The sequence below is a fragment of the Saccopteryx leptura genome, chromosome 11 (genome assembly GCF_036850995.1).
Source record: "Saccopteryx leptura isolate mSacLep1 chromosome 11, mSacLep1_pri_phased_curated, whole genome shotgun sequence".
Classification (NCBI taxonomy): Eukaryota; Metazoa; Chordata; class Mammalia; order Chiroptera; family Emballonuridae; genus Saccopteryx; species Saccopteryx leptura.
In genome coordinates this window covers 21,804,842-21,949,020 of record NC_089513.1, presented here as the reverse complement: position 1 = coordinate 21,949,020, position 144,179 = coordinate 21,804,842, and the positions used below count along the sequence as shown (strand labels likewise).

General features: G+C 41.2%; 1 protein-coding gene across 4 annotated transcripts; it reads right to left on the bottom strand.

Annotated features, from left to right (window-relative positions):
* Positions 1 to 56,548: 56,548 nt before the first annotated feature.
* On the bottom strand, positions 56,549 to 140,914 carry SMAD2 (SMAD family member 2). 4 transcript variants are annotated; one of them, XM_066353404.1, is made up of 12 exons: positions 140,828 to 140,914; positions 139,679 to 139,762; positions 109,291 to 109,579; positions 86,340 to 86,429; positions 85,148 to 85,341; positions 83,812 to 83,946; positions 81,074 to 81,148; positions 73,663 to 73,716; positions 71,607 to 71,819; positions 68,947 to 69,084; positions 68,624 to 68,768; positions 56,549 to 64,892 (listed from the first exon to the last, which is right to left on the bottom strand). In XM_066353404.1, exons 3-12 carry the CDS (start codon positions 109,524 to 109,526, stop codon positions 64,769 to 64,771), a joined length of 1,404 nt encoding a protein of 467 aa, XP_066209501.1. In that variant the 5' UTR covers positions 109,527 to 109,579; positions 139,679 to 139,762; positions 140,828 to 140,914; the 3' UTR covers positions 56,549 to 64,768. The 4 variants fall into 4 exon arrangements, with proteins under 4 accessions (XP_066209501.1, XP_066209499.1, XP_066209502.1 ...); XM_066353402.1 differs by lacking the exon at positions 140,828 to 140,914 and adding an exon at positions 140,106 to 140,547; XM_066353405.1 differs by lacking the exon at positions 140,828 to 140,914 and adding an exon at positions 140,050 to 140,068.
* Positions 140,915 to 144,179: the final 3,265 nt, after the last annotated feature.

The window sequence follows — 144,179 nt, the reverse complement described above, 5'->3', positions numbered from 1 at the left end:
TTCTTATTTAATACCACAACCCATATGTACGGTCATATTAATACCCCCATTCAATAGATGGACAAACTAAGGCAGTGGAGGCTGCTTGCCTCAGATCACAGCAGAGCTAGCCAGCAGTAGAAATGGAATTGGAATCTGGGTAGCTCTGACCCCAGAATCTGAGCACTTAACCCACTCCAAAACTTTGCCTTAAATTATGTTGCATACGTCACATCCATTCCTAGATATCCATTTATGCACGTGTTAAAGGAGATTAATAGAGAGCACTAGTTCTCAGCCAGGAATGACTTTGTTCCTCAGGGGACATCTGACAATGTCTAAAGACATTATTAATTGTCACAATGGGAGAAGAGAGGTGTTACTGGCATCTTGTGGGCAAAAGCCAAGGATACTGCTAAACTTCCTACAATGAACAGGACAGCCCCACAACAAAGAATGATCTGGCCTCAAGTGTCAACGGTGCCAAGGTGAGGACACCCTCATGCAGAGCATCTAAAACTCTTCCAGTTTCATGAGCCCGTGAGTGATTGGTCAATGACGTCAGTGGTAAGTGCAGGCCAGTGTTTCTAAAAGACCTCAGGGGCCTAGGCTTGACACTGTCAGGAGAGAATAGACTTTAAAGGGGACAGACATGAGTCCCCCAATGTCACAGAGCTGCAGTGGACCACCTGTCTGCCCTAGGGGTCCCCAGACTCACTGACCCCACACTCCATACAAGCCCTTAGCACCGATTTAACATTCACTGTGTGAAGACCTGTGAGGCAGAGCATGTAGGCTGACATACAAATGGTGGGCTCTCTCCCTTTGTTTCTTCTTTCCCTCTATCTCAAGCAGGGAGCCATGCCTTTTTCTGCTTTCTAGCCCTCAGGATTCTTGCAGGGTAGAGAGCAGAAAAAGGTGGCCAGAAATGGCAGTACCCAAGGGAGATGGCAGGATCTGGGGGCATCTGGCTATGTGGTTCCATTGCAGTAACCAGCCCCTAGGCCCAGGCCACCCATCCTTGCCTAAGTACGCCCCACTAAGGTCTCGACAGCAGGGACCTGGGGATTCTCCAGGTGACCACAGCAGTCTGGAGCAGGAGGCCCTGGATGCATGGCCCTGGGACACCGGGGTTCCACCCAGCTGAGTCCAGAGTAAGAGGCAGTAGCTGAAGCCCCGCTCGACCCTGTCTGAACCACTATGCGAAGCAGTCACCTGGAAAGAGTGAAGGAAGGAAGGAAGCCTACAAGCAAAATGAGGAGAGGTGTCGTAGCTGGGCTCCTCCACCCTGTTGTTGGAGCTGGGCTCCTCCACCCTGTTGTTGGAGCCCCCGCAGCCGGAGCCGCTGGGCACCTGGGGCCCCGGCCAGGTGCTGAGGCATCGTCTGGCCATTCTGAGCCCCACGACACTATTTAAAACCACCTGCTTGCCTCCCCTCAGACACACTGGAGAAACTTGACCTTGTCCAAATGAATGAAACGCGGATAGGGGGTGGGAAGTGGGCAGTCCCCTCTTGGAGTTTGTCCTGGGCCCAGGTTGACCAGTCTCAGAGTCGTGGTAAGGTACACCAGTCCAACTGTCCCCTCCATTCTCTACCAAGGGCAGGAAGAAGAGACACCAGGGCTGCCAGGTTCCCAGGCACGGTACCACCCCTGGTCGCTGCTGACCGCCCAGCCGCCCAGCCTGCACTCCTCCCACCAGGCCTTGCTCCGGGCAGCAGCCAGTGCGGGAAGGAAGTCTCAGCTTATCAGAAAACCCTGGTTCCCAGGCGCGGTACCACCCCTGGTCGCTGCTGACCACCTAGCCGCCCAGCCTGCACTCCTCCCACCGGGCCTTTCTCCGGGCAGCAGCCAGTGCGGGAAGAAAATCTCAGCTTATCAGAAAACCCTGCTTTTCTAACCTGAGTCCCATTTCCCTTTTGACCCACAGAAACATTTTAGAGATGGTTAATCTTCATTTCTGATCGATTTTCTGTCAATATGTCCCCGTCTTGCCCCACCCCAGCCTTTCCATCACGTAGTTAATGAGCTGTAAACAAACAGTAGGGTGGTGGTTTTCCAAGAAGCCTTTCGAAGAGTGAACCAACATTTGGGGACACAGGCTGCGCCTTCTGGTTCCCCTATGGATGTATTGATTTTTCCTCACTTAGGGTCCCCAGGACGAATGAATGAACAACCCCCCCCCAAGACAAAGCTGTGGTAAGTAAGGCAGTAAGAAAGCAGCGCACTGAAGAACCCCGAACTCTCTCCTCTAACTGCCACCACCCTGCAGCTGCAGCTCAGGGCTAAGGGCTCCAGAAGGAGCCACGATGCAGAAGGTGACCCCGTACGGGAGCACAGGGTGTCAGTTTGCTTCCAGGAAGGGCCCCAGTTCAGCTAAGATTGAGCCTCTTAAAGTTTGAAGCCTGCCTTCCCATGGGAGAAGGGGTTAGCGGTCCAGGGTTCCCCATGGTGTCCCCAGTGACAGGGGTCTGGGCGTTTGGAAGCTCCCAAAGATGACAGTGGGCTGGAGAAGATGAGTTTGACTCCACCACCTGGTGTCATGTCGGCCCTGGGGATGTGACCCAGGACCCCTCAGCGCGGGATCCCAGTTTCCTCATCTATCAGATGGGGTGAATTCCTTTGCTGCCTACCTGCTAGGGACGTTAGGCAGATCTGGGGACACGAGGTTTGGGGAAAGGCTAACGGTGTTACAGGTGTCAGCCGGCAGCCGTCCAGCACCAGCACCAGCACCCACAGCGCCCCAGCTGTCCTCCCACCCACCAAAGCCCAGGAGTTTCCGGCAGCTCGCCTGAATGTTAACACGCAGGGAAAACTTCAAGGAAAACATACAGCTGATAAAAATTTAATGCTATATGTAACAAAGCAGAATGAATATTTAATCCGTGCTTTTATGCGAAACCACATAACCAACCGGCCCCACGCAGCGGCGAGAGCGCTGCGACCCCTCCCTGCCCGCGCCGCCCCGAGCCCGGCAGCGAAGCAGTTAAGCTGCTGGCAACAAGCAGCTCCTAATAAACACTCGGCTAATTCTGTAGGAAAAGCACTAATTAGAAAACCAATAATAATCGGTGTAATTGCTCTAAATTACCCTCCTAACAGAGAATGGTGCTCGGAGCCGGAACACAGCTGCCGCCGCCCGGCCCTGCGCCCAGCGCACAGGCCCCGCGCTCTGCTGCCCCCTGGCGGCCGTCGCGCGCCGCGCCCGCCTGGCCACGAGGAGCCGCCGCGCGAATCCCGACGCTCGAGCGCCCCCTAGTGTCAGCGCCGCCGCACTGACCTGCGGACCGGCCACATGCCCTAAGGAGCAAGGACTGCTGCTTTGGAGTTTCTCCTCCACCTTGCGCCTTTCTGCCAGGAGACTGCTGACAAGAATCCACATCACATCGGCCGGACCTCAAGGAAGAGAGGGTGGGGTCAAGTAATAATGGAGCATGAAGAACTCTAAACCGTTTTAGGGATTCGGAGTGGTGTGGATTCGGGGGATGCTTCGGGAACGGGGTTGGAACAGAGAAGTCCAAAGAACGGGACCTTTCTCAGACGTGGAGGATCAGGATAAGAGGAGAGGTGGGGTGCCCTGGGGAGAGGGCCAGCAAGCTTCCGAGAGCCCAGCTCGCATGGCCTGAAGTTAACTAGGGCGCAGAGTTGTCCTGGTGGACTTACAGAGCACGGACAGTCTTACAGGATCACGTCCATCTCTGCCTAACGTGCTCGTGGCGTCAGCCATAGTTTTCAGAGTGCGCGGGGCCCTCAGCCCTCCCTGACTTACCTGTAAGTCCCTGAGGGATGTTTGAATTGGGACAGGCCCAGGCTCCAGTACACTTCCCCCTCTTAAAGCGAGCAGCCCCACCTTTACATGCATAGAGGCCCTTCAGTCTGGCAGCCACATACACTGGGTTCAAATGCTGGCTTTTCTACTGACACCCTGTGTGACCATAGGCAAGCTTCTTAACTTCTCTGTGCCTCATTGTCCTCAAATGTAAAATGAGGACGCTAATAGTAGTAACCTGATGTGAGATTACTGAGGAAACGAAGTGAACCAACCCATGGCAAGTACCTCGCATACAATAAGCACTCAATAAACATTAGCTAGTAATACCTGATTTTGTCATGGAATTTTACATATCATGCTTGAAAAAAGTCCAAAACATGTTTGAAAGCCACTAGATTCCATGATCTCTAAGGTCTCTTTTGGCTTTTAAATTCTGACTTCAAAATTCTTTCTTCTAGTTCACTCATTGTCCCTCCTCCAAGCCTTTGTACCTGCTGTACAGCCTGATACACTGTTTCCTCTTGTCGGCCTCTTGAATGTCACTGTAACAGTCTCTCCCCAGGAAGCGTCACCCGCTCTAGCAGGGGTGACACAGCCCCCCCCAGCTCCCAGCACCCTTTAAATAACACTCTCAGTCCCCACTATTGTCTCTCCCAGAGGAACCCCGGCCACCTAGAGAGAGCACAGGGCTCTCACTCATTTCCCACACCTGGACTAGAATAGACGGTTCCATTGATGTATCAGTTGTACATACTAGGAAACTGAGGCACACGGGCCTGGAAACTGAGACAACAATGGCTGGAAACAGCCAGTGAGTCAGAGCCAGGAGAGAAAACCAGGCCCCTGGGCTCCCAGGCGAGCTCTGTGGCTTCTCCTCTCCAGGGGCCTCGCCATCTCAATTCCATGGCACACAGGCAGCGACACCTCTACCCGGGGATTGCTTACAAGGGCAGTGGCGTTTCTGAGGGAACTGTGGGCACCATCTCACACTGGAGCCTTTGCAGAACCTTCTAATTGGCCTCCCTACTTCCACCTGTGCCCCCACCTCTATCCCATCCCCCACACAGCAGCCAGAGCGACCTGGTGAAACATGGGTCAGATCATGTCACTTCCTGGGCCACGCCTCAGCGACCCGTCTCACTCAGAGTTAAAGCCGACTTCCTCCAACAGCCCACAAAGCCGTGCAGCTTGGACCCCAGCCTCCTCCTCTCCCGTTCTCCTCCCCACTCACTGTGCCGCAGCCCTGCTGGCCCACTTGATATTTATAGATACCAAGCACAGTCCCACCTACGCCCTCCCCCTGGATGCAGCGCCCCTCCCCCAGACAGTCCCGAGCGGACTCCACTCTTTCCACTGCTGCTGCTCAAATGGGTCCGGACCCCTCTAAAAGGACACCCTTCCCCACCTTAGTTTTGTATTTGCATAACTTTTTCACTTAATATATATCTATTTCCTTATATTTTGCTCCCCTACCAGACTGGAGGCTCCATAAAAGCAGGCACTCTGCCTTTTGTCCACTCGTTGTAGCCTCACACCTGAAACAGGACCTGCCGCAAAAGTTAAGTTCAGTAGAAGTTTGATAAACGCTAAATTAATTCAACAGTCATAAAGTCACAAAGAAATTACTTTCTCGGGTGGAATTTCAGGCCCCGCATCTGTTGCTATTGGACATAACACAGGATGGGGCAGACATTGATGCTAGAGACAGTCAGCAGGATGCTGGGCCTTCTTGATGTCCTGTAAACGCCCTTCGTGTCCATCTTAAGGCAAGAGGCTAGCTCTCCTCACTAGGAGAGCATTCAGTGCGCAATCACCATTGTGTTGTTGTTGGACGGGTGGTGGTGCTGGCTGGCTGTCCAGCTGAGTCACTGACATGAGGACCCTGTGGTCCTGCGGTCTTCCCCACGGGAGGCTCACTGGGCACACACAGGCGGCAACACCCCTCTGTCCAGCGGTCTCTCCTGACTGTAGGTCCCAAGCCCCAACTGTTTCCAGCCCAGCCAAACGGAAAATTTAATTTCCAAGTAATTAGCACCTGGATTTGGTGCCCTTGTCAAGTTACAGGACTGCCCCTCTCCCAAGAGAGTGGGGCTCCCCACCCACATATGGCCAACATGCGACACTACCCCTGTGGGGAGGTAGACAAAGGCCCCAGCCTGGCCATTGTCTCTGCATGGAGCTCATGGGCAGGCAGACACAAAAGCCCGATGAATTCTTCATGACCCTCTGAAAGGGTGGCTCCCCCAGGCCTCTCCTGTTGTTGTCCACAAGCAGGCTTTGAATGGGGGCGTAGGACATTATCTTCTCAACCAACTAGTTTTCTTTCTTGACTGTTTGAACAGGGATCCCTCGATCTCGCTCTTCCGGCCTCCTCCCCTTGGAGATCCCAACCACGTCCGAAGCCAGAAGCCCCCCCACCAGGTCAAGGCAAGGTCACTCTGGCATGAAATGACCCTCCTTCCACACCACAGCACTTGCTGCTGTGCAAGCCTGCTGGGGGTCCCCAGGCAAGACCCTTGGCAGGGCTGTTCCCTATCCCTGCTCCAGAACGGGGTCTCCAAGGGGAGCCCTGCTCATCTGCCACATGAAAGGCCGTGGGAGGAAGCGCCCTCCCCCAAGCTTCCTCCCCACCCCCATCCCCCAACCCCAGAGTCCAGAGGAGGGCACTGGTGTGGTGCCCTCTGCTGGTGGGTCCCGGGAGGTGTGAGGACTGCAGACTTCATGCCCTGTCCTGATTCTCTGAGTGTCCAAACCATGGTCCCCTACCCTCAAGACCCTTCCTCTCCCAAGAGGTCCTCAAAGGGAAGAGGCAGCCCTCCTCTGGCTATGTCCCTTTTCCAGAAGTAAGTGGAAGGGGAGGGAGGGAGGGAGGGAGGGAGGTTGAGCCTGGGGGAGGGGCTGGATTGAGTTAATGAGCTATATACTTTCCTTCCCCTGTAATCCAGGCATTTGATGCAGCAGCCAATTTAACTTGGCTGTGGGATAATTTGTCATGGGGTTGTTAGGATGGAGAAGCTGGTGGGATGTGCAAGGGTGGGCCAGGCGGGGCCAGACAGAGCAGGGGCCGGCCCATGCTCTTCCTAGACATCATCGCAGGGAGGCGTACTGCATGCACCAGGGGCACAGGGAGAGAAGGAGGAAGGCCAAGGGCTTCCTCAGGGGCAGGGCTCGGGCAGCCGGGTAGTCGGGGAGGGCCCTGCCACCTCACAGGAGAGCCCCTGGCTGGGCAGATGGAGCCTCAGGTTTCCCCCGAGGACAGGGGTGGGTCTGTGTGCCACTCCAGGGCCTGGGACCCGGGGTGCTTCGTGCACATTTACTGTACCTACACTGCTCACAAAAATTAGGGCATATTTATCGCTTCATATTCATTTTGAAATATCTCCTAACTTTTGTGAGCAGTATATGTAATCCAGGGATCAATAGATGGATTAATTGACTAGCTCTAGGGATCAATGACCGAGCTCCATCCAGAGCTTCTGTGCATCTCAGAATGTGACAGAGCCAGGACATTCTGGCCTCGTTTCTGTGTCACTGCCTCCTGCTTGCCGTCACCGAACATCAGAGGACGGCAGAGTTAGATGGTTAGAGAGTGACTTATTTTACAGATAAGCTGGATGGCCCCAGGTCCCGGTTTACTCAGACAGCTGTCCCAGTTTCTGCCACTATCCCAGGATGATTGTTGGTAATATTCCCTTTCAGTAACAGGATCTTTCTGGTGTGGCCAATAAACCATATAGTCACCCTACAGGACAGGAAACAGGCCAAGATGCTGTCACCGCTCACAGCTAGTCTATGGTCATGCTCAGGTCTCCTGATGTCCTGTGTTCTGTTAAACTGATCCGCTGCCAAGCACCAAGGCTCGACATTCAAGTCCACAAAAATCAGACCCCACCCACTAGGACCTTCCTCCTGCAGGAAGCCTTCCCTGACCAGGGCAGCCTGAAGGAGCCCACCCACATCTGAGCTCTGCCATCCAAATCCTGGGCACGGCACTGACCCTGCTTCTCCACCAAAATGTGACAGGGCTGGAGAGGAGTCACATGGAGCGTGGAGAAGTGTGGCAGAGGTTAGGTAGGTAGCAGGGGCCAGATGGCCCCGGTCTGGCATCAACCACTGTCCATTTTTCTCCTGGGACCTGAAACTCATCAATGGCCTGGAGGACTGCCTGGGAGATGAGGAACCACACATCTGGATGGAACTGGAATTAAAAGGTTAATTTGACTATTTGCATTCTGTGGTCCTGAGAGTGCAGGGGAAGGCCAGGCCCTCTCTAGTAAGAGCCCCAGAGGCTGCTTTTCTGATAGCCACCCCCCTCCCTCAGCTGCAGACCCACTTTTTGGTCCCACTTCTATCTGGTGAACCCATTTTTCTAACAGCCTGATTTCTGGGAGGCAGCGTCAGGCACCAGCAGGGGTGATAAATTCTCTCTTCCCCCTTCTCATCTCAGCTTTCCCACTTCTGAATGCACCACACTTCTTTCCCAGTGCTGGGAGCTGCCCAGTTCTGCCTCTTTCAGGCTCCGGGGCCGCCACTGCCCACTCTCTGGAGTGTAGCACCACCTAGTGGCAGCCTGCAGCCTGACAGTGCCACCGTTGAAGTTTCAGGGAGTCAGCAAATCTGTATCTAACATCAAGCAAATTCAAAGCATTGTGCTCTCCAGGCCATCGTGAAATACAGGGGAAGAGGGGCAGAAGATCAAAGAGAAAAACAAAGGCAAATAAACAAACAAAAAACTTAAGACCTGTCCCCTGAACCTAAAGGCACCTGGCTTTGAGTAAAAGCTTCTGCGTCAAACCACCTAGGGTTCAAATCCCGGCTCCAGCACTTATTAGCTGTACTACCCTGGACATGTTATTTAACCCCTGTAAACCCCAATTTCCTCTTTGACACATGGGGATAGTAAAAGTACCTCTCTCAAAGGGATGTTGTTAAAATGAACTGAGTTAAAGGATTAAACTACTTAGCACAGAGTTTGGCAGACAGTAAATGATTTTTTAAATGAATGTTATTATTATTGAGATAATAAAATGATTAATTCAGGATAAGGTCTGTAAAAAAAATCAATGGAAGGTCAACCCAGATGAGCTGAAATGCTGCTACAGAGCTTAACAGAATTGGTGAAGAGCTGAGTAGGGCCCTACAGCAAAGGTAGGGTCTGTGACCATGAGCAAGTCCGTAAACCTCTTTAGGCCTCGTCTTCCAGTGGGGATGGGACAAGTACCTGAAGGTGGAGCACTCACAGAGGATCCTTGGGGTGACATCTTTCATGAGTAACGTGGACTATGCACCTGCTATGTGCCAGGCTGTGGGGATTCAGAGGTGAAAAGATACAGTTGGTCACCTCGACACTGCAGCCTGGCTTACGTCACAGATAGAAGAGGTAGTGGGCTGCCTCACACCGTTCTCTGATCCCCACCCCAACCCCCACCCCAAACACAGAACACAAAGGTGAGGGCCGTTTGTGAGGATCCCAACCTCCCCCCCACCCCAGGGCCAGTGTTTGGGGGAAATGAGTCACAGACCAGCGTCAGTCACAGGCCCCATCTCGCTCCTCCCAGGCTGCGCCTCTGCAACGCCTCTCCCAGCCCTGCTCCCGCCAGAACCAGAGTGCCTGGGATGTAGGGTTATGAGAGCAGAGGTTCAGTCCACCTTCTGCACCACTGGGGCCCGCACAGCGCCCCCTGCCTGGGTGGAGGAGTGTTCAAAGGTATTTGTTGAGCGGCTGAATGAATGAACTAGCTTTAAGAAGGGAATTCATCGGAGGGCCTTTCCTCTTAGGCCTGGTGAGAGCACACAGGACTTTCACAACTATTCCAGCTCTCACAGTCTCCATCTAGGAAGTGAAGTACACTCAGAACCTGTACTGCAGATTTTTAAGACGCCCTACTAACCAGTCATCTGTGGCCTTTTTGTTCCCCAAGTGAAGTGCAAAGTTCTCTGCTGGGCAGGGACTATGTCTTCTACACCGAATTTCCACTGATAGATTTCAGGCATGGCGGCACCAGCCCTGGCTCATGCTAAACTTACTGCTCAGAGGCCTTCAGACATGAAAACCTGTGTCAGAAGAGAATAAGGGTGGTGGTCCTTGGAGTCAGGGTCCTCTCTGCAGACATACTGACCTCCTCATAAAAAAATGAGGCAAGTCAGGTTTTAAAAGAAGTGGAAATTTTAGAATGATGAGCAGAAACTAATAACATAAATGTAAAATGCTGAATATATGTTTCATAACACTTCCTGTTCAGAACACCAGCGGTGAAAGTGCAAGGGTGGGGGGTGCAGTTGCCAGTAATTCCTGGAGAAACATAAACCTGTCTTTATTGTTCCATAAGATAAAGACAAGATTTAGAATTTCAGGAAAGTATTTTTAATTTTTAAAATTAAAATTTTAGAACAGAAAAATAAAATAATCCAAATTAGGAATTTAATGGATGAGTTTAACAAATGATTAGACAAAAATAAAAAAAGGAATTAGTTTAAAAAAGAAAACCACAAAGGTCAGAAAAATAATCAGAATGAATCACAGAGACAAAGAGGAGAGGAAACACATTAGAATGTAAGAGAACTAAGGGAGAGAATGACAATGTCAATGGTAAACGCTACTGGAATCCCAGCGCAATAAGGATGAAGCCTAAGCAATATTTGAAAAGAAAATGGTTGAGACTTTTAAAAAATCAATGAAAGACGTAAAGCCATGTAGTAAAACAAGTGAAAAACAAATACATACTCTTTAAAATGAGTCAAAAGGAAAAAGATTATCATTAAAGGACTTCTTAACAGAAAAATGGAAGCAAAAGACTATGGAAAGATATCTTCTAAGTACTGAAAGAAATAAACTGCCAACCTATAATTCTGTAACCAGCAAAAAAAATATCCTTTAAGAATTAAAGGGAAGACCCTGGCCTAGTAGCTCAGCTGGCTGGAGCACCATCCCGACCCCCAGTCAGGGCACATACAAGGAGCAACCGGTGAATGTATGAATAAGTGGAACAACAAATTGATGTTTCTTTCTCTCTTTTTCTCTCTATTTCTCTCAAATCAATCAATAAAAAAATCAAGTGAAATAAAAATACATTTATTCATATAAAAACTGAAAGAAATTCATCAAGACAGACCCACACTAAGGGAATACTGATGAGTATTCTTTAGGCAGAAGGAAAGAAGGAAGTGGGAGGAATCATTCCACCCAATGTAAGACTTACTATACTGCTACGGTAATTGAGTGTGGTGTTTCTGGAGGAGTAGACACATAGATTAAAGGAACTCAGTAAAGAACCCAGCAATAGACCCATGAAAATATGCTCAACTGATTTTTAACAAATCAATTCAACGGTGCCAAATCAATTCAACGGAGGAAAGATGGTCATTTCAACAATTAGTGCTGGAGCAACTGGACATCCATAAGCCACAGAAAAAGAAGGAGAAGGGGAGGGGAGGGGAGGGGAGGGGAGGGGAGGGGAGGGGAGGGGAGGGGAGGGGAGGGGAGGGGAGGGGAGGGGAGGGGAGGGGAGGGGAAGGAAAGAAATCTCAACCTAAACCTCATACTTTATACAAAAGTTAATTCAAAATAGGTCATAAACTTAGATGTAAAATAAAGCCTTTATAAGAAAACAGGAAAAATCTTTAGGACCTAGGGGTAGAAGAAGAGTTCTTACACATGACATCAAAAAATATGATTCATAAAAGAAAAGAAAAAAATGATAGGCCCTGGCTCAGCGGTAGAGCGTCGGCCAGCATGTGGGAGTGCCAGGTTCAATTCCCAGTCAGCGCTCACAGGAGAAGTGCCCATCTGCTTCTTCTCCCTTCCCTTCTCTCTCTCTCTCTTCCCCTCCCACAGCCATGGCACAACTGGCTTCAGCAATTTGGCCTTCACTGAGGATGGCTCCATGGCCTCCACCTCAGGCGCTAAAAAAAAAAAAAAAAGGCTCCGATTGCAACTGAGCAAAATGGCTCCGGTTGCAAGTGAGCAATGGCCTCAGATGGCCAGAGCATCGCTCCCTAGTGGGCTTGCCAAGTGAATCACAGTCGGGGCACATGTGGGAGGCTGTCTTTCTACCTCCCCTCCTCTCACTAGAAATTTTTTTTAAAAAGTGATAAATTGGACTTTATCAAAATTAAAACTTTTGTTATGTAAAGACTGTGTTAAGAGGCTGAAAAGACAAGTATCACGCTGAGAGAAAATATTTGCAAAACCACATATCCAACAAAAGGTATACAAAGAACTTTCAAATCTTGACATTTAAAAAAATCCAATTAGAAATTGGCAAAAGACATGAAGAAAATTTCACTGAAGAGGATATATAGATGGCAAATCAGCACATGAAAAGGTGTTCAACATCATTAGGGAAGTGCAAATTAAAACCACAATAAGTTAGCATCATATACCTATCAGAATGGCTAAACTACAAAATCATGACAGTGCCCTGGCCGGTTGGCTCAGTGGTAGAGCGTTGGCCTGGCATGCAGGAGTCCCGGGTTCGATTCCCAGCCAGGGCACACAGGAGAAGTGCCCATCTGCTTCTCCACCCCTCCTCCTCTCCTTCCTCTCTGTCTCTCTCTTCCCCTCCCGCAGCCTGGGATCCATTGGAGCAAAGTTGGCCCGGGCGCTGAGGATGGCTCCGTGGCCTCTGCCTCAGGCGCTAGAACGGCTCTGGTTGCAACAGAGCAATGCCCCAGAGGGGCAGAGCATCGCCCCCTGGTGGGCATGCCGGGTGGATCCCGGTCGGGCACATGCAGGAGTCTGTCTGCCTCCCCGTTTCCAACTTCAGAAAAATACAACAACAACAACAAAAAATCATGACAGCACAGAATGCTGAAGGGTGCAGAGACACTGGATCTCTTATACATTGCTGCTGGAGATGTAAAATGGTACAACCATTCTAGAAAAATTTGTTTCTTAAGCAACTAAACATACGACTACCATACAATCTACCAATTGTACTCCTGGCCATTTATACCAGAGAAATGAATACTTATGTTCACACTAAAGCACGTACATGAATGTTTATAGTAGGCTTGCTGAAACTAACCAAAAACTGGAAATACAAATGTCCTTCCATGAGGAAATTGTTAAACTATGGGATAGCCATACCTTGGAATACTACTCAGTAATAGAAAATATGAACAATCAATAATGGACAACTAACATGTATCACAGATTATGCATTGCAAGAGAAAAAAAACATTTACCTCAAAGGTTACATACTATGTGATTTCATTTATATAGCTTTCCCCCAAATGACAAAGTTATAAAGAACAGATTAGCTGTTGCTAGGAAGTTAGGGATGGTACAGAATGAGAGTCCCACAAGGGAAATCTTTGAGGTGATGGGACAATTCTGTATATTGACTATGGTGGTAAATACATGAGTCTGTCTGTATGAAAGAAGTTATATACAATTATATACTCGTATACACACACACAAACTAGTTTATACAAACCTGATGAGATCTGAACAAGCTCTGTCGATATATCAATGTCAATTTTCTGTTTTTGACATTGTACGATAGTCATATAACATATAACCATTGGGAAAAACTGGATGAAAGGTAACTGAAATCTCCCTACCACTTTTTTTTCAACTTCCTGTGAATACATAATTATTTCAAAATAAAAAGTTAAATTTTTTTTTTGTTTTTTAAAACAAGTTTTCAAAACGACTTAATTCTTTATGGTCTTCTCTAATCATGGTCAATTGATGTGGATGTTTTGGGTTTTTTTTATAAATAAATTTTTATTTTAATGGGGTGACATCAATAAATCAGGGTACATACATTCAAAGAAAACATTTCCAGGTTATCTTGTCATTTAGTTCTGTTGCATACCCATCACCCGAAGAGAGATCGTCCTCTGCCACCCTCCATCCAGTTCTCTCTGTACCCCTCCCACTCCCTCTCCCTCCTTCCCTCCCCCCACCCCCTGTAACCACCACACTCCTGTCCATGCCTCTTAGTCTCGCTTTTATGTCCCACCAATGTATGGAATCCTGCAGTTCCTGTTTTTTTCTGATTCGCTTATTTCACCCCGCACAATGCTACCAAGACTCCACCATTCCGCTGTAAGTGATCCGATGTCACCATTTCTCCTAGCTGAATAGTATACCATGGTGTATATGTGCCCCATCTTCTTAATCCAGTCCTCTATTTTTTTTTTTTACAGTGATTAAAAACCTTTAAGCAAACTCTTGGCCAATACAGCAAGAATCCATAAAAGAGTAGTGTCCTTAACATGTTCACCAAGTCCAAGTTGGCCCCATCACCATGCCAAATCCCTGAAAAATGCAACCCAACCACAGTTCAGTCTGTTAGGAGCTGTCACAGGGAGCAGGAGTCCAGTAAAGTTCCCCACAGGAAAAGTCCACATGGCACTGGAATTGTTGTCACCATTCTATACTTTGCAGCTCATGTCCAAGTCCCAATGACCGCTGCTTCTAGCTGGTAATGATTCAGGTAGACTGGAAAAAGCCATTTGCAGCATGCGTGGATATGGAGCTTCTGTTCTCCTCTGCCTGGAGAGTTGAGACCAGGGTGCTTTTCCCTGGAGCTCTGTGACTATGGCATGGTAAAGAGAACCTTGGGATACACTAAGCTAGGTGGCAGAGGTAAATTCATAATACAAGTTGGCAAAAAGGAAAGAGAGCTCTAAATTAGGAGTAGGTCCCAGCCTGAAATATGAAAAAAGTTAAATTTTTAAATGGGAAAAATCTTAAAGAAACACTTTACATATATATATATATATAGGCTATAAGCACATGAAAAGATAATTAACATCATTAGTCATCAGAGAAATGCAAATTAAAACTACCATGAGATAACGTCTCACACCCCTAGAACAACTAAAATCTATACACGGACATGGACAAAATACGTAGCCACTGGCATTCTTTCACCTATCTGGTGAGCATGTAAAATGATGCAACTCTTTTGAAAAGCACTTTAGCAGTTTTATATAAAGTTAAATAGACACTTATTCTCTGACCCAGCAACTCCACTCATAGGCACATATTCCCAATGGAAACTGAAACGTGTCTACAAAAAGAATTGGACAAGAACATCCATTTGACTATTCATAATAGCCAAAGACAGGAACACAGTCTCAATGTCCATCGAAGGGAAATGGATAAAAAAAAAGTAATATATTTATACAATGAAAAGCTAATCAGCAATAAAAAAAAAAAGGAATGAACACATAACAGCATGGATAGACCCAAAACTGTCATGTTTTGTGAAAGAAGCCAGATGCAGGAGAACGTGTGCTGTATGGTGTGTGCTGTATGGTGTCATTTATATAAAATTATAGGACAGATCAAATTAAGCACTGGTGAGACATACTGAAACAGTAGTTGCCGTGAGCACAAGGGGAGGAATGGAAGCGGATGACTGGAAAGAGGCACGAAGACCTCACTGAAGTGATGAGAATGTTCTCTGTGTTCATTGACTCGCAGTTGTATGGGTGTATACGACAGCCAACTCATCAAACTACAGTGGAAGTCTGTAGAATTTAGTCGATGTAAATTATACCTCAATTTAAAAAATAAGACCAAGATATACTATGTATGTTTCTAACCACAATTAAATTAAGCTAGGAATTAATAATACAAATACAACTGAACAGTCCCCATGTACATGGGAATTAAAGAATTACATTTCTAAAATAGCCATGGGTCAAAGGAAATAATTACAATGGAAATTTGGTAATATTTGCCACTCAGTGATAATAAAATGCCAAACACTAGAACTTGGATGCTGCTAAAACACCAGAGGGAAATTTAATAGGCGTAAATGCATTTATTACTAAAAAGGAAAAGGTTAAAAAAAAAGCCATCTCAAAAATTTAGAAAAGAAATAACAAAGAAAGTTCCAAAACAAGATGCAGAGTTTAATAATAAAAGAGAAATTAATTTAATAAAAAACATACTAAATGATAAATCTAAAAATTGGATCTTTGTAAAGAAAAATGAAGTTGATAACCTTGGGTGAGACTAATGAAGAACAAGAGGGAAGGAGCAAATAACCAGTATAAGGAAGAAAAGAGGGTTATCACTACAGACCCTACCCACAGTACAAAGGTCAAAAGAATACAATGTGAACAATTCTGTGCCAATATATTTTAAAGTTTAGAGAAAATGAACAAGTTCCTAATAGCAGGCAACTACTAAAATAGACGCAAGAAGAAAAAGGCAATCCCAGTAGCCCTATAACTGTTGTAATAACTAAATCTATAATTTAAAACCTTCACACACAGAGAGACATACAAACACACACACTAAAGAAAACAAGATCTCAAGTCAAATCCAGGCAGAAACTACTGCAAAGAATGTTGCAATAAATTAGTAACTTACTTTTTCAGCAGAAAATAAAACAAAAGAAAAACTTCACACAAAGGAAATATCAGGTCCAAGAGGCTTTACCAGCAAATTTAACTAAAACATTAGAAAGAATATTGTATAAATGTACTAGTTTTCTATTGATGTGTCACAAATTACCACAAACATAGCAACTGAAAACAATACCCACTTACTCTCTCACAATTCCCATGGGTCAGGGGCCTAGGCACACCCAGCTTTCAGGCCCATGTGCAGGCTCCCACAAGGCTGCAGTCTGATCAAATGCTTCACTGGGGGAAAATTGCTTCTGGGCTCCTTTAGGTCATCAACAGAATTTAACTTCTTATAGCTACAGGATGGAGGTCTCCATTTTCCTGCTGTCTCTCAGCATTTAGAGGTTTCCCACAGTTCCCTGCTTCCTGGCCCTCTCCATAGACAGCTCACACATGATTTTTTAGTTCTTCCACAGTAGCAGAGAGTCCTATATACAGAAACGTAATCATGGAAGCAACAGCCTCCACAACTGTCTAGCTGTGTGAACCTTAGGCAAGTCATGTCACTTCTCTGGTCCTCAGTTTCCTCATCTGTGAGTTGGGCATAAACAATGTCTGCCTCGCCTGACCAGGCGGTGGCAAAGTGGATAGAGCGTCAGACTGGGATGCCGAGGACCCAGGTTCGAGACGCTGAGGTCACCAGCTTGAGCGTGGGCTCATCTGGTTTGAGCAAAGCTCACCAGCTTGGACCCAAGGTCACTGGCTGGAGCAAGGGGTTACTCGGTCTGCTGAAGGCCTGTGGTCAAGGCACATATGAGAAAGCAGTCAATAAACAACTAAGGTGTCGCAATGCACAACGAAAAACTAATTATTGATGCTTCTCATCTCTCTCCATTCCTGTCTGTCTGTCCCTGTCTATCCCTCTCTCTGACTTTCTCTCTGTCTCTTTAAAAAATAAATAAATAAATAAATAAATAAATAAATAAATAAATAAATAAATAAAAATAAATAAAAAACAATGTCTGCCTCTCAGGATGGAAGTAGGATGGAGAAGCTGATTTGAGGGGAGCCCTCCGAGATACAAATAGCTCAGTTTTTATTCTCAAGTCTGGCCAGGATGCCTCAGCCCTTCCATCCCCACTTAAGACAGAAACACCTCTATTCCCACCCAGGGCCACTCTCAGCAAACTATCTACCCAGACCAGACCCAGGCTCACTTGGTTCCCAACTAGACTCCCACACAGCCTCCCAAGGGGGCTCAGAGGAAGCCAAGTACAGAGTGGGTGAAGAGAAGGGGACCCCATCAACCCTCCCTCCCTTCCTTCCAGCTTTGGACCAGCACCATTCTTATCCCCTTGGGAAAGAAGGCAGCTGCACCCAAAACCTCCTTCCAAACACTTTCCTGAGACTTTCCAAGACAGAAAGTTGGGCTCACAGTTCTTCCTATTGCCCAAAGGATGCTATACACCCCAGAACCATTAGGTGGCCCTAAGAAATCAGCCCCGACTGGGGTTTTTAAGACAACATATTATTTCAAAAGTGCAGAAGCCTAGCCCTGGCTGGTTGGTGCAGCAGTAGAGCATCAACCCGGCATGTGGAAGTCTCAGGTTTGATTCCCAGCCAGGGCACACAGGAGAAGCACCCATCTGCTTCTTCACCCCTCCCCCTCTCCTTCCTCTCTGTCTCTCTCTTCCCCACCCGCAGCCAAGGTTTCAGTGGAGCAAAAGTTGGCCCAGGCGCTGAGGACGGCTCCATGGCCTCTGCCTCAGGCGCTAGAATGGCTCCGGCCGCAACAGAGCAATGCCCCAGATGGACAGAGCATCACTCCCTGGTGGGCATGCCAGGTGGATCCTGGTCGGGTGCATGTGGGAGTTTGTCATGCCTCCTCACTTCTAACTTCAGAAAAATACAAAAAATAATAATAATAAATTTTTAAAAAATGTGCATAAGCCTGAAGCGGAAGGACCCCAGTAGAAATAATACAGGCTAGCCTCCTTAACCTTTTGAAGACCATAGACCTCTTTAAGAATCTGATGAAAACAATCGGCTCTCTCCCCAGAAAATTGAGCCAGCACAAATATGCAGTATCTTCAAGCAGCTTGAGAGTACCTTAGACCCACCTCAAACACACCCATGGATCCCATAGAATTTTCTGTAACTCAGCCAAGAAGTCCCTGCCCTGATCTTGGCCACTTCCCTCCTTGTCCAGATAATAAACAAGGCCCACTGCCTCCATTCCCTGTGTCAGACCCATGTCCACGTTTATCCCGGAGAAATCTGAGTGAACTGCTCCACCAATGGAGCTGAAATAGAAAGTCACCAAAGATCAGCTTGTTTGAAAGAAGTGGCTTGCAAAAGCAGAAAAGACTTTGTGGTTTGGGGGATCATGGACTCATTATCTACAATCCAGACCTGGATTTCTTTTTCAGATCAGCAATTGGTGTTCCTTTTTCCCCAGAGAGATATGACCCTATTACCATGTGCATGTTAGGGCACAGAGGTGGGGTGAATTGGAGGGGATGAAGGAGGAAAGGAGGCAGAGCTTAGGATATAGGAGAGACTGACCCCTCTTGGTACCCTGAGGGTCATTCTTTCTTTTTAAAAAGAAGACACTGATGCCCTGTTCGGATAGCTAGAGCATTGATTCAAAGCACAGAGGTTGCCGGTTCAATCCCTGGTCAGGGCACATATAGAAACAGAGAAACAGATGTTCCTGTCTCTCTCCTGCTCTCTTCCTTCCTCTCTAAAATTAATAAAATAAACATTAAAAAAATAGAGAGTGTGAGAGAGAAGACACTGAGCAAAGTTAAGAATCTTCTCAACATTTCATGGTCATTTATTTATACTGCAGTTGTTTACTAGGTGCCAGCTCTGTGCCAGGCACTGTTCTGGGCACCAGGGATACAACAGTGGTCTGTGAGGCAGACGTAGCTCCTATCTTCCAACCCAGTGAGGAAGACACTCTTGAGAATCATTACACCCATAATTAATAATGAATAATGAATAATTACAGGGACCCAGAAATCTCATGCTCTGGAAAGGAGAGGAAGGAAGAAGAAAGGTTCCTTGGAGGAGGTGATGTTTAAGCTGAGCTCAGAAGAGAGAGAAGGAGGAAGTGGGCAGAGGAAAGGAAGGTCAGAGAGCTTGGGCAGAGGGAACAGCAGGGGTGAAGGTGACAGGAGGTCAGGGAAGGTCAGAGCGCTCAGGGCAGAGGGAACAGCAGGTGTGAAGGTGAGAGGAGGTCAGGAAGGTCAGAGCACTCAGGGCAGAGGGAACAGCAGGTGTGAAGGTGAGAGGAGGTCAGGAAGGTCAGAGCGCTCAGGGCAGAGAGAACAGCAGGTGTGAAGGTGAGAGGAGGTCAGGAAGGTCAGAGCATTGGGCAGAGGGAACAGCAGGTGTGAAGGTGAGAGGAGGTCAGGAAGGTCAGAGCGCTCAGGGCAGAGAGAACAGCAGGTGTGAAGGTGAGAGGAGGGCGGGAAGGCCAGAGCACTCAGGGCAGAGGGAACAGCAGGTGTGAAGGTGAGAGGAGGTCAGGAAGGTCAGAGCACTCAGGGCAGAGGGAACAGCAGGTGTGAAGGTGAGAGGAGGGTGGGAAGGCCAGAGCACTCAGGGCAGAGGGAACAGCAGGTGTGAAGGTGAGAAGAGGTCAGGAAGGTCAGAGCGCTCAGGGCAGAGGGAACAGCAGGTGTGAAGGTGAGAAGAGGTCAGGAAGGTCAGAGCGCTCAGGGCAGAGGGAACAGCAGGTGTGAAGGTGAGAGGAGGTCAGGAAGGTCAGAGCGCTCAGGGCAGAGAGAACAGCAGGTGTGAAGGTGAGAGGAGGGCGGGAAGGCCAGAGCACTCAGGGCAGAGGGAACAGCAGGTGTGAAGGTGAGAGGAGGTCAGGAAGGTCAGAGCACTCAGGGCAGAGAGAACAGCAGGTGTGAAGGTGAGAGGAGGTCAGGAAGGTCGAGTGCTCAGGGCAGAGGGAACAGCAGGTGTAAAGGTGAGAGGAGGTCAGGAAGGTCAGAGCGCTCAGGGCAGAGGGAACAGCAGGTGTAAAGGTGAGAGGAGGTCAGGAAGGTCAGAGCGCTCAGGGCAGAGGGAACAGCAGGTGTGAAGGTGAGAGGAGGTCAGGAAGGTCAGAGCATTGGGGCAGAGGGAACAGCAGGTGTGAGGGTGAGAGGAGGTCAGGAAGGTCAGAGCACTCAGGGCAGAGGGAACAGCAGGTGTGAAGGTGAGAGGAGGTCAGGAAGGTCAGAGCACTCAGGGCAGAGGGAACAGCAGGAGTGAAGGTGAGAGGAGGTCAGGAAGGTCAGAGCACTCAGGGCAGAGGGAACAGCAGGTGTGAAGGTGAGAGGAGGTCAGGAAGGTCAGAGTGCTCAGGGCAGAGGGAACAGCAGGTGTGAAGGTGAGAGGAGGTCAGGAAGGTCAGAGCATTGGGGCAGAGGGAACAGCAGGTGTGAGGGTGAGAGGAGGTCAGGAAGGTCAGAGCACTCAGGGCAGAGGGAACAGCAGGTGTGAAGGTGAGAGGAGGTCAGGAAGGTCAGAGCACTCAGGGCAGAGGGAACAGCAGGAGTGAAGGTGAGAGGAGGTCAGGAAGGTCAGAGCGCTCAGGGCAGAGGGAACAGCAGGTGTGAAGGTGAGAGGAGGTCAGGAAGGTCAGAGCGCTCAGGGCAGAGGGAACAGCAGGTGTGAAGGTGAGAGGAGGTCAGGAAGGTCAGAGCGCTCAGGGCAGAGGGAACAGCAGGTGTGAAGGTGAGAGGAGGTCAGGAAGGTCAGAGCACTCAGGGCAGAGGGAACAGCAGGTGTGAAGGTGAGAGGAGGTCAGGAAGGTCAGAGCATTGGGCAGAGGGAACAGCAGGTGTGAAGGTGAGAGGAGGTCAGGAAGGTCAGAGCGCTCAGGGCAGAGAGAACAGCAGGTGTGAAGGTGAGAGGAGGGCGGGAAGGCCAGAGCACTCAGGGCAGAGGGAACAGCAGGTGTGAAGGTGAGAGGAGGTCAGGAAGGTCAGAGCACTCAGGGCAGAGGGAACAGCAGGTGTGAAGGTGAGAGGAGGTCAGGAAGGTCAGAGCGCTCAGGCAGAGGGAACAGCAGGTGTGAAGGTGAGAGGAGGTCAGGAAGGTCAGAGCACTCAGGGCAGAGGGAACAGCAGGTGTGAAGGTGAGAGGAGGTCAGGAAGGTCAGAGCGCTCAGGGCAGAGGGAACAGCAGGTGTGAAGGTGAGAGGAGGTCAGGAAGGTCAGAGAACTCAGGCAGAGGGAACAGCAGGTGTGAAGGTGAGAGGAGGTCAGGAGAGTGGATGGCAGAAGCCTATGAGGCCACAGCAGCTGCCATACTAACAGTGCTTTCACTCTGCACGATATCACACATCCCCTCGAAGCTACTCTAGGGATCAAACACCAGGTAGAAAACCGCCCCCTGCTCTGGGGGAGGTGGACATATCTTCCCTGTCAAACCCAAGAGAGACACCAGCTACTCATCACGTGCTCTCCAGTGTAGCTCTGGTGACAGGGCTCCCCCAGGCTGGGTGCCTGCTATTCATAACTGCCACAGAACCACACAATAATAGTCCTGGAAAGCCCCCAAACGATCATCCAGAGCAGGGGCTATGATCCTGGTTGCACTTGAGACACTTGGAGAAATACCTGTGCTCACACCCTATCACACCCCAATTAAATCAAATATCTAAGCATGGGATGCTGTCTTGGGTACTTTGTAAAGCTCCTAAATGATTCTAAGGAGAAGCCAGGGTTGAGAATCACTATCCTAGTGCAGTCCTTTTTTTTTCTTTTACAGATAAAATAACCAAAACCCTTTGACACAATTATTTATCTTGACATGCACCCATATTCACATTACACATCAACTGAGAGTGAAAAAGGAGAAGTGGTCACAGAAACCTTATGTTCACAACATGATTGAACTCAGGGGAAAGTGGATCCCACTTTCTCTAGCTTAGTCCAGAAGAGTAGTAGTTAAAAGGTGAATTTTAAGTGTTTAAAAGAAAATATTGCTATGGATAGCCCCATGCAAAAGAATGAAGTTGGACACCTTCCTTAATCATACACAAAAATTAACTCAAAATGAATCTAAGATTTAAATGTAAGAGCTAAAAATTTTAAAAGAAAATACTGGAGTGAATCTTCATGGCCTTGATTGAATTAAGCAAAATCAAAGACACCCAAGGTACAAGTAATGAAAGAAAAAAATAGGCTAAAAAGACTATCAAAATTACACACTTATGGGATGCAAATAATACCATCAAGGAAAAGGGGGGGCCCTCACAGAATGGGATAATATATACATATATTTGCAAGATAAGGGACTTATATTAAGAACATAGAAAGAACTCTTACAACTTAGTGATAAAAGGACAAATAACCCAGTTTAAAAAATGGGCAAGGGATCTGCATAGACATTTCTTGGACAATTTCTTTTTTTTTTTTTTTTTTTTTTTTTTTTGTATTTTTCTGAAGTTGGAAACGGGGAGGCAGTCAGACAGACTCCTGCATGTGCCCAACCGGGATCCACCCGGCACGCCCACCAGGGGGCGATGCTCTGCCCATCCTGGGTGTTGCTCTGTTACAACCAGAGCCATTCTCGCGTCTGAGGCAGAGGCCATAGAGCCATCCTCAGCACCTGGGCCAACTTTGCTCCAATGGAGCCTCGGCTGTGAGAGGGGAAGGGAGAGACAGAGAGGAAGGAGAGGGGGAGGGGTGGAGAAGCAGATGGGCGCTTCTCCTGTGTGCCCTGGCTGGGAATCGAACCCGGGACTCCTGCACGCCAGGCTGACACTCTACCACTGAGCCAACCGGCCAGGGCTGGACAATTTCTAAATAACCAATAAACAGATGAAAAGATTCTCAGTATCATCAGGTATGCAGAAATGCAAATTACAACCATAATGAGCTATCACTTCACACTAGGTTGGGCAGAATCAAAAAGACAAAGGATGAGGTGAAGATATGAGAACCAGGAAGCTTCCTACAATGCTGTGGGGCGTGTGAAATGGCTCAGATACTTTGGAAAACAACTTAGCAACTCTTCAAAATGTTAATCATAGAGTTATTGTATGACTCAGAAATTCTGCTCTGAAGTATATATCCAAGAGAAATGAAAACATACCACCCACATAAAAACCTATGTATGAATAGTTATTTCAGCATCAGTCAGAATAGCCAAAAAAAAAAAAAAAATGGAAATGACCCCAAGCTGAGGAATAAATAACTAAATTGTGGTGCATGAATAAATGAAATATTATGCTGCCATAAAAAAGGAAGGGACTACTGACAGATGCCACAACATGAATGAACCTTGAAATCATTATACTCAATGAAAGAAGCCAGCCAGAAAAGACCACATGTTATATGGTTTCATGGGTATGGAAGACTAGAACAGGCAAATCTACAGAGATGGAAAGTAGATTAGTGTTTGCCCAGGGCTGGCTGGGTGGAGGGGGAGTGACTGCTAATGGAAACAGATTTCTCTGGAGGAAGATGAAAATGTTCTAAAATTGACCGTGGTGATAGTTGCACATCTCTGTGAACATACTAAAACCCACTGAATTGAACAATTTAAATGAGCGAATTGTGTGATGTGTGAATTATACCTCAATAAAGCAGTTTCTTAAACATAGTTTATATCCCACTTCCTCATTCTGAGTAGGTTTGGATCATTGCTTCCTTACATGTTATGATTTTAATCCTTTTCCTCTTCCATATTTTTATCCCATTTATCTATCTGGGTTTATGTTTCTTATCTCTGATCTGGTGCACCCGAGCTCGAGAGCTTGCTCTCTCCTTCCCCACCACCCCTGCTTCCTCTCTTATTCCTCTCCCACTTCCTTTCTTTCTCTCCCCCAAAAAAGAATTCTAGGAAATTCCCAAAAGTGCTGCCTTTGCAGATTTGCTCACCCAGACAGCTGATGTCAACAAGTGGCTTCCCACTGAGTCAATGAGCTTCCAGGCTTCTCCTGGTCACAGTTATGAGTTACCCAAGTATAGTTTCTGTTGCTGTGCCTTTATGTTCACTGATTCTCTTTCCCACCACCTCTACTCTGCTGTTAGTCCTGTGAGTCCGGTTTTTTAACTATTGGAGAAAGAAGTTAAAAGAAGCAAAAGAGAAAGGCCAGAATGAACTTTGTTGTGTTACAATTAGTGTTGGGTCTATCACTAGAAACTTGATTATTATGATAATAATAAAGAAGACTAGATGGGTCTGCATGTGTTAGTCTACACACATACATTCCTAACTCTATTCACTGAGAGGATTTAAAAACAATAACAGCCCAATAAAGCCCAGATAGTGGTTTCTAATACCACTCTCCAATTAAGGAGCCAGGGCTCCTTGGAAAAATGGTTGATTCCAGGGTCGAGGCACAGATAATGCAAGATGAATTTTGGGCATTCTGTGGCACCAGAGAGCAAAGCAGTGCTTGAAAACAATATGGGAGTCTGAAAGGACTCCTTATATATATTAGCACTGAATTACATCCCAAATAATAAAATAAATATCGGTCCATTCTGATGTAAGTAGATGATTGAATGAATAAATAAATAACTGGGGGAAATGAGACAACTCCTTCTTCATAAGGATCCCAACTTATAAATGTAGGACAAATGAGGGAAATAGAAAACCATCATTAAACAATCACAGTAACAAAGGTTGCAGGTGAGATCCACCAATGATGCTAAAATGAGTGGGTGAAAGTTTAATGAAAAACAGGAAATAGCTTCAAAATATCTTCCTCAAAATATTTGTTAAGTACTATGCTGAAACATGTTCATAAATTCTTTGGTACACCTCACTCTAGGAAGTGGACCTTAATTTCTCTCCCCATGCATGTGGGCTGGCTTTAGACTTTCATCTAACAAATAGAGTATAAAAAGAGAAAAATACTCACTGTATAGTGGAGACACCAGACAGGCACCACCTGGACCAAGTGATAAAGGTTAACATCACCACTAAGACACATTGACATCATGGACCCTCTCACAGGATGCAATGAGAAGGACATGTCACCTTGGTGGTATTCCTTCAAAAATCTATAACATCACTCTAATAGTGAGAATGCATTAGGCTAGTCCACATTGCAGGACATTCTGCAAAACATCGGACCAGTACTTCTAAAAAGTGTTAAGATTACAAAAGACAAGGAAAGACTTGGGAACTGTCACAGATGGGAGGGAACTGAGGTGAATGTGAAGATCAATGAAACGTGGTGTCCTGGATTGGACCATGGGACAGAAACAGAACATTCTCAGAAAAATTGGAAAAGCTATGAAATTCTTGAGCGTTGGGGCAGAGCTATTCTACTCCCAAGGACTTAGTATCAAGATTTCCACTGACTTCTTGATGTGCTCAAGTCAGACATCACCCCACTAACAGCTGCTATTTACTGCATACTTAATGTATGCCAGACACCTTTACATACAATGCAGCACTTAATCCTCCAAACATCATAGACTCTGTTTGACAGGGGAGATGCTGAGCAAGGAGAAGTGCAGTCCTTTGATCAAGGTCACACAGCTAGCAACTGCAAGAGCCAGGCTTGAACCCAGGGAGCTGGGCTTCCTCTTTAACATACAGTACTCTTTAACTACCATGCTTTCACGCTTGGTGTATGGGGTTATTTATTGAATTATTGCCTTGAGGAATTAGGAAGCTCCATTAAAAGAATACTTTGAATCATCAAAAATAAGAACTATAAAATATCGGAGGGAGAAATATTTAGGTATTTCTTTCTGAAGCAGCACAACCTATACCCTCGTTTCCCAAGCTCAGTCATCCTCCAGACCCCTCCTTGATTTCTGCCATGGCTGACATGACCTGGACTCTTAGTCACTCAATATCTTTTAAATCAACTCAATTGTTTTTGCTTAAGTAAATTATTTAAAAAGGAAAGTGACCTCATGTCACTATTGTAAATGGAAAAGCAGTATCATTTACCTTAAGTAAATGGTAACCTAAAAATAAATACCATAGAAACAAAACAATGTCAATAAATTACAGTTGCATGTTGGGGCCTGCCAAGGGCTCTGAGCCTGAGTGAGAGCTGTTTCCTCTTCTCTGACACAGGGGAGACTCCGCCCGTGTTAAAGAGGTGTTCACGACAGACCAGCACCAAAGGTAGTCAGAAGAAGTACCAAAAAGAAAAAAAAGGAATAGAGTCTTATCTGTAATCTGGGATTTGGTGAGAGAAGCCCCATGAGAACTGTGGCTTAAACAAAAGGGAAATCTATTTCTATGTCACACAGAAGTCCAGAGATAGGTGGACCAGGGCCGGTATGGTACCCTACAGTGTTGTGAAGATGCACTTCTTTTTTTTGTTTTCTTTTGTTTTGTTTTTGAGAGAGAGAGACAGGAACATCAAGCTGCTCCTGTATGTGCCCTGAGTGGGGATCCGAACCGGCCACCTGTGCTCTGGGCAATGCTTCAACCAACGAAGCTATCAAGCCAGGGCTTAATTTTTTATTTTTTTATAGAGACAGAGAGAGGGGGAGAGAGAGAGGAGAGGAGGAAGGGAAATATTCATCTGTTGTTCCAGTCAGTTGTGCATTCATTGGTTGCTTCCCATGTGTGCCCTGACCAGCCATCGAACCCATATGACCTTGTCATTTTGGGACCCCACTCCTGACCGGCTGAGCTAACTGGCCAGGGCCGGAAGAGGCATTCTCTATGTTGTGAGCCCATTAGGTGCATCTTTCAAGGTGACTTCAAGGCCCAAGATTGCTTCTCCACCGTCGGCCATCACACCTGCTTTCCCTAGAGCAGCGAGAAAGAAAAGGGAAGAAAAAGGAACATCCCTTCTCTTTAAGAACACTACCTTGGCCCTGGCCGGTTGGCTCAGCGGTAGAGCGTCGGCCTAGCGTGCAGAGGACCCGGGTTCGATTCCCGGCCAGGGCACACAGGAGAAGCGCCCATTTGCTTCTCCACCCCTCCGCCGCGCTTTCCTCTCTGTTTCTCTCTTCCCCTCCCACAACCAAGGCTCCATTGGAGCAAACATGGCCCGGGCGCTGGGGATGGCTCCTTGGCCTCTGCCCCAGGTGCTAGAGTGGCTCTGGTGGCAACATGGCAACGCCCAGGATGGGCAGAGCATTGCCCCCCGGTGGGCAGAGCATCGCCCCCTGGTGGGCAGAGCTCGCCCCTGGTGGGCGTGCCGGGTGGATCCCGGTCGGGCGCATGCGGGAGTCTGTCTGACTGTCTCTCCCTGTTTCCAGCTTTGGAAAAATGAAAAAAAAAAAAAAAAAAAAAACATGAAAGAACACTACCTTGCTTTTGCTTGCATCACATTGGCTAGAATTTAGTCACATAGTCAGAGAAAGGGAAATGTAATTTTTTTGTTGGGCAGCCAAGTGTCTAACTTATAAAAAAAAAAAAAGGAAAAAACCCAGGGAATTACATTATTAGAGAAAAAGGGGGAAATGGCTAGACAACAGTGGTCTCTGGGATTTTGTTAGTCTCCCTGCTGTGCTGGTCTGCCTCCAGGACTCACCTTCCATGGACCACCTGAGTCAGGCCAAGGCCGCTCTCTCCACGTGCCTCTGAAGTCGGTCCTTGACCTTGCTGCCACTCTGGACACCTTCCAAGCAAAGAAAAGCACTTTTTCCCCCCCACTAAAGTTACGTTTTGTTGGTAGGCCCCTTCCAGCCTGAGCTGCTCCACAAGCCCATCTCTGACAGGCCCCTGAGCTCAGTGGCTGTGGCACGGCGCGGTGTGGCATGTGACAGAGGAGGGAACACTGCTCGGACAGCCCCTCAGGTCTGGATTTGTGTTGTGCCTCTGCCCCACACCAGCTGTGCTGGCCATCGTGATTTATTCTCTGAGGCTCCTGACACCTGTGCCAGAGGCAGGGGCTCTGGCCATGGGTTAGAAGAATCTCTGGGCTGTAGCAACTCTGCCCCACTGCTCAAGAAGTTTCACATCTTAAAAAGAAGGTACGCCACATTTGATGCAAAGACATACACAAGTGTCATTCTCACAGTGAAGATATCCATAAAAATCACCAAGGTTGGTCCTGACAACTACCAGCACGTTGAGATGGAAACCTTCTCATATCAGATGGCCTTAAATTATAATCTGAAGAGGGGAGATGTGACATGACCAAGGGAGAGGCCAGTGTTATAGGGCACAGTCAGAGCTGGTTCACAGACGCTGGGATGACCACCCACCTAGGTCACCAACACATGGGGACACCACTCCAGTGTAGGGCTGCGATCATAGGCTTTTAGAGGAGGAGGCAATCTGGAGACACCCCCCTTGCCCTGTGCTTCTCCACATTTTCATAATTAAAGACATCTTTCAACAAGTATCTCCCCAATGGGCTTCTGTTTTAAGAGTTGCTTACCAATTAAACTGTACAAATTAAGAATTTGTTTCCTGTATTTTTCACCTAAGAGGCATATCTTCTGGTCAGAGTGTCCGGCGAGCATGAGCAGAATAACAGGACCAAGCTGAGCTGGCTGATGCCTGGCCTTTGCCTCCTACTTAGGCTCAGGCTTGAGAAAAAGACACCACTTTAGATGAATGTTTAAAAACCACCAGAAGGAGCTGGTGAGCCAGTCCCACCCGGCACCATCACCATGTTTGCTGGTCTCCAGTCTCCTCCCAGTTTGGAAAGACCTAATCTTCCCGTCCAATATCCCCAATGTACTGGGGGGGGGGGGGGAGCAGGGCCCACGGTGAGCCACCCAGCTGAGAATGGAGAGACGGAGCTGGACCTGTGTCTCAGACCTCCTGACTGGTGGCCACCGTCCTTCACATGTCTCCACACTCCCCATTGCTCAGTTCAGAGCTCCAACCAACAGTCTGAGAACACAGTGTGGGAACCAGCTTGGCAGAGTCACAAGGAGGAAAGGGATCGCTCCCAGAGAAAGGGGTTTAGAATCATCCACACCCAGGGATATAAAGCAGAAAGGACGCCTGGATCAGAAGGCCAGGGCTATGCCAAAATGCCATAGGTGCCATAAATTAAGCAGCCAAACATGCCAGACTCGTTATAATTATCCAGCACGCTGACATTGTGTCTGAAGGCTGCAGTCTTTATGACGGGTCCCATGACATTAATCTGGCATATTATATGATCTTGTACGGAAGATAAGGGAAAGTATTGTTTTCCCCAAACACCATCTAGATCAAGCCCTGCTCAGGAATAGACCACCCAGAAAGCAGCTGCAACCTGTCATGGTATATATGAGAATAAGTTACAATGTTTTTATTCCCAGCCCCTATGAAATCACTGACTCCCTCATATAAAGTGTAAACTAGCCTGTGAACCTGCCAGAGGAACCAAATGTTAGTTCAGTTTTCTTAGGAGCTATGTGGTGTTAAGCAAGCCATGACTCTCAGGCGTCCTCAGTTCCTGAGTCACAAAATGATAATATGCATCCCTGGATTAGTGTGCTAGAACTGCCATAGTCAAGTGCCACAGACTGGGGGACTTAGACAACAGAAATGTATTGTTTCTCAGTTCTTGAGACCAGAAGTCCAAGATCAAGGTGTCAACAGAGTTGGCTTAACGGCTGTGATGTCTTTGTTTGTATCCATGTTGATTGCACATGGCTATAGTTCATTCGACTTAACTGCTATATGAATGGGTCACAACATTTTACATTTAACTTCTGTTTGTTCCCCCCCCCCTTTTTTTTTAATGTGACAAATGATCTTGTAAGAAGATTCTTATGCTGACGAGGCTCCCTTGCTCCCATGCAGTGTACGCCTAATGCAGGAGCCTGAGTCAGGGGGCAGGAGCACCTTCACCTCTCCTGGATATTGCCAAACTTTTCTCAAAAGTGGTTCTACCAATTTATTCTCCTTTCTGTAGACATTTGGACTCAACACATCCTTCCCTATATTTGGTATTATCGGACAAGCTAATGTGTATGAAATGGTTTCTCACTGGGATTTTAATCTGCATTTTCCCTGATTAGCAGTGAGATGGGGCATCTTTTCATGGTTTTATTTTAATGGCCTGAATTTTTAGGAACCACCCCCAGTGAGATTTAAGGGGAAGTGCAGAATCGCCAGAACTTTCACCCTGGCTCTCAGTAATCCAGAAACTCTTCTAAACCCTGGATAAGAAAATCACAGTTACCTGAGTAGCCCAGAGGAGTTGATCTTGTGGAGGAAGGAGGGAGAGTAGAACAGGGTAGATGCAACCTGTTCCAAGCCCATTCATCCACCAAACGCTTGGGGTCCCCACACAGCGCCCCTAGTGGTAACCTATGGTAATCACCACGAAGCTGGACATGGATGGCGTAGGAGCCCACAGCTCCAGGCGGCACCATCTGCAGAGATTGTGAATAAGAAAAACAGGAAGGTCAAGCGGCTCCTGCCTCTTAAGCAGAACCCACAGGAAAATTTAGTGTGTCATATTCTAAGTAAACTCTATTGAAATATAAGATAGATAGAACAGTACAGAAATTATAAGCGCCCAGTCCAATGCATTTTCACAAAGTAAATGTTTTTATGTAACCACAACCCAGATCTAGAATAGAACATTACCAACATCCCAAAAGTTCCTCTAATCTCCTCTCTCAATCACTACGATATATTTTGAAAATATATTATTCTGGCTGGTGGAGGGGATGAGAGCGAGTTCTCTGGGGTTTCCCATAAATCTCACTAGGGAGGGTACCTGAAATATTAAGTCACCAGAATACCATATGAATTTTTAAATATTTGAGCACAAAGACCCAAACTATTGCAAGGTCCCTGACCGAGGTCCTGTCTGCTTGGTAGGCTGGTGGTTGGGGGTGGGGAGTGGCTCAGGGCAGGGATTATTTACTAACTGGAAGGAAAATCCTCAGATATCGGAATACCGAGCAGGGACTGGCTGTGTGTAAAGCTGAGCGTCCGCAGAGGGTGCAACTGAGCAGCACATCCACGAGAGGCTTCCACGGCGCACGCGCAGAGGGTGGCGCTTGTCTTGGCTTGTCTGCGGAGATAGGAAGAAATGGGTTGTCAATATATTTTAAGTATATTTTGGTGGAAGAATTCACAGGATCTGGTGATGGATTAGAAGAGGGGGTGGGGACGAAGAAAGTGTGAAGGACCAACCCCAGGTTTCCTGGGCAGAGGCCAATGTCATTTACCAAGCTGGGGTTGCCCGGAAGAGGCACAAGGGTTAGAATGAAAATCACGAGGCTTGAACACACTAAATCTGAGATGCTTCTGAGCCCGGCATGTGGAAATGTCAAGTAAAGAATTAAAAATAGGATTTCGGAGCTGAGAGAAAGGTCTGGATTGAGGGTGTGAACCGGAGAGTCGGTGGCCTATGGAAGCTGCTTAAAACAATGAATGTAAATGAGATTCCTAAGGAGAGAGAGCCAAAAGGGACCCAACCAGTTATCATTAAACAATTTTTGAATGTGTTAATGATATTGAAGTTACATTTTTAAGACTCCTGTTTTTTAGACAAAATATACTGAAATGTTTACAATATAATAATATAAAGTGTGGGATTTGCCTAAAAGTAAACCAGGGGAAGAATGACTATTATGAATATTTAGACCATAAGTTGGTAATTGTTGAAGATGGGTGAGGAACACATAGGGGTACATTACACTGTTCTATTTTTATATATGTTTGAAATTTTCTAAGCTGAAAACATTTAAAGGAAAACAGGTCTGCAACACAGAGTCTTGAAAGAACTGAGGCATTTAGCAGTCAAATGGGAAAGGCTATGAAGGAAACAGAAGTAGCCAAAGGGGCAGAGGTCACCAGCACAGCAGGGGTTGCTGAAGCTAACCAGAGAGGGACTGACGAGGGGCAGAGGTCACCCAGCACACCAGGGGTTGCTGAGGCTAACCAGAGAGGGACTGAGGAGGGCCTGGGATGCAGCTGGATTGTTAGGGACTCAGGAGTGCAAGTCAGATGGATGTTTAACTGTGCCTGATGGATTTAGCGACATAGGGGCCATTGGTGACCCCCATAAAGGCAGTGCCGAGAAAGCAGGTTCAATGTCAGAAATATGCCTGGAGTGATCAGAAGAAGAAAGGAGATGAGGGAGAGCAGGAGGATGTGTAGAAACCTCTTTTGACAGGCTTCACTGTGAACGAGAGCAGAAGGCAACCAGGGGGGGAAGGCGTTCTTTTGCAATGGGAGAAACAGAACAGACTCATCCAAGAGAAGGGGAGAAATCAAGATGGAGGGGTGAGGGAGTGAACCGGAGAAGCATGAAGCCACAATATTAAAAATAATAAAAATAGCCACAAAGGCTTGTATCTGCATAGAGCCCTGCACATTCTCAGCCACGTCTTTAACCTGGCTAATGGGAGCTTCCAACAGACTCATGCTCCATGAGGCTGGCAAGACAGAGTAGTGATTTTTTTTTTTTTTTTTTTTTAAGAGAGCAAGAGAGGAAAGGAGAGAAAGAGGAAGAGATCCATTTGTTGTTCCACTTATTTATGCATTCATTGGTTGATTCTTGTTTGTGCCCTGACCGGGATCAAACCTGCAACCTTGGTGTATCGGGATGATACTCTCACCAGGCGTCCCCAAACTACGGCCCCCGGCTGCATGCAGCCCCCTGAGGCCATTTATCCGGCCCCCACCACACTTCCGGAAGGGGCACCTCTTTCATTGGTCAGCGAGAGGAGCACTGTATGTGGCGGCCCTCCAACAGTCTGAGGGACAGTGAACTGGCCCCCTGTGTAAAAAGTTTGGGGCCCCTGCATCAACTGAGATACCCCTTCAGGGCCCTGCCCAGCTTATTAAAAGCAGAGTTTCCTTCAGAGCTCAACATCTCTGGCTCCAGGTCAGGCTCTGAAGTCAAGGGTGTGGACTCAGGGACAAGAAGCTGGAGCCTGAGCACTCAGGCGTTGGCGGGCAGGACACCAGGGTGAGAACGCTCCCCAGGGCACACCAGCGAATCCTTTATTCCTTGGATTCACACTCCTGATGTCAGCATGTTAACCAGCCACAGTGGGGTAGAAACAGGACCTTCTGCTCCTCCAAAGACAGTGGCCCTCTCAGGGCAGAAAGCTGTGAAAAGCACCCCCACTGCCAGGGAAAATCAGTGGCCTGCCAAATTCGGCCGTCGCTTAGATGAGCTCCAGACCAGAATAGAACTTGGCTTATTTTTCTGAGCCACAAGTAAATGGCCGAAGAAAACAGAAGTGGGACCCCTACCCCTAGGAGACAGCTCCCTGCCCGCAGCCCCTCCCCGCAGCCCGCCTCTCCACAGAGGGGCTGTGACTGTCCTAATGACTCACTCCTCCCCAGGGAGCAGTCTGTGGAGGAAACGGCATAGGAGTGCTCGGGAGGAGCCCTGCACGTGCGAACCTGGGGAGGGTCCTGGTCTCCAGGAAGGAAAAACAGAAAAGCTGAAATCACCATGGCTGGCAACAGTCCTGATCTCCAGGACGCGCGTTGAGCCGCGTGCGGAAGGGCAGCGAGGGGAAGGGTGAGTGCTGGCCTGCTCTCGGGAACCAGTTTTCTGGCTACAGCTGGGATACCACCTCCAGCCTGGTGGCAGGAACAAAGACAGAGCTGGACCTAAATGGGCCTGTCTACTTCTACAAGCACAAGATCATGCGAGCACCTAGCCAAGAGTGATTGGCCCCATCGTATCAGAGGTATGAGTAGCTGCGGAGAGAATCATTAAGAGTTCACTAGCCCCACCATCAAGGAGCTCCCTGAGGACTCCTCTCTGTGGTGGGCTAACAGTCTCTACCTTCTGAGAATAGACTGAGTTTTTGGATATAATCTCCTCATTTATTCATTCATTCATTCATTCCATGGGTATCTGTTGAGGGCCAGCTCTGTCGCAAGCATGGGAACACAAACATAAACATGGCAGAAAGGTTCCTTGCCCTCAGGAAGCTCCCATTCTGCTGGGGGAGACAGACAATGATAACCCACCTTACCTCAGCAGGCTGACTGGCTCCAGCTAAGCCAAGATTTAAATAAGAGAGGAGAGCATTTCTTTTGGTGGTGCTTGCTAGGAAGACAATAGGAAGAAGCAACTGCAATAGGCAGCCACTGCTTAGTGGGGCCATAACATCACATAGGGATTAACGTCTGGGGCTAAAACAAATAAGGAAGAATTGCAGAGTATCAGGAGCAATTCATGACACTAGAGTGGCTTGCGAAGCCGCCCTCTAGGTATGGTCTGGAATATCCTTAAACTATAGGAGCATCAGAGGACAGGGTTTGACATTCTCTGTAGATGAAAGGTAGGACTAATTTATTCTAAGACACCATCTAATGATACATTTAAGTGTAAAGTTCTTTAACTTTGTATCTAAAATAAAGTTAAAAAAAATTTTTTTATGTTCTCCCTAATTGCTTGAAAAGTCTTTGAATTCAAAAACCAACTGCATAGGCCCTGGCCGGTTTGCTCAGTGGTAGAGCGTCGGCCTGGCGTGCGGGGTACCTGGGTTCGATTCCCGGCCAGGGCACATAGGAGAAGCACCCATTTGCTTCTCCACCCCCCCCTCCTTCCTCTCTGTCTCTCTCTTCCCCTCCTGCAGCCAAGGCTCCATTGGAGCAAAGATGGCCCGGGCGCTGGGGATGGCTCCTTGGCCTCTGCCCCAGGTGCTAGAGTGGCTCTGGTCAAGGCAGAGCGACGCCCCCTGGTGGGCGTGCCGGGTGGATCCCAGTCGGGCGCATGCGGGAGTCTATCTGACTGTCTCTCCCCGTTTCCAGCTTCAGAAAAATTTTAAAAAAAAAATTAAAAAAAAAAAACAACTGCATTTTTCCTTCTTTCTTTCCTCCCTACTGCCTGGCCCAATCCAGAAAGTCATTCATTTCTTCCTGGGCTCATACATTCACTCATTCTGCCATTCTGCAGTCATGTGCCGACTTCCAGGCTGGGCCCCAGGGACGATTCAGAGCGTTTGAGACTGTCCTTGCCCACAGTGGCCCCTGAGGCCTGAGGAAACAAAAAGACCCCGAGCTGTCCCAGTCAGCAGGCTGAGCTGTGGGTGCTCTGAGCACTTCTGGTCCAGCCTCAGGCTGCCCCGTTACTTCCTTCAGGTCTCTGCTCAAACCCCTCTGTCCTGGCGGCCTGTGCTGCCCTCACCCCATCATTCCCAGTCCCCTGACCCGGCTTCAGGGTTCTTCATGATACTTATTACCACCTGAGCACTGGTCAGTACATGGTCCTGTCCAAATTGTCAATTCCATGAAGGCAGAGCCCTGTCCAGCCCAATTCGGAGTTCTCAGCCCCTGCAGGGCTTGGCACTAAATATTTGTCGAGAGAGGCAAGGGAAGGAGGGAAAATGCTGGGACTCACTAGCTCTGGCCAACCTGGGAAGCGTTTCCAGGTGAAGGCAGCCTAGGCTGGTGGGAACTCCCTGGGTGAAGGAGAGAAGACAGGGTGGTCAGGCACAGGGAGAGGTCCCTGCAAAGTGGGAGGCTAGCGGGACGCCCCAGTGCTAAGTGGGCTAAGTGCGGGGGAGAGGAGGCCAGCGAGGTGGGGGCTCTGAAGGGCGCTGATGCTGCAGCGTGGTCAGGCCGTGCCCCTGGGCTGTGGCAATCGTCAGACCAGTTACGTGGAAGACGAGGAAGGGCAGGTGTGCTGGAGCAGGGAGCGATGGAGCCAGGGGGAAGCTTATTGACGAGGAACTACTTGATTTAGCAGTTTTCAGACAGTGTCAGCAGAGCAGGGAGGGAAGTTCCAGGGTTCAGAGGGCCCCCAAGCACAGAGGTGCAGTATGGGAAGCTTTGTGGAGGAGGAGAGCTTTGCGCAGTCTTCCTGAGGCCACGGGCCACCAGAGAAAGGTGAGCTCGGCTGCAGGTGGGCCCTGGGGCCTCCAGAGGAGCAGAGTGAGAGGAAGGGGGGAAGGGGGGAAGGGGGGAAGGTATCAGGGTCAAGCTCTCCGCAGCTAAAGCTGCCTGCTCCTCCACCTCCGCCTCCCAGATGAACACACCCCGCACTGTCTGGGTGGACATAGGCTAATTATTTAGCCAGGAAGTGCCTGAGCAGACAGGACCATGCCAGTGGCCCCCACTCCAGCTGGGGTCAGCCTGGAGTGTTCTCTGCCTTGCCCACCTCACCCCGGCCGGGTGCCAGCTCAAGGCCAGAACCTCACCCCAGACACAACTCAGCCCCCAGCCTTCTCCGGGGCCCCCGGGGCTCTGTCCCCAGCCAGGTCTGCTCCCCATGCCTGGCCTGGAGGGAGCTTGGGGTTTATCTCTCAGGCTAAGTGGGGCCTGAAGGAAAGGGAGGTCCAGGGCCGGGGTCCCCTCCCAGCTTTTGTAGGTCTCCTTGGCTCTGTGGCCCTCTCCTTCCCCTCCTTCCCACATGCACACAGGAGAGGGCAAGACCACCCAACACAGAGGCCTCCCCTCAGGGCCCACCAAGTCAAGGTCAGGCTCCAGGACAGACCCAAACTCTGAAAATTAGCAAGTCCATTCCCACCCCCGTCCTACTTTTGAGTGTAGGGGAGACACATTATATCTAAATAGTACTGCTCCTTATAGCTCTAAAGTCAGTTGATGAAAAAAAATATTTTTTAATGTATTATATATGACTTGGTATCACATTTGATATATTTAGATAATTTTTCAGAAGAGAAAATCAACACAACCTCTCTGGGTAAAGACATTTCTTTACCACACTCCCCCTAGTTTTTGAGTTATTTTCAGTGTCTCTGCTGGCTCTCCTCTGGAGAGGGACCAGGTGAGTCCCCGACCCCCCACCCCAGGGGCCGCTCTGGGGAGACGGGCGTGTGTAGTCCTTCCGGTGCACACGCCCCACCAAGGGATGTCAAATTGATTAACTTCATCATGGTAGTGAGCTCCCTAATGTTTTTCTTTGCAATGTCTCAGCTCTAAATGATCGTGACCCAAGGCAATTTACAGTTACTTCCATTTTTTTTTAATGAAGTCTGATTTAATAGTCGGAATGGTTAATGGCCTCGTCTGTCACACATAATAAAACGGAGCCTAATTGTATTTTAAAAAGGCCCTTTTGGTATGAACAGAAGCAACAACTTGATTGCACTGTGAGACAGGCCTTGGCGAAGGCTAAGATGGCTGCCCAAGGGCGCAGACACTTCCTCCGTGGGTCACCGCTTCATCCTCCCCACCTCCCTGTCCCCATGGTGCTTGGTGCTTTCTTCCGAAGGAATGTCCTAATTCCCCCAACCAGTTAAAACCTGCGACCATCCTGCCGGCGTTCTCAGGCCGCCCCAGTCCCACCCTGGTCTCCCAGGCCATCGCGCCAGCGTTCTCAGGACGCCCCAGTCCCACCCTGGTCTCCCAGGCCATCGCGCCAGCGTTCTCAGGACGCCCAGTCCCACCCTGGTCTCCCAGGCCATCGCGCCAGCATTCTCAGGACGCCCCAGTCCCACCCTGGTCTCCCAGGCCATCGCGCCAGCGTTCTCAGGACGCCCAGTCCCACCCTGGTCTCCCAGGCCATCGCGCCAGCGTTCTCAGGACGCCCCAGTCCCACCCTGGTCTCCCAGGCCATCGCGCCAGCGTTCTCAGGACGCCCCAGTCCCACCCTGGTCTCCCAGGGCTTCACACACCCTTCCGTAATTACAGGCCTCCAGGCCCTCCCATGGGAGCAAAGGGTCCGATGCCCATTTTCGACCTGGGAAAAGTGAGGCTGGCTTGCCTGACCTGCTCAGAGCCCCGAGGGCCGTGAGTCAGTGCCTCTGGTAGGCAGCGATGCCAACTCTAACCACGGACGCTCCTCATCTGGCCAGACACCCCACATGCGCTCCTCCCTTGGGGCTGAGTGGGGTTCTTGTAAACCAGGCCTCTCAGAATCATTGTGGTTGGCCACCGAATCCCAAACCCATGGGGAAACCGAGGCAAAGAGAAGGGATTGACCCAGCGGTGGGATTCAGCCAGTTCACACCAGTTTGGCAGAACCGATACCTAATTTTTTGTTGAGTTCAGCAAACTGGCTGTTAAAATGGCACTTGTAATCAGGGTTCTTTCTTAGGTGGGCTCCCGGGCAGCCACCCAATGTGGAAATCACAAATTTACATTCCTCACTCTTCATTAACATTCACAACAGCATAGTCTAAGCGCCGGTAGTAATGTCCATTCTGTCCAGAGGTAAAAACAATTGCCAGTGAGGATGTCAATCAAAAAGCAACATGGAAATATCTTAAATAATAACAGTTTTACTGGTTTTTTTTGTCAGGTAGTATTTAATATTTTCATTGATATTTTAAAATTCATAACATAATCTAGTTTTGTATACCTCTTTTATTGTTCTTATTTAAATATTAAATGCATGAAATAATAAACTACCTTTCTGTATATCATTTTTTTAATACTTAAAATGGTAATTAGGGCAGAAAACCGGTTGTTAAATTATTTGAATCCCACCACTGGATTTACCCAAGAGCTCAGAGCTTAGTCAAAGGAGCCTAAGGTTAAATTTTGGTCATTGAGCAAATAGAACACTTGCTTTCTATAAAATACAAACACAGGGTCTGTCCTTTAGGAGAGCCTGGGAACCCACCCAAGTCTGGTGGGGCTGCCCCTCCCCCGCCCCTGCGCGCACCGGCTCTCCCCGCCTGCTAGCCTGGGCAGCCTCCATCCGTTCAGGGCCCTGCCTACCCCGGCTCTCCCTGCCCGCTCGCCTGGGCGGCCTCCATCCGTTCAGGGCCCTGCCTACCCCGGCTCTCCCTGCCCGCTCGCCTGGGCGGCCTCCATCCGTTCAGGGCCCTGCCTACCCCGGCTCTCCCTGCCCGCTCGCCTGGGCGGCCTCCATCCGTTCAGGGCCCTGCCTACCCCGGCTCTCTCTGCCCGCTCGCCTGGGCGGCCTCCATCCGTTCAGGGCCCTGCCTACCCCGGCTCTCTCTGCCCGCTCGCCTGGGCGGCCTCCATCCGTTCAGGGCCCTGCCTACCCCGGGTCTCCCTGCCCGCTCGCCTGGGCGGCCTCCATCCGTTCAGGGCCCTGCCTACCCCGTCTGTCCCAGCACTGCCCAAGCCCAGCCTGGAGCCCTGGGGGAGGTTTACCAGTCAGCTAAGGCAGGTGTCCCAGAGAAAGGCCCGAGGAGGCAGTGCTCCCCCATGGAGGTGGCCTAGCTAGCGTCACCCTGAATGCTGGTACTGCTGGAAGTATAATGAAAGGAACAGTGGGCTTGGTGTCATGAGGCCACAGGTTGGTTTGCCACCAAGAAGCCATGTGGTCTTGGGCACATGTTCCCCTCTCTGAGTACCAGCTTTCCCTCTATAAAATACGCCCCTGGTCTTCACACTCATGGGGTCACTGTGAGGTCACTGGACATACGGCTGTAGAAGTCTCACCATCAGAGCAACCTGCCCCCCCACAACCCCTGGCAATGAGGTCATCTCGTCCGTGCCCCTGGCTTCAGTGGGAGCTTGCCGAGGGCGGGTGAGGGTGCAGGCAGGCCCACAGAGCCAGCCTGGAATGAGACCAGAGTCCTGTGGGAGAAGGGGCTGCCTTGGCCTGGCCAACGCTTGCCCCTCTGATCTTGGGAAATGGGCCCTATCTGAACACTCCCACCCTTTGCCATGTTGCCTTTTTTAGTGCTGGTGCTTGAAAAAAGGCCGAGGAAAAGTAAGGAGCATGTGGGCTCTTGTCCAGTGTCTTTGGCTAGAGGAGTGGGTGCCAGGAGAGGCACCAGGCAGGGCGGCCACGGTTCCCCTGAGCTTGGCCAGGCAGAGGGCCTGGGGCTGGCGCCAGAACATACAGATTGTCTCTGGGGGCAGAGCTTGTGACTGTGCAGGTACACTGGCTTCTCTAATAAGGGGAGGGGGAGCACAAGGATGGAAAGCCTTCCAGCCCATTGTAGAGAGGTTCAGGGAAAAATAGGCCTAGGGACAGACCAGCATCCAGCCTTCCCAGCTTCCAAAGTACATGGTTTGGATCCTGTCCCAGTTTATAATGAACAGCCAGTGATCAGGGCATAGAGGTGTGGGCAGACCTCACAGGAGCACCTCACCCAAGCACATGGAGAGTCCGTAAGAGGCAGAAGTCCCCACTGGCCCAGTGGACAGACAGAGAACACAATGGGGAAAATCAGGAGGTACCAGAGATGGCTGTAGCAGGGGCTCTGCTGAAAAATAAATTTAAATGAGCCCTTGCAGAAAGAAAGCTTGATGACTCTTAATGTGGCCACAAGTTCCAACTGGACACAGGGACACATTCTCCTCAGGGATGTGAGAAGGAAACAATTAGCCCTGATTATCTCTTGTAGTCCTCTTGTAACTTTAAGTATACGAAGGAGCCTCGGGATGAATCTAGCATCTCCCTCAATTCCCTCTCACCCTCCTCAGGCCTCATAGTATACACCCTCAATTTCCTTGTCCATTCGTCCCTCTGTCATGCTTCCCTAGCAAAAGCCCAATGTTGATTAAATCGAAAATCCATCATCTCTGCTCCTGCATGTAAGCAAGAGAACAGAGCTGGAGAAGAGCACACAACTTTTGTATCAGTCAGCATAGGTCATGCGACAGTGACAAACAGCCCCCAGATCTCAGGGGCTCACTTTTCACTCACAGAGAACAGGTCCACTACAGGTCAGTGTGTCACTCTGCTCCATGGTATCTTCACTCCAGCATCCAAATTGATAGAACTGCCTCTGCTGGGACATGACCAGTCTTGGGACAGAGAGAAAGAAGGACATGGTAAACACACCTTGTCTCATAAAACTTCTGCTTCAAAGTGACACACATCACTTTCTTTCCTATTTTGCCGGTCAGCACAAGTCTTATAGCCAAACCTGATATCATGAGGACAGGAAAGTAGAGTTCTCCCTCAGGGAGGGCTGGTGAATATTTTCACAAAATAATACAGCCTACCAAACAAGCTCCCAGTCTCACGTAGAAGGCATGCCACTCACCTTGAGTGGCTCTTGGCGCCCCGGTAAGTCTCCATGTGCCGAATCTGTTCAACCCCCCACAGTACTAGATCACTGTTATGCCTTGCCCACTCTCCTCAAATGTCTACTTCATTTCACTCTAGCTAATTAATGATTGTTCTTATTTCATAGAGAAAATAGGGGCAACCGGGAGAGAACTTTCAAATGCTTTCATCACCAAGTGACCAACGTAGCTGTTCCCGAGCACACAGCCTCTGCCTCCTCCCCTCTCCTCGTGCTTGGACTCCCCGGGCTCCTGTCCTAGTGCCTCCCACCCCCTTCATCTACTCCTGGACATCATCTCTGTCTCCCTCCTCTGCTGGATTATTCTCCTTAGAATCAAACATACAGAACTGCCTCATCTCTCATCTTTCAAAACACTCACTTGATCCCATATGACCTCTCCAACTCCCACCTCATTTCTTTGCTCGTGTTTATGGCAAAACTCCTCCAAAAAATGTTGTCTCCAATTCCTTTAATTACCCTCTCTCTTAGCCCACTCCACTCAGAATGTTTGTCCACCACCCACAGGAACTGGTCTTGCACAGACACCAATGACCTCCACGTTGTTAATCTAATGATCATTCTCACCTCTCTTACCCACTGGAGGCAGTTAACACATATCACTCCATACTCCCTGAAACTTGGTCTCAGAGACAACACCATCCCTTTGCTTTCCTCTTTAACTAGTCATCCTCACTCTTTACTAGTTTCAACTCATCTTTCCAACCCTTAAACTTTAGAGAATCTAGGGCTTAATCCTTACACCTCCTTCCTATCCACACTTACTTCCTCGGTGGGCTCATCAGACACACAGCACTGAGTACCACCTGCCTCTGATGTCTCCACCCTGTCATCTTTAACCCCATCATCGTCCCTAAACCTCAAATTTGTATATCCAGCTGCCTAATGAACAGCCCCACTTGGACAAATCAATCATGTCCAAAAACAAACTCTTGATTTTTAACCCCCAAACCTACCACCCCTACCCACAACCGTCTGTCCCAGTTATTGGCAGTTCCAGTCTCAACCCATGCAGGCCAGAACCCATGCATACTCCCGGACTCCACAGCCTGCTTCTGGCCTGCCCTCCTCTGGGTTGGAATGATTCTCTAAGACTAAATTAAATCCAGGCACTGCTCTTCTCAGAATCTTCCAAGGCCTCTGTTGCAGAGTACAATCTATGGCCTACGAGGCCTGTGTGGTCTGGCCCACTGATACAACCTCTCTTCCTCATCACCCACCGTGCCTGCCCCTCAGCCATGCTGATGTCCCCTAACTCACTAAGCAACTCACATCAGGTCTTTGTACTTGCTCTTCCCTCAGCCTGGAATGTTCTTCTCTCATTTATCCACATGTCTCTGCCCAAAGGCAGAGGGTCTTCCCTGACCATTCTACATAAAATAGGATCCTCACAACTTCTGCTACTTTATATTCCCCTGCCCAGCTTGATTTATTTTTACATCATTTATTACCATATGCCCCTTTATTTGTCTCTCTCCCCAAAATATGATGTAAATGCAAAGAGAGGTGATTTTGTTTTGTTCATTAATGTAGCTACAGCCCCTAGAGCAGTGCCTGACATGGAGAAGGTACACAACAAAGATCTGTTGAATGAATGAACGTGTGAACGAATTAATGGGGGAGATAGCAGAGCCCAGAGACAGGAAGTCACTCACTCCCTTGCAACACAGGGCCAAGGCTATTTTGAGATTTCTATTTTGTGAGACATTAGCTCCTTTATTATTTAGGCTATTTTAAATTGGGTTTCTGTTCTTTTTAGCCAAGAGCATCCTAACTGAATCACTGCCATTTAGGCCAATAGCAAGGAGGGAGCAAGAGTGCACAGGCCACAGGCAGGCGAGTCGGGCCACCAGCCAAGTGGAACAGACACCCATCCACGGCAGCAGAGGCTCAGGGAGCTGCCACTCCTGATGAGACGCTCTGAGCCTGTCCCCAGGCTCACATCTAATATGGCAGGGCAGTGCCTCAGAACACACCGCCATGCTTGCAGTGCACTACAAAACTCCGTGGTCACTCAGTGCCTTGGGTCCCTTGGAAAGGAGCTTGGGAATGGGGAAGAGGTGACAAGAGAACTCTGGTACTTTCCCTGAACCCCTAAGGGCAGCTCCCTCAGCTCTGAACCACTCTATTGCAGGTCAGTGCTAGCCTCCCTCTGGAGAGAGATGGAGAAAGAACTGGGTACTAGCAGGCCGTTGCTGACTCAAGCATGCTGTAAGACAGTTTACCTAGAAGGGAATCAGGTATAGAGCACAGATTATCTCTAACATTTATCCCTCTTTTTACCATTGTTAAACTTCTCTTAAACTCTGATCAGCTTTTATCCCATCACTTCCCCATTCCATCAGTGACCTCCAGGATGCTAAACCCAACGACGGCTTCTCGGTTCTCATCTAACTTGACCTATACCAGCAACAGCAGTATTTGACAAGTTCATCACCCCCTAAAACACCATTCACCTGGTTTTCCTCCTTCCTCTATGGCAGTTCCCCATTTGTCTCCTTTGCTGGTTCCTCCTCACTCTCCCAACCTCTTGATACAGGAATACCCAGGGTCCTTCTATCTCTTCTCTCTGTATCCATCCCACTTTCTTAGAGATCTCATTCCATTCCTTTATATTTACCCACTTCTTTGGACTAAATATACATGTCCCTCAACCCTTGAAGAAAATTCACATATTAAAGCCATAATCTCTAATGTGATAGTATCTGGAGGCAGGTCCTTTGGGGGTAAGTAGATCATGAGGGTGGAGCCCTCTTATGGGACAAGTGCCCTTATAAAAAGTGTCCAGAGTGAGCACACATTCTCTCTCTCTCCACCCAATCCATATGAGGACACAACAAGAAGGCAGTCATCTGAAGCTAGAAAGAGAGCCCAACACAACTTTGCTGGTACCTTGACCTTGAACTTACCAGCCTCTAGAACTTTGAGAACTACATTTCTGTTGTACAAGCCACCCAGGCTACGGTATTTTGTTAAGGCGCCCGAACAGACTAACACATCCTTATAGCTACCAATGTCAGTGTCCTTTACCCACTTCTACCTAGTATTTCCTTTCAACCCGAGAACGTCCTTGAGCATCTGTCTCTTCTTGTGTGGGTCTACTGGCAACAGATTCTCTCAGTTTATGTTTATCTTAAAATATCTTTATTTCACATTCATTTTTGAGATATATTTTTGCAGGATATAGAATTCTATGGTGACAGACTGTTTTCTTTCATCACTACAAATAGTAATTCATCATCCATTTTTTATTTCGTTTTTATGAGTCCCTTCTGGTCCCGACCTTCTGTGTATTACCATCTCTCACAGCATGTTTTTAGAGAAGACATTGCCCCAGTAAAATCCCCTTGTCAGACCTTTAACAATCTGCCCACTGACCTAGCCTGCAGTAAAGAACTACTAATGGTGTCCAAGGCAGTGCTCAAGGAAGAATTCTCAGGAATGTTTTCAACATTAGCATGACAGGAGCACGTACTGTCCTCAGACATCTCTGTGGGAGGTGCTGTAATGCAGAAGCTCTGCACAGTTATGGAAACAGGCAGTCTATCTATATCTCAGACCTTAATTAAGCACTCCAGCCTCTCTAGTTCCCGCCTCCCACCCTTCCTCTTTATTCAGTTCCCTAAAGCATATGGCAGATGTCAGTTGGTGGTTAAGGGCTATTGTAGGTTTCCAGGCCAGAAGCAGGCAGGGTCAGTGTGGGGGCTGGGGAGCACTGTCTAACCCTCTAACCTGGAAACTCAACCAGGAAGAGGTTACGGTAACCTTCAGGGGATTGTAAAGTTGACTAGCCAGTCTAGCTATGTGCACTCATGAAGAATGCCCCACCTTAGTCCCCCTTCCCAGGGGGCTAAAGACGACCCAGAACAAGAAAGACAGTAAGTCCTCTTGAGTCTGCACCAGGTCTCCCAGCTCCTCTTCCCCCCAGGTCAAAGTCAAGAACAGGGCAGTGACTCCAATCCTTTAAGAGCTTTGTTGGATGGTATCCAATGTTCAGCCTGTCTGTCTGTAATTCTCTTTAAATCTTCTCTTTAAATCTCCTTGCCTGATGATTAAGCATTTAGGGAGATGTTATTTTTTCCACCACATACCTGTTATTTGGGTAGAGATTTCTCCTTAATTCTCCAACTCAAAAGAAAACACTACCTACTCCCTTTTGACTCATGGTCTGAGACACACTTGAATATGGAGTGGAATAGACTTGCTGCAAAAAAACTTTGAAAAGACTGGGTATACTTTAAATGCATAATAGAGTTCTACCCCATTTGTCAAAAGCCATCCTACAGAGGGCTCATATAGTCTGTTAAATGCTGGTAATTATATAGTGGAAAGATGTACTCTTGCAGATGTAAAGTCAGAGAGCCCCTGCCATCCTGGCTTCCTCAACCAATCTATCTGAGTACAGTCACAGAGGAGCCACCAGGAAACGCCCCAGCCAGGTAATCAGGGCCTGTGGAATGATTTCTCATCCTAAAAAGAACTTACTTGACTCAGGAATACTAAGAACTAAGCAAATTCTAAATTGTACACATATGAAAATACACTAAGTGGCCACCAATCAAGTTGTTCCCCTGTTCAAGAATCTCCTGGGTTTTCTCCTTACCCACCCTCCCATATTCCCACCTCGTCCATGCTTTCATCCCCACTGGGCCTCTGCTCAGGGTCTCCTCTGCTCAGGGTCTCCTCTCTAAGCCCAATGCTACCCACTCCCAGCCCATCCTGTGCACCCTAATCGCTCTGCTGGGGCCGAGTACCTTGTGCCACAGACTGTGCTTTCGATCTTTTGATTCCACAGTGCTTTCTAATCTGAGTTGGTTACATTCATGATAGCCCATCAAGGTCCTTCCTAATAGGGAGTGTCTTTCTCCTACAGGACCCACAGTGCTAGGCACAAAACCAGTGTTTAAAAAAGACTGGCTGAACCTTCTTCAGGCACACTAGAGAGTCTACAGTCCTTTGAAAGATACCACCTCTGAAATCCAAAGAAGTGCTTCAGGGCCCTAAAGGGGTCACTCTCCTTCTACAAGCTGGATTAGGTTGACCCCCTGCTCCCATCCCAAACACACATGATAAGGCTTCCCAAAACCTGTTATCACAAAAGATGAGAGCAGCTGATCAAGATGGGCCCTGCAGAAGACCCCCCCCCCAAAAAAAGGGGAGAGGGGAAATATTTCAAAGAAAACAACTTAAAAATTAACGAGCTCTCGGGAAAGGAAGGCATTCACAAAAGAATCAAATCAGGCTAGGTCTTCTGAGTACCTGTCAGTTGAGCAAGAAACATTTATTGCATGCTTCCCAGTTTTAGCTTCTGACCTCAGGAGCTTCTACCCTAAGTGACGCTCATCAAATCTAAACCACTCTTCCTGAAGGCCCACTAGACTTACACTCATTGTCAAGGTCTCTTCCATGAATACCACTGGGTCTCGGTGCCTCGTACAAGTTTTTGAGCATATATCTCATGAGCATCCAAATGCTGCTACCAGTTAATGCCATGGCAATAGTTAATTTTCAGTAGTGGTAGGTAGAAGGCTTTGCAGAGAAGATCTACAGAGGGGCCTTAAAGAATGGATACATTTGGAAGTGCAGAGTAAAGGCTGGAGGGCTTTCCAAGGCAAAGGGAGCTCACAATTTAGCAAAGAACGTAGATGTACATAGGCCTAATTATAACGTGATGGATGCTCTCTCACCGGTGTGAACACAGTACAGAGGGAGGGCTGAAAGGGGACAAGGAAGTTTGGGGAGAATAAAGAAAGAACCATAGTGGTGGCAAAACCTGAACTGGGCTTTGAGGAGTGACTAGTGTCAGATCTGGCTGTTAAAGGACACTCAAGGTGCTAGAAGCAGGCTAGGCAAACACAGAAGCCAAAAAGAACAAGTCCAGGGCAGGAATGTCTATGTAGGGCCAATACTTTGATATTATTTTTCTTGTACATGCCTGGGTACCCCCAACCCATGCAAAGTTTCCAGTAAAGCTGGACTATGAAGTTTAGTATGACAGGAGAGGGTGTGCCCTAGAGTAATAACACAGTTCTACTGGCCGTGACCTTCAGGCTTTGATTATTCTTTGGCATCTCTAGGAGGATGATAGGGAGTCTTGAAAGTGCAGTTTTCTTGAGAATGGAAAAGGAGTTCTAAATTCTAAGAGCTCCGCTCACTTGCCAAAAGTAATGTTTGGACAATTGAGCACGGAGTTTTACTCTAAACCCTAGAGAGAGGGAACTGGGGATTTGATGTAAGGAGAATACCTTTATTAGGGAGGAAGTGGAATTACTCTTAGGGAAGGAAGAGAAAGATTTAGGAAGAAAGGGTAGGTTGTAAGGGACAGCTTTTACTGCACCTTTCTACTTCTCAGGGTCAAATCTTGTGTGTCTGTGTGTGTTTGGGAGGGAAGGACAGAGATAGGAATGGAGAATGAGACAGAAATCGCATGATGAGTTGATAAGCTACTTCCTAGACACAGCCTAGAGAAGGCTGCACGTCACTCAGAGAAGCTCTACCTGTGATTCAGAGGCATACCCAATACAGCATGCAGGCACTAGCTCAGCTTTGGTAGAGAGAGATGTCTAGCTAGTCTGAGAAAACACTCGGTTTCCCAGAACTTGAGCAGGATGTTCAGGACATCTCAAAATATCAACCTCCTCCCTTCCTGACCCCCTACTCCAAGAGCCAAAGAGATAAACGGTCCTCAAGTTAGAAATCAGAGGCTGTTGGAAGTGGAGACCTTGAGACCAAAGGCAATGGCAGAGTTGTGGTCAGTGGCAGGCCATGCCAACATGTGAACAAAAGCAAAGGAGTCACATCAACCAGCAGATTCAGCAAGGGCAGTGGACAACAGGGACAGATGGGACACCAGCAGCAAGACTGGCCACGGACCTGAGCACAAGCATTGGCGAACCCACTTCCTGTCACCCAGAGTTGGCCTCCCCCCCCCCCCCCCCCCCGCCTGCTGGAAGCCACCTTAAGGAGGAAAATAGAAAGGGGCCTTGAAAAGCCAAGCATTTATTTCAAAAAGGCCGTCTGAAGCCCAAGATAGACTGAATAAGACAGTTATCTTTGTTTGGCAAGTTTAAGGCCATCTATCTCTTCTCACACCCTCCCAAAGCCAGATGGGGCTCGAGAGGGATTTTAAATTAATGATATAAAATGAAGAAACTGCAACATTGTTTGCATGGTCTGAGTTTTAATGTGTGGGAGGTGGGAGAAGAGAACGTTGATGGGGTAAGGTCTGAAAGCCCACAGGGAACATGGTCTAAAGCAGTGGTGTGCTGGCTGAGTCTCTCTGGGCTTTCTAAAAATGCAGATCTCAATGTTCTAATTCCAGACTTGCTAAATCAGGACGCTTCAGGGAAAGCCAGGGAAGCTGCATTTCAGTAGCTCCCTGTGACTCCAGTTTGGAAACCACATGGAAACACTGATACAAGCATTCACTCAGTACAGAACATCACTTCCTCCAAGTCTGAGGGAAAAGTCAAGTGCAGAGCCCAGGGGCAACTACAGCAATCGGAGGTGACTGCAGTGAGGAGTTGGGACAGAAATGAAGATGGCTGGTAAAAACTTGTCTCAACGCACTTCACTGCTCACTAGAGGTAGGAAGTAGTTATGCAGGTCAAAAAAATTTACTTATTTTCCTCTTGTCTTTTAAAGCAGGTTGTAGGAATGGAAAAGTGGTGACGCAGAACGAAAATCTGAGAAAGAATAACTGACAGGATGTCGGAGAAGTCTTGCCGAACAAGCTAGGGCTCAGAGCACATGGCTTAGCCCTGACATAAGACAACCCCCTCTGCCACTGGGCGGAGGTGAGAAGGAAGTGGCAGTGAGAATGAATGTTCTGGAGTCAATGTGGCAATAGCAGAGGTGTCACCTAAGGGATGATAAAGACACATCCGTGTAGGGCCTCTCAGAACTTGGAAGAAAGAGCAGCTGCCCTTGAAAGTTTTAGCTCCCATTCCCCATTTAGTAAAGACAAATGGCTTTCTTCAGTGGAGATGGGTTAGAATGGAAGAGAATTTCATGTATTTTACTGTATCTATGTATTGTTCAGAGGTTTTTGTGTTTATGAAATAATGCCTTTATATAATCCTGTAGCTTTAAAACAATACCCCAAGTATATCATGACATTTTGGATTATATGTAAAATATGTAGTAATACTTTTGGATAATGCATTTATAGGCTGGAAAAAAAGAAACTATATGTCTTGACTTAATATCTCCCTCACCAATTTAGCAAAACATTATCAAGAAAGTAATCACAAATACTTTAGTGTAATATTACTAATTTATTAACTTGGTGTGTTTAATACTACATATGCCAATTTACTTTTTTCTTTTTTTTTACAGAGTCAGAGAGTCAGAGAGAGGGATAGACAGGAATGGAGAGATGAGAAGCATCAATCATTAGTTTTTTGTTGCGACACCTTAGTTGTTCATTGATTGCTTCCTCATATGTGCCTTGACTGTGGGCCTTCAGCAGACCGACTAATCCCTTGCTCGAGCCAGCGACCTTGGGTCCAAGCTGGTGAGCTTTTGCTCAAACCAGATGAGCCCACACTCAAGCTGGCAACCTCAGGGTCTCAAACCTGGGACCTCGGCACCCCAGTCCAACGCTCTATCCACTGTGCCACCGCCTGGTCAGGCGCCAATATACTTTCTATGCTCATTGTATCTGAACAATTACCGCTAGCAGATCAATAAAATTCTTTGGTTCTACTGCAGTTTTATTTTAGGACACTTGCAACAGAAAAGACAAAGAAACATTTGGTTCCAAATATACTAGTCAAAGTATATACTTAATTTAGAATACCATATTCCCCATGTATAAGACGTTTCCATGTATTAGATGCACCTTAATTTTGGGGCCTGAAATTTGAAAAAAAAATTATTAGTTATTGAACTCAAGTTTTTTCATCATAAAATTCATACAGCTCCTCATCACTGTCAAAATCCCCATTCATTTGCTTGTCCTCATCTGTGTCTGATGATGTATCACTTGAACAATGAGTGCAAAAACAAGTGCGGAAAAAGAGGGAAATGAAAGTAAAAACATCTACAACTACTGTATAAGACGCACCCAGTTTTTAGACCCCAAATTTTTTGGGAAAAGGTGCATTTATACATGGGGAAATGTGGTACATAAAACTCATGCATTAAAAAGATGTCAAATTTCTTCTATTTAATTTCAAACACCAATTTTTTTTTTTATTTTTTTTTTACAGGGACAGAGAGAGTCAGAGAGAGGGATAGACAGGGACAGACAGACAGGAATGGAGAGAGATGAGAAGCATCAATCATCCGTTTTTCGTTGGGACTCCTTAGTTGTTCATTGATTGCTTTCTCATACGTGCCTTGACCGCAGCCTTCAGCAGACCGAGTAACCCCTTGCTTGAGCTAGCGACCTTGGGTCCAAGCTGGTGAGCTTTTTTTTTTGCTCAGGCCAGATGAGCCCGTGCTCAAGCTGGTGACCTCAAGGTCTCGAACCTGGATCCTTCCGCATCCCAGTCCAACGCTCTATCCACTGCGCCACCGACCTGCCAGGCTCAAACACCAAATTTTAAGTACACCAACACAGATCTTTTGTGTTGCTCAAAGCAAGTGAAATTACATGTTCATTACGGCTTTCTGAATGGCTTAATGCATTTTAGAGATTTTTCTTAAGATTTGTAATAGCTTTCTGTAACTGAAGGTGCTGTTAAAACAGCTGCAAACATTTCCTGATAAATATACATGTATACCAAAAGTAAGTTTAAAAAATGACATCAAACGGTGGTTTTCTCTGGTTGTCATAATGTGGGTGGTTCTTTTTGGTGTTTTTGAATTTTACAAAAATAATAGGTTTATTAGAAAAAGATTTAAAAAATAGTTCCACACACTGGGCTGCCATTGAAAGACAAAATATTTTTGTGTATTTATGTGATAATCAAAATAAGCTATGTAACCATTAAAGATGATTGTGAGGAAGAAGAGCCCATTTAAACACATACTCAGAGTTTATGCAGTTCTCTGGGAAAATGTAGAGACACTGAGCACACAAGCTGAAGGGTGAGGCCAACTCCACTTTCTAGGGCTGCCAAGCACAGCAGTCTCACCAGAGAAGCTCGCTCCCTGACTTCCTCCATTGCATTCACTCACTCTCCAGACAACTTTTGATTCTTGTAATATAGAAACAGGACACAGATAACTTTGGTTTCCTTTTTTAAGATGTGTCGGTTATAACTTACCACAATCAACCAGATTATTGCTAAAGCATTATTATTGGTAAAACTCCTCTAAAGCACACTGTGCTTCTAAAAATGACCAGCATGAACATAGCATTTTAAAAAGTTGCAGAAAGGTCTTGGAAGTGGCTGTCAATGCTAATGACTGTCAATGGTCATCATTAAAAGATTGCTCCCAATCAAATGCTTCCTTTTACCTCCTTTATGAGGTGGACTCTTCTAGATCTGTACAAGGCAGGCTTGGGGTTTAGAGGGTGTTTATTCAGGTCATGTGATAATGGCCAGGAGCAACTGAGGATGAACCTAGAGTAGACAGGAAGACACATTCCTCGGGTTTTAACTCACCTTCACAGTGCCTGTTAGTATAGGCTTCTACATAATACTCTGAATTAAAAACACTCGAACCAAATAGATCCTAGCTTAGGACCTCTCCAGCTTCTGCACATTTTCGCTTTTCACCAGTGAACAAATAGAACGGTCAACAAAAAGCCTGGGTGTGGTGGGTTGACTGTATTTAGGGCCTCAGTTCTTCACCCCTCCCATAACCTCCCGCTTTGCTATTTAACTCTGTAGTGTCTTTCCACTCTGTGCTCAGCTATGTGGCTTCTTCTGGGGGATGGCGGTCAGCAAAAGCATAGAACCTGAAAAGGGGCTTGTGAGATTGGGTTCGGCTTACCCTCTGCCACCTCCATGAAGACATGCTTGGGCTAGCTGATGGAGGATGAGAAACGTGGAAAAGGGATGGGTGGCTCTAGCCAAGGCCAACTCCCCTTGCAAGACTCTCCAGGCATGACCAGAAAACCTGCCTAGAGCCACCCAGCCTAAATCATTGCTCTAACTCATAAAACTAAATGCATGTTCACTGATGCACATCACTGGGTTTTGGTGGGTGGTATGGCATTATTTCCATGGCAACAGATAATTGCTACAGGTTTTCACTTAATTGACATCTGAGTGTGACTTCGCTCTCACAACTCCTGAGAGGAAGGTTTAGTACAAACCTTCCCTGTTCACATCTCCTGACATTCTGTGGACTGCAGTCAATGAGAACCTACTTTGGGCAAAGTGCTCTCAAAAGTTCTCATTTAATACTTCATATCCATACTGAAAAGTAACATCCTTATTTTGAGGAATTTGAGGAAATGAGAAACTTGAGGCAGGCTGATTAAATGATTTATCTAAAGTCAGCATAAATTGGCAGAATCAGGGCCCAAATCAAGACCTGATTCTGAGACCAGTTGCACTTCGCATTATATCAGAAATAACTAAGACTTAAAACTAGCAGAATGTTCTTCTCTTCAAAGTTATTAAAGACTGAAAAAATTTGTTTAAAGGAAGCATTTGAGTTTTTATTTCATCATCCAAGATAACTGGAGAATTTGACCACTGCAGAGCAGTTTTCTTCGAGCATTTCACCCTTAGCAGTCTTGTTGCTTAAATGGCCTATAGATTTTACTACTCCCAGTTGAGAAACATTCAGACAACCAGAGACTAAATCGAAGGCCCTCCGCCATTTGTTTTATCTTAAAAGATTTTATAGTATGTTCGGTATCACTTTTCAGCCAATCACAGATTATGTAAATAATGAATTTGAAGTTTAGTTGTTCCTTTGTGGTGATACTAATTAGAAAAATGTACACTCAAGCAAATATAAATTAGAGACAGTGGATACACAAAATCTGAACTAATTTTCAAAGGAGTTTTAAAGATTGTAATAACAAGACAGATTCTTAGACATCTCTGCCTTTTGTGATTTCAGTTTTAAAGAATGTATAGAAACAAACCAATGAAATATTCTAAGACAAGGCAGTATTCTAAAGGTTTCTTTGATTGCAGTGGATTGCAGGAGTAGACAGGAAAAGAGGGAAGCAGGACAGAGAATGAAGTTGACATTTTGGCAAATGAGAATCACACCACGTGAGATGTTATATAGACATTGCTAGAAACTTTGAACTCCGAATTTAGTTTACCTAATCTAGCCTGATTTCAAAGTATTTGATTTTATACTTACATTAAATTTAAGTACAAGGCTGTTAAAATTATGACAGGAAATTAATGCTTTAAAAAGTAAACTTTTAGCATAAAAATTTTTGTATTTGTCATTTTAGAATTTACAAACTGAATTTTCCTTCCCTCATACACTCGTTATGAATGTAAATTGTAGCAGAAAATTCCCCTTTTAACAACTCTGGACCACAGCAAAGAACCAGTGGTTTGCAGGTCACTTGGTTACAGATGAAAGCATTCAATTATCTCTATAAAATTCAATTCCTTAGAAAATGTGATTGTGATTGACTAAGTACATTTTTAAAACATGGTGATACCACATGCTATTATTCAAAACCTTAATTTAAAAGTTGGAAGGAAGTAGCTTGTGGTTCTTGGGTGAAACAAACACTATTTTTTTTCTTTCATAAATAACATTTTCAATATAAAAAAAACACCCTAGGATATTTTTATTCCAGATGTTAAGCTAGGCTTATTTAATCTTCATTGTCCCACCACAGTCCAAACATACTTAAAATCTGCATTTAAAAGGGTGTCATCATATGTATATGCCTTTATAAGAGTGATCAAATATAGTTTAGAAATAAGCTCTCATGAAAAAATCTTTTGATTAAAAATCAGTGAATTCTAGTTTAAGTTGAAGATATGTGGTCTCAAGGAAGAATTGTTGTAGGGCAGTGAGAAGGCCTCTGATAAATTGCTACTTTCCATCGGAAAAACTACGTGCACCAAATTCTGCTCAAAATTTCAGAGGGTTCTCCAGATGAAGTCTCCAGCTGTAAGTGTGCGAGTGAGTGGCGGGGTGTGGCTGCTCCTCGGCCCTGCCTCTATCGAGGGAGCCTGCTCAGCACTATCCCATTGCAGATCATGAAAGCCAAGGTGTGGCTGTGGCTTTGACCTCCTGGAAGTCTAGGCTCTATTATTAGACATAGGCTCAAGGTAGCACCCACCTAGCTTGCAGCTGTCAGTTTTTTATTCACCGTACACAGCAGCAGCTCAGTCATGTCCAGCTTTCATACACAGTCAGAACCACAAGCAAAGGCTCAGTTCCAAACTTCATTCTGACTGGTTTCAAAAGTCATCACCATCTACTCCAATCCAATGCAACCTTGCAGACCCGTGCTTAAATGTATTTTGTCCATCTTCTTCCAGCACCACATTGTTCAGAAGCACATTCCCGTTCCTCAGTGATTTATTTCCTAAACTACTTGAAAAACTTTTAAAGCAACATTACCACACAGTATGAAGGTGGGTTCAGAGGCCACCAACAAAACTATTGATATTAAAAGACAGACTAAAAACTAGCTAATGTCTACCTCAAACTCTGTATTCTATACCCAATAAGGTCACATAACTTAGACCGGAACAGTAACACATTCTACTCTCTTGTAGCTTCTTAAAGAGCCTGCTCGCTGAGTCCGTGCTAGCTTCTCTCTGAACCCATTACCGTAAGTCTGACTCGATGTTCTTTCCTTCTAGTAAACTGATCAAGCATTATGCCTTCCTATGAGCAAACTAGCATGACTTTTGCTTTTTTACCAAATCACCATGAGTTTGATCAAGTCAACAAGTATTTCTATATCTATTTCTTGTAGCAGAAAATAGGTTTGACGTATACCTTTGACTTTTTCTTTTGAATTCCTACACTTGTGAACTTCATTTTCAGGTTGCGCTTATCTTTGTATATTTTGATAAAAAGGACAAGAATCTGTTAAAAAGGAAGCTGGACAACCACCTGGTGAACTACATTCTCCAGTAGCAAATAACCATGGTCTCCACCCTTTGATGCTTAAAAGGACTGCATTCGAGTAAAACAGTTTGATACAACCATGCTTGCTTCCCGCACTAAGGGTCTTTCAATCTGTTTTGAAGGAAACAATGTGCCAGGTGAGGAGAAAGCCCAAACAAACCACATAATACTTCTCCGCTACTCTCCCGCCCCTTGAGAAACAAGTGCCATTATGAACACTGGGGTTGTTACAGAAACCTCCCAGCGCAGATAACCAGTGTCACTGAAGGACTGATTGGCAAGAACGTTCTCAGGGTGAGGTGATAATGGAAAAGAATCTGTTCGTCTTCCCGTCAACTGAAGTGATGTTCTAAGTTCAAGGTTGGAAGATTCCTTTTAGATGGTTTATTGCAGGGGTCAGGAACCTTTTTGGCTGAGAGCCATAAACGCCACATATTTTAAAATGTAATTCCATGAGAGCCATACAACGACCCGTGTACATTATGCATTATCCAATAAAAATTTGGTGTTGTCCCGGAGGACAGCTGTGATTGGCTCCAGCCACCCCCAATCCTGAACATGAGGTAGGAAATGAATTGATTGTATTACATGAGAATGTTTAATATTTTTAACGTTATTATTTATTTTATTAAAGATTTGTCTGTGAGCCAGATGTAGCCATCAAAAGAGCCATATCTAGCTCATGAGCCTTGGGTTCCTGACCCCTGGTTTATAGTATGGACTCAAGGTATTATCTTATTTAAGCAGAATCCGTTTAAATAGGTTTTCTACCTATTCAAAGTTGTTGATGAAATCCATGCCACAGGGTATTTTAGCTTTTGAGGTCCGTCTTGTTGCATGCTGAAGCATGTCTGTTTAAAATGGTTTGAAGACAACAGTCTGCTAACCAGAGACTTACTGATTCATCCTAGGAACTAAGCTCTTAAAAGGCACAAGGAAATCTAGTTGATCTAAAAAGTTTTTAAGTTTTTCAATTATTTCATGATGACAGAACTATGACTACACTATGTCTCCCTAATATTTTTCAAGGGAGTCACGTTAAAAAATAGCACTTCCTTTTTGGCTAAGAGTATATTTTGAGAGTCGATGTAAATTTTTTTACCTTCAAGTCTGTTTTTGTTTATATCATCAACTTGGCACAGGCAAGCTCTGAATAAACTAAAATGCCTAATTTATTAGCACTGGGGGGTCTCTGCTGTATGTGCATGGTGGGGGGGATGGTAAGCAACATTTATCTGTCTGCCAGGAGAGTGGGATCTTTTACAGAACACCAAACATAAAAAGTAAAAACACATACTCTTAATCAGACCTCTATTGTGTGAAACACTAGAATTTTTGTTTCTACGTAATTTAGGGCACAGACAGCAAAATATATCCCCTTAAAAAAAAAATTTTAAATCAAAATCAGTGAAAACAATTAAAAATTAGCCCCATAATAACATGGTAAACAACTCACATGGCTTTTTGTTTTAATGCTAGGAAAAATGTTCACTTGTCAAAGGCAAAAGTACTATTAACACAGAGAGCAAACAAGGTAGAAAGTGAAAGCATGTACAGACACACAAATATATATAAAAGTTGACCAGAAATCACAGAACATTTAAGCAGTGTTTTCTTTAGAACTGGTTTGTTTTTTGTACTTTAAATAGACTAAAATATTTGGTGTGGGTGGGGGGAAAGGAAATCTTATTTCACAATTTTAAATTAAAAACCAGCTGTAATAAAGCCTCAGCTCATTGTTTAATTTTTTTTTAAAAAATGGAACCACATCATACTTTTGACAATCATAGGATTAAAGCTTACAAAGAACACATCTACCATCTATATCACAGTGCACAGTGCAGTCTCTGAAGACTACCACAGGGAAACAAGAACACACTCTGTATCCATCACATTGCATTACAAAATTAATGCTGTATTAGAAAATCTCACCTTCTGCGGTCGGTGTTCTAGCTGGTAAGCACCTGAGGGGTAGAAGGCTATCAGAACTGAGGGTACTGCTCAGTCTGGGTCAGGACATCCAATTCATTCACCTGCAAGTGGCTGCTACCTTTAGTATTCTCAATAAAATGTTTATGGGGAATATATATAATACCACATTTTGGCTTCTTGAGCAGGGTAGTTTGGGGAATGTAGTAGAGGATGGAGCACCAAAGGCCGTATTTTCCCTCATGGGAAAAGAATTCCACAACACCACTCAGTTTTAATTTACTGTGAAATTTTAAATTACAGATTACATTGAACCCCATAGAGATGTGATTGGTCCTCACATATACATACATACAGGATCGGAAGAACTTAGTTATCTAGTTGCCTCTTCTCTCTCATTGAACTAGATAGATAACTTCCTTAAATTTCTAAGTGTTAGTCTCACCACCATGGTAATGAGTGACCGAAGGAAACATACCCAAGTATCAAAAATGTTGACAGCCACAAAACAGTTAAATTTTGCCACAACCATTACACATTTAAGGGAGAAGAAATCCACGAAAACCTAGGGTGTTCAGCTCCTACTGGGGTGCCTGGGACTTTCCTGGGTTTAGCACTGAAAGTCCTGCATGCAGAGAAGCCCAGTCCCTGGCACACAAGGGCAGTTGCTTACCCTAAAAATACCACTCACTCCTCCCTTGGTATTTCTAGAGAAAAGATAAAAATTTTCAAGAGCATAAGGCTACCTATGTGGGTATCAGCTCAAAAATACTTTTAGGACACCTGCTAATGGCTAATGCCTAGGGAGTCCATAAATATCTTATTTAATGGTATCAATTAAGAATAGTTGAGTACTTGAGCCATTTTGTGAACAGTGTATAAGAGTTCATCTTTGCAACCTGTTCTCAGACAAATCCTCTAAAGGTTCTGTTTTTGTCCAGATATATAGTATTTTACTGTATCTTTTCAAAAATTTCAGAGCTGAATGAATAATCCAGTTTGAGGTGTCTCTTCTATTCTTTTTTTAAGTGAAAACACTCATTGCCAACTATTTCCCACATTCTTGCTTCACATATTGAAAAGAAAACTGGAGGTCTTTCTCTTAGATTACTGAATCACGTTACTTTGAACTATGCTCCACCAGAAGCTCTGGCCTTGGGGAAAGATGGCAAAAAGAGTATTCTCAGATATGAACATTTTTATTTTGCCTACAGTGCTGTGATCTTGTCCAACAAGTGCAGAAGTGCTTTCATCTTAATCTCTCCAGTTTTCTTGTTTTGCCACCTTGTAGAAAAACCGTTAATGTTACAGCTTCACTATCACTAATCAAAAAAGATACAAATATTTATGCCTTAAAGGTCAGGGTCAAAAAAAGCAAAAATAAAACCTGAGATAAAGGTGGTCTAAAAAATGACCAATTTGGGTTCTGCATTTTGCCAAGAAACTTATTTTTTAATTTAAATTCATGCTACATGTGATAATTCTTCAAATTTAAATTAATCTGTGCATATATTAGTTACATAAACCAACAAATGGCTACATTCTCAAAGCAGGTACAAACATAATCACCAGAAAAGACCCTATTCTTTCTCACCAATATTTTTTGAACAATCCAAGAATGTAAATAATAAAAGTTACAGATATTTTCTTGGGGACTTAATTAAAAAAGGAAAATTTCTTTGGAAGAAGAGACTTAAGGACTTCTCTCTCAACAGACAAATGTTGAGAACCAACTCTATGCTACAGCATTATAAAGGGTAGAACTTAATATAGAACCAGAAATATGGCCAAGTTCGCTAGTGACTAACATTGTAAAATAGCCAAAAAGCTTTAAAGCCACAGAAAGAACAGTATAGTGTGAAATGGAAAATGTTATTTTTATAATTCTAAAACTTGACCTTTGTTCTGAAATTCATACATTATGGATTTCATGATTCTATAAATTATCACCTTTAATTAGAAATAGGAAGTAAATTCCTAACCCCTTGCCCCCAACTCAAAAGAGAAAACTAAAAATTTTGGAAAATTGTTTTTTTTTTCCAGAGGGTAAAATATTATTTTTCAGTAAATTTTACAAGAAAAATCTGAAAGTCCTCTGTGTATAGTTAATGAACCTTCTCACTCCCATCATCCTTATTCTTCCAAGGGGTTATTACATCCCAACTAATGGCAAAATTTCAGTCTATTATGGATCTCACAGCAGCAAAACAACTGATACTGAAATTAACTGGAGCCAATATACTCTTGTCAGATTTCTGTGAATCAGAGATGGCCCAAAGAACTTTGAGAAGTCCATTTCTGTTGAGCACAGCTAAAAAAATCAGGTCTGCATCATCTTCGGGCTACCCTTAAATACCAGAGAACTGAACTTGGTAAGTGGTACTCCCAGGGTATCTTAAGCAGCTATCTTACACCAAAGAGAAGCGAATTAAAGGTGGTAGTGGGGCCTCACTCTTAACACTGAAAAGCAGTTAACCTAAGTTAGTACCTTCCAGAGACCACTGAATGTATAATAATTTAATGAAGGGGTATACGGCAGAGCTTTATTGGATGTTAATGAATTCCAGTTATGATTCTTAATTATCATGCTGCTTAAAAATGGCACACTAACTGAACTGCCACATTAGGACTCTGGCAGAATAAAAAATTTATTCTGATTGTCCATGAAAGGAAAATGTCTGCAAGCAAATTAAGAACTTCACTGAAATAACAGAAGCATTCAACATTTTAAAAATATATGCAGATCCCTACTGTTAAGGTTTCTCTATGAAGTGTACATGTATGTATATAAAAATCAATACACATACATTATATAATTTATTTCCTATTAAAAAGATTTAAGGCAGTTATTCTATCTATAAAGTTAGCTATAATATCCAAGATAAAACAGTTCCTACTCAAGAAATTATGCGAATACATTAGACAAGAAAGTCCTTATCATAAAGGCCATCTAGATCTAGTCTAGGCCACATTTCACCAAAGAGGAATTCCACACCAAGAGCTCATTTGTTCCTCAATCCCCATACATAAAAAGTAGTCTGAGCAAAATACTCATGGAAAGCTTGAAAAGGAAGATGTAAAAGAAATTCAATAGTAGTATTCTGACTACCTTTAGAGATCACACACTATCATCATGACTCTTGATTATACAAAACACAACAATCCATTATGCTTGCTCCAAGGAAACAGGGCTAGTATTACAGGAAAATCATTGGTGCAACTGCCAGAAAAGTTCATAATCCTAAAGCTAAGTTAAACAGAATCTGATGATTTATGTTATTTGCTAGTTATAAAGATAAAAATGAAGAGAATTTCTTGTTAGTGATTGACCAATTTGAACAACAGCAACCTTCATGAAGAAATTAGACCCCTGGATATGAACAGCACCACCTTTTTGGTCTTTAGTAAAAGTCAAAGGAGAGAAACATTCTAATGTACGCAAAGCAAAGTTGGCAAGGGAGAGGGCAACCAGCTAAACCAGCAGAAGCGCATGTCAACTGAAGCGAATATTAAAATTCAGCTCATAAATATGAAGAACTTAGAAAAAGCTCACACAGAAAATAGGCAATAATTTGTTATGTCTACGTATCAATGCATTAGATGGAGTAAAGAAAAAAAATATCATGTGTTTCTATGTCCACAGACTACTTCGTTATCTAGAGATGTGGGGGTGGGGAGTGGAGGGCAAACTGTGAAGCTGTAATGTTTGGCTATGAAAGCAAAGACTGTCCATAAGACAAATTTTAAGTACAGTGAAGACTGTCTTGTATTACTTTATATCCCACTATCAATCAAGAGGGTGCCTATTATTGAGTGAATGTCCAAAGTAATTAGTTATTAAAGAAAAAAAAAGGGCAGAATGATCCTAAAAGTGTATTTGCACAGCTTTTGGAAGAGGTAGAGAAACCACCTGGGTATATACACCCTTTTATTTTACTTCAACTAGCAAGAAACTGTACTGATTGTTTTTCACTTTCAAAGTTTTAGTCTTGATGAAACTGACAATAGGTACGAGTAAAGTGAAACTACCATAATTTTAACAAAGGAGAAAATTTGACAATGTTTAAAAGAACAATGGATCGAACAAAACTGGATATGGTTTAAGGTTAAAAAGAAAATCTAGCTATTCAACAACTTGCAAATATAAACTTGGGATACAGAAAAGGAGTAACAGTACAGAGTAAGACTATTTAGCTTTCACAAAAAAGTAGGCAGATGTCCTTGCAAAGTGACAGGTCCCAAGATATGTGTAACTCCCACAAGACTAAGCTTGAAGGTCAGGACCAAAATGCAGTCATGGTTTTATTACTCAACACCTATCACAGTGGCTGGGTAAAGAACAGGTATCAATAAATATTTATTGAATTAATGTATACCATAAGGTATAATCATATACTTAGTGTACTCTCAACCTAAAAAGGAAAATTTCTTTAAGTGGGATAAGAAAAACAGAAGCAGGGTTATTCCAAAAAGTTGGCCGAAATCCAGTTGTTGTTTTTTTCTAATCTTAACCAGTGGTTATAAAGACTTTTCAACCTAGTTTTTAAACTTTTTTAAGAAAGAAATCTATGTAGAACTTTAATATAGAATAAAAATAAAGCTGCCACTGGTTGGAACAAAGTCAGTGGAAACATCACTAGCTTCCAATTTCCAAGGCCAGCTCAAAGCTGTCTCTACTGAATCAAATCCACTGCAAAAACCATCATTCATCTAAATGTGACAGACAGCATGGCCATTTATATAGTTTTCATGTTGTTAAACTGAGGAACTTACTAGTACTGTGAAGGAGAAATGATAAATAATGTTGCTAATTTAAATAAAGTCAAAATTCAACAGAGAGGACAGCTCATCACTTAGAAGAATGAAAACAACCTTTACAAAGGGGAGGAGGGGTGGTGGAAGCATGAAAGTTAATAGGCCTCTGCAAACAAAACCAATGCAAAAACAGCATCCCTTACAAAGCAGACATGGAATAAAGCTGCTGGTTGGGATCACTACTTGGACACTGCAGATGCTCTTTTGTTGGTATAGCCCAAGAAATCGGAAATGTGAACCTCCCAGAAAGCGGCTGTGTACTTGGGGGACTACTTGAATATGAAGCAGAAGCAGACAAAGCAATGCTTGTAGGATTCAACATCTTTAAAGAAACTATAGGGAGGTATTGTTTAAAAACATCTCTATCACTAATGTCAATGGGCTAATGCTGCCTTTCTGATAACCACTGTTGCTCCCTCTAATCCACTGTTGTGCTATCTGTGGTTTCTGTTATTCTTGGTCAACTGTGATCCAGAAATTTCAGAAACAATTTATAAATAAAAAACAAAAAAAGAAAAAAGCAAATGTGACCATGATCATTAAATACATTCACACAAATGTAATCACCACCATGAAGTCAACTGCTTGGCAGGCATTAAGTATGCAGTAGGTGTTTCCTAAGATGTGAGTCCCAGCTTCGTGGTGCACAGAACCATGCCATAACCGTGGAGCAGTGATCCACTACTGACAGCTGTAGCTGGCACTGCTTCACTTAATACATCAATGCCACAGTAGCTGCCAGGACCTTCTACCAGTTTCAAAGTTGTTCCCCGCCTCCAGAACTGTTCCCAAGTTTTCAAGTAAACACTTCCAAAGGACAGAGGCTTGCCTAGTATCTCCAGCAGATCTGACAGTGGTAATAACTAGGACGTTTACTCAAATCACAAGATACACTGTAGAAGTAGTAATTAGTGGGCAGCAGGAAGGCTGAAGCAAGCAGCCAGACATTACACTGTTGAAAACCTGCCCAAGGCAGATTTAAAGAAGTGACTGTTAAATGGTACTGACCTGGTGCAAATGACAAACTTCACAGCAAGGGCTTGAGGAAGAAATATTACTGAGAATGACACAAGAAACAGTCTACCACAAAATAAGGCCACCTTCAACTATTATAAATTACAGAGCCACTCTGATCCTTCAGTTTGGATCTGTGTATTGGTGTCCATATAAAGCATTCATACCTAATAATGTGTTTCCTCCAAAATGAGCCCTTGCAGCTGATGCTGTTCTCTTTGCCAGGAATGCCTACCTTCCCCTGGCTCTCCACACAGCTTGCTCCCTTCTCATGCCAAGTGTTCACTCAAGCATCTCTTCCTTAGAGATCCTCTGCTTTGCTCTATTACCCTATTTATTTCCTTCATAAAGAAGCCAATTAGGGGTGATAGTAACTGCTGTCTCAGCACAGGAGGGGACTGGATCTGTCTTGTTCACCTTTACCCAAAGGCAAAGAAAATTCCTGGCACATATAACAAGTGAACAATAAATATTTGTTGCATGAATAAAAAATTATTACAAGTCTACAAGAACACATACATGTACATACAAATACTGGAAAATGAGGAATATCTAACAGAAAACAACCAAATGCTGAAAAGTATTGAAAATGACACCTGTAGAGACAGATGAATATGGTTTCAAACAACAAGTACCTAAGGTATCTTCAAAAATATAAAAATTTACTGGAAGGGAAGGTAAAGTGGTTATTTTTCATTTCTGCTGAGATGCAAACAATTAATGTTCAAACAGCAATGACTTAACATTAGACCTAAGAATTAGCAGCTGCAGAACGGACTCCACACAGAACTTCCGAACTCTCCTCTTACTGCAGAGCATAACACATGGTCGGCTCTGAGAGTCCACCATATATTATATATTCAGGATCAGTTAAGAACAGTTCAAACTGTTGGTAATTATAAGCTAAAGAAGTTGCTAAACTGACTCTCTCCCAAATTTTAAAATTCTAGAATAATTACACAAAATGAGAGAATATACAAAAACAGATGGCCCTTAACTGCTGATCATACTTCAGTATCACTTTTCTAGGTATTTTGCAGGAGCAATTACATTTACAAAAGGTCCATTCATAAAACAATCTGGTAACTAAATCAAGTAAAACTCAAAACAAAGAGCACTAGGTCTGCTATTGAAATATTTTTAAATACCTTTAAAAAAGAGTGTTTACATCTATAGATTGGCTTTTAAAAAGGATAAATATACTAAAATCAATTGTAGTATTTCCCTGAAAATAATTACACTGCCACCTGTGCATTTTTTTATGAGGTGTCAGGATAAATCAATAGACTGTTAGGTCACACATGTCAAGTATTATCTGTTGAAATGTGTAAGACAAAGCAACTTACTCCACTTGAATTCCTACTGTACCCAGAAGTGACTGGTGCTGGCAGCACCCATACAACCATTCCTGGTGATGGGTGTCAGGATAGGCTGTTTTGGCTCCAGGACAAAAGCAGGAATTGAGAAGAGGTTTGGAAAGATATTCTGCAAGGCTTCCTTACCGTGAGATTTAGCAGTAAACAAACAAACCAACAAGAATAAATGTGTAAGATCCACTGAATACATTAAGGTCAAGGATATCAAAAGTTAATCCACTTTTCTTCCCCCAAGAGTTTATTTTTGGTAAAAGGCAGAAAAATTAGTTCTTCTACAAGGGAAATCTGCTTCTAAATGATAATTTGAAAATCTTGATATATATTATATATTAAAAAAGACACAAAAATAACGAGGAAGTGGGAACAACAGATAAGGTACTGTGTACTTTATAAAGGCTTGCCTAAATCAAGGAGCAGCACACACACACCTAATTTATGCAAACTAAAAATGTATAGAACAGCACAATACAGTGATACTGGATCATGATACATTACCTGTACACATAACTACTACTGTTATTAATAAACCTTTGGGACACTCAATTTTATGCCCAAGAAGACATCAGTAAGTCTTTAAAATCTTCTCTTCCTCCTTTATGGGAGGGTATTTCTAGACACTAATTTTCCCATCTAATATTCGAATATAGGAAATCGATTCCACAAGGTGCTTTAATTGATGAGACCTCAAGTGCTGTTTTCTCGCTTGAATTTTTGGATATAAACAGTCCATGGGGACCACACACAAATACTATGACAGAAGAGTTGTTACAGTAAGTCTTTTGATGGGACTTGATTGGTGACGAAGCTTTATGACATGCTTGAGCAACGCACTGAAGGGGATCCCATCTGAGTTAATACTTTGTCCAACCATTGTAGAGGTCCATTCAGATGAAGTTCAATCCAGCAAGGCGTACTCGTTACTGTCTGCCTTCTGTGTAAAGGAATACAAGCAAATAATTATGAAATTAAAAGAACATGACTATATTTAGCTACATGCATTAAGAATTTGATGAAGTAGAAGGTTTTATATAATAAAATCTAAATTCTTTTGAATAAGTATTAAGTTTGGATATCTACTATAATTATTTTGAAAATTTCTTAATCCTCAAAGTCTATCTAATAAGTATTCCCAATGACATTTTTCCTTTTAAAGAGATTTATAAAAAAACATTCTTTTCCCCTCAAATTAAAATTAGTAGGGTGACCTTATTATTTACCATCCAAAATGGGACACATCTACAAGAGAATGTCGTCTCATACTAATAATCATGCCTGGGCAAGAGACATAAACCAGGAATGTCCCACACTAACCAGAATATATAATTACCCTATGTATTTATCAACCACAGAATAAAAAATATTCAAATACCAAATGAAATCTAAATAGAAGAGGGCTCAAATTTAAATTATAACAAAATAAAATTCTGACTCTAGCTTATCACAGAATGTTAAGAGTTGTAGTTCAACTTTCCTGGACAAAGCCAATCAATTAACATCCTTTCCGGCAACATCCTGCAGGCTTTTAATAAGAAACACTCTTAGTACTTCAACAAAAAGGGTTACTGTCTAGGAATCTCGAATTATTCAGACATCCTGTCACTTCCATGTACTGATTTTAGTTCTGTTTTACTTAACATACAATAAAACTCAGTAAATCTCCTTGATTCTTCAATGTGACAGCCCTTCAAACAGGAGAAAAGGTCATTATTAACACTTCACCTCTAAGCAACACACACTCAATATAATTTAAAACTGTGTTTCAAAGGATGTGCATTTTTAGTAGCAGAGGGTGTCAGTGCCCCATTATTCCCCTCAGAGTTTTCAGTGTTCTCTCTAGACCTTCCACCTTTAGGTATCTGCATGTATCTGCCTGAGAACTTGGCTCGGCCCCCACGTACAGGAGACTAGAAGTGCAGTGCGGGGAAGTTCATTTCCTCAGGAGCAACCCTCCAGCCATGACACAGCATTAGCACTTAAATGCCCAGTTTCCTTTCCCTCTGGATGAAACAATTCTGTCTGTTCTTTACCATTTCCCAAAGTTTGCCTATGGGAATAAGCTAGTGACCCACCCACTACAGTAGATGGATTAATAATAATATTGGCTGCCTTCCCTCCCCTACCTCACTTTCCTCCTTCCTCCTTCCTTACCAGGGTTTCCATTTCCTAAACAAACTCTTTGCACTTGAATCCTTGTCGCAGGGTCTGGGACACACACTAAGATATTTTGATTTATGCTCATTCCTAATACATGACACAAAACAACACAACAGTCCCAAAATCTGATCCGTACAGAATCACTGCCTTGTTTTGATTTAGATACTATATAATGACTAAATGCAGCTTAAAACTGCAGGAGCACACTTCACACACTGCCTCACATTAACCATGAGGTATAGGCAAGACTGAATCTTGATCTTCCCCTCCATTCTTTTTGTTTTGTTCATAAACAGTTGCTCAGCTTTTCATCTCTCCTTTGGGTCAGGCTCTTTGACAATAATTTTGCCAAAATCTCTTTTAATTGTGATTTTGCCATTTGCTGAATTCTGGATATTTCCCAGTTTGTATTCAAGCTGGTCATTTTATTACTACATTAGTTTAACCTTCAGGAATAATTCTTAATCTAGGTCACCAAAGGGCAGAAGTAAGGTTAAGAAGGCTGTCACTCTGCCTCTTTGAGCACAAAATTGCACTTGAGGTTACTATTCATCTCCTTACCTGTTTAGCTACTCCAGTACTGGTTCACTCATTCCTCAATAAAATATGAATTCTTTACACATCTATATTTCCTTTTTACTATATTCCTGACTTTTATGCTGAGAACTGAGCAGGCAATAAAGAAACGGAAGAATAGTTTTAGAAATCCAAACATTAGACTGACCTCCTCACAGCTCCAGAGTGTCATTCAAGATAAAAGGTTCCTGGTAACTAATCATAGTTCACAGATACATGGATTTTATTTTTATCTGTGTATGTTCAAGGAAGTTTCTTAATTATCCAAAGTAGATGTACCTGACTCCATATCCATAGAACCCCACTGTATATTACTGCTTCTCACAATGATAGATTTTAAATTATCTCTGGGTTAAAGAATGGCAGAGTTCACAGTAAATGAAGGGTTGTATCATATCTCTCTCTACAAATTAAAAGTGCTCTTAGCAGAAGACCCATAAACATGGAAGTCTCCCTAACCAGTTCATATTAAATCCAACTGAATTTCTACTATGTTCTCCAACATTTGAAAGAAAATGAAAAGGTCTGACTTGAAAATTTGATAGTTCTATTTGAATCTAATTTTAATATCAACTCAGGTTCCAATTTAATATCAATTCAATTCGTCCAAAAGAAAAAAAGAACTCAGTACTCTTTAGAGGTTTCACATCTCAAAAGGGAAATAATTAAAGCAAAGAGAACTACAGCCAAGTCACAAAATGAATTATTCTAATATAACTTGGAAAAAATAGTGAGAAGTCTTCATTTTATGATATATAGGATATAAAAATATAACAGAATATATTTCCATAAAAATATTCAACCAGCAGACCTCAATCTATCTCAAATGTCATACACCTCGCGTAACTTATTTAAGATCAGGAATCAAGTACAAATAAAATGAAATAAATTCTGAAGAAGGGCCCAAATTGTGGAATAAAATAGGAATACTATTGCTGTACTATATGAATATCTTCTTAAGGAGACAAAGAGTAAGCAATATGAGCTGGAAAAAGATGAAGTATTTTACTTACAGTTCTACTCTTTAATATGCTGCAAAAGTCTTCCTTTTCTTTGATGTGGAATCCAATCTACATAATCTATATTATCCCCTGATGACAAATTTGCTTTTGTACAACCCAATTATGTAACTGTTGCCACTGAATTTAGAGAAGAGGATAAAGTTGAGGAGAGCTTTCCTTAAGTCCTGTCTTCACCACTTGGAATTGTCCGTGGGCAGATTATCAAATCTTTTCTAAGCCTATTTCCAAATAAATATCAGTCTGGAACCATTTTTTTTATTACAAAGACTGTAAGCTTAAAAAAAGAAAGGCTAGTAACAGAAATGTGTAGCAATGTTGAAAGGCATGAGATAACCACATTTAAAACACAGCATAGTGCCTGGCACCAAAACAAGTATCCTACCCTGTTCTCACTGAATCAAGTTCTGGCTCTTAACCTTATATTCAAGTATTCTCAATTTATTTACCCAGCCTTATTCTTCTGTTTTCTCTATAATCCAGGCAAACTGAACTGCTATTTTATTTCCAGAATCATCATCTGCCACACCCTCACAGCTATGACTACTAAAATATGATGCATCTTTTAGAACCTACATAATAATCTCCTACATCTCTACCACAGGCCTTCATGAGCCAGAGGAAACATTTCGCCTTCCATGAAAGGCCATAACTCTTCCTTTATACACCTATTATGGTATTTAACTATCTGTATATGTTACACTGAATGTCTATACATGTTTCAATTCTGTCTTCTATCATGACAGCACAGGAATTTGCAGTATTTTGAATCTAGAGGCCTCTAGTTTTGTTATTTCACATACAATTACTCCATAACCTCAATGAAAACAGATACATGTGAACTCCAGAATACACAAAGGAGGGAAGAAAAAAGAATGATGTGGAAACTTAAGAACTGAATATGGTTTCATACCGGTATTCTGCTCCCCACCCTTTCACGAAACTCATTCTTATGGTACACATTCTAGTTAGCTGATACACGGCTTCAAAACCCTGATTAACAGACTGAGCCAGAAGAGCAGCGAATTCCTGGTTGTTGAAGATCTTCAGATTACAGCCTATGATTGAAAAAGAAAAAAATATGTAAAAAGAGTATCAAAGTAAAAATAATTTTAAAAGGGCTACAGATATTAGAATATGAGCAGGCAAATCATCTCCTGATGCCTAAAATTAACAGTAATCAGAAAAACTCAGCAAGTGGACATGATAGGTTTATTTACATTGTTGCAGCCATACCTGGTGGAATTTTACACACTGTTGCAGGGTGCCAGCCGTATCTCTGATTACAATTGGGGCTCTGCACAAAGATTGCACTATCACTTAGGCACTCAGCAAAAACTTCCCCACCTATGTAATATAAGCGCACTCCTCTTCCTAAAATAAAATACATACACGATTAGTTTTATAATATATACTATTTCAGCATGACTTTGGAAGAGTCTTCTTGGAGGAATACTAAAATAATATAAAGTATTTAGATGACATTTTCCACAGCTATGCTTTTCTGAAGTCTAACTTTGAAACATACCACTGAATATTTTTCCAAGTATTTTTTAACAATGATTTTTATTGATTTGTAAAAATAATACATGCTTATTGAAAATACTTAAACAATAAAGCAGAGAGAGGGGGTGGGGGAAGTAGAAGAGGGTCAAGGGAAGATAAGTGGTGATGGAAGGAGATGACATGGGAGGTGAACACACAATACAATATAGAAGTAATGTATTATAAAATGGTGCACCTGAAACCTATAGAATTTTATTTATTAATGTCACCCTGTAAATACAGTCAATTAAAAGATATGTAGAAACATATATGGATACTAAAATAAAAAATTTCATACAAATTATATGCTATAAAAAAAGTAAAAGAAATTGAGTTAATTTTGAAGGACTTAACTAATGTTTGGAGAAATGTAATTTCATTATTACAAACAGCATTTCCTTAAAGATTCCAGTAAGTTAAGAAAAAAAGATAATAAAAATCATCAAAAGGTTAAAAGGGAGATCATCCTTGATAGGCCTGACTTAATCAGGTAAAACCCTTCAAAGGGACGAGGCTAACCCCTTGTAAAGGTGATTAAAGTGAGAGACAACACAAGAGAACCTCCACTGTGAACCATGAACGTGGAGGGGCCACCTGGTGAGGAATGCATGTGGACTCTAGATGCCGACAGCGGCCTCTAGCTGACGGTCTGCAGGCAACGAGAATCTCCGTTCTACAACTGACTCAAGGAAGTGAGCTCAGCACCAAACATGTGGTTGGACGAGGACCTCAAGTTCCAGATGAGAAGGTAGCTCAGATGACACTTTGATTTTCCCTGTAAGACACTGAGGAGACTCCTAAACTATGCCTGGAGTTCTGACCCACAGACACTGTGAGATAATAAATTTGTGCCATTTCACGCTAAGTGTGTGGTAATATGTTACACAGTAAAAGAAAACTAATAATAGAACCAACAAGCCAGATTTAATACATAAATACAATTCTGGTGCCTTGTTCTCTTAATGACTATAGAATATTTGTTTAAAAAATCATGTACTCAACCATCAGGAAAAATATTGTCTAAAAGGAGAGATTTTTTCAGGATATAGTCTCTGATAAAAACCACCAAATAAACTAGTAATCAAAAGTAAAAAGAAGATCTAATAATAACAGCAATCTAAAATTCTGAAGAAATGAATATGGCAGAGAAAAACCTTTTGTCTTCAGAAACCTAATTAAAAAATAGGGAAAAACAAAGCTATTTTGAAGTTGGGTGAATATGCAGAAGCCTTCCTCACCCCTAAACACCTTGGTACCTTAACAGGATTATGTAAAATTTATAAATCAAGCAAGATCTAAGAAATTTGATATGGAGCCAAGTACAGATCCCTTAAATACCCAACACTTTGCAGCATCACTGCTTATCATAGCAGGTGATGATTAAATGGAAAGAAGAAAACTATTGTTAAAAGAAGTTACTTTAAGGTGATTAGAACTACGTTCAGTTTTATCAATGGTGCTCAAACACATTTTTATCTCAGTCAAAAAAATACTGAGAAGAACCCAAAGATTTTGTTTATATGAATTACATCATTGGAAACTTACCATACTATATAATAAAAATGAGATTCAAAAAACTTAAAAATCATATAAACCCACTACATATTAGCACAAATTACGTTTATGAAAAATAACTTTTCCAAAGAGGGAAGAAGAATAGCAACGTTTTTTCTTGCAAATCTCTTTAATATCTAACTTGACAAAGTGAGCTGGACTCTCACTAGTCTATGGTTAATCTCTCAGAAGTTTTGTGCTGTCTAGCCTCTGAATACTTCACTGTATACATGAAATAATGCCAAGTGGAAAAGCAAAGAGTGTCCCAGTACCATTATAAAAGTTTTAACCTCACAAGCTTGCTGAAAGGCTGTTGGGACCACTACATTTTGAGATCCACTAAATTATTTCTTGAACTTCACTGAATGGTAGTTTTTGTTTTATGTATCTTGTTTCAGATTGATTATAAGATTTAATATATGAACTCACTGAAGGGGGTAACAAAATAGGAGATGTAAACAAACTGAAAATAATTGATCATTTGTTAAAATTATAAACCTAAAATCTGAAGATGAAAATTTTATGGCTGTTAGAGACTCAGCGAAGGAGTTATGTCAACATCTATTTATTGAAGGACCTCCCAGTAACAAGGGTGCCAAAGAAAGAGAAGTTGAAGAGAAGAGTCTGCACATGAAAGGATCACAGGATCTATTCAAAGCCATGAAGCTGTGCACGTACACTGACAGAGAGAAGGCAGCCTTTTCTGCACACAATCTCTCTATGTGGTAAACCACACATGTTCACATTATGAGTATATGGCATTGGTTTTTCACACAAGGAAAAAAAGAAAACCATACCTATATGTCTTCTTGTCATTTCTACCGTAGCATTTCGGTTGACATTGGAGAGTAAACCTAAGCAGAACCTCTCTGAATTTGATGGGTCTGTGAAACCATCTACAGTGAGTGAGGGCTGTGATGCATGGAAGGTCTCTCCAACCCTCTGGTTTAATTCATAATAGGCTATTGAACACCAAAACGCAGGCTCTGAGTAAGTAACTGGTTGCAAATCTGGGAGGAGGGGGGACAACCAAACACAAAAGAGCAAGAAATGTGTGAATGATTCAACCAAGAATAGCTTGATTATCATCTATACACGCTCTATGCCAAACTATCCTGGCAACAGCTCAGGAACTAGACCTAGTATCTATACATTATAAACTCTAGTTTCCATACATCATACCAGATTTTCAACTTTTCAATTTCCCCCACCTTATTAAGTCATCCAATCCTCAAACCTTTTTTTTTTTTTTTAAGATTTTTTGAGTGGTCATTTGTTCTCCAAATAGTTTTACATTAGTTCCTGTTCAAAAAGAAAAACACCACGGATAAAGTAAATCAATTTGCATTAATAAAGCTAATTTTTGCTTTGGCTGGTTGCTCAGTGGATAGAGCATCGGCCCAGCATATGGATGTTCTGGGTTTGATTCTCAGGGCACACAGGAGAAGCAACAATCTGCTTTCCCCTCTCCCTTCTCTCCCTCTCTCCTGCCCATAGCCAGTGGCTTAATTGGTCTGGGCCTTGGCCCAGGGCACTGAGGATGGCTCAGAAGGTCCAAGCATGTCAGCCTCAGGCACTAAAAGTAGCTCAGTACTTGAGTTTCAACTGCAGATAGAATTGCCAGGTGGATCCAAGTTGGAGTGCATGAGGGAGGGAAGGAGGGAGGAGGGGAGGGAAGGAGGGAGGAGAGGAGGGAGGGAGGGAGGGAGGGAGGGAGGGAGGGACGGAGGGAGGGAGGGAGGAGAGAAAGAAGAGAAAGAGAAAAAGGAAGAAAGATGAAGGGAAGGGAAAGGAAGGGAAGGGAAGAAGGGAGGGAGGGAGAGAGAAAGGGAGGGAGGGGGAAAGAAGGAAGGAAGGAAGGAAGGAAGGAAGGAAGGAAGGAAGGAAGGAAGGAAGGGAGGGAGGGAGGGAGGGAGGGAGGGAGGGGAGCGAGAGGAAGAAAGAAAGAAAAAAGAATTTTTGGTAAAATGAAGTAGAATACAAGCTGGGGCAAGGATTAGTCACTGGCCACAAGAAGAAAATTTGTCATAATAATAAGATACAAAATGACGTATTTTTTATCTTTGTCTATTTTAAGATCAGGGGTTACCCTAGTTACAAAAATATAACCCTCCTCAGACAAGAAACAAAAAGTAACAAACTACAAAGAGTGTGCAAGTGAAAACAGAATATAGAATCAAAAGAATCTACATATTTCATGGGAAAACCAGGATCACATGTATTTAACTTCTATAACTTTTATTATAATCCATTACATGAAATATCATTTTAAAAAACTGACCATTTTGTAGAATTCCAATGTGTCAACTGAAGAGTAATTGTAAAATAGCAAGGTAAAATAAAGACCAAAAATAAACAAAATATTTACACACGCACACACGTGCACACACATTAGCTCTCACATGTACACAAGCCTTCCAAACCACATGCACATTTGTTATATTACATTAATAACTGCTATTACAAAGTATATAATAAAACAATACCCACAAAAATCTAGTGATAATAGGTCATAAAATTTAACATGAATAAAGAATGTTTCTATGAAAAAGCAGATTAGTTTCTTTTTCTTTTTTTAGATTATTAATTTCTTAGATTACATACCAGTAGAAGAGTTTTAGTAATATTAAGGCACATTACCAATACAATTTTTAAAAAGCACTAATTTGAACAATTACGTGGTTATTTACTGAGTTTTCCCTCTCATATATACTGCTCACAAAAAAGAGGGGATATTTCAAAATGAATATGAAGTGGTAAAATATCCCCCAGTTTTTGTGAGGAGTGATGACTAGAGAGTACACTTAAGTGATACAGTATAAAAATAGTGGGAAAAAAGTATTTGCAACTTACCCAAACTATGATTAACAGGGGAAAGAGTAGTAGGAGATAGTTCTGCAGGTGATCCTGAAATTAAAATCAATTAAAAAATAGATGTAGAAGTATTGCCAGAATTTCTGACCAAACAATAAAACTGGTTGTAAGTATCACAAATAAAACAGATAATTTATATCCAAAGAATTAAAAATATACAGTTGCCTTACATAAGTCATTTTGGAGGCTTCAGTATATAAAAGGTAAAGAAGAGCATAAATGAGCCCTGGCTCTAGCCAGAGTTCCCATTCCCAAAGGTGTTCAGTGTATCTTTCTGGAACTATTCTATGAACCATACAAGCAAATATATTCCGTTCTGTGCCCCCCTTTTTATATGCAAATAGTAACATAGTTCTAAACTTTGTTTTTATATTACTTATCAGAGATGTTGTTTCCTTAATGATTACTTATCTATATATATTTGCTGTACAGCATTACATTATGGTATATTATGATTCCATATGGATACTGGGCTATTTTCCATCTTTTGCTTTAAGAACCAAGAATTGTGGCCCTGGCTAGTTGGCTCAGTGATAGAGCGCTGGCCCAGTGTGTAGATTTCGCGGGTTTGATTCCCGGTCAGGGCACATAGGAGGAGCAACCATCTGCTTTTCCACCCCTCCCCCTTCCCCTTCTCTCTCTTCTCCTCCCGCAGCCATGACTCAACTGGTTTGAGTGCATGGGCCCTGGGCTCTGAGGAGGGCTCTGTGGAGCCTTCCACCTCAGGAGCTAAAAATAGCTCAGGTGCAAGCATCAGCCCCAGATGAATCCTGGTCAGGGCATATGTGTGTGCCTGTCTCTCTATCTCCCCTCCTCTCACTTGGAAAAGAAAAGAAAAAAGAAAAAAAGAGGACCAAGAATTACAATGACTAATTTGCATATTTTGCATACTTTCAATAATCTCTGATGGGATACACTCTTAAATGAGAAAGTTCCAAGTCAAAGGACTGTGGTTCTGTAATTTTGATGGATTTTGTCAAAATTCTCATCTATTGAGCTTGTACTGGTTTGCATTCCCAGTAACAGTAAATGGTGAGAGGATGCTCATGTGTTACAGTTAATAGGTGAGAACATGGTCTTAACAAGTCTAGTTTTAATCTGTGCTGCTCTTACGACACTGAGTAGTTTTATATTTGTTATAGTGTAGTGCCTCCTTTCTGTGAATACTGTTCTTCTCTTTATTTTTCTATTGTGGTGTTAACTATTTTTCTCACTGATCTACAGCAGGCTCTTTATGTACTGTATCAGGGATCTTAGTCCTTCCATGGTATGAGTTGCAAATATTTGGGTTATCTATCTTATGACTCTTCATCCTAATTCTGACTAAGTAGTACTTAAAACTTTTATATGATGTAATTTATCAATCATTTTGGGGGTGTGTCACATTTTGATTAAACAATGGTGACAGTGGATAGTCTTGTCTTACTCTTTTTTTTTTTTTTTTTTTACAGAGGCAGAGATAGGGACAGAGAGAGATGAGAAGCATCAATCATCAGTTTCTCTTTGCGCGTTGTGACTTCTTATTCATTGATTGCTTTCTCACATGTGCCTTGACCGTGGGCCTTCAGCAGACCAAGTAACGCCCTGCTGGAGCCAGAGACCTTGGGTCCAAGCTGGTGAGCTCTTTGCTCATGCCAGATGAGCCCACGCTCAAGCTGGCGACCTCGGGGTCTCGAACCTGGGTCCTTCCGCATCCCAGTCCGACGCTCTATCCACTGCGCCGCCACCTGGTCAGGCAGTCTTGTCTTACTCTTAACTTTAAGGGGATACTTCTGGCACTTTCCCATTATACTTATGCTGGCTTTGACACTGAGACAGAACATCGCTTATTTAGGATTTCTGCATCAATCCTCTCAAGCAATAGTGGTCTGAGATTTACACTGCAAGTGCAATGTTATGCTACTTCTAAAAAACAATGTAGAAACTGTAGGCCTTTTCTATCCTTTATAACAGTTTAAATAGCATTTTAGTCATATATTCCTTAATAGTTTGGTAGAATTCCTATGTGAAACTGCAGTTAAAAATTTTTTAGTGTTTACTCTAAGACATTTCTCTACTTCTTCTATGAAAGTTGCCTTAAGATAGCTCTATTTTTCTGGAGTCAGTCTGGTAAGTTATATTTCCTTAGAAAATTACTCACGTCTTCCAGTGTTAGGTAAACAGACTAAATCTAATCAAGAAAATATGGGAGAGGGGCATAGATACACAAAATAAGAAAAAGAAAATATAACAACAGACACAGAAGAAGAAAAAAGGCCACTCAATTCCATGCCAGTAAATTTTAAAATATATTTGTTGTAATTTTGCTAAATAATCTTATTTTCCCCCTGATCATTATTCTCTATACCTTTTGGGAAAGTTATCTAAAAAGAGCAAGACCTAGTAAGACAGGTCAGACGCCCTCGTGTGCCTCTCCTGTCCACACTTTTATAACCATATATAAAATACCTGAAAACACAAGTGAAATGGTAACCCCAAGATAAAACGGGTGAATCAAAATAGAGAAAAGGTGATAGTTAATGTTCAGAAGACAGAACAGTCTTCCATAACAAAATTAAGTTCTTTTTTTAATCTTATTTTTATTAATTTTAATGCAGTGACATTGATAAATCAGGGTACATATGTTCCGAGAAAACATCTCCAGATTATTTTGACATCTGATTATGCTGCATACCCCTCATCCAAAGTCAAATTGTCTTCCGTCACCTTCTATCTAGTTTTCTTTCTGCCCCTCCCCTCCCCCTACTCCCTCTCTCTCCTTCCTCACCCCCTCCCCACACCCCCACCATCACATTCTTGCCCATGTCTCTGAGTCTCATTTTTATGTCCCATCTATGTAGGGGTTCACATAGTTCTTAGTTTTTTCTGGTTTACTTATTTCACTCCGTATGTTATCAAGGTCCATCCATGTTATTGTAAATGATCCGATGTCATCACTTCTTATGGCTGAGTAGTATTCCATAGTATACATATACCAAAGCTTTTTAATCCACTCGTCCTCTGACGGACACTTGGGCTGCTTCCAGATCTTCGCTATTGTGAACAATGCTGCCACAAACATGGGGGTGCATTTCTCCTTCTGGAACCATTCTATGGTATTCTTGGGGTATATTACTAAAAGTGGGATGGCTGGGTCAAAAGGCAGTTCGATTTTCAATTTTTTGAGGAATCTCCATACTGTTTTCCACAGAGGATGCACCAGTCTGCATTCCCCCCAGCAGTGCAGGAGGGTTCCCTTTTCTCCACATCCTCGCCAGCACTTATTCTGTGTTGTTTTGTTGTTGAGCGCCATTCTGACTGGTGTGAGGTGATATCTCATTGTGGTTTTAATTTGCATTTCTCTAATGATTAGTGATGTTGAGCATTTTTTCATATGCCTATTGGCCATCTGTATGTCCTCTTGGGAGAAGTGTCTATTCATTTCTTTCATCCATTTTTTGATTGGATTGTTTGTCTTTCTGGTATTGAGATTTACAAGTTCTTTATAAATTTTGGTTATTAACCCCTTATCAGACATACTGTCAAATATGTTCTCCCATTGTGTAGTTTGTCTTTTTATTCTATTCTTATTGTCTTTGGTTGTGCAAAAGCTTTTTAGTTTGAAATAGTCCCATTTGTTTATCTTTTATTTCACTTGCCCATGGAGATAAATCAGCAAATATATCACTGCGAGAGATGTCAGAGAGCTTACTGCCTATGTTTTCTTCTAAGATGCTTATGGTTTCACGGCTTACATTTAAGTCTTTTATCCATTTTGAGCCCTGGCTGGATGGCTCGCTTGGCTGGAGCATTGTCCTGCAATGCAGAGGTGGCTGGTTCGGTCCTTGGCCGGGGCACATACAGAAACAGATTGATGCTTCTGTCTCCCCCTTCCCCCTCTTCCTCTCTCTAGATTCAATAAAAATAAAAGATTAAAAAAATAGAAAAAAATAAAGTCTTTTATCCATTTTGAGTTTATTTTTGTGAATGGTGTAAGTTGGTGGTCTAGTTTCATTTTTTTGCAGGTGGCTGTCCAATTTTCCCAACACCATTTATTAAAAAGGCTGTCTTTACTCCATTGTATTTTCTTACCTCCTTTGTCAAATATCAGTTGTCCATAGAGCTGTGGGTTTATTTCTGGATTCTCTGTTCTGTTCCATTGATCTATGTGCCTGTTCTTATGCCAGTACCAGGCTGTTTTGAGTACTATGGCCTTGTAATATAGCTTGATATCAGGAAGTGTGATACTTCCCCCTTTATTCTTCTTTTTTAAGATTGCTGAGGCTATCCGTGTTCTCTTTTGGTTCAGTATAAATTTTTGGAATATGTGATCTATATCTTTAAAGTATGTCATTGGTATTTTAATTGGTATTGCATTGAATTTATAAATTGCTTTGGGTAATATAGACATTTTAATGATTATTCTTCCTAACCAAGAGCACGGTATATGCTTCCACTTATTTGTATCTTCCCTGATTTCTTTTATCAATGTTTTATAATTTTCCGAGTACAAGTCTTTAGTCTCCTTGGTTAAATGTACTCCTAGGTAACTTTATTTTTTTGGTTGTAATAGTGAAAGGGATTTTTTCCTTAATTTCTCTTTCTGACTGTTCATTGTTGGTGTATAAAAATGCCTCTAATTTCTGAGTATTAATTTTATAACCTGCTACTTTGCTGAATTCATTTATCAGGTCCAGTAGTTCGACATAAAATTAAGTTCTTATGTTCTTTTTTTGTTCCTCATTTTGAAAAATCTGTTGGCAAGTCACAACAGGTACAACTAAGAAAGGTCAAAATATATTTAGAACAATGAACTTAAAACTACTGCTGTTTCCTGAAGCTGTTATAAAATAAACAAAGCCACTATTAGACATGGAGAAGACTGCCCAATTTTTATTTTTAGCTGTTTACTCCTCTATTAAATACTTACTAGAAATGAATGGTAGTTACTGTTCATTAATTTAGACTAATGGGTTTAATCAGAGGCAATAAAAAGAATTATAGATTATAAAAAGGTTCATCGTAATCAGAAATAAAAATTTAAAAAGTTAAATTAAGGTAACAATTTATTAGTTAACAGATGTTTTTAGAAACATTTTAAAAAAACAAATGCACTTAATGATAATTAACCTATTAGTCATTCATATATACATGCTGCTACTCAAGTCTGGAACTTCCTTTCTGTTATGAGAAGTAAAAAATATCCTATTTAGCCTGATCTGTGGTAGCGCAGTGAATAAAGCATAGACCTGAAATGTTGAGGTCACAGGTTCAAAAACCCAGGCTTGCCCAATTAAGGCCCAATTAAGAGAAGCGACTACGTACCAAGTGATGCTTCCTGCTCCTCTCCCCCTTTCACTCTCTCTCTCAAATCAGTAAGTAAATTCTTTAAAAATATATAAAAAAAATAAAAATAAAAATTACCCTAAACACAAGAATAGTGATGCTGGCAATTCAGATATACCAAAGATATGCAAGCAAGTGCTTCCTTTAAGTGAAAAGGTGAGTACAGTAAGATACTTTGAAGAGAGACCACATTCACATCACTTTTATTACAGCATGCTGTTATTTCTATTTTATAATTAGTTATTGTTGTTAATCTCTTACTGTGCCTAATTTATAAATTAAATTTTATCGTAGGCACATGTAAGGTTCTATGCCCTCCATGGTCTTTGGCATCCACTGGGGGTCATGCAACATACCCCCTGCATATACGGGAGGACTACTGTATATTCATTCATCTTACTGCTCTTGCCACATTTCAGCTATATCATAAAATAGGCATTTGTGCACTAATTGGAATCCTTGTGGCCTTTCGTGTCTGGCTTCTCTCACTAAACATAATGCTTTAAAGGTTCATCCATGACTTATCATGGATCAGTACTTCATTCCTTTATATGGTTGAATACTCTTCTAATTCATAGATATACCTCACTTAATTTATCATTTGATGGAAAATTGCATTGTTTCCACATTTACAGGTATATTTGTATACAAGTTTAGTGTGCATGTGTACAAATTTAGTGTTCAATATTCTTGAATATATAGCATCCAGGAGTGAAATTGCTGGGTTATACTGTTATTCTGTATTTTAATTTTTGAGGAACAGCAAATTTTCACAAAGCCATTGAACCATTTTATACTCCCACAAGCAGCATATGAAGACTCCAATTTCTCCGTATCTTCATTAACACTTGTTATTGTCCTCCTTTTTTGATTATAAACATTCCAGCAGGTGTAAAGTGGCATGGAATTCGTTTGCATTTGCATTTCCCTGATAGCTCATGAAGCTAAGCATCTTTTCACAGCACCCACTTTTAAACATATAGTAGCAGATGTCCATCCTATTTGATTCAGGGATATAATTCTTCGATATACAGGTGTGTTAGATAAATTGAGAAAGCCAAATACCATTTGTAGTAAGACATCTGCCTTAAGATATAGAAACATATTATTTCCAATAATCATTAAATTATCTATCTTTCTAGGTTATCTACTATTCTGAAGCTATAAGTATGATTAGCTATAGTAGAAGCTTCCTTAGCTGGAAGTCTAAATGAAACGATTAAAAAAAAAAAAACAGAATTATCGTAAAAGCCTGCCTACCTCCAACCCTCCCATCACTGCCAATGTTAATTCATTTAAAAAAACTGAGAATATCATAACTGCAGAATGTTTTACTATAAACTGTAGAATAGTGATGATATAATTTGTTAGGTTGTAATATTAAGGTTCCAACCCTTAACATACTGATAGGTAGGGAATGGATCAAATCAGACAATTACAGTGATATCACAGCTAATTCACTGGGAATTGATTAGTTCTGGTGGGGTTATACATTATTATATAACAAATGTTTTTAAGCTTTGATGTGTGTAATATTTATTATATGCTGAAAGTTTTCGTTCATTGTATATGGAGTCGATAGCTAAATATTAGAAATTAATTGAATTAGTTCAGGTACAAGATATTTTTGTAAACAATCTACTGTAACTGAGAACTCATTCTTTTGTTAAAGGAGCACTAAAAAACTGAGCACCATCCCTTACCTCAAAATCCCTCAAATTCTGTTATTGGACTAATTATGGTCTTTCATCACCAAGATCTTTATTCACAGAATAACTAAAAACTTTCAACAGAAGCAATGAATACTTAAATGGAAAAGTATCTGAGTATTCTCAAATTTGCACTTACTTTAACAAAAAAAATTCTACCATTTTCCTGAGCAGCATATGTTAATTATTCATGAACAGGGCACTTTGATAGCTCAAAATTAATTAAATCAAAAGAAAAGATTTTTTTTGGATGTGTCCCAACTTCTCTAAGTTTAAGAGCTATGAATAACTCGTGTGAGTTTCAAACAAGGCAAAATGGTTTATCTAATTAGAGGGATTTGAAGGACATTTTTTACCTGTATCCATACTTTGGTTCAACTGCTGATCACTTGTTTCTCCATCTTCACTGATATATCCAGGAGGCGGTGTTTCTACAGAAGTTTAGAGCAAATCAAACATAGTTACAATTTAACCACACCTTTTCTCCCAGCTACCAAAGATAACCATTGCTCCAAATAACAAATATAAATGTTATATAACATCGTTATAAAAGCATTATTGGATACTAAAAACTTAGGATTCAGGTTCTGTTGCAAATCTTGTAGGTAAATCCTTAAAGCTTACTTGAAATACAATCGAGCTCTCTGGGCATATTTTCTTAGCCATTACTTAGATATATCTGGCTCATTCTCATATGTATATATATTTTCTGAAACAAAAGCCAAAAACAGAACTTCAAGGATGCCTCAGTTCTGGATCAGTGTGCTTCAAAGACATTAGTACCTACAGTGCTTTCTGTTTGTGTTTCCTTAACTAATGGCCACCATGGTTAAAGGACCCGCTCCCCACTCACATACATGACTTCAGATTACAGAGTAAAACAGGCTTACAGCTTCACCAAGTTTTAGAAGGCAAAATATGGTAATATAGTTCAGGACTTGTCTCAGCTTGACTTCTACCCAAAAAGTGTATTTGTTCCTGGGATCTCTAACCAGTAAGTGCTTGAGTATTACAGCAGAAAATTAAATTCAAATACAGACTACCTCATAAAACTGAGGCAAAACGCTCCCTGAAAGGAATTAAGATTCTAATGTGTCATTTCCAACATGATTTATGAACAAAATATTTATTCAGGAGACATCTGAATACCTGAATGAGCTTTACATAAAATAAAAACATTTATACAATTTTATCAATTATAATTTCAAAAACGAAAGGTAAGTTTAAATGACTATAAATAGTTTAATATTTACATTGCTGGACAGTTTTAAGTATTTCAAATAATGCAGACACATACCAAGAAGAGACAAGAGAGAAGATATACGTTAAAGGTTTTCTTCATTAACCCTTTACAATCTCCCTTCAATAAGCTAACTACAAATTTTAACTTAATATCAAACTTTTCACTTAAGTGTCAGTACCCCAAAAGTTTTAATACTAAAAATTTAAGAATAAAATACCTTCATATGTTCAAACAACACAGACTGTAAAGTATATCATGAGCTATTTCAAAGTTTAAAGCTGATAAAATTAAACAAAGCTAAGCTTTGCCAGTGTAACTGCCCATGTCTCAGAGGTCTAAGCAGGAAGAAGTACTTTTAAATACTTTATCTTATTTACTTTTCTTCATTATTATTTACCTATAAAATAATAAAGCTATTAGCATTTTGGAGAAAATATTAAAATTTCTTTTGAAGTGAAATAAAAAATGAACCCTTAGGTTTTACTATCAGTCAGAGTTGGGTAAACCCCATTGTCCAGAAAAGCAAATAGGTACAAACCACTTTTGATTTTCCACTTTGTAAAATATCCAAATCTAAACAAATAAAGGAAAACCAAGTCCAAACATCTCCACAGGTGGAAACCACTGAGCATTCTGATTGACATCCTTCCAAATAATTACTGGGTCGCTGAAGACTGTATGCTTTCTTCCACCTCAGTTTCCAGTATTGCTAAATCAGTTCCACTTCAAAGACTTCAAATGCCACCCCCTCCTCACATCACACACCAAATTCTACTTCCAGACAAACGCTCTCCCTAGGAAATGACCTGTCTCAGCCTGTTCCCTCCCATCCTCACCCTCATTCTGCATTCCACTCTACGCACTACTTCCTCACTTCTCAAAGAGTTTGTTTCCTAGCAACTCATAAAGCAATCTTAAATAGTAATCAAATAAATGCACGTTGAAACCATCAGAAGACATCTTCTCACTTTAGAAATTAGCTATTTTGAAAAATCTTCATTTTAAAATTTTGCCTTCAATGAAAAGGCATTGAAACACATTAAAAAAAATTTTTTATATACTTGAAACTCTAAGTTCCTTATATAATTTTAGTTGTGTGAAAGTAAGAGCAGGATAGAAGAATATTACAAAAGGACAAAAGGATTAACACTAAAATATCCAATGAGGAGCTTAATCCTCTAGTTTCTGCTTAAAAGAAAAACACATCAAAAAGGGGAAACAGAAAATATTAGTTGTTCTCCTAAAAAACAGTGAAAATTAAAAGGGTAGGTAGCTGCTGTATCATGGAATATGTCCCTGAACCACATGATCAATAGTTAGAGCAGGAGTTACTGAGGCCCAGATGAAAAAGGACTAAAATAAAGAATTTCTGATTTTCAGTACAGCATAAGCACTGCTATGCCTCTAGAACTAAAATACTTTATCTCCTATAGAAATGTTACATTTCTCTTAAACATTATCCATGAACGTAATTATTCGGTCAATCTGTAATTACATTTGTTTCAGGACCAGTTTTTTCCTGTGTCATTCATTTTGCTTACATTCTACATCTCTCTTAGCTTCAACAACTAAGACAAACTTACTAAGATCTTTTCTTTTCTGCTTCTCAGAGTACTTTGATTAAAGCCACTGCAAAAGAAAATGAAATATAAAGTAAAACTTTTCTCCAGACAAAATATTTAAGTTACTAAGTTTACACATTTCACAAAATAATCACGCAACAGGTATTTTTCTATTTAAAATCCAAAAGCATTTTTAAAAATAGCAAACCGCAGTTTACTAATTCTTAAATGTCTATAAACAAAATGTGTACCTATCCCAATTTTTAGGAGATTCAGAAGGCAAAAATACCTGGGATGTAATTACTCTGTGGCTCGATTCCGGCTGGGAAATTAGTGTTTTCTGGAATGGAGTGGGTGTAGTCATCCAGAGGCGGCAGTTCTGTGAGGATTTCAGTGTGCCGTGGCACTAACACAGGAGGCAAAACTAGAAAGTGAAAAAACCCACATTAATGGCAAGGAGCAAGGGCCAAGACCTCTAATAAAAGTTTTCACCCTGGTCGGGGTGAAAACTGGCTCAGCAGTAAGAGTGTCAGCCCGGTGTGTGGATGTCCTGGGTTCTATTTCTGGCCAGGGCACACAGGAAAAGCGCCCATCTACTTTTCCACCCTTCCCCCTCTTCTTTCTCTCTCCCTCTCTCTCTCCTTCCTCTTTCTCTCTCTCTCTCTCTCTCTCTTCCCCTCCCACAGCCAAGGATCCAGTGGAGCAAAGTTGGCCTGGGCACTGAGCATGGCTCCATGGCCTCCACCTCAGGCGCTAGAATGGCTCTGGTTACAACAGAGCAATGGCCCAAAGGGGCAGAGCATCGCCCCCTAGTGGGCATGCCGGGTGGATCCCGGTCAGGTGCTTGCAGGAATCTGTCTCTCTGCCTCCCTGCTTTTCACTTCAGAAAAATACAAAAAAATAAAGTTTTCACAAAAATAAAGAAAGTAGCGTGCTTGATTTTCTATATTCAGGGCCCACCTATTTAGTATTATACAAGTTATTAAGAAATAGACAAATTTGATATTGATTTTTAACTTACTATATGGCTCACAATTTAAATTTCCAAAACCCAATTTATCTTGTACTATTGGGTATAAGGTGATCCTGGTAACATTATACTACCATCAAGTTAAAAAATCCTCATTGAAAAGGTTGCAAAAAGACTTTTAAAATCAAATTTAGGGTATTTTCTAAAAATACAGCTGTAGTCTTAAAAAGTTTTTGAGTACACAGCTAAGTAAACATAAAGTCTTCCTATGAATTTTATTAAACTGCTGAGATAGGAATGATGTAATTAAAAATACTTAAAAAAACCACTCAGAGAGCAAAATGACTACAAACAGTTAATGCAGCAGACAGGTAAACAGTTTTATTTCTAAGCAGACTAAATTTGGGGAGTTACCATTTCCTACAAATGTTCTTTGATCTGAAACAGCATGTTATCCCAAGAAATGATCTTTCCCGATAAAATATACTTTCCATAAAATATTTTTAAAATAAAAAATATCGTTAATGATCACCAAATAATATACTGAATTTATTAGAATTTAACACCAAAATTTTCCTGGATGAATTAGGTATAAGAGTGCCTAATATACTTAAGTTCAAGCATTTAATTAAAAAAAAAAATGTAATTTTCCTACCTGGGGTCTCAACTCTCTGGTAGTGATATGGGTTTACACATACTTCATCCTTTTTAAGATTAAAAGCATATTCGCAGTTTTCAATTGCTTTGAGTTCATGGTGGCTGTGAAGATCAGGCCAGCGCCATAATCGGCAATATATAACGTGTGGCAGTCCTTTCCGGTGAGATACCTGAAGACGACCATCAAGAGACCTATTGGGAAGCAAGGGGAAAAGAAAGATGGGAGCCTTAAAAAACAGAACAATCAACTGCACTAAACTAGTACAATAAAAGCATAAAGAAAGGAATGACAGACAGTTAGTTTTAGTGAGTACAAAGAAGAAAAATGTACTATTTAATGGATCTGACATAAAAGTAAACAGCAGCTCTGGCAGATGTTACTCAAAAACATGCTACACGAATGACTCAAGTGTCAGTGAATGGCTAACCATTTGGGAAAAAATAGACTTTTTAAGAGTATCATATATTTACACTTAAAAAACTTTGTCAACTTTTATCTTTTGTAAATCAAACTCTTTAGGGATTCTTTTAAGGGTAGTCATTCTGTAGGTGATTGAATTATCAAAAAAAGGAACTGCAGTGAAGAATGGTAAATACCAACAATGACATAAAACTTACTCAAACTAGTGTAACTAGTTACCCAGCTGTGACTGTGTTGAGTGCTGAGGTGTATTTCCATAGCTCACACATAAATGCAGATGGCAATGAATATGATGAAATGAAATGGACAAATGCCAATATGCTCAAAAAGAGAATAAGGTGATGAAAAAAAACCATAAAAGAACAAGTTAGCCTCATGATAATTGTGTTATCAACTGTGTGTTTATTAGTATACAGATGAGATTTAGATGACAGCAAGAAATTTAGCAAAACCTGGTTATATATCTATTTTAAAATTAGGCCAACAACAGATCTCAAACTAATGAGAATATATTTACCAAAGTTCCTATTCTTTTAGGGGATGCAATAATTTAAAGGTTCAAAATTAGAATTTCACTGATCAAAACTTCAACTGAAACATTTAATATACTTCTAATACTGGCAAGCAGGTATTTTAAATGCCATGCCTTATTATTTTACATTAAGGTAACATCCTAGGCAAAATTATACTAAGCAACCCACTAAAGGTCTTCCAAAACAACCCCCCTCCCACAAGATTGCTGGGATTCGACAGAGGGCAGAATATTCACCTGGTTTGTTCAGAGAAGCTGTAAAGGCCTGTTGTATCCCACTGATCTATCGTATTTGGTGTACTCAGTCCCCAAATTTCAGAGCAAGTGCTGTGCATAAATTGAAAAACAAAAAATTGATGTGAACATGGAAGCATGGTTATTCAAAATACCATGATGTAAAACATGAAAAATGTACAGAATACTTCCTTCACCCAGAAAATATACATTGCTTCACTTTTTCACAGGCATTTAGTGCTGGTTTCTATATTTTCTATATGAAGGAAGCCAATAAAATGAAACATGTGACTCCAGATAAATTATGATTATGTTTTTAAAATGTGAATACCAATGTTCTCTAGCTTAATGAAATCACACCTATAATGCCCTTTCCAATTTCCTCTACTCACAACAAAAGATCTAATACTTATGCCATTAGCCTTACTGTGCTTCATTTTATAATCCAGTTAAAAAAAACTCATCTCAACATAAACTTATTTTTAATATAGAAAAAAATTCCAATCAAAACAGACATCCACAGTTAAGATTTTCAAGTTATTTGTTTGAGATACTAATATATTCAGTTTTAGAAATTATTGCTCTTTTATCACTACAAAGGACAAGGAAGTAGATTTTGAAACCATTCTAATGTAGCATACCACCTTTTGAAAAGTTTTGAGAAATTTCTATGAAGACTAAAGATATGTGAAAGCAACAAATTCTTTTTTTAAAAATTTATTCCTTTTAGAGAGATGGGGGGAGAAAGAGAGAAGGGCAGAGGGAGGAGCAGGAAGCATCAACTCCCATATGTGCCTTGACCAGGCAAATCTGGGGTTTCGAACCAGCGACCTCAGTGTTCCAGGTCAACATTTGATCCACTGCGCCATCACAGGTCAGGCAAGCACCAAATTCTTAAGAGACAGTATGAATATAAAAAATGTGCTATATCTAGTTTTGTTTTTTTTAAATCAATACACTTGAAAGGCACAGACCAAAAAGAACTCAAAATTTTCTCCCACATTCCTGGGCATTCGAGTCAGTTCTCCCTGTTCCCCAGCCACGACATCTCACGTATAGAGGAAGGGAAGAAAAGGAGTTTAAAAGACAGTCTGAAAATGAACTTTTCACCATTCCAGGTCCTCTCAGGTCCCAAGTTTTACTTTTAAAAATTTAAGAGTTAAAAATGGTAATTACTGCAACTCAATTTCATTTCATACATACTACAAAGTCATCAGTATTTCAAGAGGAAAAAATATTTCAAAACAACTGCAGAAAATAAAATCAAACAAGTGATTAAGTTCTAGATGCACATCCTGCTAATGAATGAGCTAACTCAATCAGATTTCAAAGGGCAATGGTGAGAAGTGCCGTCTTCCTGTGGCTGGCAGCACCTCCACCACACGGACTGCTGGGTTTCATGGGATAGGACCTCTGCCATAGCCACTGGGATGCAGAAACACCTCATGCCATACTTTGGGGCTATTGTAACTGTAAGGGTGAAGAACTTTTTAAATGCATTTATTTTCAGACACCTTCCAGTTCCTTGAGGAATTTTACAGATTCTCTAGCTTTTTAGGCTGCAGACATCCATCTTTCACTTTCCAAAAAGCAAAAGTCAGAAAAAGCGAGAAAACTGGAAGATAATTTAGACCTTTTCTTTTTTCCAAAGGTGTACTGACTGAAAAAAAAACCCAACATAAAATAAATAGTTCTTTTATTTAAAAGTTATCAAATAGATACTGGAACCATATAGCACCATGTAGTTTAAATCACAATAAAATCAACTCAATTCCAGAGTCTTATGAATCTGAATTTAAACCTCAGAAGGAAGAGTATACAACATACTCTTCTTTCCTGGAAAATAATTTTTAAAAAAATGATTAAAGAATAAATTGAGAAGCTATTCTGCTTTTATGAGACTAGACTGAACATTTCACTCCAGTAACTCTGAGATTGACACAGAACCAGAATCTAAAAGAAAGCACAAAGAGCTTAAGTTGTGCTTTATTCCAGCTTTGAAATAAAGAGAGAATAATAAACAGTAATTGTTAAAAACACGCAATCAATCTAGAAGCAGACAGACCTAAATCCCAACTCTAACTCAGACACTTTCCAATTTCTACCTCAGAGGATTTTTAAGACTCAGTTATATCGACTATTACAATCTTTCTCACAAAATTGCAAGGTTTATTGAGAAATAAATTTGCTTCTGGTTAGTAAAAATTTTGCTTGTTACATAAAAAATATTTTAAAAAAATAATTTATAACAAAATATACAAAGCACCTAGAAGTAATATAACTATAAATGTATCAAAACTGTATAAAGTAACATTTTCATTATTACCAAAGAACAAAAGTAAACTTAGCAAAGAAAAACACATACATCTCCCTACAAAGACAACACCATAGTGACATCAATTCTGTCAGTTACATATTTGATGCAATCTCAAAATTTTTCAAATTTTAACCCAAACAAAATTATTGCAAAAATAAGGTACCAAAATAAACAAGAATGACCAAGAAAACTGACAAAGAACAGAGTAACCCTACCAAATTCTGAAATATACTATAAATCCTCAATAACGAAAACATGCAATTAGCAAAAGAATAAACAAAACAATATAACCTCAATCAGGCAAAACTTCCTTTGGATAAAAACAACAGCCTCTGAACATAATAAAATCAACTGAACCAAGAGTGGAGACCAAAAACAGACAAAAACTGAAGTCAACCTTTGTAAGAGGGGCAATGTATTGGATGCGAGTTGCATTTATGTGGCTTTATACTCCAAGGACCCCCCCACAGTCTAAGCCAGGCAGAGTCATTAGACCTTAAGCAGAAAACTGCAGTTTTTCTGACCAGCTGAATCAGACAATGGAATGAGAAGGGTGTTGGAAAAAGAATGGGGAAATCCTGTAAAGAAGGGAGCAACAGAAGGGGGAAACATCAATATATGAGCATGAACACTGCCCAAATTCTTGATTGGCTCCTAAATTACATAAGTGGAAGAGAAGGTAGAGAGGCCTGCTGAGAACCAGTAAGTACTTCAAAGTCTGAAAGAACTCAGCCGAGATTTCAGCTGTTGCTTATATCAGAAGCAAACAGTTTGGACTTTGAGGCTACCCAAGATTATATTAACACTCCTCAGAGGAAGGTAAGAGTTTAGAGTCTCTATAATGTTCTATCCCCAAACAAAATCCATTACAAAACTACAAATAGGAAAATGTTACCCCTTAGTCAAAAGAGAAAACAGCCAATAGAAACAGACCCCCAGGATGAACTAACAGACAAGGATTTTACATGAACTATTATGAATATGTTCATGAACTTAATAAAGAGATGCAAATCTCAGCTGAGTAATAGGATCTATAAAAATGAATCCAAAAAAAAATCCCAGAACTGAAAATTACAAAATCAGAAATAAAGAATTAACCTGATGGTTGGAGAAGACATAAAAGTCAGTGAATTTAAAGATGGATCAATAGAAATGATCTAATTAGCCTCAGTAATATGTTAAGTCCCAGAAAGAGGGGAAGCAAAAACAAACCAGAAAAAAAATTTTGAATAATGGCTGTAGTATTTTCAACCATTAGTAGTAAAAAACTAATTTACACTCCCAAGAAACCTCAGTAAATACCAAGCAGTTGAAATACAAAGAAAATCACATTTGGGCACATCACTATCAAATGCTTAAAACCAAAGATGAAAGTGATGAGAAAAAACTCCTGGCACAAATGACTCCATCCAGAGACTTGATGAAACTTTAGCATGGCTTCTAGCAGCTGAAGGCAGCATCCTAAAGCTCAAGGTTGCCAAAAGAAGTTAGCATTTGTTCCAGCCAACAACACCTGTTCATAGGCCCCTGACTTGATTTTATTAGAGCATTTACTTTAAAAGCTTACAATTGTAAATCCTTCCTGTATCTCTCTGAGATGTATATGTATCTCCTACATCTCAGAAAAGTCTTTTTCAAGGACCCGAAAAACCATTCCTTTGAAATGTAATCAATCACGAGGAAGGAAAGGGCTTCTGTCTCCTGGTCTACAGTGTAGGGTAGGAGCCTAACTTTGATGAATGTCATTTAGCAGACACAGAAGGCCCAATCACAGTGACACTGACCAACCCTCTTATTCACTTGTGGAGTAACTTTTTACTTCCCTGACTCTGCCCAAGCCCTCATCCAGACCTCCCCCCACCTAGTCCTTCATCCTCCTAGTCACCTCTGTGCAAATCAGAATTGAGCTCAGCTCTATCCCCTACTGCAATGCTTACTGAGTAAAATCTATTTTTACCACCTTTAACCAATGACCAGCTCTGTTTAACTTTAACAGCAGAGTATAACCATCTGTAAACACATGAATAACGATTTCTCATCAGAAACAATGGACACTAGAAGGCAATGGAACTTTTTTTCTTCTTTTTTTGACAGAGACAGAGAGGAAGGGAGAGAGATGAGAAGCATCAAGTCTTTGTTGTGGCCCCTTAGTTGTTCTTAGTTGTTCATTGATTGCTTTTTCCTATGTGCCTTGACCCAGGGGCTACAGCAGAGTGAGTGACCCTTGCTCAAGACAGCGACCTTGGGGTCACATCTATGACCCCACACTCAAGCCAGCGACTCCACACTCAAGCAGATTAGAGTTAGACCATGCTCAAGCCAGATGAGCCCACATTCAAGCTGGCAACCTCGGGGTTTCAAACCTAGGGTCCTCTGCAAACCGGTCTGACACTCTATTCACTGTGCCACAGCCTGGTCAGGCGACAATGAAACATCTTTAAAAAAGAGCTGAGAGTAAAAAGAAAACTCAACCTAAATTCTGTACCCAACATAAAAACTCTCCATAAAAGACAAAACTAACATGTTCAGATAAACAAACACTAAAAGAATTCATTTCTAGCAGACATTGCATGAAAACATGCTAAAGGAAGTCTTCATGATAAAAGAGAAATGACAACAGATGAAAACATTAAATCACAGCAAAAAATTAAGAGAACTAGAAACTATAAGCATGTAGGTAAATGTAAAAAAGATATTCTTTTAATTCCTACAAAAAGGAGATGACCAATTACAGAAAAACTTATAACTCTAAATGGATGTGGATGTAATTTATACAACAACAAAAGCAACAGGAGGTATTAAAAAACAACACTGTTGCTAAGGCTGCATACAGTCATTGAGGAAACCTCCACCCTCAAAAAAAGGAAAATTAAAATCAAATACAGTACTAAAAAATAACGCCAAAGAAGAAAAAAAAAGATAACAGAAAAATGTAAACCCAACTATATAAAAAATAACATTATACATATATACACTACACACTCTAATAAGAGGCAGAGGCTTGTTAGAATGAATCCAAGATGCAAAATGTCTACAAAAAAGATGCACTTTAAATATAACACACAGATAAGCTGAATATATAAGAATGGAAACACACAGTTCATGCAAACAATAACTTTTATTAAACCATACCAATACCAGAAATAATAAGACTTTGAGACTATTACCAGAGATTCGTCGGAAGACATTAACAATCCTTTATGAATCAAAAATTAGCTTCAAAAAATATGAAGCAAAAACTGAGAGATCTAAAGGTAGAAAAGAACAAATAAACAATCAGAATAGTCTCAGTAACTCCTTGGACAGCTAGGGCTACAAAAAAAGTCATAAGAGAGCTGAACAATATTATCAATCACCTTGATCTAACTGCTATTTATAGAATCCTCTTCAGGCATATACAGAAACATTAAAAAAAAAGAGAGAGATCATATGCCGGAGCCATCAAAAAAGGTCAGTTAATTTTAAACTTTTGAAATCTTATAGATTATGTTCTTTGAACACAAGAGAATTAAATTAGAGACCAATGACTAAAAGATATTTAGAAAATATTTGGATATTAGCAACACACTTTCTAAGTAATCCATGTATATTTATTCATACATTTGTTATCAGGCTATGAAAGAGAAGCAATGAGAACTAAGATGAAGAAAGTAATACTCACTTTGAATGCTCATACCACAGAATCATATAGAACTTAAATAAGGTTTACTGTTCCTGCCATATGTGCATGATTTACTGTAGCAGTTAAACCACCAATGTCAAAAGTAATAAACATAGGTTTTACTAATTTATTACTTTTCATGACCTTCCAGCCTAAATAGTGTATTTCTTCTACAGATCAAAAGGAGTAAGAATCTAGGTGTCACTGTGGAAAGATTATGAAGCATGCTGAACACTGAGTAAAATTAAAAGGGTTAATAAATTAGCAGAATGGTATCCACAAAAGAGACTTCTTGAGGCTTCAGCTCTTGATTACTGATGTACTCATGAAATACGAACATCTATAGCAGGGGTCCCCAAACTTTTTACACAGGGGGCCAGTTCACTGTCCCTCAGACTGTTGGAGGGCCGCCACATACAGTGTTCCTCTCACTGACCAATGAAAGAGGTGCCCCTTCCGGAAGTGCGGTGGGGGGCCGGATATATGGCCTCAGGGGCTGTAGTTTGGGGACGCCTGATCTACAGAGTAATTTGTAACTATTCATCCATAATTATTTCTTTCTTACAACAGAACAGTCTTTTCATTTTATATATGACTAGTAAAACTAAAAGTTTCTATTTTAAATAGCTCAGAAATCAAGAGCTGATCACTGTAATGAAAGAAAGTCCCTATAATTACACTTCCTATATCTATCTGTCTATGTACTTCATCACCACTAACAGCTGAGGGGTGGGGAATGGGAAACAAGAAAATGCCTACCTTCAGACAGGTTTCTGGGTTTTTTTTACCTTCCCTCCATCACCAAGATAGAAGCTTTGGGAAACAAGAAAATGCCTACCTTCAGATAGGTTTCTGTATTTTTTTTTTTTTTTTTACCTTCCCTCCATCACCAAAATAGAAGCTTTGGGAACAATCCTGTCCTTAATGAATTAGCTAAAGATACAGTGAACAATTAAGAAATTTTCATTGGCTACAGAAAACTTACTCAAAATTTCCAACACTTATTTTAAAGATTTGCTATGTACCTGGAACTATTCAAAGTGCTTTACATGTATTCTGTGATTTATTTTTATATCAACCCTATAAAGCAGGGGTCGGGAACCTTTTTGGCTGAGAGAACCATGAACGCCACATATTTTAAAATGTAATTCCGTCCATGAGAGCCATACAACGACCCGTGTATGTTATGCATTATCCAATAAAAATTTGGTGTTGTCCTGCAGGACAGCTGTGATTGGCTCCAGCCCCTCGCAACCATGAACATGAGCAGTAGGAAATGAATGGATTGTAATACATGAGAATGTTTTATATTTTTAACGTTTTTTTTATTAAAGATTTGTCTGCGAGCCAGATGCAGCCATCAAAAGAGCCTCATCTGGCTCGCGAGCCATAAGTTCCCGACCCCTGCTATAAAGTGAATTAACATTACTATTTTCAAATAAAAAATGTAGCAATTCAATAACTCAAACAGTCACAGAATTATTGAGATAAGAGTCAAGATTTATATCTGGCTGGCTTAAAAGCCTAAAATTTCCAAGGTATACTTCTGCAAAATGATGGCTTGAATCAGTGGGTTCAAACTTTTATAGGAGTATGTGTTGACCATTATTTTCTTACTATCCCTGATACTCGAACATTTGGGGCCTTAATTCTGGGGAGATTGCCCTTCTCAGGGTTAATTTCTAGAGATACCAAGACTCTCCCTTGAAAGTGTTGCTTCTATATACAAATCATCCAGTTCAGAGCCCACATTCCTATTTTATCGCACTCTCAACCACCAAGCCAATTCCTCTAGTCAAACTAGAGCTAGGTGCTGGACAACTAGGAACCACCCTAACAGCTCAGAGACTGCTGAAATTATTCAGGCGATCTCATCCAAAGCCTACTGGTGTAACTACTGGCTTTACCCAATCCTTTCCTGAAAAACTCCAATAAAGGCTCTAGGGTAGCGGTTTCTCCACCTGTGGGTCACAACCCCGGCGGGGGTCGAACAACCAAAACACAAGGGGTCGCCTAAAGCCATCGGAAAATACATATTTATTATTTAGGCGACCCACAGGTTGAGAACCGCTGCTCTAGGGCCATGCTCTATCCCTGCCCCTCTATTTATCAATCCACCTTATTCTTTTATACATACTAAATATTAAGTCGCAAATACTTCAAATCTAGACACTTAAGCATGTTTATATTAACTAGAGTTCATTGTTGACTTTTTTAAAATAAAATCTACATAATGTGAAACAAATATTTATAGTACCATTTTGTTAGTTTCATCATGTGCATAAACTGTGTAACCCTCAACGCTGTCAAGTACATCCATCCATCCAGAAAGGTCCTTCATGCCCCTTCCTCAGTCCATCCTTGCCATCCCCTCTCTCATTCCTCAAGGCAATCACTGATCTGTTTTTTCATCACAGGTTTAATCTCTTCTAGATCTTCATATAAACAGAATCATACAGTATTTACTCTTGGGTCTGGCTTTTTTGACTCAGCATGATGGTTTTTAGATTCATCCATGTTAAGGTATGTTGACAGTAGTCCATTCTTTTCAGTGCTGAGTTTTCTATTTACATGAACACCATAATTTGTTTAGTCATTCTTTTACTGATGATGGGCACCTGTCCCGTTGCCCAGATTTGGAGTATTAATGAAAAAAACTGCTATAAACAATCAAGTAAATTCATATCTTTTTGTGAACATTATAAATTCCCTGGGATAAATATCTAGAAATGAAATTCTAGGGTCACTGAATAGATGACTATTTAGTTTTATAAGAAACTGCCAGACCTATTTTCCAGAGTGCCAAGTACCATTTTATGTTTCCTCCTTCAGTGTATGAAAGTTTCTGGTTGTTCCACAGCATACCAACATTTGGTGTAGTCAGTGTATTTAGTTATAACTATTCTGGTGATTATGCAGTGGTATTCACTATGGTTTCAACTTGCTTTTCCCAATAACAATATTGCACTTTTCCATTTGCTTACCGGCCCTTTGTATATCTTCTTTTACGACATATCCAAATCATTTGCCTATTTTTTAATCAGGCTATTTGTCTTTTCTCTACTGAGCTACAGAAATTCTTTATAAATTCTGAACATAATCCTCTTGCACAAATGTTTTACAAATCCTGTCTGTTCTAATTTGCTTATTCATTTCTTAGCAATGTTTTTTGATGTGATGCTTTTAATATTGATGAAGTTTAACTTTCAAATTCTTCTCATTGCTTTCTATACCCTTTAAAAAAAAAAAAGCTTTGCAACTCCCAAATCACAAACATATTCTCCCATACAAGCTTTAAAGTTTTAGTGTTTAGATGAGAACTATGATCCATCTGGAATTGTTTTAAATGGGGTCAAGGTTATTCTTCCATATGGACATCCAGTTCTTCCAACATTACTTGTTGAATAGACTTCCCTGTCCCTACTGAACTGCTTTGGCTTCTCTATCAAAAATCAAATAACCATAGAAATATCTATTTTGTGGTTCTCTATTTTACCCCATGTTGTTTGTTTTTATTCTAGAATCACAATGTACTGATTATTACTATGGCTTAATGGAAAGTCTTGAAGTCAGATAATTTAGGTCCTGTGTTGTTCGTTTTCAAGATTGCTTTAAATATTCTAGGTCCTATACTTTCCATGTAAACTTTAGGATCAGTTTGCACATTTTTTAGGCTTTGATATGAATCATATTAAATTGGGAGAGAACTCACTCAATACTTCTGAGTGTTCTAATTCACAATCACAAGTCAACTTATTGCACGGTAGTTCCAATATATAGATCCTTCTCAGGATTGGTCTCCAGTGTTGCCCCTTGAGAAGGAGTTACATTTTTTTTCATGTGTTGAGTAATTTAAGACTGTATGTGTGGCATTGTGAATATTATGTGATGGAGCTGCCAGATTCTATTATAGTCTTCCAATAAGTGTTAACTGTTTTTTGTTTTAGCAGCAATTAACTTGTTTGTACTCAAAAGTACAAACTCTGTCTTTGAACAATTCAAATCAGTTTTCTACCTTCAGTGAGACCACACTAAGTCTACCCCCTACTATGTGTGGGTGATTTCAGCAAAGTTTCTAAGTATAATAGAATCTGGGGCTTCCCTTCAGTAGCCTTCTCCTTGCTAGGATTTTCCCCTCTCTTTAGTGGCTGTAGTTGTCCAACTCCAACCTCTGGTTTCTCAGGAGATGAACAGCAGTTTTGTTTTGGTTTTATTTTTGTATTTTTCTTAAATGAGAAACAGGGAGGCAGAGAGACAGACTCCTGCATGCGCCCGACCAGGATCCACCCAGCAAGCCCACTAGGGGGCAATGTTCTACCCATCTGGGGCTGTTTATCCATTGCAACAGGAGCCATTTTAGAGCCTGAGGCAGAGCCACTGAGCCACTCTCAGTGCCCAGGCCAACTTTGCTCCAATGGAGCCTTGACTCCAGAAGGGGAAGAGTGAGAGAAAGGAATGGGGGAAGGGTAGAAAAGCAGATGGGCACTTTTCCTATGTGCCCTGACCACAGGAATTGAACCCAGGACTTCAACACAACACTGGGCCAATGCTCTACCACTGAGCCAATTGGCCAGGCTCTAAACAGGGGGTTTTATATTAAAATTTTAGCTGCCCTGCACCTTCTTCTGCCTGGACAACAGCTATTAAAACAGAAAACTCTCCCCATGTCATTCCCTTATTCCAAGTGTCAAATCCCTTCCAAAATGTCTAGTCTTGTTTACTTGCTAATGCCTTTAGTTTGGTGCAGTTTAGAACTGTTATGTGAGGGAGAGTTAGACTGGTAAAAGCGTATCTGGCTACACAAGAAGCAGAATTCTCCATTTTGTTTAATCTTCTTTAATTTCATCAAGGTCTTGAAATTTCACTATCTGTGAGGTTTCAGAAAATGCATTTCTAGTATTATAATTTTCTTAATGTTACTATTCATAAAATTATTTTCTTAATATTTCCATTTTCATGCTATTAATAGTTATGAAAAAACAACTGATTCTTATGCACTGGACCTGTAAAGTATTGGCTTTAGCAGTTGTTTTTGTAAACTGCTTAAGGTTTCTTACATAATCATGCCATCTACTAAAACCAAGTCTTCTGACCCATTCTTTCAGATCTTTATGCCTTATAAGTCTGTTTACCGGGCTCACTACACTGGCCAGGTCTCCCACTGAAATAAAATAATGCATTTAAAACACAAGAGTGGACATCCTTGTCCTGTTTTTGATCTTAGAGAAAATTCAAGTATTTTACGATTAAGTATATTCTTAGCTTAGATGTTTCTTAAACAATCTTTTATCAGACTGAGGCAATAAATACCACCCAGACCTGGAGTTTTGTTTGTGAGAAAGATGTTATGAATTGAATTTCTTTAATTGATATATGGCTATCCAAATTTTCTACTTCTTGTATCAGCTGGGATAACATTTTTAAGAGAAATCAGACCATTGCAAATTTAATGGCATAAAATTGTTTAAAATATATGCATATTATGCTTTTAATACTTGTAGATTCTAACATGATAATCACTCTTTCATTTCTGACATAGATAATTTATAGTTGTAAACTCTCCCACTTTTTCTCCATCAGTGGAATAGGGTTATCAATTTTAGTGATCCTCCTAAAGAATCAGCTTTTGGCTTTATTGTTACTGTCTCTTTCTAGTCATTAATTTCTGCTCTAATTTTTATTATTTCTTCCTTAGACTCACTTTCTATTTCTTTGATCTTTTATTCCCTTGTTTCTTAGGTGAAGTCTTAGATAACTTTTCTAATAAAATTAAAGTGATAAATTTATAATTAAAGTTAGAAATTTCCCTTCAAGCACTGTTTTAGCTGCATCCCACACACTTGATATAGTGTAATTTCATTAGCATTTTTAAGTTCAAATGCATTCTAATTTTTTCATGGTTTTCTTCTAAATAACCCATGGGTGAAAGAACGTCATTTAATTTCTATTTTTTTAATAGATGTCTTACTGGTATCAAAATCTTTTTACTATTGATTTTAATTTGTTGTGTTTACATAGTTACAAGTGTACCCCCAAATATTAATTTTGTTCTATTTTTGGCAGACAACATACTCTGTTGATTTTAACCTTTTAAAATTTATTAAAGCTTGTGTTCTCCAAATAGTCTTCCCTGGTAAGATTACCATGAGTACATGTGTATTATAATGACACTAAATTTAGTATTCTATAAATGTCAAGTAGGTGATTAATAGTGTAATTTAAATCTTTTGTGTCTTTACTCATTTTTTGTTCTAACTGAACTCCAACTATAATTGTGGATTTGTGATTCTGACTCATTAACTCTATCGCATTTTACTACATGTATTTTGAAGTTTTATGAAGCCGACATATTTATGGTATGGCTTCTTGATGTCAGCACTTCAGAGATATCATAATCTTCTAACTCCCTTGCTTCTGATGATAACTCACCTGCCATCCACATCATTGTTATCCTGTATGTCAGTGTTTTTCAACCAGTGTGCCGCGGCACACTAGTGTACCGTGAGACATGGTCAGGTGTGAGTATAAATACGTTTAGAAACTATATGTATAATATGTACTGTGTTCGAGTGTCATTTTGTCTCATTTTGGTACGTGGTGTGCCCCAGGATTTTGTAAATGTAAAAAATGTGCCGCAGCTCAAAAAAGGTTGAAAATCACTGCATGTAATACGTTGTTTTTCACGGGTTGCTTTCAAGATTTTTTCTTTCATGGTTTTGAGTATGATGCACCTTGGTATGGTATGCTTTTATTTATCCTGCTTGATTTTAATGAGGGACAAGACCCCTTTTTTGATATTTGACTGCTGATAGTTTCAAGTCCCACCATCCCTCATGTCTCAAATATAAATATAAGCAAGAGCTGGTAAGAAAGCCCAGGTGCTCCTTCCTTTTGTGTTGGTGGGAATTTCAAACCAGGCAAGCGTGGGCACACACAGGAATGCAGGAACTGCCATCCTCCCTCATGTCCCCTTATCACTGCTTCCCAACACATTTGTGGACCAGCTCAGGCAGGAGCCTGTTCTTCTTCCCCCACAAAGCTTCATTATGAACAATAATCCTTTTCATGCCCTCAGAATATATGTTTGACTTTATCAGTTTCACATCAAATTAAAATTTGGGGAGGGATCCATTCTCTATACAGTTTATACTGATTAAGTACTTACTATGTATAAGGTCTAGCTCAAAGCCCTTATACAAATTATATCACTTAATCCTCCAATAACATCACAAAATTACATACTGTAATCCCTATTTGACAAATGAGGTAAAATAAGTACAGAGATATATATTGCTCACAAAAATCAGGGGATATTTCAAAATGAATATGAAGCGACAAAATATCCCCTAATTTTTGTGAGCACTGTAGTAACAGGCCTAAGGTCATATATCTAGCAAGTGGCAGGGAGAGAGGCTGAATTAGTAATTACCAACATTATTCTGACTCTTATATAGTCACTAAAAAGAAGCAAAACAAAGCAAGATAAAACTAAAACAATAACTACAATATAGTATCCCAGATAAGTAAAGCATTTATAGAATTATAAAAACTAGAGATTTCGGCCCTGGCCGGTTGGCTCAGCGGTAGAGCGTCGGCTTGGCGTGTGGGGGACCCGGGTTCAATTCCCGGCCAGGGCACATAGGAGAAGCGCCCATTTGCTTCTCCACCCCCCACCCTCCTTCCTCTCTGTCTCTCTCTTCTCCTCCCGCAGCCAAGGCTCCATTGGAGCAAAGATGGCCCGGGCACTGGGGATGGCTCCTTGGCCTTTGCCCCAGACACTAGAGTGGCTCTGGTTGCGGCAGAGCGACGCCCCAGAGGGGCAGAGCCTCGCCCCTGGTGGGCGTGCCGGGTGGATCCCGGTCGGGCGCATGTGGGAGTCTGTCTGACTGACTCTCCCCGTTTCCAGCTTCAGAAAAAAAAAAAAAAAGAAACCTAGAGATTTCATTGTAAGAGTTATTTTGTCAAGAAAAAAATTATTTGAACAAATAAACTGGTAGAGCCACTCTCAAATGAAAACAGGAGCTGATTAAATAAATAAATAAATAATAAATGAGGGCAAGCAACAGAATTTCCATATTTAAGAATTGTACAAAAATAAAATTAGTATTTATTCCTTTTGATTAAGTACAGCTCTTCTTAGAAGAAGAAAGATCAGGTAATGACTCAAAAAACATTCACCTTTACTTCTAATGTTATGTTGCAAACACTATACTTTGAGATCTTGCTAGATATAATTTGTGATTATATCACAAATTATAAGTGATATAATTTGTATAAGGGTTTTCTGCTTCTAAAAAATAACAAAACATCTCCCACAAATCATCCCTACCATTGAAAAAATTTAAATATTAATTCTAAAAATAGTCACTAGAAATAAAGTCCTTCCAAGCACAGAAACTTTTCATTAAAAAAGGAAAGAAAGGCTAGCATTAGGTTCAGGAGTATTTAATTATGTAGCTGATGAATGAATTTTCTAAATTTATCTTAATAGATATTTTATGTTTTTAACTATTAAAAAAAAACAGTATCCTAAACAACAAAAAAAATCCTAACAAAAAATATAAGCACGTCATTCCAACTTTTTAATTAAATGCATAAAACATAAAACAGAATGGAGTTCTGTAAAAACTCAGCTTTTTAATTTCTTTTTCTTTGGAGAGAGGTAAGAGAGGAGAGAGGAGAGAGAGACCATCAATTTGTTGTTCTACCCACCCATTTTACTCATCAGTTGATTCTTTTTTTTTTTTTTTTTTTTCTTTTCATTTTTCCGAAGCTGGAAACGGGAAGACAGTCAGACAGACTCCCGCATGCGCCCGACCGGGATCCACCCAGCATGCCCACCAGGGGGCGATGCTCTGCCCCTCTGGGGCGTCGCTCTGTTGCATCCAGAGCCATTCTAGCACCTGAGGCAGAGGCCACAGAGCTTTCCTCAGTGCCCGGGCCATCCTTGCTCCAATGGAGCCTTGGCTGCGGGAGGGGAAGAGAGAGACAGAGAGGAAGGAGAGGGGGAGGGGTGGAGAAGCAGATGGGAGCTTCTCCTGTGTGCCCTGGCCAGGAATCGAACCCAGGACTCCTGCACGCCAGGCCGACGCTCTACCACTGAGCCAACCAGCCAGGGCTCAGTTGATTCTTATAACTGCCCCAACAGGGGATCAAACCCACAACCTTGGCATATCAGGATGAAGCTCTAACCAACTGAGACACCCAGCCAGGGCTGCAACTTCTTAAATCATACATTTTTGTGATGCTTTTATTTAGTTTTAGAGAAAGATTTTTTTTTAATCTGACAATTTTAAAAATTACTATTCTGCCTGACCTGTGGTGGCGCAGTGGATAAAGTGTCGACCTAGAAATGCTGAGGTCGCCGGTTCAAAACCCTGGGCTTGCCTGGTCAAAGCATATATGGGAGTTGATGCTTCCAGCTCCTCCCCCCTGTCTCCCTCTCTGTCTCTCTCTCTCTCCTCTCTAAAAAAAATGAATTAAAAAAAAAAAAAAGAACAAAAATTTATTATCTTACAGTTCTGGAATTTACAAATCTGAAATAAAGGTGTAGCTATTTTAAAAAAAAATTACTATTCTACAAAATAAAAATCAACTCACATTTGTATAGCACTTTGAAGTTGTCAATGTGCTTTACATCGATGGAGAGGTTAAAATGTTTAGGTCATGTACACAGACTAATATATTATTTATACTTGTTAATGCAAATTATAAATGATATAAAACATCACATAAAAATTTTTGCTCAATATTTAACTCTGAGCTTTCATATTACCCTTCATACAAATACAGCCTCCCTTTATTCCATCTTAACCCACTCGCTTAACAAACTTGGTGTAAACTGAGCTAGCGGGAAATGAAATCCTCTTACATACATATAAAGATAAGCAGAGTTCACAAAACAAAGGAGTCTGGGATGATGAAGTTAAGTACCATGGTCAAATATTTTGTCTTTAGAAAAAAATGTTTTAAGTTTTGTTAAAATGGTATATATTTCATGCTGATATAAACATCCTTCCATTCTCTACATATATTCCACCTATCCCCAGCACCACTAAATTTGGATTCCCAAATTGTCAAAAGAATACAGCTTATTCGACAAGCTGGTTTTGGTGAGTTCCCTCTTCTCCCATTATCATGACCCTCAAACACACTCTTTTGAAACTTCTTTCCCTTTTCTGTATAAATCTAAAACCAAAAAGGAGAAAAAATCCCATGTCTGTTCTTCTAAGTCATACCCAGAGACATGATTAATAAGTCATGTCTTATTAAATTAAATATTCAGAAATTAAATATTTGCTCTGATGTAAATCACAATGTTAGTCTCTCATTCAATTTCGCTAACTCTACCTCCTCTAGGACTCTTGGTTCTGAAATAGCAGAAATTGTTAGAGGAAAAGGGAAACAGCCTTACAGGGCCGATCTGATTGAAATCTGAAGTGATAGCAATGTGGTGGCAGGGTTCTGTGAGGGTCAGAAGCCCAAATGCTGCTTCTTACCTGAAGTTAGTTGCTGTTGCAAGAACTTCTCTAGCTGGTTGGCTTGAGTCACTTGCACTCTCCAAGTTAGGCTTCTTAATCTTTTCTAGACAAGTCAACTTCAACTACCTTAACGTCGACCTAGTGCAGGGGTCCCCAAACTTTTTACACAGGGGGCCAGTTCACTGTCCCTCAGACCACTGGAGGGCCGGACTGTATAAAAAACTATGAACAAATCCCTATGCACACTGCACATCTTTTTTTTTTTTTTTTGCACATCTTATTTTAAAGTAAAAAACCAAAACGAGAACAAATACAATATTTAAAACAAAGAACAAGTAAATTTAAATCAACAAACTGACCAGTATTTCAATGGGAACTATGCTCCTCTCACTGACCACCAATGAAAGAGGTGCCCCTTTTGGAAGTGCGGCGGGGGCTGGATAAATGGCCTCAGGGGGCCGCATGCGTAGTTTGGGGACCCCTGACCTAGTGCATAGGAAAGGTCTTGCATCTTTGAACCATCAAACTCTTAAGGGGCAGGCCATTCCCACTCTGCCCTTTCTCCATTCTACTGATGCAGGAGCAGCTCCAGCTGATGAAAGTCAGGTACCAACTTTCTTTTCCAGTTTATTTATGACTCAAACCTTAGCACACACATCAAACTGAGAAGTCCCCTACAAAGCCCCTCAATTTGGATAAGGGAAAGGGGAAATGTCACATCACATACCAATCATACTAATCAGTTCTCATATGGGACTCCTGCACAAACTTTGTATTTTATTTATATGGTCTAGAGATGAATGATGAGTTAAATGTCTCACACAGGTCTCAGTAAATCCTTTCAGCAAGTCCTATATAAATGGGACAGCACCTCAATTTTGAAAGTAGGTTACCTGCAATCTATCGTTCTCAGATTTGGGGTCTCTGAATGAATACCAGAAGAGTTTCTCGTTTTAACTTTCTGTTACAGTGTTATGCCCAGGTAGGAAATAAGCAGGTCAGAGCAGCATGATGTCCCTGCTGCAACAACTAAGAGGAAAAAGATAACGAAGGCAATAGAGAGCTACACAGTGATGAGATCCAGATGAACTGAGACACCAGAAGAAAAGAACTCTTTCTAGGTGAACTGACAACTGCCTGCCATTTCCTTCCCTGAGGTCATTTGCAAATTCCAGGTTCAAACTTGGTCTGGGAAGAGAAATTCTGTTGAATAAAATGACAGAATAGAACTTCTGACAGTCATAACTGTCCTCACTCCAAGATGTCTGCCAGATTTTTAAAAAGTTGCAAAGCAAAAGCACACTCAAGACCAGACTCAAACTATGGAAATGGTAGAAGTGAGTCTCTCAGTATTTGAAGACGTAGGTAATGGAGATCTGCCAGGGTTTCAACAGAAATCCCATGAGAGCCCTATTCACATAAAGGGATGAGCCACTGGTAGACTAACTCAAATTAAAATAGCATCTGAACCCTAATCCAGCTCAATCCCTAATTAGATCAAGGTGATCAAGATGATCAGCCTCTCTATCTACCTGACATAGAAAAAGTCAAACACTTTGGAGAAAGCTTTATTTGCAGCATCTATTAATTCTCTTACATGCAATATATGGTATATACATGAGTGATAACAACAACAAAAAACAAAACAAAAATAAAACACAGAATGAACAGATAATAAAAGAAACAGATTTAAAATACCTATTATAACCTGGCCGGGCGGTGGTGCAGTGGATAAAGCGTCGGACTGGGATGTAGAGGACCCAGGTTCGAGACCCTGAGGTCGCCAGCTTGAGCGCAGGCTCATCTAGTTTGAGCAGGACTTGCCAGCTTGAGCCCAAGGTCGCTGGCTCGAGCAAGGGGTCACTCGGTCTGCTGTAGCCCCCGGTCAAGGCACATATGAGAAAGCAATCAATGAACAACTAGGATGCTGCAATGAGGAATTGATGCTTCTCGTCTCTTTCTCTCCCTGTCTGTCCCTCTCTCTGTCTCTGTCACCAAAAAATAAAATAAAATACCTTATAATAGGTATTTTATTTTATTTTTTAATATATTTTAATAATATTTTTTATTTTTTATATATTTATAATATATATTAAAGAAAATTCAGGAAAATAGAAAAAATAAATGGAGAATTTCAACAGATATTTGAAATCTATAATGAATGAACATACTAAAATTGAATATATATTTGAAATTAAGAAATTAACAGACATGTTTAAGAGCTGACTGGACACAGCACAAAATAGGACCACTAAACTTAAGTCAATAGAAAATATACAAACTGAAAGAGAAAAAAAAATGAACAGCGCATACGAGAGATGTGGTATACATGTATTTTAGGCCAAACATGAGAGAAGATTTAAGGCAACATTGCAGGATATACTAATCTGGCGTTTTATTATTTTCCATCTCCACAGCCCATGTGTGGTACTGTCTGTTTCAGGTCCCTTAGATGGTGGTACACTTACTTGTATCATCAGTGGAGACCACAGAGACCTAGAAATACTCTATTACAAGAGAGAAAGGAGAAAGAGTAAACAGTATGGTTAAATGTTGTCCCCAATAATTATGATCTTCCCAGAATATGGTTAGTCACGTAAGAATGGTCTGGGCAAGTTGGAATGGTTCCCAATAAAACTGGAAATAGACCAAGGATGCTAGGAAAACAAAAGATGGTTATAATTTTTTAAATGCCCATTATTTTAGCTAGGTTGGTAAATGAATTATTTAAAGCCAATACATTATATTAATGAGAGAAGAAAAGTGGGGATGCTGCTGCTTATTGCATTAGGTATTAACTGTTAAATTTATAGAGATTAATTAATCTGGGTATAAGTCATCAATTTTATAAAGGGACAAAAGTTCTACAGCAAGTGGATATTTTCAATTATAAGGTAAATAATAAACATGCCCTATCTCAGAATATATCATATACATAAAAGGGTTTTAAATACCAGGGTGCTGGAGCAGGAGATCCCTCAAAAAAATCTAACTATAAATGAAGGCACCAGATAAAGGTATGGTTTCCAACAAAGTGTCTTTCAAATTATGTTTCACAAGACCCTAAAACTCATCTCAGGGGTGCTTTTAAAACTTCAACATAGAACATACAGGAAATGACAAACTGAATGATGAGACTGACAAAGATAGCTCTTACCCAGCATCTCAAAGTTCTAATATGCATTTATAAAAAGTTTTATTGCCTGACCACCTAGGTGGTGGTGCAGTGCATAGAGCATCAACACAGGATGCTGAGGATCCAGGTTCAAAAGCCCTAAGTCGCTGGCTTGAGCATGGGATTATGGACATGATCCCATGGTTGCTGGCTTGAGCAAGGGGTCACTGGCTCACTTGGAGCCCTCCAGTCAAGGCACATATGAGAAGCAATCAGCGAACAACTAAAGTGCCGCAACTACGAGTTGATGGTTCTCATCTCTCTCCCTTCCTGTCTCTCTGTATCTCCCTCTCTCTCGCATGCTTAAAAAAAAAGTTTCATTGCTCTGATTTTATAAATAAATGTTATATATTTGATTAAACTAAATTATAAACATTGCATAATGCAATGTTGCCTGGCAGATACATTTTCTAAGCAAAGACAGACAATACATTTAATGCCTAAATTTAATGTGAGTTCTCTTAGAAAAGCTGGAGACATAGGATATCCACGAATATTTCAAATAAACTATATTCACGGCTATACTGTTTTATAGCTTACAAACCTCACATTATTTCAAAAAACCCAAAAATTGCCTGACCAGTGGTGGCGTAGTAAATAGGTTGTGGACCTGGGACTGAGGACCCCACGTCTGAAACCTCGGGGATGCCCACTTGAGTGAGGGCTCATAGCAATTTGAGCCCTAGATAAAACTGGGCAAAAACAAGGCTCCAAGATGTCCTCAGTCACATCCCTTTGATGAGGGAGATTAACATACACTAATGGCGTCTCACACCACTTGATAGTCTCACTTTCCTCACTGCAGCCAGATGCATTAATCTGATTTATGAGTCTTACCTAAGACTCTCTGATGAATCCACCCTCACCCAATCATATTCAAGTGCACTGTAAACTCCCCAGCCCAGCATGCTGTGGTTCCTATCTACCTATAGACTCACTCTTGCCATGTTTCACCTCCCATTTGTGTTCTACCTCCCACTTACCAAGGATCCAAGCTAACTTAGAACCCTTCACCAGTCCTCCCCTACCACCACACTCTCAATCCCACAGTGCTACTCTGGGTGAATCGGGTTTCTCCCGACTCAATTCCAGCTTTACGGCCCAGGCATCCATCTTCTTCCAGAAGGAAACTTTCAACAAGCCACAAAGTAGGCAAAGTTACCCTCTTTTGGACATAGCTCCTTGAGCAAACATCTTTCATAACACCTACTGCCCCTTATAAAATTATTTTTTAGTTTTTAAAAGTTTATTCCCCTTAATAGAAAGTAAGCAACTCAAGCACAGAAACTGTATTTTAACGGTAAGAAGGAAGACATGCAGTGGCCATTTGACAAATGTTTACTGAAATGAAATGCTGGGCACTATGCAATGAAAAATTTATATATTAATAAAAAAAATGTAGCTTGACTTATTCTTAGCCAACTCATCAGCACATCCTATCAGTTCTACCTCTGAAACACATGCCGAATCCATCTTCAGGTGTCTGCACAGCCGCCATGCCAGTGCAGCGTGCAGCATCTCATCTAGGTTACTGTAGTAGTCAGATCCATCTCTCTCTCTCTCTCTCTCTCTCTCTCTCACACACACACACACACACACACTCCCCACCACCATGTCTCCAGCAGCCAGAGAGGTCTTTGTAAAAGTAAATGTAAAAAATCCTTTAAAAGCAGATATAAATTTTAGAAATCCATTAAAATCCTCATTTGCTTTCTATTATATTTAGACAAAAAGTCAAACGCCTACAATACCCTATATGATCTGACTCCTTCCAAGTTATGTACTCATTTTGCATTACTTCAACTCTACTGTGCTCCTTTAAAATCCTCTATTACAATAACCTATTTTCCACCTCAGACTTGACACCAGCTCTTTCCTCTGCCTAGAAGACTCTAAATTAAGCTAGCCTGGTGCCTCTCAAAGTTTAACTTAAACATCACAGTCCAATCCAATGCAGCTTTACATCTCAGTCATGGTTCTCTTTGCACTCATTACCATCTCAAATTATATTAATTTGTCCACTTGTTTATTGTATACATCTATCCTTCGTGAGGGCAGGAACTTGGTGTTTTGCTCATCACTATATCCCTACAGGTGCCTAGAAACAGTACAGTGCACACACCAGGCACTCATAAGCATTTGTAAAACAAATGAATAAACCAAAAAAATGACTCTTATTTAAGATATACATGAAACACACATGGTAAAAGAAACAGATAATTAATCTACAAAACAAGACAGCAAACATTCTACTACTAGTATTTCCAAGTAGATAGACTGGATCTTTTATCAACAAGCATCCAAAGTGTATTTCCCAAAATTCACTGGAAATCACTAGAATGGTTTCATGTGCTATATATGTATATGCTAGCCCATGTGTATGACAATGCAAACAATCCTTTTATGCAGACATTCTCCAAAAACCCTGTAATGTGCACAAAAAGGAATGAAACAATAACCACTTGCTACATTACTTAAAACAAAACAGTATTTCTGACAGTGGTACTTATCTATAAATGATTAAATTTACACTAATAATACTCAAACTCTTAAGTAACAGGTCCTTCCAATACAAGAGGTACTTTTCCAAGACACGTCTGACAACCAGTAACATCTAAGAAGCTGCCTCGCATACTTTACACTTTCTTAGAAGTAATGCTACAACTCAAACAAAAAAATATATATATAATTCATCACGTTAGCAATCTCTTTTAACTTCTTACACACTGAAGTTTTAACCAAGATGGGAGAAAACTGTCTATCACTGCTGCACTAGTGATGACAAAGCACTGAATCTTTATTCAAATGTCATTCAATCACAGAAATCAGATAACATACAAGGAAGCATTTAGGCAACAAAGGCAAATGAAGACAGTGAAGATAAAACAATACAATGGAAGTATTTTATTTTGTTGGATTAAACCTCACTCACTGTTCAAGAAAATGACTTGAAAAATAAACAAGTCTAAAGAGTAAACAAAATTAATACAACAAGCTAAAAACAGTTGTCTTATTTTTATAATACCTATTTACAGGTGACTTGAAAGTAAAATTTCAATAACTTTCCTTCAGATTCCTGTAAGCAATTTTCAACAGGATGAACATCAAATTTCTGATCTAACACCATTGAGTTGAAAGTAACAAAATTTCAATCAATTTCCTTCAGATTCCTGCAAGCAATTTTCAACAGGATGACCATCAAATTTCTGATCTAACACCATTGAGTTGAAAGTAACAAAATTTCAATCAATTTCCTTCAGATTCCTGCAAGCAATTTTCAACAGGATGACCATCAAATTTCTGATCTAACAAAAACTTACCTTGGTATGGTGACACATTTAGTATTACAATTTTGAGTGGTGATGGCTTTCTCAAGCTCATCTAATCGTCCTGTTTTCTTTAGCTTCTTCACCAAACTTTTAACTGCTTTCTCACACCATTTTTCTTCCTGTCCGTTCTGCTCTCCGCCACCTGCTCCTCCAGACCCACCAGCTGACTTCTTCCATCCCAGCAGCCTCTTCACAACTGGTGGAGTGAACGGCAGGATGGACGACATGTTCTTACCAAAGGCAGCAATCCACACTAAGAAAATATCCTCTTTTACCTAACCTACAAAAGACATGGAAAAGGTCATTTAGAGGCTATCAAAATCAAGTAATAATTTCAACATGGTACCAAAAACAAATTACAAAATGAGACAGAAATTCAAATTATAACTTTCACAACAGACTTTCAGGAGTTTTCTTCACGCATGAAAATATCTTTGCTAATTTAAAACTGTGGAAACAAACCCTTTTACAAAAAAGACAATGTTAAAAGTGGGTAAATACAATAATTTTGCAAGAAAAATCTTTATCAGCCTGACCAAGTGGTGGTACAGTGGATAAGAGAGTCAACCTGGGACACAGAGGACCCAGGTTCGAAAGCCTGAGGTCACTGCCTTGAGCTTGGTGTTGCCAGTTTGAGCGTGAGATCAAACACATGAACCAATGGTCTGTGGCTTGAGCCAAAAGGTCGCTGGCTCAAGTTAGGGGTCACTGTCTCAGCTGGAGACCCCTAGTCAAGGCATGTATGAGAAGTAATCAGTGAACTAAAGTGCTGCAACTATGAGTTGATGCTTCTCATCTCTCTCACTAAAAAAGAACAAAACAAACAAAAAAACTTTATCAATACTGGACTAGCTTATCACTATCAATACTACTTTAACTTCTAACAGTGTCAAAACCTAAAATATTTTCACCAAAAAAAAAAAGTTTCTCACTTTTTAGAACTTCAATTTAATTCTCAAAACACTTTACAAAAAAATTTAAAAAAAATTTTAAGCCAAATCTCCCCAAAGTTAACTTTCATAACTACATAGTATCATAAAATACCTATAGTTGTAAGAAAGGAAAAGGATGAATCAAGTGTAAACAACAAAAGTAAAGAAATAAAGGTAAATACAATCTGGAAAGAAAAGGTTTGCTTCACTTTTACATCCTTTGAGAAGATTTTTAATTAAGCTTCTTTTTAAAAATATATATATTCATTTTTAACTAAGTAACAATGCATATAGACGGTATAGTCAAATATATAGGTACTTGGCTCTTCTCACATCTTTAATCTTGCTAATTATAACTCAATACAGTAGTCTCTTCCCCCCAAGACTCCACCTGCAATCTCACCTTCCGGGGTTTCGGTTATCCATGGTCAACCACTGTCCACAATTAGATGCACCATTCCAGAAATAAACAATTCATAAGTTTTAAGGTGCAAGCCATTCTCAGTAGCTAGCACTGCCCACTCCATCCCACCCAAGACGTGAATCATCCCTTTCTCCAGCATATCCATGATGTATCCTCTCCCTACCTGTTAGTGCCTTAACAGCTATCTCAGTTATTAGGTTGGTTATCAGAAGAAGACAGAAAGATCACATTAATATAACCTTTCTCATAACACACTTATAATTATTATATTACTGGTTACTGTTAATCACTCACTGTGTCTAATTTATAAATTAAACTTTATCATGGGTATGTATTAAAGAAAAAAACCCCAGTAATACACAGAGTGCAGTACTATGTGGTTTCAGGCATCCTCTGGGGGTCTTGGAATGTATTCCCCACGGATAAGAGGGGACTATTGTAATAGGCTTATAATGGTATCCTTTGAATATCAACTTTAGTTATTATCTATAATTTTTCTGTGGAAAATGAAGATTTATACCACAACCACTCATATTCCTCCAACCTTAAAGATAATTAACTCCCATTTGTAGTTCTGTACCTGATGAAATTGGCAGTAAACTACTACTTAATCATGTTTCCCTTTTTGTGCAATTCTTTCTTTTCCCCAGAGTTAATTATCTTAGGTTTTTATTTGCTTAGTTTTCTATGCATCTATCACAAATTCTTCCCACACTCTCTGCAAGCTCAATTAAATTTTAATGTTGATGGCTTTAATCTCAAAATAAAGGATCATTTACCACTTAAGGACAAAACTGGAGTTAAGACTTCAGATGAAAAATGTTCATAAACCTACCTCTGAAAAATACTACAGAAAATCAACTGGAATGAAATAAATTCTATCAGGTATTTACCAGACTATATACTAAAAAATACTCCAGGAGAGGAATTACACTTCTAATCAGGTTGTAGAAAGTCACAATAGACCATCACTTTCACCCTAATAATCAAAACAAGCCAAATAAGCTACAAAATCATGGTTTTTTTCTGAACCCATCAGAGAGTAAGAATGCAAAGTAACCTAGGTAAAACTAACTTTCAAAAAGTGTTGAGCCTTGATAGAAGAGAGGCCCACAGGTGGTCTCTTTCTTGGTGGAGTGGCTAAGAAGGAATAATCTCACCACAGATGAATGTAAGGAGAAATCAGCCCAACTTGAATAAATCTTAACAGCAACATGTAGGCTGACAAGACATATTAGAATTCCAAAAATTTCATAGAGCAAACCTGCACTACCCAATCACTCATTTCCAACAGGTCTTCACCAACTGCTTGAAAATATGTCAACGGTTGTGGGACAGAGCTGGAAAGCTAAGAGATACCCTAAGAAGCATTATGGTCATCCTCAAATGCAATAAATCTGTCTTCTGACGAGGAGAGGGGAGAAATGGGCAGAAGTAAAAAGAAAAAAAAAATGCCTGACCAGGCGGAGGCACAGTGGATAGAGCGTCGACTGAGATGCCGAGGACCCAGGTTCAAGTACCCGAGGTTGCCAGCTTGAGCGCGGGCTCATCTGGTTTGAGCAAAAGTTCACCAGCTTTGACCCAAGGTCGCTGGCTTGAGCAAGGGGTTACTCAGTCTGCTGAAGGCCCATGGTCAAGGCACATATGAGAAAGCAATTAATGAACAACTAAGGTGTAGCAGTGTGCAACGAAAAAAAACTGATGATTGATGCTTCTCATCTCTCTCCGTTCCTGTCTGTCTGTCCCTCTCTCTCTCTCTCTCTGTAAATAAATAAATAAATAAATAAATAAATAAATAAAAATAAATAAATAAATCACTCCAAAGAACTCTTGACATTCCTTCCAGCTACCAAGGGCTGAGATCAGACAGAAGTTAAAAGAAACACTCCTTGATTGAATTGACTAGCCTTTCACACTCTCTGACAAGACAGGAAGAATCATCACTGATGAAAGGTTATCACCTGGAGCCTCCACAGTTAACTATAATGTCCAACATACAACAAAATAATAAAAAAATGTAACAGTAATTTTAAAAGAAAAATAGGAGAACTATAAAAACAAACAAACAACAACAACAAACTAATTCTACCCAGATACGCTGGAAATTAAAACTCCGAAGGCAAGGGTAAAGGTCTGCTGAAAACAACCCTGGGGGAGGACTAAAGGACAAAAAAGAACACCAAAATGATCAAGGAACAGACAGCTTGGCTTTAAAGCGGAGAAATCACCCACAGGTCAGAAAGCTTTTGGCTCAGATATAAAGCACAAAGAAATAACTGAAATTACAATCAGACAACAAATCTTGCACAAAGTCCCAATCATTCTCTCAAAACACTTAAAAACCAAACTAAAGTTGCAACAAAACCCAGAACTATTTCAACTATTCTTCTTACTGACTTAGCCCTACTATCAGACTAACATACAGATGAACCGTTTTCTGGAAGTAAATAACCTGTACTTCAATCTGTACTGTTTTCATACAAACGTTTAGCATTCAATCAAAAATATAAGACAGGGAGTAAGAGACCACAGTCAAAAGATGAAATCATTAATATAATCAGATCAGAGAGGGTTCAGATGTTGGAATTACAAGACACAGACTTTAAAATAACTATGATAAAAACACTAAAAGATCTGATAGAAGAGAGACAGCATGCATTATGAAATGGAGAATTTCATCATAGATATTAAAGCTATGAAAAAAGATCAGAGGGAAATGTCAGAAATTAAAAAATATAGTATCAGAAACTAAAGATTATTAGATGGGTTTAATAACAGACATAAATGCGCAGCGAATCTGAAGGCCAAAGTACCTAAATTGAAATACAAAGAGAAAACAGTATGGAAATAAACCCCAAAACATCTAAGGCCAAATGTCAATTACAGTTAAATTGGGAGTACCAGAAGGAGATGAAAAAGAAAGTGAGGCAGAAAAAAAATGTATGAAGAAATAATGGTCAACAGCTTTCCAAAAATGATGGCCAATAACCCACAGGTGCAAAGGAAACATGCTCATAGTCAATCTACTGAATATTAAAGGTAAAAGTAAAGACAAAGAGTGAGTGTCAGCTAGGATGACAGTAAAGAATCCCTGAAAGACAGACAGCAGGGGAATCTTCACTTACAAGTGCTTCTCTCCAAGGGCCTCAACTACTCAATTCTCTTGACAAACACTGGCCTGGAGCAAGAGATGGAAGAGAGATCCTCATCCTTAGAGGCATCTCATTTAAAGCAAAGCCTTCAACCAGAAGGGAAAATGCAAGAAAGCCTCCTGTGCCCAAGGAGAAGAGCAGAGCAAAAGCTATGTATTGTTGGGGGTGGGAGAGGGGGTGCAGAATCTTCTTGTCCACTTCTCACACAGAAACAAGTATTCTCAGTGCAATACCAGTCCCGTATTAGAAGGCATGAAAGACTGCCACCACCAGTCCCCAGACAAAGATGCACTGATATCAAGGAGTGAGTAGAAGGAAAAGCTATCTGACATTGAAACAGGAGCAAGAAAATGGCTTGAGCCCAACACTCTAAGGAAAAGCTAAGGTCTATTACTACTAGATGCGAAAATCCTTAACACAATGTTAGCAAATCACAGCCAGTAACATACATGGAAAAGGTAATACATCATCACCAAGTGGGGTTTATTCTAAGGGGCAAAACTGGTTTAACATTAAAAATATCAAGTACCTCATTTGCAGTATAAAGGAGAAAGAAAATCCTTACCATTCTAACTGATGTCAAAAGCATCTGACAATGTTAATGTAATATCCCTGACTAAAAACTTTCAGCAAACTAGACAAAGAGGAAGAAGTTCTTCAACCTGAAAAAGGACATCTATGAAAAACCTAGAACAGTAACATATGATAAAACATTAAATACCATTCCCTTATGATTTGGGAATAAAACAAGTATGTCCACTATCACCACTTCTATTCAATAATGAATGCACTGGATGATCTTAGCCAGTACACTAAGTAAAAAAGGGAAACAAAAGGCATAAAAATTGGACAGAAAGAAGTATATTCTATAATGATTTTATTGTCTCCATGGAAGACTGCATACTCTCTAAAATAATAGTAAAACTAAATAGTGAATTCAGAGCAAAGTTTGAAGATAGAAGGTCACCACACCAAAATTAAGTCCATTTCTCCACACAAGCAAAAAATTGGAAAATGAAACTTTAAAAAACACCCGTTAAAAATGCAACAGGCCCTGGCCGGTTGGCTCAGCGGTGGAGCGTCGGCCTGGCGTGCGGGGGACCTGGGTTCGATTCCCGGCCAGGGCACATAGGAGAAGTGCCCATTTGCTTCTCCACCCCTCCCCCTCTCCTTCCTCTCTGTCTCTCTCTTCCCCTCCCGCAGGCAAGGCTCCATTGGAGCAAAGATGGCCTGGGCGCAGGGGATGGCTCCTTGGCCTCTGCCCCAGGCGCTAGAGTGGCTCTGGTCGCGGCAGAGCATCGCCCCCTGGTGGGCGTGCCGGGTGGATCCCGGTCGGGCGCATGCAGGAGTCTGTCTGACTGTCTCTCCCTGTTTCCAGCTTCAGAAAAATACAATAAATAAATAAATAAATAAAAATGCAACAACAAAAAACCTACAGATCTAAAGAAAGATTCAAAACTGCTACACTAATGATTGCAAAATACTGCTAAGAGAAATGAAAGACTGAAACGAAGACCATATTTATAGCCTAGAAGACTCAATAGTGTTTAAACATCCATTCTTCCTAGTTTGATACATAAATTCAATGTAATCCCTATCAAAATTTCAGCAGGATTAAAAAAAAAAAAGAAAAAAATTGATAAACTGATACTAAAATTACTATGGAAATAAAAATATCTAAACTAACAAACCAAATCTGAAAAAGGAAAAAAGGATATTGGAGAGCTTACACCACCTTATTTCAAGACTTACTAAAACACCTTAGTAATCAAGAGTCTACAGTGGGCATATGAAAAATAGGTAAAACAGAAGAGAGTCTAGAACTAGACCCATACCGATAGTCAATTCATTTTTCACCAAGACAATCTACTTTTCAACAATATGAAAAATAATAAGCTCCAATCATTATCTTTTACCATCCTAAATGGGAAAGCAGGACCTTAAGCTCTAAAATGGAAACACAAAAAGATACCATTAAAAAAATAAGTAGGCAAGTCACAGACTGGAGAAAAGTAGTGTATGTGTGTGTGCATCTGACAAAGGACTACTACCTAGAATGTAACACACCTACAAGAAGAGAGAAAAAATGATTAACTCAGTTTTTATTTTTTATTTTTTTTATTTTTTTAAGTGAGAGGAGGGAGACAGACACCTGCATGTACCCTGAGTAAACCCCATCTGGGGTTGATGCTCAAATTAACTTAGCTATCTTCAGTGCCAGGGGCTGACACTCAAACCAATCAAGCCACTGGCTATGAGAGAGGACAAGAAAAAGAAGGGGAAGACGGAGGAGAAGAGGGAGGGGAAGAGAAGCAGACAGTGGTTGCTTCTTATGTATGCCCTAACCAGGGACTGAACCCGAGATGTCCACACACCGGGCAGATGCTCTATCCACTTCGCCAACAGGCCAGAACCTGAACTCAATTTTAAAAAAGAAATAGGCAAAGAACAAATTATAGATATTTCATGAAAGGAAAAACAGGAATGGCCCTTAAGAGGTGTTTAATGTCAATGTTCTTCAGGAAAGTGCAAATTAAAACCACAATGCAATACCATTTCACAACATCTAGAATGACTTAAAAATATCCACAACCACCAAACCTGGTGAGGATGGAGGATGTTAGTTAACTATTGCTACCTTTACAAATTATCACAAATTCAGTGCCTTAAAACAACACAGATTTACCTAAATGAGTTTCAATGGATTAAAGGAAGTCAAGGTCCTCAGGACTGGTTCCTTCTGAAGAGTCTAAGGGGAGAATTCACCTCCTCAACTATTTCAGCTTCTAGTCACCTCCTGTGTTCCTTGGCTTATGTCTTATTTCTTTCTATCCTCAAAGCACATCACTCCAGTCTCTAATTCCACTGTTCTATTGTATTCTCTAAAGTCTCTACTACCTCTTGCCATTACATTTACTGCTCATCCAGATATTCCATAATTTCCACATCTCAAGAATATAATCTATACATTATATTCAGACTACCACATGTTGATTTGAGTGTAAAATGGTACAATGCCTCTGAAAAACTGGCAAATTTCTAAATTTAAACATACACCTGCCCTACATGAGAACAATTCCACTCCTAGCTATATATTCAAGAATGAAAATTTATGTCCACAAAAAGAGACATGTACCAGAAAGTTCATAGCAGCTATATTCATTACAGCTAAAACAGCCCTAATAACTGAAAAACAACCAACCAACCATGGTATTATTTATACAAAGGAATACAAGATTGGATGAATCTCAAACCCATCATGCAGCCCTGGCCGGTTGGCTCAGTGGTAGAGTGTTGGCCTGGCGTGCAGGAGTCCCGGGTTCGATTCCTGGCTAGGGCACACAGGAGAAGCGCCCATCTGCTTCTTCGCCCCTCCCCCCTCTCCTTCCTCTCTGTCTCTCTCTTCCCCTCCCACAGCCAAGGCTCCGTTGGAGAAAAGTTGGCCCAGGCACTGAGGATGGCTCTATGGCCTCTGCCTCAGGTGCTAGAATGGCTCTGGTTTCAACACAGCAACACCCCAGATGGGCAGAGCATCGCCCCCTGGTGGGCATGCCGGGTGGATCCTAGTTGGGCGCATGCAGGAGTCTGTCTGACTGCCTCCCTGTTTCCAACTTCGGGAAAAAACAACAACAAACGAACAACGATCATGCTGGCAAAAGACACAAAAATACATACTGATTCTACATATGACTCCCAACAACAAAGGTAACTAATCAAGTGACAGAATTCAAAATGACTGCCTCAGGAAAGGAGAGAAGACACATTCAGAAATGCTTGGTCAGAGGCGTACAGTACCTTTTTGAGGTGATAAAACTATTTTCTATTTTGTTTTGAGTAGTTACATGTGAGTATACAATTATAAAACTCACAAAACTGAATATTTAAAGTTTTGGCATTTTATCAAATGTAAATTACAATTTAAAAAAACAAAACAGTATCAGGACAAATACATTAAGAAGTTCCATGACTAGCAAAGTCAGATGATTTCTTTATTAAAATAAGAAATGTAAGTATAATTCTCAAAAAAGGACTATGAATTCTAGGAGGACCATTCTGAAAAATGGTCTTCCAACTAAAGATAGTAAGGCCTTGGTCTAGTTTTCTAGAAAATAATGGTCACAATCTAATTATAATTATATTCATTCCCCTCATAAGGGAAACATAATTAAGAAGTCCCCAACCTCAATCCAAGACTGCCCCAAGGGTCTTCCAGCAGAAGCAATATAGTATGCTAAATTTCATAAATTTATTTGGTCATATAAACCATCTACCAGGGACATCTCATGAAACTCGACATAAGAGTGCTGTCCTGGCACCCTTGATAGCTAGCCCAGCTGTGGTTCAGACACTAAAAATGAAAAGGAACCAAAAAGCAGGATTATGTGACTTTCTTTAACAATGCAAAAATGACGACAAAGTAAGGTTTGCTCTGAGTTAGGGACTTCTAAAATAAAGAACAATGAGAACTTGACAGCAACATTGCTGTCTATAGTGGTAGACTACAATACACATAAATAAGCACTGTAGTACATAAAACTACAGCTTGACAAAATAAAGCATCCCATAAAACTCCATCAAACACATGTAATAATCCACCAAAGTAGACATTTAAGACTACCAGGCAGCCTTTGGCTACCTTTGGCCTCTGCTGAATTCCTACTCTGTTACAAAGCATGCTGTTGGAGCCAGCTATATAAGCCTCAATACCATGTGACGCAGTCTTATCCAAGCCCAGAGAACAAGCTTATTAACTCAACCTTTGGAAGGGAGAGGTACCACAAAAGCAATGCCAAAGCAGAAGTCTGATGAGAGGAAGAATAGACCAGGCAGAAAGTTCATTTTTTAGAGACAAGGAAAGGTTTGTATATGGTATATAAGAAAGTAATATGAAAGAAGATAGGGGAGAGGAAAGCCAGTCAGATTAAAAAGCTGAAGACAGAAGTTAGGGCTAATGATAACACTTCAGTTATTTTAGAGACAATTCGCGTTGTTATTGAGCAACTGGAGGTGGACAGTTTAGGGAAAAGGAGGATTCAAAGATAACTGCCGCTAGCTAGCAGAATGGAATGGTACACACTAATCACTAACTGGAATACTAAAAAGCAAATCTGAAGGCTAAGGTTACAGGGTCAGTATTATACATGTCTTTATACAAGTAGCCATATTTATCATACAATCAGGGAGCAGAGGTTCAGAAGAGAAGGTGGTCAGTGCACAAACAAGAGTGTGTGCCCTAACATAGCAGAGACTAGACCTACAGAAAAGCAGACCATCTAATCTCCAGGCTTGTAGAAAGACTCTCCAGGTCCTGTTTCAGCCCCACACCAATTTTATCCTTAGAACAAAACTCTGAATTACATGAAGGATCCTTGTTCCTTGTGAAAAACTGTTATGACAAGCATAACGTAAGAATTATCCATCCAAAGTGTATCTTTAACTCAATCCATTCATGAAAATTCAGTCTAAGACAATAAATAAAAAATAAACTTTTGTGTAATCAGCCAAAATAAAAGGAATCCCCAATGTTAAGAAGCATCTAAGTTAACAGGTTCTGTGTTCCCCTTTTGTTAGGAGAACGTTTCTTGTGAGTTCAGGTGTATTCTTTTCTATAAAACCTTTTAAATTATTTTTTTATGAAAATGAAAACATAAAAAGTTTAAGCTTATTCTGGGTCATCTGAATGACTTTGTGAGCTAGTACTACCACACGATGTCAACGTCCCATGTCTTAGAACAGCAGTTATGACCACTTTAGAACTATGTGATCACTTCAAGTTATCAGCCTTAAATTGTTATGTCTTAGTGACAATGGCTGACTGACATCTGGCTAATTATCTCTGGGAAACTTTTTAATTATGGAACAAAATAGTATTTTTCAGTAATGCAGACAATACATTTCACCCAGTTGAGCATTTTAAATAGCTAAGGTATCATTATTTAGTCACATTTTGAAATGTAAACATTGAGTAAAGTTTTTACAAGGAATCAATGTCAGTAAATTCTAAGTTGAAGACAAAATAAGAACACTAAATTTACAATCAAGTTGTTACTGAAATGTGAATAAATCATTTACAGACATAATAGATTTCCTTCAACAGTGTGGCAGAAAGCTCTGGGACTAAAGGTAGACTCTTTTTCAACATCTGTAAGAACTGAAAAATAGGTTCAGATACTAATTCTGTTCCTAATTCCAGCAACAAATAATACTTTTAAATTTTCAAGTTTCAACAGAATAGGAAAACTTTATCTTTACAGTTTAGTAAGAAAGCTTATCAAATGATATCTTAGTAAAATTGGGATTATAATATTACTCAGTGGAAAGTTTCAGTTAGCAAGAGGTCTGATTATCCTGAACTAGCAAATAAAACATTCAAGTTATTAATGATTGCATAAGTTTTACAAAAAGCATGCTCTACATGTTTTATTAAACTCCAGTTCATATTCTTTGCGAAGTCATCAACTGTACTGTCCTTTGCTTAATTTTTATTCTGATATAAACCCAATCACTAAATACGTATTTCAAAAAAATCTCCAAATCTTTACAATCTTTGTTACATTTTCTTTTAAAATACACAAATTTACATTTTAATCAAAAATATTTTATGATACAACTTAGCTTCTTTTAAAAGAAACCCCTTTCTGCCCCCAAATACAGTAGGAAACATTTACTGAATGCTAACTCTGACACATTAGCCTAAGAAACAGGTAAGCATTAACTAACTTGATTCTCATCTGAATCCAGTGGGATAGGTACTCTTAGTTAGCAATGAGGTAGCTGAGGCATGAAGCAGTTCCCTGATGTCATAAAGATATCTCCCGCCCCAAGTATCCTTGTAGTTCTGCTTTTTACACTTAGGTTTCTAACATATCAGGAATCTGTTTTTATTTAAAGGGGCAAGAGAGTGATTCTAAGTATCTCCTGAAAGGCCAGACTATTTTATGATGTTAGACTAATGTGCACACCATTAAATAGTTTATCTTTTTTTTAATAATTCATAATGCCACTCCTTTCACATATCAAATACCTAAAATAAATGTCTGATTGGGGTCTTCATATTCTATTCATTGGTGTACTTGTTCATACCTACATCAATATCACAGAATTTTAGTTATTGCTTCTCATTAAGTGTTGATATCCACAGAGTGAGCCCCATTCCTTACTTTTCAAATTTCTGTTGGTTAGTTTAAGTTTAGTTTGTCAAGTTCCACCAAATATAGGGTTTTGATTGGAAGTATAGTAAATTCACATTAACTTGTAGAAAAGCAATATATTTATGATACTGATCTTATTTATGAAAATGAGATGTTTCTACCTATTTTAGACTTAATATCCATCAATAAATTGTATCATTTTCTCCATAAAGACTTTATACATCTTGTTTAATTTATTTATTCCTCCAGATACCTTTTTACTGTGAATTAAAATTTTTATTTAAAAAAAATGAAAGTACTTCAGTTATCCAGCTCTGTCAAATATTAGCATTTTGCTGTATTTAATTGAATATAAAAAATAAGACATCGTATAGATGGAGCTAAAATGCCTTATGTACTTGAGCAAAGAAAAAAAAAACAGAAAACTCACTGACAGGGACGACAGTGTGATGATGGCAGGGGTGGGGGAATGAAGGAGGGTATAAGGGGAATAATGGAGACGTGAATGGGGTGATGAACACAATGCAGCATACAGATGTGTTGTAGAATCATGCACCACCTGAAATCTGAATACTGTAAATTTTTAACCAGTGTCACCCCAATAAATACGATTTAAAAAGTTTTGTAAAATAAAGAATACTTTCACAGCCCTGGCCGGTTGGCTCAGCGGTAGAGCATCGGCCTGGCGTGCGGGGGACCTGGGTTCAATTCTCGGCCAGGGCACATAGGAGAAGCGCCCATTTGCTTCTCCAACCCCCCCCCTCCTTCCTCTCTGTCTCTCTCTTCCCCTCCCGCAGCTGAGGCTCCATTGGAGCAAAGATGGCCCGGGCGCTGGGGATGGCTCCTTGGCCTTTGCCCCAGACGCTAGAGTGGCTCTGGTCACAACAAAGCGATGCCCCAGAGGGACAAAGCATCGCCCCCTGGTGGGCAGAGCATCGCCCCTAGTGGGCATGCTGGGTGGATCCCGGTCGGGTGCATGCGGGAATCTGACTGTCTCTCCCCGTTTCCAGCTTCAGAAAAATACAAAAAAAAAAAAAAAGAATACTTTCATGTTTATTGACTTGTCAGAATTCTATTCCTTTGAATCCTTTGGTCACATTTACTATGTTTTTTGTAATTCACAGGAATTATTTATTATATTCTGGATAATACTCTTGTCAATCATACACACATGCCACATATATCTTCACCGAGAAAGTGACTTTAATTTCAACTGATAAATTTGAGCACATCAATTTAAAATCATACAGGGTGTATACATTCGTACCTTCTTAAAAATTCTCCATATGCTGTCCTCTTTTAAGTCTAAAGTTTTTGCCTTTGAAACCTGCAATTTATTTTGTGTATGGTGTGATGCAGGTATCTTCTCTCCAGCAAAGACAAAGTATGGCAGTACCATAAATTCAATCTTTTTCCCTTCTGATTATAATGCTACTCATGTTTCTGGGTTCTTTTTTTACCCCTTTCATTAGTCTCTGAGGCAAATACCATGGCTTAACCACTAAAGCTACAAAGTATGTCTTGGTACCTGATAAATTCTCTTTTACCTGCTGAGACTTTAATTGGAACAGCAGTGAATTTATAAGCAAATGGAGAAAATGACAGATATATAATACTGTGTCTTCTAGTCATAAACACAGCACATCTTCTTATAATTTGAATTATATGTGTCTTATTTTCTCCATGAAGTCCCACATGTTTTTATTTTTTCTCTAGGGATTTTGTAGTTTGTGTTGCCATTTTAATCAGTGTTGTTGTTGTTTTTAATTTAAATTTTGTTTGCTGCTGGTATATAGACATGCTTTGGTTTTTATTATTGTTTTAAATCAACTTCATTAAGGCACAATTTACATGTAACAAACTGCACAGATGTTAAGAATCTAGTTCCATGAGTATTAATAAATGCACATGTCCATCTATCCATCATCCCAGAAAGTTCCCCTGTGTCCCTTCCAGTCAATCTCCTCTTCTCACCCCAGGCAATTATTAATTTGACTTCTATCAAAGAAAGTAATTTTACCTGTTCTAGAAATTCATATACTTGGAATGAAACCATATGTACTCTTCTGTGCCTGATTTGTTCTGTTTTTTAACCAACACCCCCTTATATTTCTAGTTTCTAACAATTTTTGTCAAGAACAAATACTGAATTGAATTAGATCATGGCTTTTTCCCTTTGTCCGGCTGGAGTTTTCACTTGGGTTTTGCTTTTTTGTTTTTTACTTAACTTGAATTTTGTGGAGGTATAAATTTAAGTTTTCAAATTATAAAAGTAGTCAATATTAACATATGGCTTTTTTTTTCCTTTGATGCACTGTTATTAAATTTATTTAAGATTTTTCTAACATTTAATCATCTTTACATTTTTGAGATAACCCTAATTAGTCATGATATTTTTTGATTTGAGCAAATACTAACATTTTACCTAAAATTTTTATTGCTATCTGAATTGTGGTTTGTACATTACCCTTCTTATAATATCCTCATTCTGTTGGAAGGATCAAGAATACAGTAGAATTGCAAAATGGTTTTTTTCTATAACATTTTGTATTAAGATTAGAATTACTAATTCCTCCTGTTGTGTAGAACTTGCCCATCTGGGGTTTTCACTTGGGTTTTGCTTTGTTGGTTTTGAATTTTTACTTTATTTTGGTGTAAGTAGATTTCTAATTATAAATTTAAGTTTTTAAACTATAATCAAGTTTCTTATTCTTAAGCCATTTTTGGTAACATTTTGCTAGAAATTGTCTATTCTACCCTTTTAAGTTTAAAGGCAAAAAGCTGTTCAGTGTTCTTAAGTTTAAAATTTTATTTCTTCTCTATCAATTTTGGCAAACAGTCTTTTCAACTTAGCACCTTTGGTTTAGTTGATCCAATTATATATATTTATATTTTTTTTCATTAATGTTTCTCAACTTTATTTCCTTTTTCTTTCATTACATTGTATAGTTAAGTCAATTTTTACTTAGTGCTTTACTAATAAACACTTAAGGTTCTATCTAAACTTTTGCTGTAACCCAGTTTTGACAGGTAGTATTTTCAACACTCTGTTCTAAACACTTCTAATTTTTATGAGTTCTTCATCTCATAAATTAAGAAATACGCTTCTTACTATATACCTCAGATTTGAGAGTTGTTGCTATCCTCCTATTATGTTTCTAACTTAATTGCTCCAGGGTCCAAGGATGTGACTTGTAAGGTATAAATTCTTAGGAATTTGTTAACATTTGCTTTGACATCTAGTACATGAACAATTCTTGTAAAATTCCATGGGTAACTGAAAATACATATTCTGTAATTGTTGTATGCTTGCTAACTGCACTTTCCAATCCTTTAAAACCCTGTATTTTTATCTATCTTTTCTTAAATTACTGAGAGTTATGTTAAAACTCCTATGATTACACACTTGTGGACTTATCCTTGTAATTCTGCCAATTTTACCATATAGATTGCTATAGACTGAATATTTGTTACCACTCACCCCAAACCCATGTTGAAACCTAATCCCCAGTGTGATGGTATCTGGAGGTGGGGCCTTAGGTATGTTATTAGGTCATGAATGGAGCCCTCAATGACTGGGATTAGTGCTTTTATAAAAGAGACCCCAGAGAATTCCCTTGCCTAGCCCCTTTCAGCTTTATGAGATTACAACAAAAAGACAGCTGTTTCTGAACTAGAAAGCGGGCCCTCACCAGACACCAAATCTACTGGCATGTTGAACTTGAACTTCCCAACCTCCAAGACTGTTAGAAATAAATTTGTTTCTAAGACAAGCAGTCTATGAAATTGTTATAGCAGCCAAAATGGACTACGGCACAGATTATGCCTACCTAGCATACACCTTTAGTCATTACTTTACTTTGAAATTATGTCACCATCTTTTCAGGTATGTCTACTAATAACAAGTATTTTGTTGAAAAATTTTAAAAAAGGTTTTCATTCTCAACAGCAGGGAAAATGGCGTTGGGAAGGCAGGAGAGGAAAAGCCTGGGAAGTGGCAGCAAGCTAGAGCCAACGGAGTAATGGAGTTGGGAAAGTTGCAGTCATGGTGCTGAGAAGTCCATCCGCTAGCTGAAGCAGCAGCTGCAGACCTCCCAATAAAGCCTACAAAGATTTCTAAGTATGCCAAAGGTAGTCAGACAACAAAGCCTCAGCCATATCCATCAAAATGGGTCAAGTAAACCTCAAGAAACTCTTCCAACTCTTGCTTCTAAAACTCTTTCAGTAGCAGCAGCTTTTAATGAAGATAAAAGACAGCAAACCAGAAGAAATGCCTCCAGAAGCAAAGATGAGGTTGAAGAATATTGGAAGGGATGTACCAACATATACAGGACCAAACTCCTTTAATGGAGGAAAGCATGGGTTTTCTGATAACCAGAAGCTATGGGAGCAAAATATAAAATCTCATCCTGGAAATATCCATAACCGAGATAATTAAATGATGTGCTCTGAAATTGGTGTGTGGGGTGGGTGTAAAGTTAAAAAGAAGAGATTCATATTTTAAAAATGGTATTAACACTATTTTGAGGGCCGCCTTTTTTTTTTTTTCTGAAGCTGGAAACGGGGAGGCAGTCAGACAGACTCCTGCATGCGCCTGACCGGGATCCACCCAGCACGCCCACCAGGGGGCGATGCTCTGCCCATCGCGGAGTCGCTTGTCGCGACCAGAGCCACTGTAGCGCCTGGGGCAGAGGCCAAGGAGCCATCCCCAGCGCCTGGGCCATCTTTGCTCCAATGGAGCCTCGGTTGCGGGAGGGAAAAAGAGAGACAGAGAGGGGGAGGGGTGGAGCAGATGGGCGCCTCTCCTGTGTGCCCTGGCCGGGAATCGAACCCGGGACTTCCGCACTCCAGGCCAACGCTCTACCACTAAGCCAACCGGCCAGGGCCTCTTTTTTTTTTTTTTAAAGATTGAGTGGTGCACTAATACATGAGTTTGAAATCAGATGTAACTTATGTTTTATATACAGATTTCAAGATATTTGCTAATTTTTTACTTTATGTGATTTGTTTCCAAAGGTTAGACAAGAAAAAAATCAGAAATGGTAAAGTAATATACATTAAAAAAAAAAAAAGTTTTCATTCCCCTTTAGACGAGATCGGGCGCATTCAGGGTGGTATGGCCGTAGACGCCTTCATTCCCCTTTAACCAGTAAGCTTTACCTGAAATTATGTTAGGTTTATGGAGATACTTATTTTCCATCAACTCATTTTGTTTTCTTTTTTAAATTTTTATTAATTTTAACGGGGTGACATTGATCAATCAGGGTACATATGTTCAGAAAAAACATCTCCAGGTTATTTTGACATTTGATTATGTTGCATACCCATCACCCAAAGTCAAATTGTCTTTCGTCACCTTCTATCTGGTATTCTTTGTGTCCATCCCCCTCCCCCCACATTTTGTGTTTCCTAACTCCTATGCATTTTTTTTGTTTCTTTTTTTCTCCTTTCCTGTCTCTACAGACACGATCAAATTTTCTTCATTTCCACACTCACCCCACTGACTTGGAGTTATACATTCTATATTAACTCTTTCAGAGGATTATCCTCAAAACATTTTTAATGGAAAACTTTAATCAGTGGGTTCTAGGTGAAGAGAGCAGCCTATTAAAAACCATAATAAAGGAACTTAAAAGCAAAGATAATCTCACAAGGATAGGGAGAAGAGTAAGGAGGAAACAAGCAAAATTTTGGTAACTGGAATATAGATTGATGAGTAGTTACTGTGAACTACTAAGAGAGACTATTAATTCTAGGCTAGCTGTAGGGAAATGTCCTGATTTTACAGGGCAGGATCCTCAAAAGGTTAAGTAAGAGCTCCAGTCATAGCAAAAATCGAGGGGGAAGGAGATGAAATAGGCAGGACTGGGTGAGAGATCATTTGAGAAGCATTTAGATCCTAAGGTGGGTACTGCCCCTCTCCCAAGAACTAAATGTTTATTCTTGGCAAGGGTAAAGCAGTCTCCCTAGACTAGGAGATGGCTGGGATACCATTATGAGAAGAGAGGAGGATGAACATGAGCATACTTCATGCTAAATACTCCCCAACCCTTCCTCCTCTGGGTCTGGCTCCCAAAATACTAGCAGCCAGACCTTTATCATTTAGTCAGACTGAGATTCCTTTCTGGGGTACCTGACCAACCCAAAAGGAAAAATGTACAGATACTAATATTGAGAGTTTACCAACAAACAGCCCACTCAGATCACTCTACAGTGAAACTGAGAGGAGACAAGCCTCACCCACATGCTTAGTTTCCCATCAGCCTGTCAGATCCCCTACCTCAATCAAGTGTTACTTTGATTATGATGCAAAAGGGCAAACCAAAACAAAAAAATGCAATTTCAATAAATTTGAGACAACACAGAGAAAGAAAACATTGTAAAAATCATCAATATACAGGAAAAATAAGAGAAGACACAGCCATCTTGAAGCAGAGCATGCTGTACAAAGGGAGTATTGAGTAAGAAGTATTGAATAAGAGAAGAGCTCTTGAATAGTTTGATAGCTCATGACAGCAGAATTGTGGGTGGGGGGAGGACGGGACCAATAGAAGGGTTGGAAGATAAAATAAGAGGAAATCTCCCAGAAAGTAGAACAAAAAGAAAGATGAACAATAGTAGAGAAAAGTGAAGAAAATTGGGGGACCACTTCAAGAGGTTCAATGTCCAAACAGAACTTCCAAAAAGACATCAGAGATAATGGAGGGTGAGGAGAAGGTGGTTAATCAAATGAAATAAAAAAAACTACCCCTTGAACTAAAAGATGGGAGTTTCCAGATTAAAAGGGCCCAACAAGACCCCAAGACAATGGATGAAAACACGTCCACATCAAGGCCAGTGGGGCCCTGGCCAATTGGCTCAGTGGTAGAGCTTCGGCCCGGTGTGTGGAAATCCCAAGTTCAATTACCAGCCAGGGCAGATAGGAGAAGCACCCATCTGCTTCTCCACCCTTCCCCCCCCCCCCTTTCTCTCTATCTCTCTCTTCCCCTCCCGCAGCCAAGGCTCCACTGGAGCAAAGTTGGCCCAGGCACTGAGGATGGGTCCATGGCCTCTGCCTCAGGCACTAGAATGGCTCCTGTTGCAACAGAACAATGCCCCAGATGGGCAGAGCATTACCCTCTAGTGGGCATGCCAGGTGGATCTGGTCGGGCACATGCGGGAGTCTGTCTGTCTGCCTCCCCACTTCTCACTTCAGAAAAATACAAAAAAAGGCCAGTGGCTGTGAAACTTAAGAATGCTGAAGACAGCTTGACCAGGCACTGGTACAGTGGATAGAGTGTCAGACTGAGATGCGGAGGACCCAGGTACGAGACCCTGAGGTTGCCAGCTTGAGCACGGGCTCATCTGACTTGAGCAAAAAGCTCACCAGCTTGGACCCAAGATTGCTGGCTCGAGCAAGGGGTTACTCAGTCTGCTGAAGGCCCGCGGTCAAGGCACATATGAGAAAGCAATCAATGAACAACTAGGGTGTTGCACGAAAAACTGATGATTGATGCTTCTCATCTCTCTCCATTCCTATCTGTCTATCTGTCTGTCTGTCTGTCCCTATCTATCCCTCTCTCTGTCTGTTTCTGTAAAAAAAAAAAAAAAAAAAAAAGAATGCTGAGGACAAAGAAAGCCTAAAGTCTCCAGGGAGAAAATACAAGTCATATAGAAAAGAATCAGAATGCCTTTGGTTTTCTCAACAGTAACACTGTAAGGGAAGTCAATAGAGCAATGCCTTCATAATTGTGAAAATAAATAAATAAATAATTTCCATCCCAGAATTCTATTACGCAATCAGGGTAGAATGAAGGTATTCTTTTCTGAAGTGTGACATAACCAAATATTTACCATCCTGAAGAAGCACAAAAAAAGAGGAGAAGATTTAACAAAGGAGAGAAGTGAAATCCCATAAGATGATGGTGAAGGGGGATCCCAGGTTGATTGCTGTACGCTGGGTGTAGAGGCAACCAGTGCAAACTGGACCAGGTTCAAAAACATGCAGCCAAGAGTAATGCCAGCTTTCTCCCTGAAGTGAACAAACATCGTAAAAGTCAATGGAAGCATGAATTTCACAGATGAAACCAACAATAATCATGGTAAATGGCTGAGGGTAAATAATAAAACAATAAAGAACAGCCTGGTACCTTTCTTTTAACCAACATCTTAGCAAGAGATTTCTGATCCCATAAATTGCAATGCAAAAGAAAAAAAAATTAACCCTGCCTAATTAGAGGAATTCTCATCTAGTAGTACATGTTTATATATGTATGAATAGACACTGCTCACAAAAACTAGGGGATATTTCAAAATGAATATGAAGCGATAGAATATCCCCTAATTTCTGTGAGCAGTGCATTTATAAGACCAGTGCTGTTTAATAGAAACAGAAACAGGATGCAAACCACATACATAATTATATACTTTCTATCAGCCACATAAAAAACGTATTAAAAAATGTAAGTAAAATTAATCATTTTAATGATTTAATTCACCGCAACATATCCAAGTTATCATTTTAATGTAAAATCAGAGAAATTATTGAGATAGTTTACATTTCGTTTTTTGGACTGTTAGAAGTTTAGTGTGCATTTTATACTTTAAGACCACCTCAATTTGGACTAGTTACATTTCAGTTGTTCAACAGCCGTATGTGGTTAGTGGTTAGAAGCTAGTAGAAACAATGGTTATATTTCTGTGGACCAGGGAGCAAGATGCAGACAATCTAAGGAAGACTCACTTTTCATTATTTACTAATTTGTTCCTTTTGAATTTTGTACTATTTGCTGTATTACATACTCAAAAAAAAAAATATTCTGTAAAATAAATATACAAATGTAAATATCCTTTGACCGACTTCTAGAAATCTATTTACTGTATATGTATAATGATGTATAAACATTTATTGCAGCACTTTTAAATACCACAAGACTGGAAATAACCTAGGTGTCTATCAATGAAAACTGATGAAATGTATCATAGACACCCACAAAAGGATGCCATACAACCGAAAGAAAAAGTAAAAAGGCACCCTTTTTCAAACATGGAATAATCTACAAGATGCACTAGTAAATAAAATATACGACCATTTGTACTAAAAGTTAATACTATATATGCACAAAGTTATTCATACATGCATAAAAATCTCTGGAGTAATTCACAAAAACCTAGTAATGCTACTTCCCTTTGAAAAAACAAGTGGGTAGCAAAAACGGGCTGACAAAGAGACTTTTCAACATATATTCTTTGGACCTTCTGAATTTCACATTACAATAATCTGTAACTGTACCTTGCTTTTTACTGACCCTGCTTGGCATTTATGTGACATTTGAAGTCCCTCTATAAAGACTAGTGTTTTTCTAGTTCTTCCATGGAGAGGTGTGAGGTTTTTCCCCCAGAGGCCACAGATGGTTCAATGACATCGGAACAATTTATAGATTTTTTTTCCAACATACAGTTCCCAGAGTTGTATCTCCTTTCCCGGAATGGCATTACAAACCTATACTCTGCTACAGAGTTTTTTTCTTTTTTTTCTTTTTATTTTTTTTTTAATTTTATTTATTTATTTTTAGAGAGGAGAGAGAGAGGGAGAGAGACAGAGAGAGAGGAGAGAGAGACAGGGGGGAGGAGCTGAAAGCATCAACTCCCATATGTACCTTGACCAGGCAAGCCCAGGGTTTCAAACCGGCGACCTCAGCATTTCCAGGTCGACTCTTTATCCACTGAGCCACCACAGGTCAGGCAGTTTTTTTCTTTTTATCAAGTAAATTCCCCAAGGCTAGCTTTTCCTTAATACTGACTAATTTTTTTAAGTTTCTGGTTCTTGGGGACTTTTCTCTTCTTCTCTAGATCAACTATACATAAAAGAAAACAAGTCTGACATTTTATCCAACACTTATAACTAGAAAAAAGAGTGTAATCTCTGTCTATTCTAGTACGTCTGATTTTAAGAAATCTAGATGTAGTCAGTAATGCAAAGACTGAAGAAAACAATATGATAATTGAGGAAAAACTGCTAAACATGGCAGTTCAGAATTCACTGATTTCTGAAAGAGCAATGAAAGGAAAAGGGAATATGAAAAAGTGGCAAAAAACATTTCATCAAGTTCCTGTCTAGAACAAAGAATTGATCAAATATAGAAGCAAATATAATTTCAAATATCTTCAAACTGTAAATTCAAAATATTCCCTAGTACCTATATGAATTTTTACTTCAGGAGAAAATCAAGTTAGATGCTGCAACATAAAACACTTGAAATGTAACAGTCCTCCTCCCATAAAGATCAAAGGCTCACAAGAAAGAGTATAAAATCACTAGTAGATTTTTGGCAATCCATGAACATTCACACAGTGTTTGACATTCACACAGGTAAAGAAAAAAGCAAGACTACTTATGACCTGGATTTCTACAACTTTTAGTCAAAGAAATTAAAGTAATAGAAAGGATTAAGAGAATTAAAAATACATTAAAAGCCATTATAGGCCCTGGCCGGTTGGCTCAGCGGTAGAGAGTCGGCCTGGCGTGCGGAAGTCCCAGGTTCGATTCCCGGCCAGGGCACACAGGAGAGGCGCCCATCTGCTTCTCCACCCCTCCCCCTCTCCTTCCTCTCTGTCTCTCTCTTCCCCTCCCGCAGCCGAGGCTCCATTGGAGCAAAGATGGCCCAGGCGCTGGGGATGGCTCCTTGGCCTCTGCCCCAGGCGCTACAGTGGCTCTGGTCGCGACAGAGCGACGCCCCGGAGGGGCAGAGCATCGCCCCCTGGTGGGCGTGCCAGGTGGATCCCGGTCGTGCGCATGCGGGAGTCTGTCTGACTGCCTCCCCCTTTCCAGCTTCAGAAAAATACAAAAAAAAAAAAAGCCATTATAAAAACAAAACATTTCTCCATTCTGTTTTTTCCAGAGTTGTAGGCTAGGTTAAGGAAACGTACTGCCAAATGGAAATCTAAGTTAGTCCCGTGGAGAATGATGGGTAACATGCCTTTTAAACAAAAGCAAACAGAAAACACTCACATGTTCAATTCTGTGAACGGCTAAACCTAACATCAGAGCTTGAATTGAACTCTAAAAGTAATCTTAGTTGAGTAAAAGCTACGTTATATAGAGACTGCTGTGAGAAGAGACTACCTATTCTTTCTTGAATTATATTCCTTTCACCTTTCATGAACTGTGTAGAACTTATAGTTCTATTGAATATAATCACCTTGTAAACATACTTACATACTGGTTTATCATTCTCAGATTATAAAAAAAAAATCTATCTTACAGAAAACTACACAGGCCCAGACTCAAATCAGCACAAATACTCACTACTCCAATTGCCCTTCAAATTCCCAGGTCTGTCTTGACCATCTGCTGAGCAGCAATTTACACCCAGGTCAAATGTCCAGTGCTCATGGTGTGAAAGTGCAATCAAAACAAAGTCTAATAAAGAATCTTCTATTAGATAAAAATTCATTAAAGTAAAACCTAACATTCACCTCCTCACAGTTGCCATATTTCAAGTGCTAAATAGCCACATTTGGCCAGTGGCTACCATATTGAACAGTGTGGGTCTATAATAAACATTGTCCCCTAAGATATATTATTCCTCAGGAGCCTCCAAGGCTTCCTGAGGGTAAGAATGGCAGGAAAACTGAGCAGGCAAGGCTTCAGCACCCGTCCATTCCCCTTTATGTTTTGAGATTCTGCACGTTTTTTTTTTTAAAAACAAAAAACCTTATGGATGCTATTGTGTGCATAGGATGTGTGTGTGTGCGCACATGTTCACGCTCTTTAATTTTTAAACTAGTGATTTAGAGCAGAAAATAGTCGAAGCACAAACCTTAGGCCAAAGCTGGACCCTCCTCATACTTAAAACAATTTATGAAGAAAAGTTTAATTGGCTAGTTTACATGAATTATTAGCCTAAAAATCTGTCTGTGAAGTAAAACTTGGAGAAAAAAACTTGGTCTAAATTTGGAAAATTTGCATTCACTGCCACAGATAGAGAATCTTTAGTCAAAAAAAGTTTCCACAGTCATTCAAATCAAGGGAGAAAGAAAAGCTTCTGTTGCACCATTTATCAGGAATTCATTCTGTTAACTCTGCAAATCAGATTCACTACCCCAGGTTTGTAATGAAGAATGAAATTAAGAAAGAGCATTTCTTTAATATTTACAATACCCTAGCCATTATTTCTCTATAAAATTTTTGGGAGAAGCTGAAACAGCATGTAAGAGTGTACTTAAAACACAGGTAAATTACAAGATCACAGATTTACTCTGCTACATCTTCAGATCAAGTCTTTTCTGAATTAAAATCTTGGAACTTCCAGTGGCTCCCCCAAGATTACTCTTCCTTACCAGTACACTGAACATGAAACTATATCTACCCCCTGTAAAGGGAAGGAAGACAGGGATAGAACACTGTACACTATTCAAGGAAATGCAGCTTTTCAAGTTGTACTGAATGGACTGCAACTAAAATCTACATCCACTTTCCATTGCTCTAGTCTTGAGGCCAAATCCCAGTTTTTGAAAAATTACAGAACTACCTGAAAGATTGAATGACAATTTCATAGCAAACTCACACATTTTAGTAAGAATGGTTATTTTAAGATTTTTGTTTTCAGCCCTGGCCGGTTGGCTCAGCGGTAGAGCGTCGGCCTAGCGTGCGGAGGACCCGGGTTCGATTCCCGGCCAGGGCACATAGGAGAAGTGCCCATTTGCTTCTCCACCCCTCCGCCGCGCTTTCCTCTCTGTCTCTCTCTTCCCCTCCCGCAGCCAAGGCTCCATTGGAGCAAAGATGGCCCGGGCGCTGGGCATGGCTCTGTGGCCTCTGCCTCAGGCGCTAGAGTGGCTCTGGTCGCAATATGGCGACGCCCAGGATGGGCAGAGCATCGCCCCCTGGGGGGCAGAGCACCGCCCCTGGTTGGCGTGCCGGGTGGATCCCGGTCGGGCGCAGGCGGGAGTCTGTCTGACTGTCTCTCCCTGTTTCCAGCTTCAGAAAAATGAAAAAAAAAAAAAAAAAGATTTCTGTTTTCTTAAGAGTACAAACCTAAAGACAGGCCTAGTTGACAGAACACCTATCCATGTGGCTCACTTACATCTAAAAAGAACCTACTGCGCTAAAAGAGACTCATTCACATTCTATGTAGAATGTAAGGGAAGAATGTTAAGTCGCAGAATTACTCTAGTCATCTATCTGGCAATGTCTAAATCTACTTGGCTTGGCAAAATTACATTCTTCCTACATGAAATTATTGAAATTGAAGTTGAAAGCTATCCTGTGATATCAAGAATCAGCATTCAAATATGTCCTAACTGAATACATCACAATTATACCAATCTAGAAAAATGATCAAAATTGATGAAAAACAAGCCTCTGTGTATTTTTAAAAGAAAAAGACGGGATTACTTTTATATTACTGGTTTATAAAAAAATCCTGTTGTCTTACTTTTTTTAAATAGTCAAGGCTATATAATACAATGTCACCAATTATTATTTGATGGAATAGATGGTTTAGAAAGTAACTCTGAGGTAGGAAGGAGGAAGATCCAAAAAAATTATCAAAGCTAATATGTACTGGATAGAAGTCACACTGGCAATAAACCCTCAACAGATAGCGCCAACTGCCCACATTAGTTTGGTCCTGGAAATCTCTACCACACTCTATCTCAAAGCCCGAGTGAAAAGTTTTACATGACATCCTTGCAAAATGACAAAAAGAATAACTTACTCTGAAGAAAAGGTGTGGTTTGGGATGCAAGTTCATTTCAATCACCTTCCTTCACTAGTAGCTTAGCATCAAAGGCTTTTCAGTCTGTAATCACTGCAAACTGAATGGCAAACCAAATGAGAACATCTTGGTCCTAGCAGGTAGTGTGGTTCTTCCTTGAAATACTGTATTTGCCCATGTATAAGATGTATCCTTTTTCAAAAATTTTGGGGTCTAAAAACTGGGTGCGTCTTAATACAGTGGTTGTAGTTTTTTACTTGCATTTCTTGCTTTTTTGCGCTTGTTTTTGCATTCATTGTTGAAGACCAGAGGTCAGGAACCTATGGTTCGCGAGCCAGATGTGGCTCTTTTAATGGCTGCATCTGGCTTGCAGACAAATCTTTAATAAAAAAATAACGTTAAAAATATAAAACATTCTCATGTATTACAATCCATTCATTTCCTACCGCTCATGTTCATGGTTGTGGGTGGTTGGTTGGAGCCAATCACAGCTGTCCTCCGGGACAACACCAAATTTTTATTGGATAATGCATAACCTACACAGGTCGTTGTATGGCTCTCACAAAATTACATTTTAAAATATGTGGCGTTCATGGCTCTCTCAGCCAAAAAAGTTCCCGACCCCTGTTGAAGACAATGATTCATCATCAGACACAGATGAGGACAAGCTAATGGATGGAAGTTTTTGACAGTGATGAAGAGTTGTATGAATTTTATGATGACTAAAACTTGAGTTCAATAATTTCGTGGAATACTTTTTTTTTCTTCAAATTTTGGGCCCCAAAATTAAGATGCATCTTATACATTGGAGTGTCTTATACATGGGGAAATATGGTAATTCATTCCATATAGTATAATGTTCTACCCCTTTAAGAATATTTGTTAATCACCCTGAATGACAATCTAAAGTATCTTATGTAGATTACTGCACTCTTAAAAAGATTTCTCCAAACATGACTTAAGCTAATTGATGAACACTTTCAGGTCTGGTCCTGCACTAAATGGTCCCAGGCATGCTAAATAGGCTTTGAATATTTGTTTTTGTGTCTTGTAGATTACCTCTGTGTTTACCAGGCTGCTACCCGTTTTTTTTCTTACAACAGACAGTGTGCAACAGTTCCCCTACACTCCCTACTTCCCACACTACTCACAATCTACTTGCTTCTATCTACTATGGACTTAGAAGCCAGATAACTTTCCTTGGAGGAAATATCTGAAACAAATGCCAATAGGTTCTGATTAAGGGTCTTCATGGTTCTATTAAGGTATATGGACTTGGATTTAGACTACTCCAGGCCTTCTTTGCTTAATGTCTGCTTCTCAAATGTGTTTTATAATAGGTCAAAGATAAGAGTGTAGGCAAATCATTTGGATTAGAAAGAAAACTGAAAAACCACAATCAGAAGAGAATAAGAGGACCCTTATGTCTGAGGCAATGTTCTTTAATCACAATGATTTAATCCTTACAGTAGCCTTAAGAGATCGGTGTTACCTCCATTTTCAGTCAGAAAACCAAGGCTCCGGAATTAACTAATTTGCCCAATATAGATAGTAACTGAGAAACCAACTACTAGCTAGCTTTCTCTCTCCAAACCCATGGCCTTTCTACTACATCAGGGGTAGTCAACCTTTTTATACCTACCGCCCACTTTTGTATCTCTGTTAGTAGTAAAATTTTCTAACCGCCCACTGGTTCCACAGTAATGGTGATTTATAAAGTAGGGAAGTAACTTTACTTTATAAAATTTATAAAGCAGAGTTACAGCAAGTTAAAGCATATAATAATTACTTACCAAGTACTTTATGTTGGATTTTCACTAAGTTTGGCAGAATAAATCTTTATGAAACAACTTACTATAGTTAAATCTATCTTTTCATTTATACTTTGGTTGCTCCACTACCGCCCGCCCACCATGAAAACTGGAACGCTCACTAGTGGGCGGTAGGGACCAGGTTGACTACCACTGTACTATATAGTGCAGCCCAATCCTTATTCTTGGTTTAGCTAATAGTTTTTACAATTTATTTCTGATGCTTTCATTAAAACCCGACTGATTCAAGGTTGCTTTCTTTCCCTAACCAGTTCCTATAACTAAAGAACAATGGATAAACAAGCTAAAGCCAAATTAAGCTTAGCTCTACAAGTGTTCATCTGATTAGCAACAAATACTTTTGTGAAAGATCAGCCATATCTTCAGTTTGTATGGATTGCGCAAAAGTGGTGACAAGTCCCCACCCTCCATACACTGACAGTTCCCAGGGGCACTATGAGTTAACACTTGACATCTTCTGTAGTGCTGTGCTCTACATTATAAAAGCAATGCAAGAATACTTTGGAAACTAGTTCAGTGATGTACTACATGCTCCCTCAATTTGCAATAACATGATTTTTTTACTCTCAACACTGAAGGACAGAGCCGGAGATATGAATATGAGGAGCTGCCACTTCTCTAATTCCAGTAAGGAACAGGAGTATACTTGTTCTCTGTTAGGTACTTTATTGCCTGACACACATCGAAGGCTACTTTTATTTGTTGGATACATGAATAAATGCTACTTGTTCAATAAATACAGTTATTTGATGAATACATGCATAACCTTTCCTGAACTGGTTTTGAAATCTTCTTTCACATTTTTGACATACCCTTGCAACACTTAGTGAAAAACATCTCTCCTTACAGAACTATGAGCTTAAAAATGGCTCTTCTACTCTTATCAAAAGACAAGGAAACTAAGACATGCATGCCCCTCTCTATCCTCTAAAAATGACTCTTATCCCAAGAATATGAATAAACCTCCATCTGCCAGACTGCACTAAAAACAGCTTCCATATGCATTACAAATACACCTGTATAAAAAAGCTCCTACAAATGAGGCCGTTAGAGTCCTAAAATATAAAACCAGCAGAATCAAACCAAACAAGAATAAAAACATTCAGACCTTTCTATAAAAGTAACAACTGAAAATATCTGCAAAATGTAAAAATTCAATAGGTCTATAATCAGCACCTTACACAGACAGCTAAAGAGTGTTTTTCACTTAATATCTTCCCCAATGTAAAATAACAAGATTACAGCAACGTAATTCTAATATTTACAACATGAAAATGAAAAAGGGACCTTTTGCCATCTTGCAGTACAAACAACCTTTGTTTCTACTAGAGATTTCTGCTGAAATATACAAAAACTATCCTAAAATCCTACTTGAGTAAAAAACATACCAAGGCTGACAAGCCACATACAACAGGAAATTACCGTGCACAGTTTCTTGCTATTACTTCATGAACCTTACAGCCTGTGTAAAGATTTGACTGCTTATTACTAGGTACAAATTAAGTTACAACTTTGAAAAAGGCAACTCTTGTTGAACCTCTACAACGTTAAATCACTTTAGAACCACTTTAAAAAGTATAAAAACAAAGCTCTAAGAGCAATTCCTTACCAAAACAAGCCAAGAAATAGATGTTTCCAATCACCTTAATTAAAACTGGCCAATGGACTACTTTAAAGTCAATTAATTGTAATACTAGGAGTGTAAGTGGGTACTCAGTAACACCCACATGACTCAAACTATTATTTACTACCACAAGTACTTTTATGGCAAAAACTAAATAAGTTTAAAATCAGTGTTACTTTCTAAATTGAATGTAAATGTTTGCTAAATGACATTTTGGTGGAGAAAAATTGATAGATATCCTGTATATATGGTTTTCTTTAGACAAAATCCTCAAACTGCGACACTTATGTAATCCATTCTGCATGATTTCTCCCATTTGTGTTACATTTGCTTATTTATTCACATCAAAACTCCTTAAACTTCATTTAACTAATTGACTTACACTTTTATGCGAGAAAATTTTTGAAAGCATTTTGGTCAACACTAGTGTAACAAATTTATCTTACTAGGCTCAAGCAAGACACCTTTACAATCAGTTGCACACGTTCAATTCATATGAAGTCAGCACAGAGAAAATAAAGATTATAGACTATTCAGAATTCTGAAAGTTAATTCAAATTTCAGGGGCCATTTTTGAAAAGATGAAATTAATCCAAGGAAGTTTGCATGATCATTCAGTTATTAACAATTACCTAACCTGTCATTTGAAAAGTTTAAAGCACCAAAATTTACGATACTACAAGCTGTAACAAATCAAGACATGACAGATGCAAAATGTTACTTCCAAATTCGATTTTACCTGGAGACAGATGATAGATAAGTTTAGTTGATGACAAATCGCAATATTTAGCTATTTAAAGGGTCAAGATAAGGAATAACAAAACCAACCTAGGAATTGTTTTTCCTTTGTTTAGGATCAAAAGGAAACCATTAACCACAAAAGGATTAAGTAAAAGACAAAAGTATCCAACCCAAGGACAATATCCCCCAGGAGAGAACAAGACAATTAAAATTGCAAATTTGAAAAGCAAGTTTGAAATACGTGAAATTAATTAGCGTGCTTTCTAAAAGTGTGTGATAAAACCTAATAGGCTTCTCTCACAGAGCAACTTTCACGAGTACAGATGGATCTCGACAGAGTAACAGCCGTATGCACGTTAGTGTGAGTGCACACAGGCACTTCTGAACCAAAACTAGAATCGTTAACAAAGGTTACAGGACCAAAAAAGAAAAAGAGAAAGAGGGGAACCAAAAAAAAAAAAAAAAAAAAAGTGGAAGCAAAGTATCGCACGATCCTAACAAGGCTTCCCAACAACTCCCGAAACAAGAGCTATGCCCCATGGCTTTGAAAATCAGAACCACAAACTACCAACTGTGTTTGCGGCGGAGGGAAGGGCCCCAGCGGCCCCCGGGCCGGGCAGCGGGCAGCTCCGGGCGCCGACCCCTTCCCTTCGGCCTGCCCAGCGTCGCGTTCCCGCACCCAGAGGGCCGAGCGCACCGCTGCCCCGACCTCGCCACACCCCAGCCACCAGCCCCCGTGGCCAGGAGACGCCACGAGCTACGAAGACCCGAGCGCAACACAAACACACCCCTAACCCCGAGGGCCCGCCGGGTGCCGCGGATTTACCTGGACCGAGGCTCCGGGTCCCGCCCCGTCTGAGCTGGGGGTCCGGGACCTTTTGTTCCTTCCTCTTCCGAAAGGGATGAGGGGCTGGGAGGGGAGAGGGGAATGGGAGATTGGAGGCGGAACTGAAAACACTCTCGCGGCCGCCCGGCCTCCCGCCCCGCCCCCCCTCCGCCCCCCGGCAAGTCCGGCCCGCGGCCCTCGCGCGCGGGGAGGGGGCGCGGGCCCGGGCACCGCCCGTAGAGGGAGGGGGTGGGGACGCGCGTCCCGCCGCCGCCGCCGCCCCTCCTCCTCTCAAGCGCGCGCCCGCATCCCCTCCCCAACCCCGACTGCCCGGACGGTGGGGCCCGCCCCCGCCGCGCCCGCTGGCCCACCTCCGCTTCCGCCCCGCGTCCTCCGCCGCGCGGCTGCAGCGGCGCGGCGCACCCACCTCTGGGCGGCTCGCTCGGAGCTCGCTGGTTGCTGGCTGGGAGCTGCTCCTCGGCCGCCGCGGCCGCGCGGTAGACCCGCCTCCTACCCCGGGCCGCGAGCCCCGCCGATTCGTCGGCGCAGCCCCGGAGCTGGCACCCTGCCGCCCGCTGATTGGCGCCCTTGACCGCCCGTTAGGGCGCGAGGTACGCTGGCCGCAGCGCTCGGCGCACACGGAAGATGGGACGAGCGGAGGAGGGAAGGAAGGAGGGCGAGCGCCCGGGAAGGGCCGGGGCGCGAGCAAGCTTCGAGAGTCGCGGCCACTACCTCCCCACCTCCCTTCCCTCTGGCCCGCCCTGCCCTCTCGGCCCGACCAGCGGCGCGCGCAGCCAATCAACGCGCGAGGTGCTCGGGGTGTGAGCCGCGCGTCGGAGGCCTCGAATCGGAAGGGAGACGTCGCTCTCTGATTGGTCCCGCCTCCCCCGTAGAACGTGAGGCGAGGCGCGGTCGGGCCGGCGGCCGAGGACGAGGTGGGGTGGGAAGCCCGCGGTTTCGGTTGACTTCGTCTTCCGCGAGCTCCCAGGAGGGCCTCTGGAAAGAGAGGCTGGGGGAAGCATGCATGCTGCCGTAGTGGGAAAACAGCCCAGGGCGATCACCCGTTCCTCCGTGCCTCGGCCCTGCACCACCCTCTCGGTCTCTCCAGCGCCATTGGGTGGGGCCTTTGGGGGCCGCCGTTTGGCCCACCTTTCTTAGCCAGGCCGGGGATGGACATGTGCTCATCCCCTGGCTCCGGGCCAGTCCGGAGGACAGGATAGGCCAGCGGCCGAAAGATGGTTCCGCCGAGCCGCAGTACTAGACCTGCACTGGGCGCGCCCGTAGGCGAATGCGCGGGCGAGTGGGCGGGGCCCTCGTGGTGGTAAACGGGGGCGGGGTCCGAGATGTAAATAAGCCCAGGGCGGGGATCTATGGGCGTTAGGACCAGGGTGAAGGATGCCGGATAGGTTTGTTTAACCTGAATCTTGGTTCTCTCTTCCGTAGAAATGCTGCTACTAATGCATGCTGTGAACGATCCCTGTGATGCCTAAAAGATAAGCACGAAGCCCCTTAACTGCTGGATTATCTTCCCCTTCATTTCTCTGCTGTTCAGGTGATTTTGGTAGGTCCCCGACATCTTCGCTGCAAAGCCCTTAAATTAAGCTGCTCCCTGCCAAAAACTGATGGGAGCGTAACTGCACTGGGGTAACTTCTCTTTCACTTTTGTGACACCCAGATCTCTGCTGAAATCTTCAACCGAACTAATCAATCCCATCAAGTATTTATATATTAAGCACTTAAACTATGTTAGGCAGGGAGCACCATAAAACTGAAGTTGAAAGTTAGGTTTCATAAATACATAGTTGGTGGCAGAGACAAGACAGTTGTCTTGGCTCCTTGTTCAGCACTCAATCTCATGTGCTCCATACTTAATGAATTTCACTGGAGATTTAAACAAGCAGGAAAGGGGCACTAATGATATAAATCAGAAAACACGGAGTATCAAATGACCATTTCAAACAATCTTGAAGTATGCTTCTTTCAGAAATGGTTTCCCTAAGGAAAATGTCTTCTGGAGAGATATTTGGCCATTCCCTGAGTCTTAGAGGTTTTCCAGACGTCCTTTTAAAATCTTCATGTCTACTATCTCTCTCCTCAAACATAGAAGTACTTTTCTCATCAGAAAATTATGATGAAGAGCATGAACCCTGGAGGTAGGCAAATTGTAGTTTTGAATTCAACTCTGTTCCAAATCTGCGATCTTTGGCAAGTGGAACTCATCTGCAGTGATAGCTATTCAAATATAGTTGTGTGATGATTAAATAAAATAATAAATATCAAAGTAGCACAGAGCTTTGAAGTTAAAGGAAAATCAATAATAGTTAACGTTTTTTCCCTTCTTTTGCCTGCATGTATTTACACTAAGATGAAGCTACTCAGCAGAAAGTCTTTACAAGTTGACCTCCAGCAGGGTTTTCTTCCATGGTCAGTTTTGAGGCAGTCTACTCACCTCTTTTTAAAAATAGCTGGTGAAGGAGACCTAGGAAGCCAACTGATGGAGCTGCTCCCTCTCCTAAGCCTCTGCTTCCACATCCCAGAGCCACCAGGGAGGAGAGCAAAGGCTCTTCAATTTAGAAGTAGGAAGGCTGTTTCTGGTTTTTGGTCCCTCTTCCTGCTGACACAAGCCAACCATTTTAATAGGAAATGGCCTATAAAAAGCTATCCTGGATCACACAAATATTTTCTCCTCTGTGACCAGGGTGTACATTTATTTATTTGGATATCCATCTGGGTGAATAGGAATAGAAACAAAAGCAGGGCTTGCTGAGATTCCAGAAGAATCTGCTATGGACGTTTGGTACTTTGTTAAAATGATTCAGTGGATGATATGTTTGAGGTTTAAGACCATCTCTCCAAAGTGTCATACTTTGGGTCCCTAACTCCTCCACTTAGAAAGGCTTTCAGGATCTGTAAACTTGAAGAAAGGGGAGGATGGTCAATTTGGCTACCAATGCAGTCCCCAAAAGGCTTAGAAATGGGAACATGCCTACTCTCTCCTCTGCTAGAAACGCATCTAAACCAAAGTGGGTCAAGACAAGCTGAAGGCAGATGGAGCAGGGATTGCTGTGGCAACAATCAACTTGGAAATCCACTAGGGTACCTCAGTACCTATCCATCAGTAGATCCCTACTGCATAAATCATATTAAATGAATCTTATGTGAGTAGATAGGAAGTTTAACCCTTCATTATTCATGACATTGCAAAATCAATGAAATTGAAATCTATTCAGAATTAACTACTTTAACTACTTTACTTTTAAAGTAGTTAAATTTTAGAAAGACACATGAGAAAACAGTAATGGTGGTTGCTTATGGAAAGAGAATCTGGAAGACATGAGGGGAAAACTTAAATTTCATCATTTCTTCTGTAGTTTGAATTTTTAAAAATGTTTATCTATATGTGTCGATTTTTCAAAAGACACAACTCATAGTCTGTCTCCTCTCTTACCAGCTTTGGAAAGCCCTTTCTGATTACTTCAGCACAAATGATGGCACTCACCTATAAATTTTCTCTCATGGTCAGAATGATACACATAATCATAACTTCACTTTGATTAATCCTGATCTGTTATTTTAGTCTTGAGCAGTTTTAGCTTCCCATGTATGTATGTTTTGTCTTCTCAGTTGTCTTCCTAGATCTTAACCAAAATACTAAGTAATTGAAGAAAAGTGAAATAACAGCATTTGTATAGTACACTGTGTGTGTCATAGGTCTGCAAGCATTTTACCCAGCTTGACCCTATCCTCTAGTCCAGGGGTCCCCAAACTTTTTACACAGGGGGCCAGTTCACTGTCCCTCAGACCATTGGAGGGCCGGACTATAAAAAAAACTATGAACAAATACCTATGCACACTGCACATATCTTATTTTAAAGTAAAAAACAAAACGGGAACAAATACAATATTTAAAATAAAGAACAAGTAAATTTAAATCAACAAACTGACCAGTATTTCAATGGGAACTATGGGCCTGCTTTTGGCTAATGAGATGGTCAATGCCCGGTTCCATATTTGTCACTGCTAGCCGTACCAAGTGATATGATGCGCTTCTGGAGCCATGACGCATGCATCCCGCGTCACCGGAAATAGTACTGTACGCGAGCGATGCCGCCACATACAGTGCTCCTCTCACTGACCACCAATGAAAGAGATGCTCCTTCCAGAATTGCGGCGGGGGCCAGATATATGGCCTCAGGGGGCCGCATGCAGCCTGCAGGCCGTAGCTTGGGGACCCCTGCTCTAGTCTAGTTGCCCTCTATACAGCAGCTATTGAGCATTCTTCAACATCTGATCTCTATATTTGCTCATCCTGGTAAAACTAAGTTGCAATAATTATTACATCTTAAGGAAAGATCAGTTATTTGCAACTGAAATGACAGTGATTACATGAGATAACAAGTAAAAATTGTAAAGAACAAAAGTGTGAAGTTACTTTAGTTGTAAATATTAATTTAAAAATTCAACACCAATTGGATTTTTTTCTCAATACAATGAAATTTTA

Bases quoted from the DNA above. Each gene is read 5' to 3' on its own strand.
- SMAD2 (XM_066353404.1), bottom strand. From the start codon at position 109,526: ATGTCGTCCATCCTGCCGTTCACTCCACCAGTTGTGAAGAGGCTGCTG. The intron at 73,717-81,073 runs GTAAAAAATGTC...TTTTAATTTCAG, and splicing joins GAACCAAAGTATGGATACAG to GATCACCTGCAGAACTATCT. The intron at 71,820-73,662 runs GTAAGTTGCAAA...CCCTCCTCCCAG, and splicing joins CCCTGTTAATCATAGTTTGG to ATTTGCAACCAGTTACTTAC.